Source organism: Diplotaxodon limnothrissa, linkage group LG2 (assembly GCF_057381915.1).
Source record: "Diplotaxodon limnothrissa isolate DT_005_m linkage group LG2, D_limnothrissa_male_GT1.1, whole genome shotgun sequence".
NCBI lineage: Eukaryota > Metazoa > Chordata > Actinopteri > Cichliformes > Cichlidae > Diplotaxodon > Diplotaxodon limnothrissa.
This window is the reverse complement of record NC_140597.1, coordinates 7,389,313-7,533,491: the sequence shown is the minus strand read 5'-3', so window position 1 is coordinate 7,533,491 and position 144,179 is coordinate 7,389,313. Positions and strand designations below refer to the sequence as shown.

Genomic DNA, 144,179 nt, shown 5'->3' with positions numbered 1-144,179 from the left:
TATACCCTGGACCCCAGAGGGTTAAACGTTTTTTTTTTTTTTAAGTAGTTACTTTTCAAGTAATTAATTACTTTTAGAATATTGTAACTCAGTTACTAACTCAGTTACTTTTTTGAAGAAGTAACTAGTAACTATAATTAATTACTTTTTCAAAGTAACTTGCCCAACACTGCCCGTATGCCTTATGTATGAATTCTGGTTGTGTTTACTGACCTCGAAATGATTTTATGTCGTACACGGCGCTCGAAAATCTCTCAAATGTTTCAGTATGACTTTGCTAAGCTACGAAGCCGCACCGCTTGAAGGATTGTCGGAGCTTTACGGCTATCGTAGTCAGGAGCCTGGCGGAGTGATACGTACTGTGCTTCAACATAATATTACCGTATTGTGTGTGTATAACCTCTTTAAGTTTTGTGGATATTATACATGGTTACGCTGAGGATATGTCGGCCAATTTCCACTGAAAATGCCTTTTTGTTAAACTGTCAGCAAGGAATTTGCATTTGTTAAATTTTTATATCACTGTAATGCACATAAAAAACAGCTGCTTGTTTAAGTGAAAATACATTGATGGGGTTTTTTTGCACTAATAAAGTTGTGGAGTTGTAAAGTATTTTGTCTAGTGTCAATTATATCGTCAGTTATATCGTTATTGCAAATTTTCAAATGTATATCGTGATAAATATTTTTGGTCATATCGCCCTGCTCTACTACACACTACTGTGATTGTACCTACATGATGTGATATGGCATGCAGACATGAAAAAGTGCATGACCATGTGATGCAAAATGATTCACAGTATCTGATAGCTATTTTTTGATGTTTGTTTATGCTTGTTCACAAACTCAAAAAAAAATTAACATTTTTTAGAAACTTAAAGCTATCCATACAATTCCCAATTCTGCCAAGTGTCTGTTTTTGAAATTATGGTGGGACAAGGATTACCCACATGCTGAAATTATTGCTTAGTAGACATACTGAAAAAATATAAAATATAGATACACGTATTACTTGGTATCAAGGAGAACAGATGGACAAAAAATGTTACAGCATATATGGTCATTTCTGATCAATTCTGGTCAATTCTGAAGTCGTTATCTCACACAGAGTTTCATATAACCCTCCTACATCTACTTTCCAGATAAGGAAAAGTATAACAATGTGTATCTAGGCTATCCATGAAGGCCATTATGGAGCCAAAATAATTATGCTCCAAAAGCTTCCATCAGGGTTGACTTTTTTAATGCCTCCCCCAAATGGTGAAACCATCTATCCGTCCATTTTCTTCCACTTATCTAATTCAGGGTCGTGGGGAGGCTGGTGCCTATCCTGGCTGTCAAAGAGGAGGGGTACACCCTGGAGTGAGTCTTTCAGAGGGCAAATACAGAGACAGATAATCATTCACATTCACACCTACACCCAATTTAAAATCACGAATTAATCTAACAAGTATGTCTTTAGATTGTGGGAGGAAGACAGAGTACTCAAAGAGAACCCATGCAGGCACAAGGAAAACATGGAAACTCAGCATAAAGAGGCCCCAGTCATAAAGTGGATGCAACCTCAGGACCTGCTTGCTGCGAAGCTGCAGTGATACCAGTACGAATGCATAAACAATACAGTTTATTGTTTCGGCTATAGCTAGTGACTCCTGAAAACATTACAGAGTGAAAAAGGTCTCTCAAGCAGTGTTATATACATGTAGCATGCAAGAGTTCATAGAGCATTATTATATTTTAACTTTTGCAAGTTGGATGCAATTTTGCCCAACTCACAAGAATGAGATATATAGAAATGTCAACTTGTCAACATCAATCCAATTTCTGAGATTGTAAACACTGCAATTATAGTGCTTTTTCTACTCAATTTGAGCTCTCAAAGAACTTTCTTACAACAAGCCATATTCACACAATTACTTTTTTCTATGCCTGAGTGCTTTACCTAACATTGACACTCTCATGGATGCCTCAGGGGCAACTTGGGGTTCAGTATCTTGCTCAAGGATACGGGAGCTAGAAATCGAAAGGCAGACTTTCCATTTCATTTTATCTTTCATGAAATATATTTACACTGTCAGAATAATCATGCACTCCACTTTTACTCATACTATTCTACAAAACCCATGAAGTCATAGCTGCAGGATCACGTTACAATCAGTCACGAGCTGAAACGACAAACAAGAGTACATATCCCAGCGGATTAAACCACCCGTTCTCCCATTTTCACTCTATTCGTGTTCTGTTTACTGCTTATTTGATTCAGATAAATGGAAATAAACAAAACTAGGAAGCAGATTTCTCCACAGTGCAACAGTGTTTCCCTGGTGTGACACCATCTGTTTGCTAGCTCACTGAAAACGATCACTTCACCTGACTGTCAACAAACTGGGAAGATATCTTGCTTCCTCTGCTGAGATACAGCAAGGCTTAAGGAGACCTTGTTATCTCTGGCAATGTAACTTCAGTCTATTCGAACTGTCTCCTGTGTGTCCCTGCACTTATATATATATATATACGTGTGTGTGCGTGTTCATGATATTGTTGCTTAAGAGAGACACAGGCCCATTCTCCCTGGGGATTCTGGTGTCTAGATTTGATCCATGTTGTCGGTGGCGTCAGTGCAGCTCTCATTGTTTATCAAGAGAGTATAAGACAAAGAACAGCATGAGCCAGTGTACCCATTCAAAAGATGGGCAAGAAAGTCCGTACCAACTGTGCAGTGAATGCCATTATCTGTGGTGTGCATATTGAGAGGCACCAAGGGCATCAACAAGAACGTGTTGTGTGTTTTGCCATGCTGTGAGCTGCCTTTCAACACATTTCCAAGGGCAGCTTTGGAAATGCACTATAGGGGCTCGGAGATAGAACAAAATATTCTCAATAGGCCATGAGCTCATGTTCTTTTCTCAGCCATAAGAGAGAGACAAGGGGAGAGAGTAAAACTGCCACGACCTTTAAAATTCACAGAGGACAGGTGCACCCCTCGGGGCTCTCAAGAGCGCTGCAGCCTGAGGGTAATATCATGCAATTCCAGTGTAGTTTAACTGTGTCAAGGGAGGCCTTGAGTGTGTCATTTCTGGTATTACTTCTAATGAACTTGAACAAAGAGGTCTTTTCAGTTACAAACAGACACGTTGAACAGACATTTTGCTCTAATCATACAGCCGTTAAGACTAGCGATGTTAGAGCCGCACCAGGTAGCATGATATGAGCGTAACCATTTTTGGAGGATCTTGGGCTTTTGAAGTATCTCGTTTTTGTGCATGTAAACATCATGCTCCAAGTTCAAAGATGTGTATGAGCATTTATCTTTTTAGGTGGAGCACTAGCTGTTACATGAAACAGTCGTTTCTGAATTCTTCTGGCTAACAACAGAAGCATACTGACATGAAAGAAGTTGCAAAAACACTTGCAACTGTCCTGAGGAAGAAGAGCAACAAGTACAGGTTCACCTATCTCTTTAAAAAATAATGTAATTCTTTTGAAACATAAGACATAAGATGACCCTTTGGTTTGACTACATGACAAACCCAGCGGTCTGAAGCCATGTTTTAGTCAAGTATGCCCTGAAATATTTACTGCATATAATCTTTCATGCATGTCTTGGAGCTTATATAAATTAAAAAAAAAAAAACACTACATGGGCATGTTATTTATTTTTATTTAGATGAAGTGGGAGTAACCCATGGGGAACATGTTTCCTGTTTTCACAAATACTAATAAAAGAAATGCTAAATGAGAGATTGTATGAAGTTAACGTTGTTTAATATTCAGTTATGATCCATTTCACCCCTCAGCACAGACTGAGATGACTGAATATGAGCAGACTAACAAAACTTAGAAGGCCACGAGCTTAACAGGTTATTTTTGTCACTTTGGGAATGCAGACACTGATGGATTCATAACGTTCTTTAGAGCAGTATAGTCACACCTGCAGGTTATACTTCTTAAATCAACAGCATAAAATGCCTGCAACATATTTCTGTTTTGTTGTCATTATATAACTTGAATAAATCTGCAGAGCACCTTTTACTGTGAATGAGCCTGTAATATAGTAATATTATTGGGGTTGGTGGTTCCGGGTTCTGTTGAAGCACTCTGTCTCTTCTACTCAGTTTCATAAAGCATTGGCGTCTTATTGTTTTTACAAGCATTTAATATATGTGACATTTGGCTGACAAAGTGATGGATAGCAATAAAAAGTGAAGCGAGTGCTTTTTTATGTTAGTGCCAATCACTTATATTGTAACTCAGCAGTTGTTTCCTCCTTGCACAAGAGGTTGTTAGCTGCCATTCATTCTAGTACAATATGAGAAGAAGCTTCCATAAAATAAGATGATTCATTGCAGGAAACATTAGGCAGTGATTTCATTTAGACGAAGTTTCTGTTGCGATACTTTTTCAGTGAAAACTGAAAAAAATATGATATATATTGCAAATGCAAGTAAAGAAGAAATTGCAACTTGGAGATATTAAACATTAAGGACTGCTTACCATGAATCCAATCAAACGCTGGGCATGCAGCACAGGTCACCATGGACAGACATGGACAAGGCTAACACAGAGACATACAACCATCCATGCTCACACCATCAGTTTCGAATCACCAAATAACCTACTCCTAAACAGTGGAAGGAAAACTGAACACCTATGGAAAGCTCACACAGGGACAAGGAGTACATGCAAACCTCACACAGAAGAGGCCCCACTCGCAGAGGTGGGAAGTAACGTTCATTAGTGTACTTAAATAAAATGTTTATGTATCTGTACTTTTCTTGGGGATTTATTTTTCTGACAACTTTTTACTTTTACTACCTGCATTTTTAAAAACCTACTTTAGCATTAAGCTAGTGCTACTGAATAGGAGCGAGCATAAAGGAAGTAACATTTAACCGTCAGCTCATTTCAAATGCTATATTTCTATTAGTTCAACAAATAACAGCAAACAACCAAACTGTTTGTGTGTATTTTATTGCAGCTGTTAAATCCAGCTGCTGTATTTCCATGGAGAGAAAAAGTTATCTGCCATACTGCTGTGAGTTTACAGTTATGCTGTGTTGGACTGGTGCACTGGACAGTTACTGTGGTTCTTATGGTGAGTGTTTGGTTACATTGAATGTAGTAGACTAATTTGCATTTATTTGTGATGATGCTTAGATGCTAATTCACTGAATTACCAACTGTATACAGTCTAGTATAAAGGCAATATACAATATACTGTTAGTGTAGGAAATGGAAACCAGCCAAGATAGCTCATGAAACATCTGCTTACATGTTGTTGAATTGAGCTGCATAAATCCACAAACAGCAATGGGTCACCTGATCACAGCCTCTACCAGAGCTCACACATCACAGCTATATGTTTCAAATAGCTGCAAAACACCATCACCAGAATGTAATAGTATATTAAAGAACATTAAAGTATGGAAAAACACTAGACTTTTGGATGGTGGCTGAATTTTCTTTTATTCTCTGTGAAGGTGGTTCCACCTTGGCCCTTTTTTTATTTTATTTTATTTTATTTTATTTTTTTTACATCAGGCTTATTAGTAGTAAAGTTTAACTGGGCAACTAGTAGTCGATTGAGAGATGGAGAACCAATAGCAGACAGTAAATCAGTAATGTAAGAAGTCTGTGCTGACAGGGGTAATAAAGTTACCCCAGTAAACAAGTTTGCAGGTGCGACCTATGTACATGTATGTTTGCTTCCTTAGAAGAAAAGAAAGAAGGAGCAATCCAGTGTCTTGACAGCTGTGTTAATTTTCCCTACAAATTCAAATGTAGTTTTAGTCTTAGAGTTTTGACTAAAATGTCAGTTAGTTTTAATCTTAATCTAAGTAATTCTTTCATTCCTAGATAAAAGACGACTAAATCTAAAGACTAAAATAGAATATTTACAAGTTTGTCATGTTTTTACCCGTGAGAGTTGCTCCAGACACTTTACATCAAAAATGTTCAAAAATGACATAAAAAATGTGGCTTCCTCTCAAGCACTGACCTGTTGTTATTATTTTGATGAGAAACAGGGAGCATGGGTGCTGGCTCTACCATTTCCCCCAACAAAGCTGTACCATTTACCAGGGGCAGATCAAATCTAACCCAAAACTTTACTTCTTTGGATCTCGTCTCTCCAGAATATCTTCATCGTCATTTTTGTCATTGTGCGTTAGGTTTTGTTTAGTTATCATCAGGAAAAAAAGATGTTGACAATAACATGACGCAAATTATTGGTCAGCTCACACGTTGCATTTAGAAATTTGGCACATAGATAAAAAAATAATAATAATGCTGTAAATGCAAACTGAGTATGAATGGCATGAACTATCATTCAAAAGGGAAACTATTTGATATAGGTAAGTTACTGCTAAAATAACAGTTATCAGTTATTTTTTCTAAGAATTTATTCACTCATCTACATGCCTCATAAAGAGAGCTAACCTACTTGTATGTTGACTGTTATATTACTTTGACAAATGATGTGATTCAAACGTTATTGGAAGTACCTGTAACATCGGCATTATTAATCACTTGCAGTAATGTGAGTTTGCATCTAAATTCATTTTATTTATATCTGAGTGTTCTTCGTTTGTCAGTGAGGTCAACCTGCCTTGTATTTTAGCCAAGCTTTGGATATCTAAAAGCAATTACACTACGCAGCGAAGACAAAGAGAATGTATGGTGATGGTCAACATTTACAGCATTAACACTGCCCCCACATCTCATCATTATCCCAGAACAATCTAAGGCTCAATAAAATGCAAATTAAAATCTCTGCAGTTCTCTCTTTGGAAGATTTATACATTAAAGTGCGGCAATAAAAGGAATCTGCTGAGGTTTAAGGTCATGTTGAAAGAGTGTAGAGTAATGGAATATAGAATGAGTAGGAATGCTGATTAAATTAGCTGGGCACTATACTGTGTGGCATCAGGTGTTTTAATCAGTTTAGAGGGCTATGTGTGACTGTGATTTACACAGTTCATATATGTATGATTTACTGCTGTACCGAGCTCATCTTTGCTCATTAGAGAGAGATTTTCATTCCTTTCTGCTCATTTCTCTAAAAGAAACAACAAGGGAAGTGCTGGCTGCTTTTGGAAAGCAATCACTTTCCAGAGAGCTCATTTAGCAAGCATAAAAATAGGAAATTTTTTTTTTAATATCACTAATCTCCTCTAGTGAGCCAACTTTTTAAAAACTTATCTTTGATCCACCTTCAAAACCTTTTGCAACTGCACACCTCTCTCCCCCCTACCCTGGCCTTTGAGGAGCAATGCTTTGTTACTCTCGCGTTTAATCCAATTCATTATTGCGGGCCCCCCTTGGTACACTCAGCTGTCAGGGGAGACAAAAGCCCCCTGCCAAATATGGATGCGTTTTTGTTCCCTTGGATTTGTGCTGCCCTCCCCTGGGGATATTGCACCCCCATTTCCACACTGCACACATACAAAGATACACTCACAGCCCCCTCCACCATCACCCCTCTTTCAGGACGGGTGAAAAAATACCTGCGGCTGTTCATTGTGTCACCTTTTCCATGGGTGGAAATGGCATTCAGGAAGGATGGAACTGAGCACAGTCACAGTGGAGAGCATATTCTTCTGGGGGTCATGCTAATTGAATGTAGAAAAAAATCCACAATGCTCAATTGAGAGTAGAGATCTACAGGGAAGATATTAACTATTGATCAATGATTATTGGATGCAATTGAGTATGGAGGCTGTCTGTTATGCTGGCAGAATGTTTTTTTTTTTTCATATCTAATTTTGTAAATGTTTGATTTTGTGTGTGAGACATGCACAGCTTCATACACAGACATTTTGAAACAATACTAATAATAAGTATTACTTAAAATGTCTGGATATCAAAAGCCAATCTCATCTACTGAGAAATATACTTATTTATACTGTTCCATATTTGCTTTACCCAGTACCTTTTAAAAGAAAAATAATTGCATTGTATTATGTTAACTAGCAACATTCACGTCACCTGTATTTATTGTTTTATGCTGTTTAAACATGAACAAAGACTTATCTGGAAACATGTTCAGCAAGTCATTGTTGATTGCTTTTATTTGTTTAAACATGACCCTAACCTTCACCTTAAAATGTCCTCATAGGGCTCATTTACGGGTACATAGTTTTATTTTTCCTTGTAGCACTTCAGATGCATTAATGTTCAAGAAATATGTTTCTGTAATACTGCAGCCTACATAGCTCTGCCACTCTTTTCACTGTGGAAAGCCCCTTTGCTGCGAATGTTTAGCTGTCCCAGTCAATATAAGGCTAAAACACATACTGTAACAGAGTCTATATAGGCATAGCCCTCTAAGAGCTGCCAGCTAGGAACAAAACCCTGAAGTTCAACTGTATAGGTTGAACCAAAATTGGACTAACAATGTAATCACAATGAAGAGGTACTCCTGCAGATGTAACTATGCTACACAATTAACAATGTTTATGTGTGATCCTACCATTTCTGTAATTTGGTGCATTGTGACCATGTATCGTTGATGTGCATCAGCAGTAAAGACTAAAAAATGGCAACTTACTGATTGCATAATAGTACAAAAGGCATCAAGAAAAGACAGTAGGCTAACATTTAAAGCTGTTTTATAGAATTAGATTTAGCAGAAGAAACTTATTAAAAATGGTGGACCGCAAACTGCTGCTCATCCTTTGTTTGAGTGTCTTAACTGCTAAACTTGTTGTTTTACATTTTGAGAAGGAGAAACAAAAAATAAGCTTTACTGTTGGTAAGTTTTATTACGTAAGATATTCAAAATAAGATATATACAAAATCTAATTTTAAAAACCCCTGCATAAATTACATACTCTACATCAGGACTACATCCGTCTGTAATTACAAATTATTTGTTTAAATATTCACATCATTACATAGAATACTACTGTGAGTGTCAATTACTTACAGAGTACTGAATCAGAAAACAAGTTGGGGATTTTGAACAAAGCTCATGAAGCTGTCTCTGATGGAGTTGTTTGTTAGAGAGCTTGTGTTTACCTCTTAGGTTTTGATTAATCTCTTTCCCTGTTACAAAAGAGCAGCATCTGAGACTACGGTTTTTAATTTTCATACACCGTGAGAGTTATGTTGTGCATCGAAATGGAGTACTATTTTCTTTAGTACTTTGTGATTTGATGTTGCCTAGTGAAGTTTTTTGCATGCAGATAAACAAATACCTTTTCAAAAATGCATCACAAAAGTAGCACCTGGATCCCTTTCTAGTTTTCTTAATGAAACTCCCTCTAAAAGCAACACATCATTTGTCCACAAGAGTCTCTTCAACAATTTGTTGTCAGTCATGGCCCTTGAGTTAGTTCTCTGCTGCTGCTCTGCTACCAATTACCTAGCATGAGTGATAGGCGGTAGTGTGGAGGGCTTGGGCATACACCAGGGTCACTAAGGCTAGGTCTCAATTAACACACTACATATGGGATCTGCCATGGCCCTTATCTTGTATTTATAGCATAACACAGAGACAAACAGAGAGCACTGTCAAGAAGCAAGACCCACAGGGTCAGCTGGTGTTGCTGCTTTATATTTGCAGCTGCTGCTCAGGGATGAAAAAGAAAAAGGAAACTTGACAGAAAAGTTTAAATTGAAAATGAAGCTTTTACAGCATGCACCTGCAGTACAGTTGCTTTCTGTGTATAGCAGTCGCACAATAAGGTGACTTTCTTGACACAGAAAATATGTTCTTTCAACATCCTTGTGCGTGTGTTTTCATCGTCATCTTTCATCTAATAAAGAACTTCAGCTATATCAGATTATCCTTTTTTCTATACTATACCTAGTTACATACTATACTAAGTTAAATCTATGTAACTCTATGTAGCATGCAGCATTTTGATTTACTTTTAGTAAACAGCAGATGTGTAGGCTGATATTAAACTAAATATGGCAATGTCTCCCCCAAATAATCTTCCTCCTGCACATGAGCTTCAACGTAATGAACTTCAACATATTAAAAATTGCAATCCGTGTGCTAATGGCCATGGCATTTTTGTCTCGCTTCATTATGGAGATTTAATGCAGACAGCAGAGCTTTCAAATCACTTTTTATGACAACCAAAATGCAATCAAAGCTTGCATTAAGACCTTCATTAGGTGAGTCTTAAGACATTGTGGGATACAATTTGCATCTTAAATATAAGCACTAACAGCTAAAAACACACAGCATGCATGCAGATTTGGTATAATTATAATAGATTCTGTCTTACTGAATGTCCACATATTTTAATGGTCCCTGCATTTGACAAGAAGAGCTACGTATCTACATGGCAATGCGAACAGTATGAAAAACAAGGTCAAGCCCTATATTTTACTATGCAGTGATACACTGATCCTAAATACACTGTGAATCACATAGCTCAAGCACATTTTCACAATTTCCTTTCAAGAATTACCGAAGAACAACACATGACATGTGCTGAATGGCCAGTGTGCATTAGCACATAATGTCAAAAAGCAGTGACATTTACAGAAAGGAAAACAGAGACAACGATGCTGACAGTCTCCTGCAGCTTGCTGCACTCTTCCTAGACATTTTCACCTCTCTGCAGTCCTTCCTAGCTGAAGGATCATAAAAATATTGCTTCTATACTCATCATCTAAATATTTAACTATTACCTGACAATGATGAGTGGTGGAATTTTTTAGAATTATTCTTTAGTAAAGGTAGCAATAAAACATTATGAAAACACCTCACTACACATAAAATCAAAAGTAAAAGTTCTTTTTCTTCAGAAAGATGTTCACAATTGGTGTTTTATGGATTAATGTTACTGTTGTTGATGTTTAAGGTTAAGCTCATTTACTTCATATTGTTAATCTACAATACATCGTGTTCTATAAAATATGTTTGTAGTGTGGCTGTCCTCTGAAGATATGTTATCTCTAAAAGCTGTTAATCAGCCCAGAAGCACAAGCCTACAGCCTCTTTTAAAAATGTATATTAAAAACACATATAAAAATGAAAGTGGTATAGCAGAACAGCTGGTTACATTGCCTACCACACTGGTCTTTCATAGGTTTCTTATCAGACAACAAATTTATCCACAATGCCCATGGACAAACAGCCAGAAAAAAGCTCATGGCCTCCTAGCTTGACAAAAACAAAATAATTTGGCAAGCTAAAGCCATTGTTAAGGTGATACATACATGCTCACCAAATGCTGGCCCAATACAGGTTCCAGTGCCTCATAGCATCAAGCAGAGTTAATTTTGCTTTCAGAGACAATGGCCAGCTGCGGCCATAAGACAACTTTATAACAGCTTTATAACATTAACATTTGAGCTTAAAAGAGAGCAATTCTGTTTACTTTGGTATGAATTAATTGCTATCAATTTTTAGAATTTACTAGCCAAGCACTGTTTGTCTTTCTTGCCTTGACAGAACACCACTCCCAGAAAGCTTACACTTGGGGGGGGGGGGGGGGGGGGGGGGGGATATGTGAAAAGCCCAGTCTCTCTCCCTCTTTGGCATACATGCATCTAGTCAAGACATCATCACATTTTAACACACTATATAGCCTTTAGGGTCTCAGACCAAACATGAAATTTAATGTATTAGTTCATGAGAAATTGTCCCCTTTCTTTTATGACAAATTAAAGCTGTGCATTTCATTGGAGGTATGTTTCATACATGTTTTGAGCCATATATAAAGGTTGCTAGCATTTTCACAGAAAAGGACCTACTGAAACACTTTGTAATCACTGTACTTTAACCTATGATCTTTCCAAAAACAAGTTGTTATTGTATCTATTATAACTAAATAGTGAATGACAACCAAAGTAAAACTCAGGTGTGCAGAGTGACCTTGTGTGAGATTCATATTGTAGTCTAATGATATGGTAAGTTTAACGTACTGTAACTTATGACACTGCCACCACCTCCTGCTTCCACGTGTGGCATTTGCTGGACGGGCTAATTGTAATCTATATCATTTATGTCCATGATCATTAATGAAAGGATGATTTCAATTCTTAGTGCAAAGTTATTGATGCATCTTTTTGTGTTTTCTCATCTCTGGCTTCATGTGCAATGTGAGTCTGCTTTGTCACATTCAGTATGTTTTCTTGTTGCTGTTGTTAAGTGTCTGTATTTCTGTCTGTGTCTGTTTCCTTTAGTTACTTCCTGTATTTTACTTTAAAAAGTCGGATGTATCTTTACTTCCCGTGCCTGCTCTCCCTGATTTTCTGATTGTTTTCAGCTGTTCTCATTACTCACCTGTTTTCTGTTAGCCCATGACTATATAAATAGCACCAATCCTCTTTGTTCTTCTTTGTCATGTTGTACTTTTGTAGTCTGCTTACTTGTTTCCTCCTTACTCCCTTAGTGACTTCCTTGTATCCCTAGTGTTCTTAGTAATCCTTGTGATCCTCATTCAGCTTTTTGGTCTGCATTTTTTCACTCTCCAAAATATACCACTGTATCTTTTTCCTATCTTCAATGAATGCATTTTGACAAAAGTTTTCATTGCATTCTTTTTAATATACGTATTACAGCTTTAGGGATCTCAGTTTTCCTTCTACAACAATAATATGATCACCGAGGCCTACACATGTAACACATAAAACTTACGTTTTATGTGTTACATGTGTACATTATGAGTACGTTTGCCCACACAATTAGTACTTAATCAGTAACACTGATCTATGCATGCTGAAGACATTCATAACAATTTATATTAATTCTAGTAAATTTACATTTGGTGATTTATTACACACAATAGCTAGGTCATTTAATTTTTTCGTCAAGATACAGGTACAGAAGAAACAGTCAATATTAAGGTCTTCAATAAAATGTATCTCTCTGCCAGTATCAGTTACTAAGTGTAGCATTGTTCATATGGCCTCAAGGTACAGTATATTACAACTTGTATATATACTATAACATCAGAACAATAAAACAGGTTTCAGATAAGGTAAATGGACTGCAATACTTCCATCCCTGTTAGGTGTACCTTCTTATTTTGACTGGTACATGATCTTGAACATAAAACACTACACTTCCACCACATTTATTTCTAACCTGTCTATAGTATACTATACCCTTGTATTGCAATCTCAGTATCATCAACAGCGCTGTGATTCAAAAAGATAAATATTATGTAAAATAATTTCCAAACAGCACAGATTTAATCATTGGCCTTAAAAAGGACTGCCAAGGTTTTTCTTTGGTCTTAAAATGAGCTAAATTAGGGCTGTTCGATATAATGATATATATCGGATGTTTCATTTTATGCTATCGTTTGTTTCGTGGTGTCGCAAAATAAACTGTTTACGGCAATACTTTTTTCATCGTTTTGATGGTCACTGTAGTGGCTATATTAATTTCTTAAAGTTCTCTCTTTCTATTATATTTAATATAACCACACTACAGACGGACAAGCCCCTGTTTTTATGCGTTGTGGTTAGCAACAACGACGGTAACAGCATCGGGTGTCCGCTTGTTTATGTTCCACATAAACCTTTCACAATAAAGCTCAAGATCCTGTTGAGGCTTTTCAAAATAAACTGAATCATGTGAAAGAGCAGATTATTTACGGATGAGAATTAAAAAAGAGCCGCCAGGTGCTAAAAAATAAACCTTAGACTCAAACGTTAGAACAGGCTTTTACCCGCAGCACACCGTGTAATAAATACTCACAAAGAAAACGGCGGCCGTTACAACTTATGTCTAAAAATGTATCGTTTCATGCATCGGTTAAAACACTCGACTCCAGCAACATGACACTGTTACCGCGCCAGATCCGCGGCCCCGAACCGTAGTAAGGAAACCTCTGGCAGTTACTTGACTCGCAGCCGGCAACAGCTTACTATACAGGTCAACTCCGCTAGCAAGAAGATCGAGGGAGGCGTAGGAAACTGCTTTACCGAACCTTTATTTCTCCTCCAAGGCACGAACACCGCGTACAGTGGGCTGAAACAGTTTACTCACAGCGGGCATCGCCGATACAACTTTGGCTGCCGAGGGAGTTATTATATTCCTTTTATTTACTTTCTCTTCGTCTCTTCTGTAGTTAACCGTTACTTTTCTTTTCCTTCTCCGCTCACCCTCCCACACCCGACAGACAGTTCCGCTACACACACCCGCATACATTTCCCATCAGGCTTCACCCTTAAAGGACCATGCCTGTAACACTACCCCCACTCTGGATGATAATTAAACCCTTAACATCATTCCAGCACATGAACCCCCCATTAACAAGGAAACATACAGCATTCGTGCCCCCAGTCCAAAAATGGCGATCCTTAGGATGGAACAATCTTGAAGTAGACAACTGTCCATATTTTAAGCACAAGAAAACATAGGATGTACAGGGTTCACTTTGAGGAGGGTGCAAGTCAATGTCCATATCCCGCCCTTCACATAGACAGTATTCATAAAGAAAGACATTAAGGCACTACAGCTGAACGTTTACCCCTATATCCAGCTTTACCTCATTAGTATAAACAGTTCAAACAATAACTTGCAGCCCGTCGACAGCCATGTTGCCAGGAAACAGCAAGACAAACAAGCCCAACAGTACACGTAAGAATAGCCCCCTGTAACAACTCAATTTACAACAGTCATATCCCTTAACATATGTAACATGAACAATTTTTTTTTTTTTTTTTTAACTACTGAGCAGGGCAGCGATCCGCCTACACCCCGACTCAGTTAGGACATACTAGCCTAGTGACTGACCCAGTCACCAAACATGTCCGGCGCCCGCCGCACACGCTGTGGTCTGGAACGGGGTGTGGACCTGAAGGAAGGGTGCTGTTCTGGTCCTTCAGCCCCATCCATGTAAGGCTGAACAGGGCTGGCTGGCAACCCACTACCATCTCCTTGAGCGGGTGGCGGAGAGCCAGCTCTCAGGGAAGCACCAGTATCTGGTTGATCTGCCCCAGCTGGGGTCTCCCACAAGTCGAAGGGGCCGAAATCAATGTCAGAATCGCTTTCGTCGAGCGCTGGAGGAGGCACCTCGGTGGGTGCTGCCTGGTCGGAGTCTTGGAAGACCCAGCTGTTGTCCAGCGGCGTTCTTGAGTGATAAGGCTTGAGTCTGTCGTGATGAACCACTTTAGCCTTTGCTCGGGGCCCCTTTTTAATGCAGTAGACTAAATCATCCAACAGGCCCACTACGAAGTAGGGGCCCTCATAGGAAGGCAGAAACTTGCGAACCTTGTGCCGCACTCTCTTGGTCCCTTTGATCAGATGCCACACTGCAGCGCCGACTGGATACTGAACTTGGCAGATATTCTTATCGTACTGTTTCTTAGCGCGCTCAACAGATTTCCCGAGAGCCTCCCGTGCCAGTTGGTGGGAAAGCTCCAGCCTTTCCCTGAGTTGCACCACATACTGTGGTGTAGTGCAGTTGGGGGTGTCGTCGGCCGGCAGACCCGCGACCAGGTCAATAGGCTCGGTTATCTCTCGGCCCAGAAGCATCATGTTTGGGGTCAATCCTGTGGAACTGTGCTTAGTTGCCCGATAAGCCATGACAGCATAGGGGATCATTATATCCCAGTCCCAGTGGCAGCGCTCCGCGGTGGTGGCTAAGGCCTTCTGCAGGGTAGCATTAAAACGCTCTACCTGGCCATCGGACTGTGGATGAAAGGGCGTGGTGCGTGTCTTTTTGATTCCGAACAGTTCACACATCCCCTGGAACACAGCCGACTCAAAGTTGGTGCCCTGGTCGCTATGCAGAGACTGTGGGGCTCCATATCTACATACCCACTCCGCAACAACCTTTCCTGCCACCGTGGGCGCTTGTGCATCGGGGACTGGATAAGCCTCCACCCACTTGCTGAAGTAGTCTTGTACCACCAATATGAATCGGTTATGCCTTTCTGTTTCGTTCAACGGTCCCATCAGATCGACTGCAATCCTCTCCATGGGGGCGCCAACACGTACCGTGCCCATCGCTGCCTGGGGGGTTTTTGGGGGCCGCGCCCTTTCAGCACAACTGGTGCAAGTGCGGCACCACAGGGTCACATCATCTTTCATGTTGTACCAGTAGTACCTATTCTTCAAGCGTGCCAGGGTCCTTTCTGCCCCAAAGTGGCCACCCACTGGGCCATCGTGCATCTGCTGCATTACGGAGTGACGATAGGCGTGAGGCAGAAGGATTTGGGGGAAAAACACATTACTTTCTGTACAGTGGAATTTCCTCACCAGCACTCCATCTTTTAGGTACAGTCTCTTCCACTGCGCCCAGTAGGCTTTGGTTGCGGGGCTGCATGCCGCTACATCGGCCCAGACGGGCCGACCTTCCCCTTTTTCCTTCCATTCCCAAACTGGGCCTATATCCACATCGTTCTTCTGGCTAGCCAAGAGCTGTTCTGGGGTCCAGCCACTGAACAAGCTAGTGTGATGGGACTCATCCACCCGGTGGATATTTGGGCAGGTGTCGTGGCTACTACTGGAACAACAGTCCACTGCTGCTACGGGTGCACACTCTGGTTCTGCTACCCGGCTTTTCCCATCGGTACCATCAGGCCCCACTACCCCCACTGGGGGCTGCCCTGGGGGGGTCATGCTGGTACCACAGTCCTCTAAGTTACACTGCACACCTTTATGCTCGAACCGGTCGCTGTTGATGGTGGGCTCTGGGAGTGTGCACGGGCATGAAGCGCGGCAGGGTCTCCTGGAAAGTGCATCCGCATTCTGGTGGTTTTTCCCAGGTCGGTGCAGCACCTGGAAGTTATACTCTGCCAGCTTCTCCAACCAGCGGGCCAGCTGGCCCTCGGGCTCCCTCAGCCTGGTCAGCCAGCGGAGGCTGCTATGGTCAGTCCGGACAGTGAACGGCCTACCCAGCAGGTACTGTCTGAAGTGGGAAGTGAACGCCACAACCGCCAGAAGCTCTCGCCTGGTCGTACAATAGTTTTGTTCGGTAGCCGACAGCCGCCTGCTCCCATAGGCCAAGACCCGCTCTTCGCCCCCTTGCACTTGGGAGAGAATCGCTCCAATCCCACAATTGCTGGCATCAGTGTCGAGGAAGAAGTCACCCTGGTCCAGTGGGTAACCCAGGACAGGGGCTGCCGTAAGCCGTCTTTTTAATTCCTGGAATGCTCCCTGGCAGTCGGCAGTCCAGTTAAAACGGGCATACTTCTTAGTGAGTTCGTGGAGGGGTTTAGCCACTGTGGCAAAGTCCTCCACGAACCGGCGGTAGTATGAGGCTAAGCCAACAAACTGACGCACTTCTGTGACGGTCCGCGGTGCAGGCCAGTCCGTCACCTGCTGGACTTTCTGGGGGTCCGTGGAAATACCTCCAGCAGAGATGATATGGCCCAGATAGGCCACCTGCTCCCGAAACAGGCAGCATTTAGATGGCTTCAGTTTTAGGTTGGCTCCACGCAATCTGATGAACACTTGCTCGAGCCGCTCCAGCATCTGGGTGCTATCCTGGCCCAGGACAATGATGTCATCTAGGTACACTAGGCATGTCTCCCACTGCAGCCCAGCCAGGACTCTGTCCATAAGCCTTTGGAATGTGGCCGGTGCGTTGCACAGTCCAAACGGCATCACATTCCACTCGAACAATCCCTTACGGGTACAAAATGCAGCTGCTTTTCGGGCTCTGGGGGTCATCTCTACCTGCCAGTACCCTGAAGTCAGGTCTAGTGTACTGAAGTACTTGGCAGTAGAAAGCGTGTCAAGGGTGTCCTGGATGCGTGGCAGGGGATAAGCGTCTTTAAGGGTTCGCTCATTTAGTGGTCTATAGTCCACGCATAGTCTGGGACTCTGGTCCTTCTTCTTCACCATCACAATTGGAGCAGCCCAGCCGCTATTGCTAGGTTGAGCTAGCCCAGCCTCCAAGCTCTGCTGTACTTGCTGGTCGGCCGCTATTTGTTTGTCCCCTGCCATCCTGCGCGGCGGGTGCTTAACTGGTGGCCCTGGCGTGGTCAGGATGTCATGCTGGACAACACCAGTGCGACCAAGGTCATTCGGGCCAGTGGAGAAGACATCACTGTAGGACCTCAGCAGGCCTGCCAGATCGTAGCGGGCAACGTGAGTCAAACCGGGGCTGCTCTCGGCGTAAAGGGCCTGCAAATGGCTTGGTACAGAAGCAGGGGGAGTACCATTAAGTTCGAGGGCTGCCAGGACCCTTGGTGGGCGACCCCCCGACCCCTCCAGGACCTGCACGGGCTGAAGAACCCCTGCCACGGCACCACGCTTTAAGGTGACAGCTGCGGCCCCAGGGTTAAAGACTCTGATTGGGATGCTAGAGGGTTTACTAGGTTGCACAACTGCGTGAGCTACCAGTACTTGGTGCTTCTCCACAAAGCCCTTTGTAGGGCTTAGCATCATGTCTCTATGGGCGGCACAGTGGGAGCTGGAAAACCCGGGGACCACATACTCGCAGCCTGGTTCCAAAACCGTAGTGCGTGCCACCCTAACAACAAGCACCTGGGGTCGAGGGCCCACGCCAGAACATGGTATCTTTTCATTAAACAGGGTTATCTCTTGGCGGCCGTAGTCTAAGCAAGCGCACGATTGTTGCAGGAAAGGGTGCCCCAGAATAACTTCAGTGCCTTCAGCCATGTCGGCCAAAAGAAAGTCTACATTTTCAACACCGCTCCCCACCTGTACAGGCAGGATGACCTCGCCCAGAACGGCCAATCCCTCTGGACCAATGCCTTGTAGAGTCTGAGCAATGGATGCCTGCACCTGAGGTCTTGACTCTGCGGGGATGGTGTTAAAATAGTGGAGGGGCAGCACATTCCGCCGTGCACCAGAATCCAGCAAGGCCCGTATTTCCCGTCCCTGTATTGCTATCTGGACACACATCACATCTTGGCCTCCGTTGTGGAACACTGTGCCTGGGTCAGGGGCTGGGCCTCTAGCAGCTTTTACAGGCTTTTGGGCAGGTGAGCGAGGAGAGGGGCAGTTCCTCTGTAGATGTCCTATGCCGGAGCAGTTATGGCAAACAGCCTCCTTCCTGCTTGACCTGTTAGATGTGCTCCAGCTTTGGCGCCCACGCTGGATAGGTCTTTGGGCCCTCTCCGGTGGTTCATAACTTAGCATATGAACACTCTCCCGTAATGCAGCTGTTCGGGTCCCCTGTGCTGTAGAGACTCGTGGCCCTGGCTGCATAAGCTGTGTGACTGCCCTGGCGGCCCTTTTCGTTGTCTCGAACCTGTGGGCGATTTCATAGGCTCTTGCCAGGGTGCGTGGTTGTTCTTCCAACAATTTCTGGACCATTTCAGCATCTGCCAAAGCATTAGTGAAGATCTCTACAGCAATGCAGTCCTGCTCCAGCTCGGAGCGGTTGGCATACACAATGGAAACCTTCTCGTATATATCATCTCTGAGGGTGTGCAGGGCCTCACCTGGTTTCCGGATTCTCTGCCGTAGCTCAATGCCAATGGCTGCTGCATGCTCTGAACACGGCCCATAGGCAGCCTCCACCTCCTCCACAATCCTCTGGTAACTCCAGCGAGCAGATTTGGGGTTTTTGTGGATTATGGCTCCAGCTGCGCCCCTCAGGCTGAATCTCAGTTGGACAGCCATGGTGTTCTCCGTCCAGCAGTTGGCCTTTGCACAGGTCTCGAACTGATAGAGAAAGTCTTTCCATGACCCTGACCCATCGAAATGGTCTGGTTGTAATGTGGGAATTTTCTCCTTGCCCCTCGTCTGTCCATCAGCACTACAATCTGCAAAACCCCCGTCTTGCACTACACCAGGAAAACAGCCGCGTGGCCCTGGCATGGCTTGTTTTGAACTGTGACCCTGGTCATGCTTGCAAAGCCCACACCCCCCATCTGGTGCTGGTATTGCCATGCGAGTTGTTGGGGAAAAATAGCCCTGAGCTGGCATTTCATAGCTGTACTGCGCAGGTTGGGGTATACCCGGCATAATGTGTAGCTTCGCTGGCTCAGTAAACGGCGTTTTTCTAGGGACACTGCAGGTACAGTTCACGGCGGTGAATGGCTGGCTGCATGGCCGAGATGTAACAATCCGAGGTGGGTGATCATGCGAGCCATGCTGTCCCACTGTGAGCGGTGTAGATGCAGTGTTACCAGGGCCTCCGCAGTCTGAGCACTGCAACTGCTTAAACTCACTGCACACTGCATTCTGCTTCGCTATTGGTGTTAAGAAAGGGTTGGTGTGAGCTGAAGGTGGCGGGGTGAGATGCCATGCAGCCTCAAACTCCGTCGTATAGACTGCTGCTATGCTCGCCGCTGGCGTTAACTCTATGTCCGTGATGAAGGGGTTGCTGCTGTGGATTCTATTGTTTACATAAGTGGCACGGTCCACATTAGCTGTGCCACTCTCTGGGGTTTCTGGCAAAAATGGGTTGCTGCTCTTACTGAAGTACATTCCCATGCCATCCCCTTCAGCATCTCTCGGAGCCGCCATTTTCTCTGTCGTCCGAGGGAAAAGAGAAAAAGAAAGTTCGCTCCCTCTCTCTCGGCGCTTTGCGGAGTTTTATCCCGGAAAAGAGCCCCCAGTGTTACCGCGCCAGATCCGCGGCCCCGAACCGTAGTAAGGAAACCTCTGGCAGTTACTTGACTCGCAGCCGGCAACAGCTTACTATACAGGTCAACTCCGCTAGCAAGAAGATCGAGGGAGGCGTAGGAAACTGCTTTACCGAACCTTTATTTCTCCTCCAAGGCACGAACACCGCGTACAGTGGGCTGAAACAGTTTACTCACAGCGGGCATCGCCGATACAACTTTGGCTGCCGAGGGAGTTATTATATTCCTTTTATTTACTTTCTCTTCGTCTCTTCTGTAGTTAACCGTTACTTTTCTTTTCCTTCTCCGCTCACCCTCCCACACCCGACAGACAGTTCCGCTACACACACCCGCATACATTTCCCATCAGGCTTCACCCTTAAAGGACCATGCCTGTAACAACACGCAGCTGGAAACACTTCCTGCGATTCACAGAATTTACAGAAAATGTTAGATTTTTGTGATTTATATCGTTATCGGACGATAGAATTCTTATAACGGGATATGAGATTTTGGTCATATTGCACAGCCCTAAGCTAAATTCATCTTAATTACAGTGTAATAATTTGGCTTCTCGGGTAAAAGCTAAACTCTTTTCTTCCTCAGTTGTCCTTATTTATGTACACAGTGGCATTTTTTAGATGGCCTCTCACCTTTTTCATGAATTTGATTAGTTTGTCATCCTTAATTGGTTGCTTCAGTATGGCTCTTTCTGAGTCTCTTCAAAAATTTCCCAAAGGGCTGATGATACTTTTAAAATGTACGCTATGATATACACAGTTGTTACATTGCTTAATTGCCCTTTGGGAAACATGGCGGCACTCCTGTCAAGTTAGAAGTGTGGCTCATCAATAACAGGCTACTGACAACAAGGTAGGAGTTGGTGTTAGTATAGGTCACAGATGCCCCATAGACCTGCCAAGTTGATCTCTGTAAATAAATGTCTGATAAATAAAAATAACAAAAGCCAGTCTGCACCTGTCTCTGCCTGCAATGATTGTAACCTAACTACTCAATAGTCATTTGTCAGAAACTCACAGATATCTTATTTTTGGTGTATCCTGAAATCTTTAAATCATGTTCAGAGCCCCAAGGACACATTAACCCAAACACCCTGGAGAGGACAGAGGAGAAAACAGGTGAGATTTTGCCAAAGCATAAATCCACTTGTACTAAAATCAGCACCCTTATTCACAATTATTGCACAAATACATTTAACCAAACTTTTTCCCCAACCACATGATATTAAGTTACATTTGTAGCTAATATTGTCTTTTTATCTTACAGCATCTGTCCACCATATACTGCTCACGCAGCCAGAAAACAGAATCGTACAAATTGCTGAAATGCTCAATAAGTGTGCCTTTCTCTTGTTTTGTATATATCCCCCTTGATTGTATATATTTCTCATGTTTGTTATTTATTCCTGCTGTCTCGCTATTTATATTTTATTCCTGCACAGTTGGTGTGGAGCACCTAGAATTTCGTTGTACATGTACAGCGACAATAAAGAGCTATTCTATTCTGTTCTATTCTGCTACTCTAGTTAGTCAAGTGTACTTATTGAGTTTTGAGTTTAAGATCTGCCAATTTATAGTTTGTAATGTTAAAACAGTTTTTTTCTCAAGTGCAGATTACCAACTAAAGTGTGAATATGCTGAGAAAAGTGTTCACTGTTACTTAAAACAAAATACAATTTACTCTGAACCAGTAATAAACCATTTCTTTGTTGCATTGGAGCGTGATGACCTTCTGTCTACCTGAACACAAAGGAAAGGAAAAAGAGGAGGAAAGGTATTCAGTTTTAAACTGGCTCTGACAGATTTGTCTTTTCAGAAAGAAGAAAAAGCACCTATCTGATGAAATGCTGCAAGAGAGAACAGATCAAAGTGTATATACGTTTTTATGTTTTAGTTAAAATTGTGTTTTACAAAACATAAAAACTCAGCAAGAGGGAAAAAACGACACTCTTATTTTTCTTAAACAACGCCATAGGAAGTGGAAATAACACGACAGAATCTCCCACTTTCTCTTTATCCTGCCAAAATGCAGCCTAAGAGATTTGATGCATTTAGAGTTGAACATTTTCACAGAATCATAGAAGTGCTATTGAGGATGTTGTACCTCTGAAGTATAATAGCTACGGATAGCTTTAATGGCACAAAATGCACCACTATGCAATTACGCAGCAAGTGATATATAGACCTGTCAGGAAAATATCCCAAATCAGGTCAGTTTTGCACTCAAGGCAAATGGACAGCTCTGGCCTAGACAAATTTAATCAGTGTCTGATTTACAACCTCTAACCACTTAATGTCCCAGCGCCACATTCACATCATATAGCCATTTGTTTTTCTATCAAACATCTACAATAAATCTATTGAGAGAAGAGGATGGGGATGCATTTCATTCTTTTCCTTTCTGCTCCCAGGTCAAAAAGACAGAAAGAGAGACAGCCTGACATACAGCATCATGATGTGCTGGTCTAAGGACTTTTTTTTTTTACATTTGATACCTGGCAGTTACCTTGTCTTTGAACATTGGCAGCTAATTTACAGGTAGTGGAATTACAAGCTACAGAATACATTACCAAAAAAACTGAAATGTGAAATGATGGATTCTAGTCTTTGTAGCTTTGTCCAAAGGTAATAATCAATTTATTAGCTTCTCTGGGTTTTTTTTTTTACTAACTATTTTACCTTACTGGTTAACTTGTGTGTAGCCAGAGGGGAAGGATGCTGCAGTTTTTAATCACACCCCAGATGGCACTGCTACTTTTGGGATACCCCTGTGAGGAACAGTGTAGAGAGAGCACAACATTATTTTGGTATGAGATTAACATGATGTGCCTTTCAGGGTCCCAGCCTCTCACCCTATGGTAGCTGGAATCGATTTCACCCCCCACATCACTGATAAACATAAGAAGCAGAAGAGAATGGATTAACTTCATGTGATGTTTCTGAGAATCATGGTTAAATATCCTTTCAAACTGTTGTTTTCAACCAATAAACATTTAGAAAGCTGAGTTTGTGCACACTGTAAGGTTATGTTAATGAATGCGACTATATTTGAGTGCTCTACTGCTTACACCTACAGAGCTCAAGCAATTTCTGATGTGTGGTGACTCTTCTCCACTGAGTCAAGAAAGCAACCCTTGAATTTGAATTTCATTTGATGGAAAAGACAAAAGTCAAAGGGAGACAAATGTGGTGCAGACCTGCAGAGTAGATAGTGAGCAATGATTGTTAGTGCAACAAAGATACTCCTGCCCTGAATGTATTGAAAGCAAGTGCAGGATAGCATAACTGTATGGTCATCTGTATTGAATTCCTCAAACCCTTCAAAACGTTACAGTATAGAGTTTATTAATGACAGGCATAATCTTTGGATCACATTTATGGAGTAAAAATATGTCATAAATGTGAATGTCCAAAATTGAGACAACCATGCTGCTGGTAATATGATGAGCAGCCTTTAGGCTTGTTTACTCCAGGTTCTTCCACTAAAACTGCTTTAGTCTGGAGACCCAGCTCAGTTTGGCACAAAAGCAGATGTTTGCTCTCTGAGGTTTAAGGTCTGTTGTGAAATGGCAGTGGTTTAGAGCTGGACTTCCTGAGAGTCATCCAAATATAGCTGTACAAATAAATTTCATTACATAACTTTCAGCAGAACAGCATGCTGTTTTTTAAATTTCACTTTTGCTCTAAAATTTGTATTTTGTAATTCTGAACAGAGCCAGCTTAACCTATTGATGATTTACTGTCATCTAAGCTAATGACAGTGACCAATAACCTGTAGCCTTAAATTAACTGGAAAGAGAATGTCATTTGTTCACTGATCCAACCTTCAGCAGTATCTCTTTAAGCTTTGATTACTACAATCACAAAAGTAATTTTTTTATGTGAGTAGGAATTGTTTGAACAACGTGTAAAAACTGGGATTAAATGTTGAAAACATGAAAAGAAGACACAAATTGTGTTCTTGTGAATCCTGCATTATTTGCCAAATCACAGATCACACTGCAGCTTATATTCACAGGCAGGGCCACATCAAGCCAGCATTAACATGCACACACACACACACACACACACACACACACACACACACACACACACACACACACACACACACACACACACACACACACACACCTGGAATCACATCAGTAAACAAAGACCTGGAGCAGAGCCAGCAGCTCCATTGTTTGAGATTTGATCATCTCTGCTGCTGCCGCTGTGACCCAAACCCATTCCGTGTCCTAATGAAAAGTCCATTTGGATGGCAAGTAATGTTGCCTCCTCCTCTTATGTGGCCTTATAAAATGAGGTTCTGCACAAGGGGATTGAGGAACACTTGTCCTCTATTTTCAAATAAAATGCAAAAGACCAAAGTGATGCATCAGATTAGACATTCACTGCAGCCATTAGCAGCTGTATGCAGGGGAATCTCAACAGAAACTATTGGAGCAAATAGGTTAGACAATATTAAAAAAAAAATCCAGGTCTCTGGAAGTGAGTTTATTCCATTAGGGATCCACAGAAATAGCCTCAATTCAGGTGTGCCGATCAGGGAAAATAATAATACAATTTAAATTTGATATTATGGTGTGCCGCTACCAAATATCTTTAAAACATGCCTTAGATCACATGGTGCTCTTTCTGCTTCAAGGCTTAATATATCTATGGCTACTACAACAGTTATAGACTCATGGGAAATAAACTCAGCAGTTCCATAACCGTTTCTGCTTCACCCATGGCAGTTTGTTGGAATTACTCTCCATTTTGAAATAGGGTCATTATAGGCTGGGTTTTTGTGGGGCTTGATGGAACATCTGTGGCTTACGTGAGGTTATTTTTTTTACCATTTGCCAGATTTAAGAATTTAACATTCATTTAATTTGGTGATGGCTCATTCTGACTGAATTGCTATTTTAAGATAAAATAGACATTAAGATTATTGAAACATATACTGATGATCATTTCTGGCAACATTCACAGGTTTTTAGCCGGTAGTGTCACTTTCAGGATGCTAATGGAAAGCAATTTTCTCACATGAACTCTGGACGATGTTAAGAGAATCATTCACTCGCTGTGAATTTGCTGGATAATTGCCTTGGCTATTCTCACATGGGGGTAATCAGACATCACACCGATTCTGAATTAAGGATCTGGCAGGTTAAAAGTAGCTTAATGTCTGATCCAACTGCTGAGTAGTGCCTTTGACAGTTCAAGGCTGCAGTGTGTGCATGAAAGCAGCTTCAGGCTGTCCTTTAATCTGTCCTTTGGGCCCATGCTAAAATACTGGTGACTATAAATAAGAATGCATTTTTTCATCATATTCCAAGGAAGATTATTCGTAATGAGTTTGTTAATTCCCAGATTTCTGACTAATATCACCATAAGGCTGGAGGTTTTCTCCTTTTTTGAAAGAAGAGACAAAAGAAACAAAACAGCAATTCTGTTTTCAACTGATCTGCTAACAAAGTTGCCACAATACAATTAAACTCACCTTGTTAAGCATTTGAGTGTGAAACAAACATCCAGTTGTAAACTGCACACACTTAAAACAGAGCTTGTAATTCTATCTTTGTGTTTCAACACTAACTGACCTCCAGTGCTACAGCATTGGTTTCTTCAGTTAGCCAAACCAAATAACACTGAAACAATCATACTAGGTTTCACTAATGCAAACAATGTGTGGTTTTAAAAGTAGATCTACCAGGGGGTTTTTTTTATTGAATATCAAATCTAATATCAAAACACTGTATTAATTTAAATCATTATTTTAGTCTAAAGAGTTGAGCAGATTTTGCAGTATATCCAAGAAATGACATTACTGTGTTCAACAACAGTTTTGTTTTCTATCACTTTTTACTCATTAACTAATTCTTATCATTTTCTGTGAGTTCTAAGTGATGACTTTTTTGATGTGAACTTTAATGTGTAGGATTTCTCATTTCAGCTAATCATGTTTCTGTTTCATGAAGTATTTATTACAGCTTTTTGAAATTTGGATAAATTAAGTGTAATTCCTGAAGCCTTGTGCTATTGTTTCAGGTTTGGTGTGGTTGTTGGCCTCGATCGTTTTGCTTTTCATCACGTCATCATGTTTAGGGTTACTCGTCATGTCTCATTTACTTTTTTACAGTTAAGATTCGTTTTCTTTTGGCTCTTGTTTTGATTTTACTTCCTGCCTTTGTTCCTTTCATTCCTTCGTGATTGTCCAGCCTCACTAGCTTCACCTGTGTTGGTTTATTTTCACCTGTTCTTTATTTATAAATGTAACGTTGTTCTAGATGAGGGAAAATCTTTTGGTGTTTCATTCTTTCAGCAAATATCCAGAGATTTGAAGAATCAATCCCAAGGTGCATTGAACCTGTCCTGGAGGCATGCAGTGGTCTAATACTCTAAGTGTCAGGGCTCTGTGTGCGGGCAGGCAGAGATGAGGATCCAAATGCAGGACTCGGAAAATGGAATGTAACTCAAAAAACCTCAGCTTTATTGCTGGCAGGAAAACAAACATGAAGTGAGGACGGAACACTGAGACCAAGGACACACAGGCATAAACTGATGGTACGACACGACACTGAGCATGGGAAAACACAGGGCTTATATACACAGGGTAGTAACGGGGAAATCGGCAACAGGAGGGAGACACAGCTGGGAGAGATCAGGGCTAACGAGACAGGGGGAACAAAGCTGCACATACTAACATCAGACAGGAACAAGAACCTTCAAAGTAAAACAGGAAACAAAACACACTTTACTAAGACACAGACTAGACAGAGACAGACTTGACACTGACCAAAGGCTACTAAATGATAATCATAATCACAACAGTATCAGATCATAAATCATAATATAGAAAAACACCAAGATAACTGAAACACCAAGTACCAGAGAAACATAAAGGAAAATCCATGATGCAAAAGTACCAAAACATAATGAACTCAAAATACTGGGTCCAACGGACCCAGAACCGTGACACTAAGAGAATTCATCTTTTCCTTTAATTTGTCTTCTACAGAGTATGGAGTATGCACTGTCAGTTTTATATAATCCTCCTTTGAGAACTTTTTAGTGCCTATTCATCTCTCATTTCCCCAGTAACTTATAGATGAATGGATTCACATTTTTCCAGCCCACCTTTTTTGTGTGTATTTTTATGCTGAAATCAATACACCCTTAGTGAGCTTTAAAAGGTTGATGATGCAGAAACACAATTGATCCATTAATAAAACTGTTGAGCTCAATCCATACTGAGCAAGAGAGTGAACACTGCGGCCTACTACGTGCATTCAAGGATGTGTGCACACACAAACACACACTATAGTCACACAAATTATTTCTTGACCCTGGTGGACCAAGCAAATGCTTGAATAATACATAAAAGGTCAATGATAATGAGATGTCCCGCCAATGTACACTTATTGAACTAATTGCACTTGTTCCCTCTCTTTACCAAGAGTATTTCCAATCTACCTCCCTCATCGACCTTCCCTTAATGTCCCATCTCTTCCTTTCTTTTTCCTTTATGGGCTGAGCCACACAAAAATAACCGGCCAAAAGCTTCTCATGTCTTATTCTGATTATATGCTTTTATAATAGTTCATATTCTATAAATGGCATAACGGCATGAAGACTACCAAAGCAAACTACTAAACATACACAGAAACAAAGCAGTTTTGTCAATTTAAAATCTCCTAATGCAGGCTTATAATAGTGCCAACCTACAATATATGCAACTATAATGATGAATGAGAGTATTTATTTATAACAATCTGATGGTTACTTTTTTGGTGGTGAACGTAGCTGTGCATCTTTCTGCTATGTCTCTGAGAGGTTTAGTTTTAATATCAGCTTCACAAACATCAACATTGGTAAGCATTGAAATCTTTAATGTATAAAGGCTATAATTAAGTTCATTAAAATGAGGAGGCGTTTTATTGTCTTTGTTTGGCAACTGACAGAAACTGTGGGGGAGGGGAGGGTGTTGACACACAACAAAGGCCCTCAGTGACAAACCAAGGGCATTGTGCTACATTATTCAGTTGCTGCTTAATTAGGCAATTTTCCAAGTAATTAGCAATGCATTAAACGAGGTAACGTATATAGCTAGCAACCATCAAGGAGATAAGCTTGTTATTTTCAATACTGTGTAAAACATTGATTTTCTCCCATCTTAATGTATAAAATCCAGATTTTCATTAATTGTAGTAACATTTGCATTTATACAAATTCACAATGTAGTCAAAACAGGTGAGATGATATGTTGACAAAATGCCGTCTGTTTTATATTTCTAAAGAAGAAATATTGCCATCATTTTGGTGAAAATGTCTGATGACATCTTCCCTCAACAAATTTGAATTACAAGCAAGAGATGGACAATGTGTGTTGCTTTTCACTAAAAAAAAATAAAATCCCAAGCGTAGGAGGTCTTTCAACAGACAAAGTGCATTCTGAGAGGCTTCAGTCCTCTTAAGACACCACACAGTAGGAGGTCTATTTTCTCTCAATCTTCCCTCTCACCACAGGGAAGGTTGAATTCATGTGTGTGTGTGTGTGTAGGTTAAAGTCTGGGCCAAAGGCGGGTGGCAGAGTCACTTCACATTATCAGATCCCTCTACAGATTATAAGAGAGAATTCAAGTGTTTTCATTCTTCAATCGCTGACACTTATCGAAATGATAGGAAGTAAAGGAACAGGTAACACAGAACTCCTCTTATTGTGGCTTCGATGATCCAGGTAAAATATTTATCTCAAAGCAAATCTTTCTTTTATTTATTCAGATGAACTTTAAATAAGCATGTTACCTTCTAAAACATCTCTTTGGGTTTTAGCACAATTGCCAGAGATATTTTAATATTAATAAGTTGAAAAAAATGTGTAATAATTTAGTTCATTTTCAAAAGTAAAGTAACAAACCCTAAGACTGTTGTATTCTCTTACTGTAAACTCACTCTAATATCTCAAAAGAGCAGGACAGTCTAAATTTAAGCTTGTGTCACAGCACCATTTCACAACCCCAAGGTGAAGAGTGAGCAGGCTGGTTTGTGTGTGATGGTGGTGGCCCGTGAGCCGGGATCACGAGCTATCACAGCGTACCAAATATAGAAGTCACTTGGTCTCAGGAGAGACCATCAAGACACTCACTCTTCTTTTGCTCTGCCCACTCCAGTTGATGAACTAAGCACAAAGGGCAAAGCTTTTTTTTTCCCTCACTGCCTGAGAAGAAACATGGCGTGAATTTAAAAAGCACCCATGCTGATGTTAAGATGAAAATAATCCCGTGACCATATTGTAGATGTAGGTTGTTTTGGTGCAGGCATAAACCACCTTGGTTGTGAAATAGATGAGCTAGGCCTAATATTATATATATATATATATATATATATATATATATATATATATATATATATATATATATATATATATATATATATATATAAAAACAACACCCAGCACACCCCTGCGGGCGGTTTATCCTTCAAGCTCGGGTCCTCTACCAGAGGCCTGGGAGCTTGAGGGTCCTGCGCAGTATCTTAGCTGTTCCCAGGACTGCGCTCTTCTGGACAGAGATCTCCGATGTTGTTCCCGGGATCTGCTGGAGCCACTCGCCTAGCTTGGGAGTCACCGCACCTAGTGCTCCGATTACCACGGGGACCACCGTTACCTTCACCCTCCACATCCTCTCGAGCTCTTCTCTGAGCCCTTGGTATTTCTCCAGCTTCTCGTGTTCCTTCTTCCTGATATTGCTGTCATTCGGAACCGCTACATCGATCACTACGGCCATCTTCTTCTGTTTGTCTACCACCACTATGTCCGGTTGGTTAGCCACCACCATTTTGTCCGTCTGTATCTGGAAGTCCCACAGGATCTTAACTCGTTCATTCTCCACCACCCTTGGGGGCATCTCCCATTTTGACCTCGGGACTTCCAGGTTATACTCGGCACAGATGTTCCTGTACACTATGCCGGCCACTTGGTTATGGCGTTCCATGTATGCCTGGCCTGCTAGCATCTTGCACCCTGCTGTTATGTGTTGGATTGTCTCTGGGGCATCTTTACACAGCCTGCACCTGGGGTCTTGCCTGGTGTGATAGACCCCAGCCTCTATGATCTTGTGCTCAGAGCTTGTTCTTGTGCTGCCATGATTAGTGCCTCTGTGCTGTCTTTCAGTCCAGCTTTGTCCAGCCACTGGTAGGATTTCTGGATATCAGCCACCTCCTCTATCTGCCGGTGGTACATACCGTGCAGGGGCCTGTCCTTCCATGATGGTTCCTCGTCTCCCTCCTCTTTCTTGGGTTTCTGCTGCCTGAGGTATTCACTGAGCACTCGGTCAGTTGGGGCCATCTTCCCAATGTATTCTTGGATGTTCCTTGTCTCATCCTGGACTGTGGTGCTGACACTCACCAGTCCCCGGCCCCCTTCCTTCCGCTTAGCGTACAGCCTCAGGGTGCTGGATTTGGGGTGAAACCCTCCATGCATGGTAAGGAGCTTTCTTGTCTTTATGTCAGTGGCTTCTATCTCCTCCTTTGGCCAGCCTATTACCCCAGCAGGGTACCTGATCACGGGCAGGGCGTACGTGTTGATGGCCCGGATCTTGTTCTTACCATTCAGCTGACTCCTCAGGACTTGCCTGACCCTCTGCAGGTACTTGGTGGTTGCAGCTTTTCTAGCGGCCTCTTTATGGTTCCCATTCGCCTGTGGGATCCCCAAGTACTTGTAACTGTCCTCTATGTCTGCAATGTTGCCTTCTGGTATTTCAATCCCCTCAGTTCTGACTACCTTCCCTCTCTTTGTTACCATCCGACTACACTTCTCCAGTCCGAACGACATTCCAATGTCATTGCTGTATAGCCTGGTAGTGTGGATCAGTGAATCGATGTCTCGTTCACTCTTGGCATACAGCTTGATGTCATCCATGTACAGGAGGTGGCTGACAACTGCTCCGTTCCGTAGTCGGTATCCGTAGCCAGTCTTGTTAATGATCTCACTGAGGGGGTTCAGGCCTATGCAGAACAGCAGTGGGGACAGAGCATCTCCTTGGTAGATCCCGCACTTGATGGTGACTTGTGCTATGGGCTTGGAGTTGGCCTCTAGTGTTGTACGCCACATCCCCATTGAGTTCCTGATGAAGGCTCTTAGGGTCCCATTGATCTTGTACAATTCTAGGTATTCCAGTATCCAGCTGTGGGGCATTGAGTCATAGGCCTTCTTGTAATCAATCCAGGCAGTGCACAGGTTGGTCAGTCTGGTCTTGCAGTCTCGGCTGATTGTTCTGTCTACCAGTAGCTGGTGTTTTGCGCCTCTGGTATTCTTGCCAATTCCTTTCTGTGTCCCGCTCATGTATTGACCCATGTGCCTGTTCATCTTAGCCGATATGATGCCTGACAGGAGCTTCCATGTAGTACTGAGGCAGGTTATTGGTCGGTAGTTGGAGGGGACCGGTCCCTTCTTGGGGTCCTTGGGGATCAGGACCGTCCGGCCTTCAGTTAGCGTTTCCGGGTGTCTCTCGTTAACTAGCAGCTGGTTCATTTGTGCTGCCAGACGCTCGTGGAGTGCAGTCAGCTTCTTCAGCCAGTAGGCGTGAACCATGTCGGGCCCTGGTGCTGTCCAACTCTTCATACTGGAGACCCTTTCTTGGATATCTGCCACTGTGATGGTTACTGGACCCTGTTCAGGGAGGTCGCTGTGGTCAGCCCTCAGATCCTCTAGCCACTGAGCATTGCCGTTATGGGTTGCATCCTTCTCCCATATGCTCTTCCAGTATTGCTCCGTCTCCAGCCTTGGTGGTGCTGTTCTCTTATTGTTCCCTTGCCACTGAGAGTACACCTTTGCTGGTTCTGTGGAGAACAGCTGGTTTATTCTCCTGCCTTCTATCTCTCTGGTGTACCTCCTCAAGCGGCTGGCCAAGGCTGTGAGTCTTTGCTTGGCAGTTTCCAAGGCCTCAGGTATGGACAGCTTGCTGCATTTCTTAGGCACCTTATTTGTCGCACCTTTCTGCAACTCCGTTAGTTGGCTAACCTCCCTCCGTGCTACTTTGATCTTGCCCTCTAGCCTCCTTCTCCATGGAGGGTACTGCCCCTTGTCGCTGTTCAACTTGTAGCCAAGCATCTCACTGATCACTGTTGCCGTATTGTAGATCAGCTTGTTAGTGTCGGTAATCGTGGTTGTAGGTATTGCCCGTAGTGCTGCATTAACATCATCTAGCAGACCTTCTGAGGGTACTTCACGTAATCTTGGTAACCGGCTACGGGGGATCCAGGTTTCAAGCTTGGCCATGATCCTATTTTTCAGGTCAGTTCCTCTTCTCCTATCGCACTTGGGGCTATGTACCCAATCTCGGGTGGGGGTGATGATATCTCCCCCCTGACCTGGCGTCCTGACTCCTCCTTGCCGTAGCATTTGTGTTGTACCTCGTCAATCTCTAGCTGTGAGAGCAGTCCCTTCTTTCGAATGTTGGAACACCGAGCTACTAGTTGTTTCGCCGTCATTGTGGATGTTGGGTATCGAAGAATCCATAGGTCCCTCATCCTATTCATGTAGCCCCTTCCGCCGGGGTTACTTGCGTAGTAGCATTCCAACAACGCCCTGTTTTCGTCTCTTGCCCACCGATGCCTTCTTGTTCCTATCTATATATATATATATATATATATATATATATATATATATATATATATATATATATATATATATATATATATATATATATCCATAGCAGCTGGATAGCGTAGTGGAGCAGCTGGATAGCGTAGTGGTCAGACTACACGCCTTTGGAACAGAGGATCGCAGGTTCCATTCCTGCCTGGGGAGTCTGTATCCAGTAAGGGTCCTAAGGCTAGACCCCCTATGCTAAGCAAGCCTACCGCAGACATGAGCGAGACAGATAAATATGAAGGCATGCTGGCTCGGACGTCGCCCCGATCAACAAGGTCCGCGTCAGGTGTTGAGGAACCAGGGCACCCTGACAAAAAGTGGGCTACTGGAACAAGAAGGCATCGGTGGGCAAGAGACGAAAACAGGGCGTTGTTGGAATGCTACTACGCAAGTAACCCCGGCGGAAGGGGCTACATGAATAGGTAGACTGGTAGACAGAACAATCAGCCGAGACTGCAAGACCAGACTGACCAACCTGTGCACTGCCTGGATTGATTACAAGAAGGCCTATGACTCAATGCCCCACAGCTGGATACTGGAATTCCTAGAATTGTATAAGATCAATGCCTTCATCAGGAACTCAATGGGGATGTGGCGTACAACACTAGAGGCCAACTCCAAGCCCATAACACAAGTCACCATCAAGTGCGGGATCTACCAAGGAGATGCTCTGTCCCCACTGCTGTTCTGCATAGGCCTGAACCCCCTCAGTGAGATCATTAACAAGACTGGCTACGGATACCGACTACGGAACGGAGCAGTTGTCAGCCACCTCCTGTACATGGATGACATCAAGCTGTATGCCAAGAGTGAACGAGACATCGATTCACTGATCCACACTACCAGGCTATACAGCAATGACATTGGAATGTCGTTCGGACTGGAGAAGTGTAGTCGGATGGTAACAAAGAGAGGGAAGGTAGTCAGAACTGAGGGGATTGAACTACCAGAAGGCAACATTGCAGACATAGAGGACAGTTACAAGTACCTGGGGATCCCGCAGGCGAATGGGAACCATGAAGAGGCCGCTAGAAAAGCTGCAACCACCAAGTACCTGCAGAGGGTCAGGCAAGTCCTGAGGAGTCAGCTGAATGGTAAGAACAAGATCCGGGCCATCAACACGTACGCCCTGCCCGTGATCAGGTACCCTGCTGGGGTAATAGGCTGGCCAAAGGAGGAGATAGAAGCCACTGACATAAAGACAAGAAAGCTCCTTACCATGCATGAAGGGTTTCACCCCAAGTCCAGCACCCTGAGGCTGTACGCTAAGCGGAAGGAAGGGGGCCGGGGACTGGTGAGTGTCAGCACCACAGTCCAGGATGAGACAAGGAACATCCAAGAATACATTGGGAAGATGGCCCCAACTGACCGAGTGCTCAGTGAATACCTCAGGCAGCAGAAACCCAAGAAAGAGGAGGGAGACGAGGAACCATCATGGAAGGACAGGCCCCTGCACGGTATGTACCACCGGCAGATAGAGGAGGTGGCTGATATCCAGAAATCCTACCAGTGGCTGGACAAAGCTGGACTGAAAGACAGCACAGAGGCACTAATCATGGCAGCACAAGAACAAGCTCTGAGCACAAGATACATAGAGGCTGGGGTCTATCACACCAGGCAAGACCCCAGGTGCAGGCTGTGTAAAGATGCCCCAGAGACAATCCAGCACATAACAGCAGGGTGCAAGATGCTAGCAGGCAAGGCATACATGGAACGCCATAACCAAGTGGCCGGCATAGTGTACAGGAACATCTGTGCCGAGTATAACCTGGAAGTCCCGAGGTCAAAATGGGAGATGCCCCCAAGGGTGGTGGAGAATGACCGAGCTAAGATCCTGTGGGACTTCCAGATACAGACGGACAAAATGGTGGTGGCTAACCAACCGGACATAGTGGTGGTAGACAAACAGAAGAAGACGGCCGTAGTGATCGATGTAGCGGTTCCGAATGACAGCAATATCAGGAAGAAGGAACACGAGAAGCTGGAGAAATACCAAGGGCTCAGAGAAGAGCTCGAGAGGATGTGGAGGGTGAAGGTAACGGTGGTCCCCGTGGTAATCGGAGCACTAGGTGCGGTGACTCCCAAGCTAGGCGAGTGGCTCCAGCAGATCCCGGGAACAACATCGGAGATCTCTGTCCAGAAGAGCGCAGTCCTGGGAACAGCTAAGATACTGCGCAGGACCCTCAAGCTCCCAGGCCTCTGGTAGAGGACCCGAGCTTGAAGGATAAACCGCCCGCAGGGGCGTGCTGGGTGTTTTTTTTGTTTTTTAATATATATATATATATATATATATAACTTTTGTTTACACTGACAACTCAAATCTTTGTTTTGATATTTTATCTAAAATATCATTTCCATTTTGCACTTTTGCCTTTTGCTGTTCACAGTTAGCTGACAATGACCTGTGTATTGTGGCAAGTACGACTCCATCAGAGTAAAACAGTGATCTAATGTAATGATTGGCTTAAATTTGAAGCCCTCGGTTGCTCTATGTCTAAATACTTGAGGCTAATACTTTTAGGATATGCTGTACATCTCCTTAGGTCATGATATAATATGTTGATGTTTGCAGCAACTTGTGAAAATACACTGCACACTACTATTTGGTTTGACTTACAGTGTTGTAATCTACATATTATAATAAACTGTGATGTTTAAGGTGCAATCTTACATTCGGTCATGTTTAATAGTGTCGTATAAAATCATAGATGTCACACAGTAGTAGGCAAGCCAGTGCAAAAGATCAGCATAACATCCTCTGAGTAACTTTGACACTCACAGACACTGAACAAGTTTCTGTTTTGAATTTATCCTGGTAAATAGAAGGGCAGAAGTTCCCATCAGTGCAATGTGAAGCGTTTTGCTATGAAGGCTGGGCCTTTGTGCATAGAGCCTGAGGGCAGCAGAACATGGCTCTTTTAGGGTTTGATTTATAATTGAAAGCTGTGTTTACATCCGCTCTCCAGCCACCACAGCACAGAGTGCAGTTCATAGCCTGGTGACAGAGGAGACCAGAAAATTGAACCCATTAAAAAGAGAATTTTGGGGGGAAGTTGGAGGAAGGGGTGTAAGCTGGAGTGGTCATAGAGCCTGGTGTTTACATCTGGCTGTACATCACTATGTACACTAGTGTTACTCTGTAAGCAAGGCAAGGAAATGTTAAATCACTTCTGACAGCTGAGAAATTGACCGCTTCTTGGCTCTTACACTTGTCTTATGGGAAGTAAGGAGGCTTTCTGTGCTGAGAAGTTGCTGGAAGCTAATAAGTGAGCCTTACACATTGTCTATTTTGTGTAGTTACATGCTTAAACATGACATTTGAAAACACATCGATATGTTTGTAAGTGACTCAAAAATCCTTCCTAGTATGAAGAAAACCACTATCTCTTTGTGCATTATGGGCTGTTAAGGGAAAAAGAGCCAATGTGCAAATATCAACTTAAAAGACTAAAATGCAAAATACAAATGTAGGTTTGCAAATCCACCAGTTTGTGACTCTATGGTATCTGCATAAGGCCCAAAAGGGTGTACATGAATTAGGGGGGGAATGACCATTTCATTTGTTTGTTATTATTTACAGTGGAGAAAATAATTATTTGATCCCAGATAAATTTGTCAGTTTGCTCACTTGCACAAGTGCCAAATTGGACTTGATCTTATCAAGAAGATAACTTGTTTTATCTAGCAAAGCCGAAATGGGACCGACATCAGGGCAAAACTTGCAGTCAACATCAGCAGGTCGGAGCATTCATGGACGGAGTTTCATTTCAGGATGTAAAACTCACCCTAAGATTGCTGTCTTCTGGCTTAGAGAGGCTAGAGTTAGCTTGAACTACTGAACAGTACAATATATAGCACAGCAAAACACTCGCTTTAGTGGATAAACAACAGGGTCTGATCTGACGGGCAAGTTAGATTATTGTTTTTATATTACTTCAGCCAATGAAATGCCATTTTTTCAATCCACGGTACTTACAAATCGTTTTCATTTGAGCCGTCAATAAATTATTTACTTGTACAAAGTAAGGGTATATACCACTTTCTACAGCCCTAGCCAAGAGCAATGCAAGGCAAAAGGAAATAACCAGATATGTGTAATTTTTGCAGCATTCATCAAATGTTCACCATTGTTGTCAAATATTTATACTTAAGGTATAAAACATGCCAGTCTCTCAGTCAGTGTTTTGGCTGATGGTGTGCCCGAAGCAACAGGATGCTAAATAATAACAATAGTTGTACCCATGTTAACCAGAGAACATTAAACTGATAAATAATGCACAATAGTAAAGATGAAGAAACATTTATTAATCTGCAAGCTGTCAGAGTTTCCTGAAAATCTGTGTTTTTCCTTAAAGTCTAAATCCGCAAACGCAATCATGACTTTTCCTGTGGTATAAAGAAAAGTATCATCTATGTATGAGGTTATTAAGTATTAATGAGGCTTGCCCCATTACCTGTTTTGCTCTTTCTCGGTATTAAGAGTGAACAGTTAAACTGGATAGAGCTTAGGGCTTTGGTTTCAACCAGTTAGGGTGAGAGGAACACGGGTAGCATAATAGTAGTTTCATTCACTGCTCTTCCCCTGACTCTCATTTTCTGTCTCTCTTTAACTGCAGTAAGCTCTCTTCTTATAATTTTACATATTGCGACATTCATTATTCTCTTGTGCAACAGTTGCGACCTAGAATCTAGACCCTCCCTGAGGCTGTGGGAAATATTGCATTTAATTAAATCGTTATTGCACAAATATTATTTATTTATATCAGGCACTAAATTGTCTCTAAACCATGTAATGGCTTTCCAGCTGCGTTGAAAGCCTCAGTAACATCATTACAGACAAATTCATTAAAGTCCACCTGAGTTCTGCACAGAAGAAAAAACACTGAATCCCCTCATCTAAGATGTTTGGTGGAACAGTTAATCTTGATAGACGTTAGAGTCACTTAGCAGAAAAGGGAGGAAAAGAACAACTGAGTTCATTTTCTTGTTTGTTTTTGCTTAAATTTTCACAGAAATTTAGCTCATCAACGGAGGAAATATGTGTCAAAACGCATGAAACAAAAAAAAAACCACTAAAGATAAAGTGGATGTATTAATGCCAGGCTTAAATTTCCAATTTAAAGCAAAATAAATATGCATGTATTTACAACAAAATGGGTGGCATTCACCTTTAAACGCTTTCCATAACAAACACAGTTCAGGGTCTAGGTTGTTATCTTTTTAAGGCAGGAGTGCCACCAAGTGGTAAGTCTGTGCAGTACATCAGGTAATGTCTTCTCTTTGTTTCTTTTGTTGAGGCGAGGCGGTTGTGTAAGCACCTTAAGAATTTTTTAGGGATGTGCTAAACAATAGGAGGTAGTCATTTGTCTTTTGGGGGCTATGATGTGGAAAAGAAATAAATGAAGAGAAGTAATAAGCTTAAGTAAAGTAGATCATATTTAAAGTATATAACAAATGCTTCTTATTTCTGCCACAAAGGAAACTGTAATATCTTTGGAGACTTTGAAATACTGAGAACAGACAGACTTATAGGATGATTAATATCACTTTTTTATTTATAATAAAATTTTCTCAAAATTGCAGTTCTTTGCCTTATGAGTCATACTAGAGATTATGAAATATTTAACACCCCCAAAATACACCCACATCTTAGCTAAACTTTGCCATTGCAGACTTCCTTTGTACTTCCCTTCCTGTAAAAAATCTCCATCATAAATGGATGCTCAGTTTTGATGCAGTAGGAATCGACTCTTCCTCTGGTGTGATCCAGGACTCCTCTGAGATCGTCGGCTCTTTGATTCCTCTATTCAACAGCACAGTGCAGCCAGATGGGCAGAGGAGCTCCTCTCTCTCCAAGGCCAGCAGATCTAAAAGGTACTGCTGGGAATCGTGGTCCATTAGCACCAGATTTATGCCATCACTGAAAGAATTTAATGTTGGGATGGCCTCAGCTGAGCTGGGTAAAAACCTGGAACTGAGGAGGTTTGGAAAAGTGAGTAATAGAGAGTTATCTTTTAGAGATATTTTAATCATATTCTGGTTTAGAGTCCTCACTGTACCTGGGATTGCTTGAAGCCTGCCACCAGGATGATTTCCTCTCCAAGATCTGCTGTGACTGGGTCCAGCACCACTGTGATCAGTCTGCCTCCATGGGGCAGCAGACGAAGCAGACGGCCAGAGCTGTAGCCACAGTGCATTCTGAGCTCCAGCACCCACAAAGGGCGGACACTTTTCACTACGTCATCCAGTATCTCACCTGAATCCACAGGAACAACAAACTTTATTTCCTTTGCACACACCAGGGAGTATAGTTGACATTTTGACATTGTGGAATGTAGAACATATGCACCCAATAAATAAGTTACATTACAATAACTTATATTAATGAATATAAAATACAAAAATGTATTACATAATAAATTAAGGGAATGGTTACTAAACCAAAGGTAGGTACCTGCTGCCATTTCAGCCAAACTTGCTTTTTAGCAAAATATAGTAATTGCAGACTAATAATGTTTAGTAAATGAAAGAAAATTAAATAAATCAAATGGTTTAAAGCAAGTTCACGATTTACCATTGCATTGCTAAATGCTCAGTGTTCAAAGAAAGGTGTTATATTTCTGACTTTTGTGGAAAAAAGCATAAGCAAGTTGGGTAAAATTGCAAGATGTTGTGGTATGAAATGCTCTGCTGTTACGACCCGGCTCAAAGACCGCAACATAAAAAAAAGAGATTAATACCAGAGTGTTAGTGAGAAGAGGTTTTATCTTATAATGGAATACCAGGTTGGCTAAAATGGCTGGTGCCACCAAGGCAAAGACAAGTGAGCTCCTAGGGAACTTGCCTAGGTATGCTTTTATCCACACCTGACTAGGTGTGGCCAATTAGCACCAGCTGAAAACATTGAGATGATTAGGGGCTGCAGAGGGACGTAACATCTGCAAAAGCAACATAGTTTGTAGAAACTGAGCTAATGACTGCTACTTTTTATTGTTTTCCTCTGACAGAAGTGGAAAATATCCAAAAGCATGAAAAAAAAAAAAAGAAATATTTTTCAGAAGTCTTAAAAGAAAAGGCAATGGGCCCCACGGGGTCTTGATGTCATTATCATGTAAATAAATTACACAACCTTTATTATTTTACCATCAAGTTGCAAATGTAATTGTATATCTAAATAAAAGAGACTGCATCTTATTTATTAACGCGAGCATTCACAAACTTTTTTGCAAAAATATCATCTTTATTAGAGGCCTTATTCGATAATTGTAGCCTACTGCATCATTGCATAAAAATAAACAAATAAATGAGTACAGCCTACATTCTTTATTCATTATATTTAATGATAACCATTATCACATCCATAAACATGTGTTCTTTTTTTTAGTTCAGTTTTTAAAGTCCTTGAAACTATTAACGCAGCTAATTAAAATTTGTGAAATAGCATTTTAAGTAATGAAACAAAATCCATTTGTTCATCCAAAATGAGTAAAAAAAAATAGTATTAAATGGTAGACCTATGTCCGTACACTCACCTTGACCGTTCCACTTCAAACCTGCCCACAGGTTGCTTGCATTAAAGCAGGCCGTGAGGATAAGCAGCAGAAATGAGGTTCTTCTGCTGCTGGGTGTCTGGTTGTATGATCTTAGGTAAGGAGCTCATTCAACTCGGAGTAAATAAGTCAGTTGAGATGCTTCGGCTACCTGTATAGGATACCTTGTGGACGCCTCCCAATCCCTGGTCAGGTTTTTCAGGCTTGGGACACAAACAGAGACACGCTGCTGGATAGAGTATGTACGTTTGTATTTATATGTATGTATTATACACGCTCCCTGGTTTGTAAAACCATTCGGGGATAATACCCCCAGGGAAAGCCGAAGACAGGAAGGTCTTGGCACCCCTGCTTACCCTCCTGGATAACGGATAGAAAACTGATGAATGAATGGATAAAGCAGTACTCGCCAAATTTCAATATTGCTCGTCCAGGATCAGAGTCCATCCTGTCAAACACAGGTCATCTTGCCTCTTGTGGAAGTCAAGCAGGTGGTCAGCATAAACGGATCACTTTTTCTCTCTCTTACAGACTCTCTGTATGACTAAAGTCCGAAAGACAACACTGTTTGGTGGCATCCATGAAGCAGGCGTGGTGAGTGCACCTAAACTACAAAAAGAACATACAATCGATGGTGCTGTCTGGGAAACTCCTCCTCCTCTCTGTCTGCACCACTGCTTTTTTCCACAAGAGGTCAGCAGAGATGAAGGTTAAGAATGCCAGCAATCATTTGGAAAAAAAGAGTCTGTGGGGCTTTGAAAAGTTTCAAGGGTCGTCGTGGAACTGACAAGTCTCAAAGTATACAAGGCATGGGATGCGACTCCAAATGTTTTTGTGCGGAATCTGCCATTTGACGAATAAATAATTTCCCGATGGGTATTTCACTCATTGCTGGTTGTTTTGGCTCCAGGTGGACAGCTGGTAGTACTGAGCAGTTACAACTTCCATTTCAAACACTGATATGGCAGAAGTAGAACTGCCTTAAGGAAAACTCTGACAAACAGATAAAATAGGTGAAAAGAGAATAACCCAACAGTTGCAAAAGCGTGGAAACATTGCTGAACTTTCGTTTGCTTATATTTACAAAAGTGTTCTTTTTTTTTTTTTAAAGACTAACACAATTCTCAGAAGTCTGTAACAGAATTAAACTGATAAATATGAATACATTATATCATAGAGCCTGTAGAGTTTTGTTAATGGAAAATTATGTTAATGGATGAGCATCTGGAGTTTAATGTTGGCCCTCAGTTTCAGGCGCCTTTGCTCGAAATCTGTGCACTTCCTCTTTTCTAAGTTGCCCCACATAATGAAAGTGGGTGTGAGCTCCCCAGCGTGCTGCTGCCCTCGTTGGCTGCCGGTGAAGCGGCGCTGCTCTGTGTATTTTTGGTCGTTGGAGCTAATCATACTGCAGTGTGCAAGTCCATCAGTCCAGCGGAATCAAGCTGACCTAGAACTGCTGGATTATAACCGGAAGCAAAGCACGGTGCCATCAAAATAAGAGCAAACACAACATATCAGCGTGGATGGAAGGCTGTAACCATGGAGATGACCAGCTCTAGAAAGAAATGAAACATACTTGGCAACATATTGTTGAACCATTAATGCTATCAAAATGAAACATTGTATCATATGATCATATGCATCATATGTATGATGTGTAAATCATACATACGTAAATAAATATGTACTTTTTGGGTTTGCATTGCCAAAATAATGATAATGAAATAATGTTTACTTCTGATTGCCATTATGTTTCTTAAGAAAGAGGACTGCGACTTTTTTTTGACTTAATTTAATTTCAAAAGCTGGGTTAGTATATGGTGAATCAATCTATGTAACTGGATATTTATCTTTGAGAAACACATGCTACCTTACCCTGAATGACTGTAGTGTAGCACTGAACTCTGTCAGCCAAAGGTGGGATGTAGAAATTATGACTGAACAGTTACAGGACAGGCATAAACAGAGTTCTCCCTTTAAGCCTGGTTAAAAGTGAGATATTTTTCAATCATATCAGTTTGTGATTACTCTCAGAAACAATGTTCATTTTCTTGCAGCATTGAAAAGAAGTAGGCTGGAATATAAATACATAATTCTAATAGCGATAAATAATGCAATTTGATGGTGGGTTTATACTCAATTTACTGGACTGTATTATTATTTTTGATAAATTTGAATTTCCTGGTCATCCACTAAAGCTTTTATTCTGAGATCTCCCACCGGAATTCCTGTGTTTGACGACTCTCTCTGGCTTGGAAGCTGGTTGTTTGCCCACATACTCTTAACAGGAGCGATACGGGAGCAGCAACTGGTTCGTCCGTCTTACCGGTGCTGCTGCTGCTACAGCACCTTCTACAATCAGGGGAAAACAGACTGGCCGACGCATTTGACGACCAATTTCGGTGGAATAACGCTGCACCAAGCTGCTTTCATACATATCTGCAGGACACAGCTTCTTCGCCAATGGCAAGTCCGGTTGCAGACATAGGACAGTCTCATCAGCATCACCCCGTGAACGAGTCGGCCGCACAGTCCGCGTTTCTGGAGGCGCAGAAATGGATAGAGGTGAGTCACGGAGTACCAGCAGCGAGCCCAAAAGCTGTGTCACCTCTCCACCACTTTCCTTCCCTTTCGCGCAGGTGTTTCGTTGTCATCGCATGGCCCTAGTTACTGGTTTGTACCTGCAGCGTCTGCCCCTTTAAAAGGCAGTTTATTTTATTGCTTCGTCACCTGTTGAAAGGTGACAGTAATTTGACTCAGATCCTAAAAACACATCGTCACTGTGTTCCTGTGAAGTCCCCGGGATGGGTTAGAGTTCCCTTGCAGGTGTGCATATTATGTCAGTATGAGCTGTTTAAATTATTATTATGTTAACAATTATCAGTACATATGAGTTAAAATAACTGTCCTCAAAATAAAATGGAAAAAGATAATTCATTCCTATCTGCAATAATACAGAATTCTTCCAAGTGACACTGGCTATTTATTTTGTGCGCATTTTCACCAGACCTTCCTAAATGTTGAAGAAGGCTTTCTGTTGTTTTTTGGTGAGGGCCTGTGTACAGTAGCTTTGGTCGCTATGAGGCCTGGTGCGTGTTTGGCTGCAAACAATGAATGCATCATGTGGAATGGATTTTTGCCTCATTGCGAGCCCGGTGAACAATAATCACACAAACGAGGTTTTGTTCTGAGAGAATTTCAATCACGACACTTGCCTGCCCCCATTGCGTTTGACTTTGTCATCATGCAGTGAGCTGTCCTCCTGTCAGGCTTCAAAACACTGATGACTGGGTGGTTATAATTTGCATGTTGGTCGAGTGCAGGCGTGACTTTGTGTGTTTCCATAAAGGGATAACAGTTCGGAGTGGCACAGCGCTTTTTCTAAAGTTTGTGATTCAGGGTAGCAGGGGTGTAGACTGGGATTATGGGGCCTCTATACAACATTTTTGTCAGTGCTGATGATATGATTTGTGATTTTCTTTTCTTTTTTTTTAAACATTTTTTCTGAAGGGCATCAGTGTTTTTGTTTGTTTTTTTGGAATGATCACATCAGTTTCTTAAAGCACCTTTGTGTTGGTCCTTAAGGCCAATAATACCAGATTTAAATTTCAGATTAACATTTGAATTAAACAACGAAAAACTACCTGAAACACACAAAACAGCACAAAAGTTAGTGGTAATGTTTCTCATAGTTAATAGGAAGTAATATGAAGTGAAACTTCCTTTTTTACTACTTCTGTGCCCGTTGGTATTTTAATACACTGACTAACCTGCGTATGTCATTGACTTCATTAAAAGTGACAGATCCTCTTTAAGCGTGTCAGGCGCCATTACAGGCCTATTTAGTAGTTCCAAAGTCCTCAGAGGCTCAAATCACATCTTTAAAAAGCCACTATTGACCTAGAATTTCCAAGGTGGATTAGGGGCAAAAGCTGAAAAGGTGAGAGTGAAGTGACACCACTCCTGCATTTTTTCTCTTTCACCCTTTCCCCATGGGGACTGATTATCCACATACACCTGTGACAGTCCTTAAGTAACCTCAAGGAACAAGAGACCACTCACTAGATCCAGAGTGAAAACAGCAACACAAAACCTCAGTCCAGATTCTAATAACTGCTCATATTCAACTGCTGTGTCCTATATAATATCCGAGCCTGAGGCTAGAGGTTGTAAAAAAGGTTTTCTGTTTGACATGAATTGTCAGATAGAAATTTTTAAAAAAGCAAAGGGACTGTTAAGACCTGTGGTTTTTGTTTTGTGCACCTTTGCAACCACTCACCACTGTTTAGAAACTAAGCTTTTGCTTTTTGTTTTTTATAATTTTTGTATATATACACTACCAGTCAAAAGGTTGGACACATCATTTCATTTAATGGTTTTTCTTTATTTTCATGACTATTTACATTGTAGATTCTCACTGAAGGCATCAGAACTATGAATGAACACATATGGAATTATGTAGTAAACAAAAAGTGTGAAATAACTCAACATGTTTTATATTTTAGATTCTTCAAAATAGCCACCATTCGCTTTGATTACTGCTTTGTACACGCTTAGCATCCTCTCGATGAGCTTCAAGAGGTAGTCACCTGAAATGGTTTTCTAACAGTCTTGAAGGAGTTACCAGAGATCACAAGTACTTGTTCTGCGATTCCATCTCATCCCATGGCTAGGTCATCTGGCGTAGTACTTCATCACTTTCCTTGTTGGTCAAATACCCCTTACACAGCCTGGAGGTGTTTTTGGGGTCACTGTCCTGTTTAAGAAATAAATGATGGGACCAACCATAAAGGCCTGATTCCCACAGTCTCCTCTGAACAGTTGATGTAGACATGTGTCTGCTACTGGAACTCTGTGTGGCATTTATCTGGGCTCTGATCTGAGGTTAACTTGCGGTTTCTGAGGCTGGTGACTCTGATGAATTTGTCTTGGTCTTCCTTTTCTGGGGCTGTCCTCATGTTAGCCAGTTTCGTCATAGCACTTGATGGTTTTTACGACTGCACTTGGAGACACATTCAAAGTTTTTGGAGTTTTCCAGACTGACTGACCTTCAGTTCTTAAAGTAATGATGGACTGTCATTTCTCTTTACTTAGCTGATTGGTTCTTGCAATAATATTAATTCTAACAGGTGTCAAATAGGGACGTCAGCTGTGTCCCAACCTGACTTCTGCACAACATAACCGATAGTCCCATTAAGAAGGCATGAAATTCCACCAGTAAACCCTGTTTAACAATGCCATTCATTGTTAGACCAGATGATAGACTTGTCTTGCAGAGCTCTTAATATCCTCCTTGTACTATTTTAGGTCCAAATATATAGAGTGATATATTTTTATTTATTTTCTTATGTTGTAGAGCAGCTGTATTCAAGTGTGGTTTGTTTTAGCCAGTGAGATTATTTTAAAATCTTTGCACTCAATAAGCATACAGAGGTCCTTGAAACTGCTGTTGAATTCCAGATTTATGCCTCTGTGTCAGCCTGTTCTGCTGGTCCCACCAAAAATGCATTAACAGTAAACTGATTTATAGCTCAGTGTTGGGTTTTACTCTGTTGATTGCTGATGCAAGCACCATAACCATGTTGTGCATTTATTGTATACTTAAATTAATGTTTCCTGCATGTTGTGACATGGGAGGGCTTGCACTGGCAATTATTTTGCTAGATAGAAAACAAAACAGTCTTTTGTAGTAAAAGAAAATAAATCAATTGTGATACATGTAAATATTTAATGAACACATTTGTGTTAGAAAATGTTTTAAGGGAAGATTAATGAATCATGTTGTCACATGTTTTCTTGAGTTCACGCTCAACAATCTCGAACAGCAGTGGCGACATGCCTGAAAAAACACGAGCAGACGTATATTTTGAAGTATATTTTTCAATCACAGTTATGCTCAAAGGCAATGTTTAACTGGGAGGGAGGCATAATTTAGATTTTTTTTTTCTTTTTTTTTTCAAAGCAGCAAATCTGTATTGTTCAATTTTAACGCGTCTTCAACGAAGTCCTATCAGATGGCATCCAAGAGTAAAAATCCAACATCTTAAAGAAGCATTCACACCTGCACTTATTGTTTCCTTGAAAGTGGCAGCCTCTCACCATCTGTCAGTAACGCCGTTGCCAATAATGGTGTTTAAGCTTCTCTGAACTTCAGAAGACTGACGAGCCCTTTGATGAGGGTGAAAGCTTTCAGTTGGTTAAGTTGATTGATTTCTGTCATGTAGCCACAGGCTGTTTGTGTGAATGGAGCCCCGATGATATTATCTGACTGGGTCTTTTTCTCGGAGGCCTCTTTTTAGTTTGATTAATTTGCTTCCTTGCTAACAGTGTTTGAGGAGTACTTTGCTGCTGGCAAATTCAAAACAAAGTGTAACTATGAGTGAATACCAGAGTTGCGTAATTCCATCACTCTCCTTATGTTTGAAGACAAACATTCAGCTGATAAATGAACATGAAGAGTGTCCACTGGAACAATTTGAGGAAAAAATAAATAAAAAGTTGCCAAGAAAAGAAAGCTTACTTTGGCAGATGGAGTGTAATAATCCAAGTGCTTTAGATTATCTCACTGATTCTTTTTTGTGGTGGTGGGTGGTTTTTCTTGAGGTGTTAGACACAGTAAAAAATTCGTAGTAATCTATGTAAACTGGCAATTACCCCTCATCACCTGAGAGCTTGTCTTGTACTGTTTAGCACAAAACCTGCATAAACTGGAAAGACAGCTGGGTCCACATATTTGCAAAACTTGGAAGGCCAACATGGACTTTACATTGACATTTACTGGGTTGGCATCTCATTTGATTTCAGAACTGCTTTAATTCTTCATGGCATAGATTCAACACAGTGCTGGAAACATTCCTGAGAGTTTGTGATCATATTGACATGGTAAAATCATGCATTTTGGATGATTTAAAACTGGTTTCCAATCATCACACCACATAATCCTGGACTCTGGATACACCCATCAGAACATATGTACATTCTCAGGTAGGTTGTAGTTTTTAATAAGTGCTCATCGGATAACAGTGGGCGCAAAGTCTGCCAAGAAAATATCTCCCATATATTGATTCAAGGCTGGATGGTTCTATGGTTCCATATTGTTTACACCGAATTCTGAACCTGCCATCCAAATGTCACAGCAGAAATTGAGATTCAACAGACGGGCAACATTTTTCCAATCATTTATTATCCTGTTTTCATGAGTCCTCATGAATTGTGGCCTCAGTTTTGTATCCACAGTTGACAGGAATGGCCCCTGGTGCTTTCACCCATCTGCTACAGCAGTAGATTTGACATGTTGTTGCTTCACAGATGATCTTCTGCATACCTTAGTTGTGACAAGTGGTTATTTGATTAATGTTGCCTTCCTATTAGCTCAAACAGCTAGGATTTTTCACCCAGAGAACTGCTACTCACTGGATATTTTTCAGCAGGTTGGCTTGACCATGTCTACTTGCCTAAATTCACTAAGTAACTGCCATGTCATTGGCTGATTAGATGTATGCATGTGGTGTTACTAATGAAGTGCTTGTTGGGTATTTTTCCAAGCACTTGTCTCAACTTGTTTAGAGTCTCTTCTCTCTTGTCTACTGCCTAAGTCATAACATGTTTAAGCAGTTGAGAATAATAAAATTCCATTGTGAAATGGAATTGGGAAAATGCTACTGGGTCAGACAAATCAGCAGTCTAATCAATGTCCTCAGAACATCTTTACAGTATAGATATTACATCAGTGGAGATTTAATCCTAACCAACTATCTGCAGTATGTATCTGCAGTGGTATTTTACCTTGGAACTTGGATGAAAGTGGGTTTTTTTTGTTTTTGTTTTTTTAATGCATTCATTGTTATGCTATTCAACAAACCTGCACAAAATTGCAAAATATCATTCAGCTAGAACAAGTATCTATGGTGGTGTTCTTTGAAATGATAACAAAAGATTTTGCAAAGGCATGATAAGTCCTGTGCAAAGGTTCAATGGAAGGCATCCAATACAGACTAGACTGCAAACATGTTTACATAGTGACTGATTGACAACGAGAGCCAAACTAATCCTACTGGAATGGGATGCCGTATATCAAGTTAAAATGCCAAACGGGACCAGACTTGATGACAGCTCTTGGTGTTTGCTACGGAAAAGTTGAGTTAAACAGCAAGGAAAACATGAAACAAGACAGTGGCGGGGAAAAAGAACGTTATAATTGTTAAAGAGTTTTAAATACTGATGATCGTGCCCTCTGAGAACAGTCTCTACACACTTCTTAAGATGCCTAACTTGCTATGAGGATCATTCAAATTTTCAGAAGATTATTTTTTAGACTATGATGGTAGTGTTGAATAAAAAAACATTTAGCTTGTAAGACTGTGAAAGATTTGAATGAAATTCTGAGTACTCTGTGGAACAAAACAGCCAAAAGGTGTTTTTAAAGTGAACCAAATTAATATTTATCCCATCCAATAAAATGAAAGAGCCTATGGTGTGATAGCATGATATAAGAATGTTTACCAGGGCAGCATAACTTTTTTGTAGACCCAAAGAAATGGCTTCTGTTGAGTTATACAATATGTTGATAAAGTAATCAATGGAACATCTTAAATTTGGGAACAGTGTTGCTGCATCTCTTACACCTTTTCCATTGATGCAGTGCTGCTGCAAGTGTCCTGTCTGGAAGTAGTTCAATATATTGCCACCAAAGAAAGCTGGTACTGGTGCCAAAGGTGACACCACAAAATTGCTCAGCCCGAAGTTGGAATTTAACCCTTTTTTGCAGATACAGCCAGCCATGATTATTTTGCCACTGAACATCAACATGTGCTTGTAACACTACATAATCAACAGGTTTTAGGACTGATTATTAAATGTGGGCCTGATCTCAAAAGGAACCAAGGCAGAAGCTTAGTTGCAGTGCCAGCACAGGCTGATAGAAGAGAGGCAGTTGAGAGCTATTTAAGACTGATGCATATCGAAGTTCCAGTTGTTATTCATCATTATTTGGATTTCTTTGTAGTTGTCTTTGCAGTCTGGATTAGCCACTTCAGAGTGTTTTGTTTTTTTGCTACACAAACGCTATTGATAGGTACACATGGAGAAGCCATCATTGTCTTTCATAGTGACAAAAAGCTCTTATTAAGTCCCGCTCTCTCTTCTTCTGTCTGAACTATAAGATGGAAATCCTTTGAATCTGGCCTCCCAGAGGCTGTTGGCATTTTTAGGCATTTTGATCCAAGTATCTTCTTTCTGTGGCCCCAGGCTGTTTTGAAAGGCTGCCTGACAAAGGTCTGTACTCTCCTGTATCATTCCATGATGTCATTCCCAGTTTGTGGTCATTGTCATTCTTTCCTGCAAAACAGACTGAGATATGTTTAGTTTTCTTGTCACTTTTTTTGCAGTACCTGCCATGCATTACTATGACTACAAGCTATGCAGGAATGTAATTTTGGAAGGAAGTATTCTGTTAGAGAAGGATTCAGGCTATATTGAGGAAGTACCTTTCATCACTTACCTTAAGGATATGACAGTCTACCACATGACCTGCTAACTGTAAAGCTTAAATGATGAGGTGTTATTTCAGGAGGATAATAAAGTTTGTTTTTTCCAATTTGATAAAATGTACTAAGAAAATCATAATCAGTAATCATAGATAAGACAGAAGTTAAACCGTTGCTTTAATTTTATTATCCTTTATGGCCTTTCAATTAAATGTAAGGAAATTAAAGGCCATTATAGGCCAGCTGTTTTCAAGTGCAAGTATTATTACAGACAGATTCCCAAGTGGAAAGAGTCAAAGCTTATATCCTTTTGACATGGAGTAAAAGGTCTAAGTGAAGCATGCACAAGGCATGCATACATACAGCCTTTTCAAGATGCTAGTCACTGTCATCACACAGAAGTTTTTACATTAAAAAAAATGTGCTGTTTTGAACAATTTTCATGAAACTATCAGGGCAGAGATATAGAAGAAAACTCAACCAAGTCTTTGTTACATGAAGTAGTTGCATGAACATTTTCAGAATTCTTGTTAAGGAGGTTTTAATAATCATTTAGGGGCATTACCGCTTATGGTTCAATCTCCAGGTCTTCCAGTGCATTTGTTGAAGTGTTGTTGGGCAGAAAAAAATGCTGTACAAATGGGTGAATACTGCTTGTAGTATACAGTGTTTTAAACGGTCAAAGAGACACTGCCTACACTGCTTACAGAGAAGCATTAGAAATGCCACTGATTAAGCTAGTCACAACATAATTAACATGCAGCACTGAGCTATGGCTGTTACTACTCCCATACAAGATTGGATTCTGTAGTGTTGACAGTTTAATGCAGTCGCTTCGGTCACTGACACAAATGAGAAATCCCTGACGGTAAGATGCTAATCGATCTCTAATCCTGTGGTTATGATCTTCTTAACCACAGCCAAAGCCTTCTGAGAACTGGTGTGTTGACATGGTGACATTAGTGAAAGAGGAAGTAGCAGGAATTACACATTTGAAAGCGGTTGACTGATGGCTTTTCCATTCACACTTATGAATGGAAAGGTGTATCTTTTGACTATAGTGTTTTTAGATATAATCACTAGCTTTCATGTGGATTTGTGCAGTATATATCCGTAAGTATGGACTGTTAGCAAAAACATGTATACCTTTTAAACAAAAATCCAGATGGTAATGAAATTATGTTCTCAGCAAATGCCTGTCAGTCTGGGTACAGATGGGTCTTTATAAACACATGCACGTTTAGAGTGGGAGGTGATCACATGATGGTTTACTCAACTAGATGACAGATTAACCCCCTTTCCATTTCAGTGTGTCTGAATCCCTGTATATTTGTTCTCATATTGTTGTAAAAGTGGCTACGCATGCTGAGGTTTCAGGTTAGCTGAAAACCAGACACTGCCATATTAATCAAATAAACTTGGGTAGGACATCAAGAATATGTAGGCTGTTTGATATCTACTGAATCGGGGCCAAGATAACTGTTATTCCTCTGCTGTTGGACTCCATGCCACCCCCCCTTGGCTTAGTCATGATAACAGCTGGAGGACACATCATAAAAACATGCTTCTGCAGCCACAACTCAACGAGTTTTTCTTTTTTGTTGGTATAACAATCATTTTCTCTCGCATGTATTATTTCTGTCAATTCAATTTTGTGTGTTCTGTTTTTGTTCTTTCGTTTTTTCCCCCCACAAGTAGATACTACTTTTTTTTTTTTTATCATTATTTTAACATTATGGATAATTTTCCATTCTCACATGGACTTCCATAAATTTCCATAGTGGATATTTAAGGCTGTATCTACCAGAGCAGACTTACACAAGAAACGTGCTGATGTGATGCAGAGAGGTTCAGCTTATCTATTAAAATCTGCAGGTACTTCATTTGCACAGCCAAATATATTCAAATAATGTCAGTCGTTGCACTTGGTGAAAGCAGCATTATCCAGTTTGACCAATAGCAGCTTATATTTACTCAGTGTCTTTATAGGTTCTCAGGCATCAAAGTTATAACGACTGAATGACTTTCTGGTTTGTGAAGATGTTTCACAGGTAAATCTGTGTGTGCTAATGGTAAGAGTGTAATTCTGTTTAATGATGGTTTTTCATGGTGGACACAGACATGTATCGCTCCTCTGTCAAGCCAGCTGTTCCTGTCCCCCTGTTCAAAATTTTAACAGGAGTGTCCTTGAAAGAGGGTATTTTAGGTGCAGATTTACAGCTTAGCATCGCCTTGTTGAGCTGGCTCTGCTCTGTTCAGTTCAATTCAATTCAGTTCAATTCAATTTTATTTATACAGCGCCAAATCACAACAACAGTCGCCTCAAGGTGCTGTTGTTCCATGTATCCATGTAGTGTTTGTTATTTTTTGATATTTTACTTGGTGTACCCTTTGGGAGTTAGTTTAGTCTTTTTTTTTTCTTTTTTTTTCCAAGCGTTAATAGCTAGTGGGTCATCTGAGAAATGACAAGTTAGGTTTAGGAATCAGCTTCTTGGCTCTTAATGGGGGGAAAAAACTAAGGTTGTTTTAGTTCTTAGAATATTTTAATATGCCAAAGTGTTTCAAGGCCTCTTTAACCTTTGTTACATTCACATTTGATGAGACTGTCTTATGACCTGCTCACGTGTCCAACTTAATGCCAGAATTATGTAATGCACTGTCCATCTATCCAGGGTGTGCTCATCTCCTCACTAGATACTGTATACTCTAGCAGAGACATTAGTCCACTGCAACCTATAATGAAGTGCATATTAATTAAAATTGGTTAGAATTATTAAACAGCCATCTAGAATCCAGCAATGAGAATATCTGCTGCTACCTTGGGATGTCTTTGGCTTTCTGTGTATGTTTATTTTGCCTGATGGGGCATGTCTGCCTATGACAAGGTGAACATACTCATCTTGTTCAGCTGTCAGCGCTGTGTGTTCATGCACTGAAAGAGAAAGGAGGAGAGATCAAGGCAGCCTGGCACTTAAACTGCAGTGTGACACACACATACACATTCACAGACAATAAGGACCACTGTGAAGAAGTGACAGCCGGCTGTGTGCCAGGGCTGAACAGCCACCCTCTGCAGGGAAGCTGTTGGTAACTGTTGTTACTTACCACACTCACTCTGACAAGAAGCATAACTGACATAATAACAGCATCTTACTGTGAACATCAAGCACTTTAGAGTATACTTAAAGTATCTAGAGTGCCCTAATAGAGACTGACATTAGAAAGCCAGTAATCATAGCTTTCACCATCCCTATAATACGATCATTTCCAGTGTCTTCTTGCATAAGTCCCCATTTTCACTCACATTTCTATTCTATTTTGCAGCATCTGCTGTTGCGTGACCTACCAAGAAAGTTGGCTTGTGGCAAGTACAAAGTCAGACACTCAGCACCCTGATGAAGTGTTAAGTCTGAACTCTCTAAAAACACTTAATGTTCATTGTAGAAGGATTGTGAGTTTTCAGGAGTAACATAAAAGCCAAGCAGGCAGAGAAACTTTCCTTTTTGTTCTTTTCTCTAGTTTCCAGGAGACAGATAGCTGAATGTAAGGATAGACAGCTGCTCGTTCCAAAAAATGTTCAGTTATCTTTGATAACCAGCTCCACAGCCTGGGCGGGCGTGCTTTAATATTCCACATCAGCCTTGCCAATTTTGTTGTTTGGACTGATGAGTCACAGCCCTTTTTTTTTTTTTTTTTTTTAAACTTTCTTTTTTCTCTAAGAAAGGCCAAATTCAAAATGAAACTACAAAAGAACATTTTGATCGTTGTTCAGCTCAGTACTTGTGCATGGCTGACATTTAGCATCAACATCAAGTACAGGAACTGTAAAACATTTTTATTAATATTTTTAAAGGAAAAGGAAAACCACTCGAAGGCACTCTTGAAGTAGATACTGTTATGCAGTTGTCTTGTAATTTGCTGTACTTCCTCATGAAACCCACAGCTAGAGTTAATAATTTTCTTTGTAATACCCCATAAAATGAAAACATTTAAAGTTTACTTGAAGGTTTTGCTTTTCTTCTCATTAAATGTGAGATGAAGTTCAAAAATGACAGGGATCTGTGCAGCCGTGCAAAAGTATAGTCTGTCAAATTATTCAGGTTAATTTAAAATATTCAGCACTTGCTTTGTGTAGAAGATAAAGGGAGAACAAAGTTACATGTGAAGTATGGCCTGTACAGACAGTACTGCCATCACTACTGCTCTGAAAGGATCTGCAATATATTGGGAATATTATGAGATATTATCAAAGCTCTCACAGATCAAAGCGTCACAAGCGTGTCCTCTAATCGTTATCTATAATTACAGGCCATACCTCTTTCATGCAATCTCCCATTGCTCTATTGATTGCCCTTATTCAAAGGCAAAGTGGGTCACTTTGCATGCATCCGTTTAACTCGAATTTATTTACTGCTCTGTTGATTTTTGACGTGGCCTTAGACTAGCAAACATTTGCAAATGTTCAACGCTCTCCAAGAGATACTTGTAAAGATCTCTCTTTGGGTCATGTGCTGACCTCTCTCAACATCTTCTGGAACCTACTGAGTGATGTACAAAATGCAGATTTGTTGTGCAATAGGCAGCTTTCAAGGCTATAATTAAACTACAATAAAACATGTTAATTAATATTAAGGCTTTACAAGAATTGTTACCAGGATTTCTTTCTGTATGCAGTAATTGGAACTATTTGATAGATCAGGCAGAATGATGTTTCTGCACTGTCCAGGGATGTTTCTAATTGGGTCATGAGCTGGTTTCCTAGTTTTCTTAGTTGAGGCGCTGGGGAGCTGGACTCTTTCTGACTATCAAGGGAGCAAGTGTGACCTGTGCTGCATGGCTGACTGACAGTCACAGTCACATAGCAACAGTTTCAGGCTGCTTTATATAAAAAGACTATGCTCAAGTTCCCTTCCTTTTGCTTTAGGCTTGCTATGTTTTGATGTACATGATTGGCTGAAGATCATGCCTTGGCTCTTGTCACAGCAGTGTTTGTTGGGCATCGGAGTGTTTATCACAGAGCTGGTGGTTTGATTCCCGGCCTTGTTTTTTTTTTCTCTTTTTTTTTTTTTTTTTTTTTTTTTTTTTAACCAACCTGCTGGAGCCTAATTCAGGTGACACGGTGAGCGATAAGACGCACTCATAGACTCTGTATGAGGATGATGGCCAAGCGCTTTGAAGCTGCATTCTTTTTTTGTTGCCGTTTATTGCAGTAAGACATCCACAGGTAACACTCAGCTTGTGGTTTCACAGTTGGACGCCACTAACCAATTAGTTATGGTGGCTGCTTTTGCCTGTGGGCAGACTACAAGTTCATCATCACAGGGCTTACACAGAGAGACAATTTCAAATATAGACATAATTAGCAGTAACCTTACTAGCATGGTGGCTCCAGAGTACAGTGGTTTACGCATTTGCCTGACAAGCGAAAGATTTTTATTCTGGGAGGGGGGGCTTGTGTCAGGAAGGGCACCCAGCATAAAAGTCCCACTGTGGCAATGTCTCATGAATAAGGGAGCAGGTCGCTGCTACCTTATACCACAGTGTAAAACAAATAGATACTTAAAATCCTCTCAGTTATTAAGTCACCTAACTTTGACTGGCGACATTTGGATACATTTTCTTTCTATGATTATTTAATTTTACACATGTTCTTGCTTTTCTATTTATTGATTCATTGATTTTATTTATTTATTTTTGTATAATAATAAGTCTATATTTGCTGATCGGTGCCTTGGCACACAACACTGATTGTGATTAGTGTTTAAGGACCGTAGTTTGAGTTTCACTCTGAATAGGTTTTATAGGTTCACTGCAAACAAATCTACTTTATGGGATTAATAAAGTTATCTGGATCTGAAAAAGTTTAAAGTAGTTTTTAATTAATGTTGCTTGCGTGTATTTGGACTACGGGAGGAAACCACAGCACCCAGATGAAACCCACTGAAAGCAACATGCTTGAGAACGTTTTTCATGTAGGTAAATGTTTTAATGACTAAACATCAACATGCTTGCATTGCCCCTTTGTACAACTTACAGCTAAAACCACTAAATGTTAGACAGAGTTGACATTTAAATTTTAACTAGAGTTAATATTTAGTTGTTGTAGGTAGTTGCTGATGGTATTCAGTTTTAATTCAGCATAAATGTTCTGGAATTCTTGAATCAACTAGAATCATCCGCTTCAGTCTCTTATAAATAGGGATGGGTATTGATAAGATTTTAACGATTCAGATTCCATTTTCGATTCTGTTTAACGATTCGATTCCTTATCGATTCTCTTATCGATTCTTTTTTTTTTTAAAAAGGAGAACACTAAAGTCGATTAGCTTAGAACTGTGTTTTATATCTTCTCTTTGAACAAGATAGAAATTTAGGAGTAACATGGCCTTACAAACCCAACAGTGAGATCTTAAGAGATCCAGCCTACGGCTCTTCAATGGGGTATCACAGGGTCCCCAGGAAAAAAATTGTAAATGTAAAATAATAAAATAAATATTCTTCTGTAGCAATAACAAAGTTTAACATAAATTATTCTGTAGCAATTACACAAGAATATCCAGTAATGTCCCTGCCTACAATTAAACACATTCACTTACCAAAGTGAAATCGGGGGCATCTGCTGTGGCAAATGGGTGCAAGCCTTTGACCACAAACTTAATCACTGCTCGGTGACATTCGTCTGTCCTGGCCTGAAAGGAGACGCTACCGGTAGACTGCAGCGAGAACTGCCAGCATCTGAGCCAGACTCTGTCTGCCTCTCTCATCATGGTCACTAAATGCAACGCACAGTAATAGCAGGTTTTGTAATAAGGTAAATCGCGCTAACATAATATGCAATGCTAATTGATTAGTTACCTGCAGTATTAACGGGAGAGGACGTGGAAACGCTACCGCTGCTGCTGGGTTGAGCTTCGCTAGTCCGGAGCGGATCAAAAACACGACATTCGTTGAAAGCAATCGCGTGTTTTTTGAGCAAATGCTTTTGCATGTTCGTAGTGTTTCCTCCCTCTGATGAAATCTCTACTTTGCAAGTATTGCAAGTTGCCCTGTTGTCATCCTTTCTCATAAGTTGTAACCAAACTTTTGAGCGTTTGCGCCGCTCAGGCGCCGTGTTTCCTACTGGGTAAAAGACGCTACTCAACGTGATGACGTCATTCGGGGCGACTGGAATCGATAAGGGAATCGTTTTTAAAAGTGGCAAACGATTCCAAGGAATTGAAACAGTGGGAACCGGTTCTCAACAAGAACCGGTTTTCGATACCCATCCCTACTTATAAAACATCTTTCTGTTGTTTAAAGCGAAAGGTAAAACTGTTAGTCTTGTTTCACTGGAGGTATCAAGATGACTCAGGTTCACCATGAATGGAGGCTTTTAATACTGAGTGGGATGGTTTTCATTGTCTCGCACACAGCGTTGTACACATGACTCCGTTCCCACTCACCCCAACATTCCTAACCCCCTCAGTCCCCATCCCATTCAGACACCAGCGTACACACACACACACACACACACACACACACTGTTACACACATATTGGTAACCCCCCAACAACAATGCATGCTGTCACCAAAATCTGGAAAGTGACACAATTGTGCCTCAGCTGACTGGCATTTGTCTGAACTAGCCTGCATGATACAGCATGTCAGTGTTTTTCTGCTATATCAGTGAATGTTTGTTTAGTCTATAAAAGATCTTTCCGTGTAGTTACAGTCTACATAAGTTGATTTAGATTTCTCACTTGAAGGGTTAAATGCCTGGTTAGAAATTCTTGCAGCTACATCTGCTAACAACTAATTGCGGAAATTTCTCTTTGCTCAGAGAAACTCACTATTAAATGACTCCTAAACAATATTCCTTTTGTAGTGGGATTTTTTTTTTCAGTTGTTCTTGTTTTCCCATACTTTCAGGTCCAAGAAGCTGTATGGGAGAGGCAAAACCTTCAGTTTATAACAGAAGAACATAATGCTTGCTAGATAACATCTGTTTGTATCCCTCAGTGCAAACATTAAGTTTATTTGATTGATTATTATTATTTGGTGTTCAGTTCAACCTATTAACTCATATTTGCTTTAGAATAAGTTTCAGAGTCTCTCTTTCTCTTTTTTTATATTTGCTTTTCTTTTGGATTTGAATGAAAAGCTGTGTTTGTCAGCTCCTGAGACAGCAAGAGGGGTCCTGGTGGTGAATTTGAAACATCTATTGATTCACACGTAGTCTTAGAGAAATAAATACAACTGTGGAATATTTGGCTGGCTGTCTGTGTAAACATAGATCCTCACTTCTCAGTTTGTGTTGAGAAATCGGAATTTATTGGAAGATTGAAAACTCTAGGTGGTCCAGCTAATAGTGGCATATTGTGGTGATTTCCTTTCACCCATTTGGATCTCATCACCGAGCATGAAGTTTAATTGGCAAGATGAGAACCAGGGCCACACAAATATACTGTCAGCAGATGTTACTGTAACAAGCTGTAACAGTCTGGCAAATTATTCTAATAGCATATCTTGCACCTACATTAATAGATACATAGTCATTCTTCTCTTAAGCAGGGAAGATGAAACAGTGAGCTACTGTGCTATGACTAAGTGCTGTTGAAGTAAACAAATCTTGAAATGAATTATCACATTTTATAAATTCAAACAATGTTTTACACAAACATGGCAAAACCTATATGCTGATCATGAATTCGTGTACATCTGCTTAATTACAGCAGTTTACTACAAAAAGAAAAGAAAACCAATCCTAAACTCTGACAGTTGCCTGTTGTTAGTATCTCATTGGCGCTGCTACTAGCAGGGTAAAAAGTTCAGATTTCCCCTGGGCCCAGCCATGCTGAAGATACAAGCAGTCACTGTAATGAAGGGGATAAAAGTTTGCGCTAGATGGCATGTGTTTAGCTTGTACAGTAGGAGCCCTGTTTTCTCTGACTGCAGCAGGTCAGCCTCTGTGTAACGACAGCAGCAGGCAGAGGAGCTGGACCAAAGCCAGCCCTTCAATTCAGGGAGCCTGTTTGTTACAAGTTGGCAACAATTTAATTTTGGCAGGGTATTTACTGTACCCAAGATTGGCAAAGGCAAGCTCTGCTAGAAATATTGTATATGAAGCCCTCAATTGACCAGATACTGTAACTCCCTCTATATTGGCCTCCAATCTACCCTTCACTGCAGACTGCAGCTTGTTCAAAATGAGAGGCACACCTCTTAACTGGAATTGGCAGGTTTGACTCTATTACCCCTATCGTCGCTGACCTGCATTGGCTTCCCATCAAATACCGTATTGATTTTAAAATTCTATTGCTTACCTATAAAATTATAAATAACATTGCTCCCAGCTATCTTGTTGAACCTCTCAGCTTGTACACTCCTGGGAGAGCACTGAGATCAACAGGCCAACTGCTCTTTGTGCAACCTAGGTCACGGCTGAAGAGCAGAGGTGATTGCACTTTTGCCATAGCTGCACCCAAACTCTGGAATAATCTTCCTACTGCTATTCGCATATCTGAATCGGTTCAATCTTTTTAATCGCAGTTGAAAACCCATTTATTCAATCTAGCCTTCCCTAGTTAGTGTCTGTATCCTGCAAATGTTTTTTATGTAGTTTTAATAATTTTATTCTATTTTATTGCTGAATAATCTCTTAGTCGAGTTGTGTTTGTATTTTCTTTTGCATATTTTCACTGCGCTGTGGCTAATTAGTGCTCTCCACCTGTTGGTGTATTTATACCCTGTTAATGTTTCTTTCTCTAAATTATTGCATTACTGTAAAGCACTTTGGTGTACCGCTGGTTTTAAATGTGCTATACAAATAAAGTTGTATTGTATTCACATACACACTGATATTAATTAAACTGACTAAATTACTACCAGACTGCTAAAACCTCTCTTGTATAGACCGGTGGACTTGTGCGTTCACTGTTGTTCTAAATTGGCATTGTGACATTTAAAAAACAAAATATATTATTCAAAGCCAAATAGCACCCTTACAATAGGTGATACTTTTATACAACTGGTATAAATACTGTTTGTTACTTAAAATCTGCAATATTTTAGAGACCAACATTCAAGAATATGACTGAGTGTATATATATTTTGAATGAGCTACATTAGGAACTAACAGTGATTGTAGGCTGGGGTGTTTTGCTACTCTTTCATGTCATGTCACCTTTTAGAAACCAACTAACACACTGCTCATTTAGTTTGATAGTGCAACAATCATTATGCAATATCTCTAGTTTTCTTGCTCAGAACACTACTGGCTCCCACCCCGAGTCCGTCTTGGTAACAATGTCAACTTAATACCTGCAGTGGAGTAGCTTAGCTTACAGTACCGGTCTTGAGTGATGTTATCCCCATCAGCTTGCTTGTAACAGAAGATAAACTCTAATCTTGACTAATCTAGCCAGCTGCACCTCCCTTCTTTGGGGGCTAGCTTGACAGCTCCCCCCACTTGGCTTTAGACCAACTTTGACACCATCGTTATATGAAAACAAGAAGCTTATCTGCATGTGGTGTAGTGTGATGTTGTGAACTGAGTTATTAAATGAAATTTTTATCCTGGATTTGTTTTTCTCTGATAGATCTATAGCTCTGAGTACAGGGAATATTGACTCATGATACCCTATGATATAAGCGAACTGTCAAGATCATATGTTACTTGCCTTTTAAACTATTTCCCCCGGGGCAGCACAGGGCAGAGATGCTTTAAACTTAATATTCATTTTCACAGCATGTACTTCAGAGCTCAGTTCCATGTTAATCCTACTGCAGCAGGAGTAGAAACAACCAGATCTGTCACCAGTCCATACAGTATCAGATTGCTGACAGTATGCAGGCTTGTGTATAAACAGTAAGTAATACAAACTCTATGTAATAGAGTGTGGGCTGTCGGTTTACATGATCCTTTCATGGAAAATTCCTTTAAAGAAGTTGTTACTTACAGGTTATTTGAGCATTTTAAGAGTTTACCTCCTAATTACAAATTAGTTTACAATATGCCACCAGAGTGCTATCGTAGAAATGTCTTTTTCTTTATTTTATTTTTATTGACATTTCACCATGTAGAAGATGTTTGCCCACACAGAATGATAGGTAGGTCCGTAGTTTTCTGCTTAGGGACTCTCGGTTCTTGGTTTGCAATTGTTACACCAGCTTTTGAACAGTTCAAACCTTTGACATTGAAATGATGGCTCCTCTAACTGTTTTCAGCATTTCCACTGGTAGATTGCTCCATTACATCACAACAATTACCTGAAGAGAGCAGCATTTCTACTCCACATTGTGCCCATCAGTTCTGGGAATCTGTCAATGAGTCACACAGCTTCTTCTTTTCTCCAAGCATAATATTTGTCTCTGATCTGGCACAAACATCTACATTTTCTTAAAACAGATGATTTCCATATCTTGTAATATTACAGATACAGTTATAGTCTTTTGTTTTTGTTTGCTACTTTTTTCTTTTTCTTTTGAGGGACTGACCCACCCGCAGCTCAACATGATTAACTTTAGTAATTTACTCAAATGTGGCTGAGCTAGTCATCCAATTCATGGAATGACTATAGTGCCAAAAAGATAAATCTGAGATGTGTTATCTCCAACATTTTGTCTGTCTGTGTTATATCAACAGCAGAATTGACCCATATAAAACTTCTTTCTTTTTTTTGCTATTTCTTGTTATTTTTGATATTTAAGAGAACATTACAGCCACAATGCTTTCAGCCCTACTGCTTTGAAAAAAGAATTTTGGAAGTATAGTCCATTATTTTGCTCTTTGAACGCTACAGTATTGGTCCAGGGATTCTTTCTTAAAAACACCCTGAACCCCTGGGGAGAGGTACAATGGCAGGATTTCTGTGCATTTTGGGAAAGGAAAGCTTGGCTTCAGTGTTTCATTTTCCTAGTGGAAGCTCACTGCTAACTTGGAATGACAAACATCCATGGTTTCCTAGGGTGAAAAAAAGCACTTAGCTTTGGGAATCTGTCAGGGAACAGGGATTCCATTACCTTCCAGTTACCTATTGAAAGTTTGATTCCTTGACATGGGAGAGTGGGTGGCATCTGTGAATTTTGTAGTCTTTGATGCTTTGTGTTAAGTGCTCATCTGTGTTTGGGTAGTCTTAGGGGGTGTAGGCATATATTTAGCTGGATATATTTTTTTAAAAGTGTAGTTCAACATTCAAAATGAATTTAAGTTGTATTAAAGGGGCCCTGTTAAAATCATATCATCATATAGATCTGTATTTTTAGATCTGCTAAAAATGGCATTGCACGATTCACAGTTTAAATTCTTATTTGTACAGCCTTTCAGTTAAGACTGTCTGAAACAGCCAGTTTTTAGCTCCCTTCCTTGTAAGACGACTTTCTTTTATTTGGTTGCCCATTATAAACAGAAGGTTTGAACAGCAGATGGGTGGGACTTCAGAGCAGGTGGAAAAAAACCAACTGTCTCAAAACAAGTGTGTAGCCTGTGGTTGTGGCTTAGAGCAATTTCTTAACCATATGTTTACATTAATTTTGTAAGCTTTTGGTCATGTTTAACTCAAACATTGTAATGCTTCATCATAATTACACTGTTGAACAAAGCGCGTCTCAAACGTCCAACAGCAGAAGTCACAGTAAACAGGCTGATTATCTCCGACTGATCTCGTGTTGATACAGTGTTTCAGCAAAGCTCCCAATTTGTTCAGTCCTTCTGAGGACAGAGCTTAATAATGAGACTAAAAAAGAGCATGTTGAGACACGCAAACAGCTTAAACCAAAATCTAGTTCTAAAATAGAAATTTAGAAGTGTTTTGGTTTGCCTTGGCTGTGATACAGGCCCCCTTTTAATATTAAAGCATGAAGATGAATGTAATCATTATCTTCTTACTTGTTTCTAGCAGTAAGATCTGTTGCCTGGATACTGTCTGAAGGATGGTGCTTTTAATGTGCGTTCTGCAAAATTTTGGTTTCCAGTTTGACATTTTCTGTCATAATGTCTTTACTTAAAGCTTAAGACCTTTTTTTCATAGGGTTATTATTAGCTTGGACATTAGGTTGTTTAAGATCAGTACAGAATTAAAACTGTACAAGCTCTAAATCATACTCCCAGTAACAAGGTTTTTGTGTTATCTTGTTGTGGTTTCTGTACTTGCTAATAAAAATATAGAGAAAACACAACTAGGAGTTAACTTATAAAACTTGCTAATATAATGAAGGAACTCATTATGTTTGGACTAGTAATGCATCTAAACTATTTTAAAGTGTTTTAGGCCTTTACCACGCTGTCTTTGTACATTTAACCACTGAGTCAAGTCTTTCAGTAGCTATTGGAGATGTGTTTACTTGGTAGCTTAAATGGCCCTCTGTTTCAATAAAAGCACCTATTTAAACCTGTTCGATCTAACACTGGCGTCAAGATGTCCATCCAGCTAGACCAAGACCGAAGTGGCTGTCTATTTTACTACAGCTTCCAGTGTGGCTACTGGATAGATGTTTCCGTCATTCACAGGAAAACTGTAGCAGGCAGGATATTGGAGACTAGGAGAGGCCCCTGTAAAAACCTGCGCGCTTGCAAAGCTTAGGTCAGACGGCCAGTATAGACACGGAGGTTCTTTGTTTCTGATCCTACAGAGCTGTGGGGAGCAGTCAGTTAAATTCAGCTAGGTATGGTATGCATGGTATGGTAAGGCATGGCTCTGCATGAGATGGTTAATGTTTAACCTCAGTAACCATCATTATTGGGTTGTTTTTTTAATCTGTATTGTATCCAGAGGACTTGGCCCTAAAAAGGCTAGACTATAGCTCAAAGGTCATATCACTCTTGTCATTCATTGTGAGCAACTTTGTGGGGTCTGTGTCAAACTGGAACGCCATTTCTTCATAATTTTTTTTCCCCTTCACAAAGTTGTCTTTTATAAATGAATTCACCCTTTCGCTTGCTGTGTCTAACTTCACTCAACATGTGTGTAACATGATCTGGGTTAGTAGAATGGGGATTTGTAGCAGCTAAATTGAAGAGCCAGAATCTGTGCCACTGAGAGGAATTCAAAAGCCCCTAGAGTATTTCCTGAGTAGAGGGGGGTTTGAAGGTTTATTCTCACTCATGTTCATCCCATAAAGCCAGTTTGGGGGTGACAGTTAAGGGCTTGTATCCCCCTGTCCTACCCAAAAGGCTAAATGCAAATATAGAAATATATTAAATTCTCAATTGTAGTTATAAAAAAAAATCAAAAGCAGGTTTCACATTCATAATTTTGTACCTAACAAAGATACATTGTTTTAAGACAAAAAAAGACATATAACCCCCTCTTATCTTAAAAATTTCCATGCGAGCAGCCTTGCAAAAGTAGCAAATAGGCCTCTACTGCTGTCAGTGTTTTTTGTTCTCCCAAGCACTTTAATGGCACAGTTGAACAAATATTTGTGAGTCAATATACAGATATCAAATGTCAGTTATAGCACCCACACCTGTGTTGTCCTCTAAGGACCTCGTTTGTGGGACCAGTATTTAGCTGTCATGTGCTATCTCTTTAATAAGTGCATTAAAGTGAGTCTGCTTGCCCTCAGTTGGGACATTTCTCTTTGCAGCAACACTGTAAACTGGTAGGATTGATATTAGAGTTTTACTTTCGCTTAATGGATGTATTGGTAAAGAATTTTGACTGATTTCTTTACAATTCAGCAATAAATTTGGTCTCACATCGTTCAGTTGTGTGTGAGGCCTTTAGACAAATCATCCATAAGTGTATACTATATGTTCTTTAAGTGTCAGCTCAAATGGATCACCATAACGTCTTTCATTCAAAAGTGTTGTTGCATTACTCTGCCTATTGCCCACTAGACTACCGTGAACACAATTAAATATTGATTTAGGAAGTGTCACACAACGGTTTCATCCCTGTTCCTGTGTAAACACACTCGCCACATGCACCTTTCTGAAGCTGGCAACCAACCCAAAAATATAAGCATCACCTTGCAGCTAAAACAGGACATTTTAATCAACTTAAACCTGCCTGTCATCTCATAATATACCTCACCTTGGACTGTACTCCATCGTCCATTTTAGTCCCCTCTTCTTTTTTGTCTTTTACCCTGACAATTGCCAAGTCATTCCCAGGACAAAAATATCTTCCCCTCATGTCGACTCAAAGACCCACCAAGCATAGAAGAGTATTGGAGGAGAAAACACTGGAGGGAGTTGGGGTGGAAGTGAGCATCTTTGGGGGCCAGGACTTCAGTTAATCCACAACCCAAACATTGTTCCATCATCTAATCTGGGTGGAAATGGGACGGACTGGCTGGAATACTAACATTTAGCTCACAGCGCTGCCATTTTACTTGCAGGAAATTTGGCATGTTTAATCAGAGGGGGCTTATCCAGAGTTGAGGGAAAAGGGAGGCATAAAGAAGAGAACTGGGCATTGGAATTCAGACAGTTAAAGCTCTTAGGAAAACATGTTTGGAAGAGAGCTGTCTCCTCTGCTCTAATTCAAGGTGTATAGTTTGAATGTATGTTATACTGCTATAGTCTAAAGGGTTAGCAGAGTAACAAGCTAAATAGAATTTTAGGTATTTTAAACACTGTAGCACTTTGAAAAGCCCCCTTGTTGTTATTCACAGCTAAATATACAATAGCACTGGGCATGCCTGAGTAGAAAAGGAACTGTATTGTGTGTGAATGGTGTGTGGGAGTGTGTGGCACACTTGGTAAGCTGTTTTTTCCTCATTGAGTAATAATCACAATGAGAGAGATTAATTTGTAAAAAGAAACCTTTTGATGGTGTAGGTTAGAGTTCAATGAAACAGTTTTTACAAACCTAATTAATACAACATATTTTGTTTGCATTCCTCCTGTTCTTCCGGCTTGTTCAAAGCCATGTTTGAATAGTTAATTCAGAATATGAAAAAAACAAATCAAGTAAAGAAAGTATATTAACCATCAAATATCTAGCTATCTAGCAACTATTTTCTTCTGCTGATTGTCCCCTTGTGGGACAATCAAAGGATTATTCTATTCTATTCTATTCTATAGCATAATTGTTTTCTGCTCTCTTGGTTAGAAATCTTTTCCCAATCCAAATTTCTCCTACTGCGCTCACATACAGCTTTACAATTTGCTACACAAACGATTTATTCTGCAATTTCTCCAGTGTTGTGTAGTACTTCAGCCCTTACTTTAACATAATACGGTATCTGCAGTTCTTTTTTTTCTTTCCTTCTTTCTTTCTTTGTTTTTTTTTTTTTCATATTAAATGCCAATGCTTTATTCTTGAGATGTTTGAAATTTGACCTTCTTGTTTAGTGTCAAGCTTCATCAAAAGATATGTTTATGTGAATGCTGAGCCATCTTTTCATCCAGCATTTCATCTTTGATGTGAAAGGAAATGACAAAGAACGGCTTTTACGGCCAAATTTAAAGAACTAACAAAAACAAAATGGCGAGTTTTCTCCTTGCTCGTGTCCTAATGGGATTAATGGGTTAAAATGCTTAGTTTTATATAATAATGGCTGTTGAATTTAAAAAGATCCATATAAAAAATAGTATAATACTTTTTAATGTCATTGGTTATTAAATGAAAAAACCTGTGCTGTTATACACCGTTGTTTACACCATTATGGGGTATTAAATGAACAGCTGCATTGGCATTGCCCACATTTCTATCATGATCCATGGAAAATATTCAAAATTTAAAGGGAAAATCCTACTTAATGTACCTGTTTAAAATGTGATGACAACGTGTTTACTTTGCAAGAGGCCACAGCTTGCATGGTTTCCAGTTGACATTATGAGTTTAACTCCCAATGATATCTATTGACACCATATATTTAAAGATTTATGGATGCAGGAAAGGCTAAGACTGCATCTTTTGCAAGCACCCTTTGAAAAGTAAACTAACTTGGATGACATGTGCAACTAGTAAATTAAAAGTAGTTTTTGAATACTCCCTTAACAAGGTAGTGGCAACAGATTAAATGTTAGTTTAAACTGTGAACTTAACTTTGTTAATATTGTGCCATATGTGTCACCTCTCTCATGAGTGGGAGTTGATTCATTGCTCTGTTGAAGAGAGATGCAAAAGTTGAGCCAAGTGTGGAAAACTTGCTACACTCCAAGTTCACCTACTAGTCTTTGGGAATTACTGTCACAGGGTGTTTAGCTGAATGTAACAGATTTGGTGTGTGTGACTGTGTTTGTCTGTCTTTTTCCTGCTAATTGAAACCAGGTGACAAGCGGTTGGGCACTTGCACGCTTGTATGCAAGGGTGAAAAGGAGAAGTGGTTACTATTAAAACTGACAGTCGTGTTGACCAGTGTCTCAAGAGTAGAAAATTATTTGTATTACGAGTAACATGTAGCAGCATCACCACCAACATGGGGCACTCAGCACTCAGGTACAGTTAAAAAGAAAAAAGAAAAACATGAAGGTCATAACACGAGAAAACCTTTCAACTTAAAAGCTGTTTTACCTTTGAGTGAGAGAGTCACTTTCTACTCACTGAAAACCAAAGAAAAAAAATCAGCAAGACAGAAAAAAGCCTGGTTGCATTTGGAAAGAACCAAACAGGACATGTGTTTTATATTCTGACATTTCAATTATGATATCTTAAAACTAGGGCCTCCAGTTAACTGACTTCTGTGTGTCCAGCATTACGTATCTCCATAAAAATCAGAATAACTGCAGTCTTTAAAGAGCTGCGGTGTTTTTACAGTGATGACTAACAAATGTTAATATCAAAAACTTCTGTCATAATGTAATCAGGATTATAAACCCTTTTTACAATATTACAATTCATAACAATAAGACTTATCAATTACCTTTAAATGAGTCAGCACTTTGCATGTGCAGTTTTAGGAAAGTTATTTAAGGATTCTAAGCAATCCTGTGAAAAACTGAGACACCCTATGATTCAGTAGCAGCAATATTGTGAATTACTTACTTTATCGGTATCTCACATTGTTGGCCCACTTTTCCTTATATCATCGCTTATCTTCAGTGAGGTTTGCCAGCAATAATGTACAGTGGGGCAAAAAAGTATTTAGTCAGCCACCGATTGTGCAAGTTCCCCCACTTAAAATGATGACAGAGGTCAGTAATTTGCACCAGAGGTACACTTCAACTGTGAGAGACAGAATGTGAAAAAAAAAATCCATGAATCCACATGGTAGGATTTGTAAAGAATTTATTCGTAAATCAGGGTGGAAAATAAGTATTTGGTCACCTCAAACAAGGAAAATCTCTGGCTCTCACAGACCTGTAACGTCTTCTGTAAGAAGCTTTTCTGTCCCCCACTCGTTACCTGTATGAATGGCACCTGTTTGAACTCATCATCTGTATAAAAGACACCTGTCCACAGCCTCAAACAGTCAGACTCCAAACTCCGCCATGGCCAAGACCAAAGAGCTTTCGAAGGACACCAGGAAAAGTATTGTAGCCCTGCACCAGACTGGGAAGAGTGAATCTACAATAGGCAAGCAGCTTGGTGTGAAAAAATCAACTGTGGGAGCAATCATCAGAAAATGGAAGACATACAAGACCACTGATAATCTCCCTCCATCTGGGGCTCCACGCAAGATCTCATCCCGTGGGGTCAAAATGATCATGAGAACGGTGAGCAAAGATCCCAGAACCACACGGGGGGGACCTGGTGAATGACCTGCAGAGAGCTGGGACCAAAGTAACAAAGGTCACCATCAGTAACACACTACAACGGCAGGGAATCAAATCCCGCAGTGCCAGACGTGTTCCGCTGCTGAAGCCAGTGCATGTCCAGGCCCGTCTGAAGTTTGCCAGAGAGCACATGGATGATACAGCAGAGGATTGGGAGAATGTCATGTGGTCAGATGAAACCAAAGTAGAACTTTTTGGTATAAACTCAACTCGTCGTGTTTGGAGGAAGAAGAATACTGAGTTGCATCCCAAGAACACCATGCCTACTGTGAAGCATGGGGGTGGAAACATCATGCTATGGGGCTGTTTTTCTGCCAAGGGGACAGGACGACTGATCCGTGTTAAGGACAGAATGAATGGGGCCATGTATCGTGAGATTTTGGCCAAAACCTCCTTCCATCAGTGAGAACTTTGAAGATGAAACGAGGCTGGGTCTTCCAACATGACAATGATCCAAAACACACCGCCCGGGCAACAAAGGAGTGGCTCCGTAAGAAGCATTTGAAAGTCCTGGAGTTGCCTAGCCAGTCTCCAGACCTCAACCCCATAGAAAATCTGTGGCGGGAGTTGAAAGTTCGTGTTGCTCGGCGACAGCCCCAAAACATCACTGCTCTCGAGAAGATCTGCATGGAGGAATGGGCCAAAATACCAGCTACTGTGTGTGCAAACCTGGTAAAGACCTATAGTAAACGTTTGACCTCTGTTATTGCCAACAAAGGTTATGTTACAAAGTATTGAGTTGTATTTTTGTTATTGACCAAATACTTATTTTCCACCCTGATTTATGAATAAATTCTTTACAAATCCTACCATGTGGATTCATGGATTTTTTTTTTTTCACATTCTCTCTCTCACAGTTGAAGTGTACCTCTGGTGCAAATTACTGACCTCTGTCATCATTTTAGGTGGGGGAACTTGCACAATCGGTGGCTGACTAAATACTTTTTTGCCCCACTGTATGCACAGCTGTCTTAAGGGCCCACCACAGCTTTTCAGTTAGGTTGAGGTCTGGACTTTGACTGGGCTTTGCGACCCTTTGGCTAACAAAAGAGATGAATCATACTATTTTAGATTTGGTGTTTGTGGTAGGATCGTGCTGTATGACACAGTCTCAGACAAGCTTTAGTTATCAGACATATGGCCTTAAATTTAACTCTAGAGTTCTTATACATAGACGGTCAACTTGGTAACTTCAAGCTGCCCTGGTCCTGTGGCTGAAAAATAAGCCAAAATTATCGCCCCTTCACCACTGTACTTGAAAAGTACAGTATGAGTTGTTTGTGCTAATATGCTGTGTTGGACCTTTCACCAAAGATTGTCCTTTGCATTATGTCCAAGTTCTCCTTTGTCCAAAGGACAGAGAAAGGTTTTATTCAGCTCAGACTACTTTGCAAGCTTAAGCCATGCTGCCATCTTCTTTTTAGAGAGAAGAGGCTTGTTCCACACTTGTTCAGTCTTTTTGTAATTGTACTTATTGTACTCAAGAAATTCAAAATTAAACATGCTAAATGAGATGTGGCTCTTGGGTTTTCTTCAGTACATTTTTGTCAATCCTTGATCTCTATATATTTTTGGTTTCATGTGCAGTTTCAGTCTTTGGTAGTTAATTTTTATTGTTTTGTTTGTCCATTTGTGTTAAAAAGAAAAATGCTCCTCATTCATGAATTAAACTTTATTATAACTGTAGCTATAGCTCCACCACAAGAAAATGTCTTTCTCGGATTCAGAGTGAGCTTTCATTTTACTGTTTCCACTTTAGCATGAGATTGACCACATTTTTTTTATTTTTAACCAACTAGTTTTGTAGTTAAATATTTATCTGGACCACGATTGCTCTTCGAGTGTCAGTTGACAGCTCCAGTCTAACATGTTAATGTGATGAAACTTCTTCTCAGAGAAAACCAGTGTGTCTTGCTGAGTAGGAGCAGTACATGACTAAGCATTGGTTTTGTAGGTTTCCCACGCCAGATGACTCTCACAGGATCCACCATGTGCCTGGAAACATTTGTGCTCTTTGGACTGAAATGTGACAGTACTGCTGAGAGTGTTTGTGTTTTAAAAGGAAATCTATTGCATACTGGGGGTGGGGTGGGGGGGTGGAAAAAATGTATCCATACAGGGACACCAAATATTTAATATTTCCACCCATCCATCCGTCCATCCATCCTCTTCCACTTATCCAATTCAGGGTATTGATATTTAGATAAATAAATCTGACATTGAATTGACTCAACTGAAAAAACATCCAACAGTGTACACACTTAGCTTGACAAAGCTACCTTCCAATTCAGACCAATCTAAAGGCACATTCGCATTGAGTAAAAATAGGACTGCAACCTCTTTGCGTTTATAAACTCTATCTTATAACAATATTTATGACAAGTTTTAGTGCCAGTGTTGGTATTCTTAACAATATAATTTTGCAGCAAAAAATAAATAAATAACTGAAGTGATATGACTTTCTTATTGGATACAAACAATACTGACAAAGTTTAACTTTTAAGGACAGAATTTGAAAAAAGGTGATAACTCAGCAAATTGTTTTTATGTCATATTATGGATGAAGTATTGTGATATTATCATATTGTGGTGTGTCTGGTGATTCCTACCACTTTTGAAACTATTCTGTTTAACTAGTCTGTTTCAGTGTTTTTTTTTTCCTTTCCTTCTCTTGAACTGCACACTTTATTTATTCCTTCCTTTCCCTCTTTATTGTGCTCTGCATGACTATAAATCAACATAATTCATTGCTGCTGCCTACGGCGTGTGGTACAAAGGTCTTTCATAACATGCTGTCCCACACATATTTTTTTCTGTTTTATCTTTGAGATTGAAAATTAAATGATGTTTTGTACCTAAATGCTTTCCTTCTGACAGCAGTCTTTATTGCATTTGTTCAGTTCAGCCTTTCACAAGTTTTACTCTATAAAACTCACTCATCTATCAGATAAACTGAGCATTCCTGCTCTGTGATTGGACTGTTGCACTCCAGTGCTGATTCTACTATTTCCTATAATAACATGCTAATTAGTTTCTATTAACTGTCATTGCTTGCTTAATACCTGTTTCATAATACTCTTTTGTTCATTGTCTCCAGGCTGGGCAGCAGCACTACTGCCGTTCCAACTTTGCTCAATTGACTTAAAAACTTTAGCCACTTCCTCAAAGCCATTTGTCTTAACTCCTGCCAAAAAGAAGGAAAAAGAACTTTGGTGTTTGCATCCTGTAAACACATGCTGACATCAAATACATATACTGATGGGTTTGTAGAAGCCTGGGTCACTGAATGCTTTTTGATGTCTTGTCCAATAGGGGTCTCTGTGTTTGTGTCGGTTGATAAACTGTTGTTAGTCACTGGCATTTAGGGCTAGATTGTGCGAACATGCTTGTTTGATCATCCCTCTGGCTGTTTTTGCTCTGCAAACTGGATCTGGTGATGCTGTCTCCAGATCAGTCTAACATGAAGAAAGGCTGGATGTGCTGATGATTGTTGTGATTTAATGGGGAGCTGCCATGTCAACTTCAGAGGCAAGATCCAATATTATCCCAAATCTTATAAAACCTCTGCCAACTCATAGAAACCTCATGATGTATGCTAAAGATTAGGCATGGGGCTCAAAGATGGACACGGTATTCCGTTTTCCAGATTCACATGGGCCCCAAATACCTTAAGTACCTCAGTTTGCTAACTGGAAATTACTTTGTTACAGGATTTGGAGCTCATTCTTACACTGAAAAATGGTGGTTTCTAGCAAATCCCTAATGATATGTTGATAAATAGATTTTCTTTCCATACTTTGTCACATAAAACTTGAACTTCATTCTCTTAAATACAACAGATGGTTTTTCTAGATAATACTTTATGTAGTTATAATCTCTTGTCTTAGAAGCTAGTCCAAAATGTCTTTTATGTGGGATAAAATATGTTCCAACTGTCAGCTAACTGTTGGCTCAATGCTAAAGACATGTTTTGTTTTTTGTTTGAAAGTATGAAGTTCAGAGTTCATTCAACATAATTTTCACAATTTAAAAAAACTCACATATTGTGCTCCATTGGATAAACAGTGCACAAAAATATACACAAATGCTGACTCATCTCATTTGACATAAGTAAAAGTGCTTATTGAGAAATTAACCTAGCTTGCTCAGATCAACCCGACCCCAGATCAACTTCCCAGTTCCTTTTCTTTCCCATTTATACAAACGCCAACACACTGTGCACAGAGTGAAGGCTCTGTAGTCACAATGAAGGATCCCTGTGATGGTGGCAGTGGCGGCAGGCACTGAAAAGGTTTGGATTACTAATCATAGTTAGATACCACTCCTTATATTTGGGTGAACTTCTTGAGGCTCCATAAGACTGGGTACCTCCGGCCAGAGAGTCTCCTCTTATGAACAGTCATTTGTTCGTAATTTCACTCCTTTTTAATGTATTTATTTATTTATTGTCTTTGGAAATCTCCCTTTTTTATCAAGTCCTTTATTTTCAAAAAAGCCAGAGGCAAGATTTTATCTTTTTATGATATTAAAAACTTGGCAGTTTATGCTCCATTTCTGTGCCAAGATGGTGTTTTGTCTTGAACTGGAAAGTTGATTTACTGTAGATTCTCCAGTACTGAACACATTGAGTGGTTTTATTGTGTCGCTTGCTTTGAAAAGACACTCGACTTCACAAATCACGCAGCAGCATTATTGTTTATTTCTGTTCCTCCCGCACTTCTTAGTGAATTGCTAGGTTACATACTCTTGCCTTTGTTCTGTTAATCAGAAGCATTTACAGATTAGGATAGATTCCTGCCCAGTTGAATTAACAAGATTACCGGCCCTAGGCCAGAAGACGTATTTACATGTGTTCTTGGACCTGAACACACAGTGTTGGATTCCACCAGGATTATGCAACACACTTAAGGCAACATCCTGTGAAGCAGAATGTGTTTGACTACAAAGGAGGCATGTGGTTATAAAGCAGTCTGTGGGTTGGAAGCACGTCTCTGTTTATGTTCACCAGCCCCTGAGCTAGCAGCTTTCAGCTCTTTAACAGGCCGATAACACTTTGCCCAAGGGTCCTGATGTAAGTAATGTTTTACTTTTACAAGTCACAAAAAACAGCTTCTCTTTAAATCTTGAGCTATTACTTGATAATTTGGGACAGGTAGTGGTCCAAAGCAAGGCCTCTGAGATTACTGCAATGGCTTTGTTTTCATTGGATGACAGTCACAGTGGAAGGATTGCAGTTATCTGGTTCAGACAGGGAGCCAACACTGATGGTCTTAGACTCAATGGTTTGATGGAAGGCTCTTTGATATAGCTGTTGTTATGACTGCCGTTCCTAGTTTTTCATTTTTCTTGGCGATATTTTTTTAGTAAATTGTTTTGAAATTGTGGTCCACCGTCAGATATGATTTAACTGTGGAGGAGACTCCTAACTTCACATGTTTTATCTCTCAGAACATGAAAGCAAAGTCTCTTTGGAGTTTCCATGCTAGCCTTTTATTGGGTATTCGTTTTCAGAAATCGTTTCATTAAAGTAAAAAATAGATTCACACACACCAATGCTCCCTCAGGGATACTTGATTTGGCAAAAGTTTGACTCTGCAAGCTTCATTCATGCATTTCCAAACCAACGGGGACTTCTTTTATTTGTTGATGTAAGAATAATAGTAATGGGTGCTCTAGACATGAATCCATGAGAATTAGTTTGGTCTGGACACATGAAGGGCTTCTGAAGGAAAAGGAAGTGAAAAGAAGGAAAGTAAAGCCAATCAACAACGTTCAATTGTGTGTGAAACAATGTGGGCGACATTCCACTGAAAACAACAAAGGCAACAAATTCCTCTTTTTAATTGAATACCCTCACATGACCCTGAAGGGGTTAGAAAACACATTCATATCCAGAACCTTCCAGGTCTTTACAGCTTTATCTTTGCGTTGACAGCTTTTAAATTTGAAATGTTCTCATCGGAATATTTGTTTTTGTGATCAGGAAATAGTTTTTGTGGTATTAGTCTTTCCATTATAGTTGCTGTAAGTAATGTTTTTGTTGAAATCTTTATTGCCCACTTGAAATTTTCTTTTGTAGATTTCTGTCTTTATATTTAACCTGCAGGTAATAACATTTTAATAGCTGATGCAACAGAGATGCAAGGCCACGCAGGTAGCTAGCCCCTTATTATAAATAATGATATTTATTTTTAATGTCACCACTGGTATGCCCATTATCAACAAGTATTTTACCTAATATGTCCATTTGATTTTGTATTTTGCTCAAATGGTATAGTCAAGAATTCCCTTGGGTCACAGAGGAGTTAGGAGTGTCTTCTAACAGATGTGCCACAGATGTGCATGAATCAAAGTCCTTGGCTTGTGTGCAGACACTGCCAAACTGAAAAGCAGGATAATGAGGATACCAAACCCTTTACATTTTCTACAGTTCGGAACTTTCTATAGCAAGAAGTCAAACATGTAATTGATATTAATGTGCATGAACCCCAAAAGGCAATATATTAATTGATTTACCCTTGGAGACACTGGTTTCCACCGAGGATTTTTGACCTACTAAAGGCCAATAAAATGAAATATGGGATTTATTGGATTTGGCAAAAAAGCTTAATATTCACGTACAGTTCTAAACATTTTTTTCATTGTTTCTTTTTTTCATGAAATTATGATAGTTTATGTGTATTCCACTGAAATCCTAAAATACCACCTGTAAGGACATTATAAGTCAGCATAGAAAGTTATTTTTAAATTTTATTTTAAAGAATAATGGCCTGTGTTGTTTTTGTCTGTCTAGTCCACTGACCATGAAATGTTGCTGTCTTGAACCAAACCAGGGAATGCTATTTTTAATGTGCTGAAACCTGGGATTGCTATTCAGTAACGCTAATCCCCTGGGAAGGATAATCTCTCATGCACAACACTACAGTATGTTACAAAGTATTGTAAGACCTGGAAATTTCATTCTCAACTGTATAAAGGATGAAAATGCCATTAGCTAATAGTGGGATCATTTAGCTGTCCTCTAGTTGTAAAATCTCTCACAAAAGAATCTTTTGTGTTATAAAATATTTATTTGGTGTGGTTTTGGAATAGATTTAATCTTACTGTTTAAGTTAAGCATGAGCACGAAGAGCCAAGACAATTTTCTGGCAAGGTAACTTTACCCTGAATCAAAGTGACTCCAACTACTACTGGCAGTCAATGAAGAAAATGTACATCGATAGTCGTCTGCTTGACTAAACCAATTAACATTTGGGGAATTATTTGATTTATTCCTGAGTTAGATGTGACCATTCTAAACACTCTAATTTCTGTAAATTTTATAACAGATAATAATCAATATTGGAAACAGGGAGAAATGGCTAGCCTGGCTGTATATAGAGAGAACAAAATGCATGTAGGAGGATCACAGAACCTCATTCTATAACATGTTGTATCTTGTTTCCAACTGCAAGACCATTTATGGGATTGTTATCGCAGTGTGCGTGTGTGCGGGCATGTCATTATGACACAGTGTGGTCCTAGACACATCTATGCACACTGGTGCATAAACACACAGGTGCACACTGGCTGCTCTTTTTGTCTGTATGTCCATAAACTATACAGCAGTGCAAATTAAGTTTAAAGATAATGACATCCAACCCATGAACACTATTGTGGGGTGCCATTTTCCCACAATTTTTTTTTATTTGTTAGGTATTTGTAAGAAAAATAATGCAAATACAAGTCTGCATATTGCACATCAGCTATTGTGCAGGTTAATCAAATAAAATATAACAAACTGGCTCTATTCCCTGCTTGCAGATTAAGTTTAAGATTGAGTTTCCCTGTGTCTCACTTACACAACTTGCACAAGAGGAATTACGCTTTTAAAGGAACATGTTGTAATTTTTTTCTAAACCTTACCAAGTAGATGTTAGTGACTAATCCTAACCTGCGAGTAAAAACGACATCAAACAGTGAGTGGGGGAGAAAAAGTAAAACCAAGGTCCAAATTTTGGTCTCCTGGCACATAATCCTGCATTTTATGCATCCCTACCCTGCATTGTATGTCTGTAAAGAGGGTCTAGGCACAACACATGTTTTAGAAAACAACTTTTAACTCTTAGAATAGACCTTTGTCCGATTCATGTTTAATTCAAGAAATATTAGTTCTTTGTGCAGAGCAGGTCCGTTGCAGTGTGGGTTTGTGAACCATCTGTTTGCACTGTAAGGCAGACTTTTAGGCCTCACACTCAGGCTTCACTCATTGCTTTTGTGCTGTCAACACCAGACACACAATGGCCTGTTCATAAGTGCTGCTGCAGTATGGAATAGTGGCAGTGAATAGCTAAATGTCAGCAAAGTGATAAATTCTCTGCCACTTTCCTTTCACTGCTTATCTCTTTATCTGCCTCTCCTGAACACCAAACATCACGCCTCTCGTAGAAATGAGGCCTACTGTCGGCCCACTCATTGACACACAGCAGTCCATTTCTTTTGTAAGAGGTCCAGGTTCCCAAACTAGCCAAGAAGCTGACAGAAAGATCCAGCCAGGCCAGATACTCTACATCTCCACGCTTTTTCTTTTCCCCACAGCTGTGCAAACAAATGTGAAAGAAATTCTCAGGAAATTTAATCTTGTAATTGTTTTGGCTTTTAAAAGAGCATTCTAAAGAGGTCTCCTCATTTTACACCAACTGTCTGCCAGCGTTTGTGGGAATAAATAGATTTTAAGTAGGCTTGGTCCTAAAAGTCTCGCAACAGCAGATTTTTGGAGGTAATTATTTCAACACTGGAGTTGCACTAAAGATTGTATTGTATAAGATTGCTTGTATTTTATCTATCTGTCTATTTGTCTGTCTGTGCAAAATGCACGCATGTGTTTGTCCTTGACCAGTTTTACACATAAAAGTAGCTCAAAAAACTTAAGAGCTTTAAAATAGAATCCAGAATCTCTTGCAGTAAGGAACAACCATCCTCACAGTAACTGAAACTAAATGTCACATCTGAGATTCATACATATCTGGTGCAATATTTGTCCAAGTAAATGCATGTTTTATGATGTACAGTAGTTGTTCACATGCAAGCTGGCAGCTTTTTTTCCTCAGAGGGTCTGACCAACTATTACCCGATAAATCCCCTGTCCCACCACATTAGCCTGCCAGAGCCACTTGGCTGGGATGACTGCAGCTTATGTCAAGCTTGTTAGCGTTTAGCGTTGTTGACTTGAGAGGGACTTGATATATGTCCGAGAAGTCTTTGTGCACCTCTCCACACAATCTATCCAGTTCAAAGAAAGATTTAAAAGGTGTGCTGATAAGTGTTGCTTTTTGGTTTTCAGCAGTGAATGCCACTAAACACAATTTTTGGTGCACTTTTTTTTTTCATTCTTAATTTTTCTTTTAACCTGAAGCCCTCTTTACATGTTATATGTTGCTAACTCAATCCTTTTACTCCCATCTGCAGGCTGTGACAGGAAGATGTTTTGGTGAGAAGGATTTCCGAGGAGGTTTAGAGAATGGAATACTACTGTGCGAGTAAGTTGTGACTATATTTGTTATTGTTGTTGTTGTTTTGTTTTTTTCTTGTAATCTAGTAGCAGAATGTTACACATCTCTGGTTTGTACGTTTATTATTCTTGAATAGTTTTCAATGATTAGTCATCTTACCAATTCATTGTAATGTTTTTGTAATTTAATTGTACATATGCTGTTTGGTTTAATACTTATAGTGGTACTGTATTTGTTTCAGTATCATAATGCTCTGGTTGGTAAACGTAAAATAATCACACATTATTTAAAGTGAATAGAAAGAACTTTAGCAGTCAAGCAGGTTTTTGTTTCAAGTACTTTGAAGTGTGGTCCAGTGATCAAAACGACTGGTGTCCGGTTCAATTGTCGTCTAGTTTGACTCTTGAACTGGTATACCCACTCATATTGAGTCGAGGTGCTGAAACGAGACTGAAAACACTCACATGCACTTGCGCTTTCCTCTTCCACGTCCCAGTTGCTGCCAGTGTTGCACAAACCCAGCGTTTGTGCTGTCTTTATTGTGAATACAGATATCAGAGCCAATTTACCAGTGTGCCCACTGGTTTGGGGATTTCTGGGAAATCATGGAATATTTAGACGTGCAGTAGTACTGTAAGTCTCAAAAATAAAAGCCCTTCATTGCTTTCTAAGTGACTGACAAAAGGGGGGGAAATTACAACCAAGTAAATAAAGACTAATTTAGCCATTTGTGCTGGATTAAAAGTGGCAATGCAAGTATTGCTATGGCATCATAAGATTTCCCTATTAAGTCCTGAGATAAAGTGACAGATGCTGTCGGAGAAATGGAAAGTCGTGCAATGTCCGGGATAATCTTGTGAGTAAATGGCTACAGATTGACTGTAGCCACTGTAGCAGATTGATTACAGACTGGGGATCATTGAAACAGTGCATTTATAGAGGTCATTGGCAAGAGCTGTGATCAAAATTGTGAGTCCTTGGTTACTGGAGCATATGACATCCTCTTGGCCCCAAAACTGCACAACCAGTCAAGTAATTCATTTACATATAATTCAGGTAGAGAGGAGACCTGATTGAATCAGTTTAAATGCTCTCCAACCTCTTCCTCATTTTCCTGATATTCAAAGAATTAGGAAATGTCCCTGTACACACTCATAAGATTATTTGTTTATGCGTCTAGATTTCTTTTGACTGTGCCTTTGTTTTGATAATAGATGACATGTCTCTCACAGTTCAACCATGTTAATGGCTGAAAGTGAAATTTTCAGGAGACACAAGTGGGCCTCTTTTCCCAGCATATAAGTTTGAATAATTCCATCAAAGCCACAGTGGGATTTGAAAACCATTTCCCCCAAAACATGTTTATAAACAAAGTCTTACATTTTAAAAAAGCAGGCAAACATTCACATTCCAGGCAATTTTCAGAGTGAAAATATTGTCTTCTCTGATGCCATTACTCATTCTCCCCACCTACACATCTTAATATATTGGCATGTAGGTAGGATTAAGAACTGCCTTCTCCTGGGGTTGTTCAGAATTATTCTTGGAAATATACAGTGTAGCAGGAAATCTTCAACTTAACGTAGGAGTACATGAGGCATGCTGAGGGAAAGAGAGTTCACTGAAAAGGTAAATTACAGCACTTCATCTCAAAATACCTGCTGAAATACTATGAACACCATAAGACTGTTGATATCTAATACCTCGTATCCAAGGGTGGATTTTTCCTTTTTAGAGGAGAATCATTACAGCGCTTCCTCTGATGAAAACACGCACAAAAGATGAAACTGGAGACAGAGAGGAAGGGAGAGAGAGGCGGGAATGCTGAAACTGCTTGTTCATGGCTGATAAGCGGGCAGAGTTTGAGGAATGCAATGTACTGTACACTTCCCGCCAAAAGGTTTCGCATCGGCGTGGGTCTGATGAGAGATGACAGCACCAAGACAAACCTACTCATGTGTGCTTCCCTGTGATATAACATTTACTGGAACTAGTTAACAGGTCCCAGTGGGTGAAAGGAGCAGAAACGATTCTCCACTGTGATTTAGGATGCGTCGTCGTTATAGATGTTCCAGACGCCACAGGGGAGTTTTAGAAATGTTTCTTTATCCCTTTAAATTCCCCTTTCTTTTCTCTGTAGAGACACCCACAGTTTAAACCTATTCATGTATTTTGCCTGCAGTTATTTCATTCTGCTCTAGCGACGTTTCATCTTTGAAATGCATGCTTTGAAGTATTGAAGTCAACATGTCAGTAAAAGAAGTTTTAAAGCCACAACTCTTCTTTTTTATGCGTCTTTTGTCAGGTTGCTGAGCTCAATTAGACCTGGACTGGTGAAGAAAATCAATAGACTTCCAACACCGATTGCTGGCCTAGTAAGTGTTTTGGAATCATTCTTTAGACTGCTTTACAGCATTTTAACCAAAACTGAAGACCATTTTATAGTTTGCTCCTTTTTCTTTCATTGTCACACTGTCATACTATGATTCAAAGCTGTCTAATATCAAAACTTGCTGTCATATTCAAAGTCTTTAGACTACAGGCCACATTTAATTATACATTCATACATCACTTTTTTCCATATGTTTCAAGAGGAAGCTGGGGTAGGCCACAATAACAGCTTGTAAGAAAATGGCTTTTCTTCCATTCATCACCCCAAGTACTGTTGTGTCATTGTGGAATTTGGGTGAGCTGATACAATCTCTCAGGGAAAAACGTGTTGTTAAGTCTGCTTTTCAAAAGTTGCTGAGTAGCAGTAGTAGTAGAATTCAGTATCCTAAAGTTATGGATGTGAATTAGATGAAGTTTATGTTACATTAAGCTGTTTCTTTGGTTTGTATTAAGATGGTGATTATGTTTGTTGCTGTGGTGCACAACAGGCAAAGTGTGCATTAGCAGTCGCGTGTAACACTCAGCACTTAAAAGCTTACTTATTGTACAGTTCTGCAGTGAACCAGATAATCTTGAGAGCCCTTGGCTATGAAATATACTGGATCACTGCAGGAACACAAAAAATCCACTTGAGGATTTTATATGTCCCAAAGTCATTTACTGCCTCAACATTATTATTGGTGAGGTGCATCAAAACCAAAAGGATTTTTCAAAGATGTAGATGATAGAAACCTATTCCTGCTCCCAAAACCTCACATGGAAGTTGTTCATTGTTGTCTGTGGTTTTACTGAAGAATCCCAAGTTTGGGTCTTGCTTTGAATGAGATTCTGTGAATTGAAGTTGATCCGGACACTGATACTTTCCAGCTGAGTACAGTGCAATACAGTAGAGTTCTTTCATAACGACCTTAGACCTTAATCTGGATGAAGTGGCCTTTCAGGACCAGCACTCGCATGTAAACATAGTCATAGTGAAAGTTGATAGCATGTACTTCCATCTCTCTTCTCTTCATGAATAGCTTGTCAGTGTATAACTTCAGGCTGTCTTTGTAATTTTTTTCATATTCACGTTTAATTTAACACCTTTTTTTGTAAACATAGAACACCAAGAAGTAAAAGTTTTAAAAAAGTGACAATTAAAACTATATTTTATTAGTCATTCTGAAAATGCATGACTTATTTTGATCCTTTGGCAAATATCACTGTATTTAAGAAATAGGCAGTCTATTCTTGTATTGATAAGAAAACAACTGATGCTTTGCCCTGTTTTGTGTCATTGTGAAAGCTTTGCATCATCAGTTATTTAACTGTACTTTACACTGATGTGTTTTAGCAAAGAAAACTACTCTGGCAGAATGTTTCCTTAATAAAATGGAATTTCTGAATTAAATGTGATGATTGTCGATGATAGCAGTTTAGAGCAGAAGTTCTGGTACTTCAGCAACAAAAAATATGTAATTATTTAGATCACAACATCACAGATGAGGGATGGAGGCCGTGGTCTGGGCAGAATGGCTGCTCTTGTCTCACTGTGCCACTAATAGCCGCCATTGAGTGCTCTGACTTTTAAAGAGCGTTGGATAATTACGCTGTCTTCACTATATGTTTTCTACCATAAAGTAATAGACTTTTCAAACCTTTGTACTTGGATCATTGTTGCATTACTTCAGCAGAGTAGATATATTTTATCCACTCAGCTCATGGTTGTTGTTTTTTTTCAGGGTCCAAAGATGCTTTTCTGCTGAGCATCAAACCAACAGTATCTGATGATGGAGTTTTTACTTTTCATTTCCTGTCTTATTTTTCTCAACAGTGAACAGGAAACAAAGCTGTAACACAAGGGATATTATAAATGAGCATTTTTAAGCTTATTTGACGCCTTTTTGATGATATAAACCACAATCTGTAATCTGAAGATTTCTTCCACTTTGCAATAACATAACTCGTAGTTTATTGTGGAATACTTAGAAGAAGGAGTTTCAATAGCAGGCTCTAATTGAGACTGTTTGTACAAACAGCTAAAGAGGTGTTGCCCATTACTTTTGTCCACATAGTGTATCTCTGGTGGCATGGTGATGCTATAGCTAGAACTGTTGCATCACTGTGTCCACTAGTGGCTACTCCATGTCCCAAAGTTATAAATAAAAAGAAATCTAATTAGCCTCAGGTGTAGACACTTAAAGGTCAAAAAACACAGCACAACCATTACTAATTAGCTCAAAGGGACAATCAGTAACCCATTGACTGCCTGTTTATACTAGTAGCTAGAGGATAATATATAATAAAAGTTGAAACAAGAAAACAAAAAAAGCGGCTGGATGTTCTGAATAAAGTGACTCGTTATACTTACAAAGTTTCATAGCTTTTAAGTTCCTGTGGCCTTGCAGGGATTTTTCTTCCTCTTGGCTTTGATTAGTGAGGTGAGAAATACATAAACAAGGGGACTGCTGTTATCTGGACCATCGTAATAAAACATAGCCTACTCTCCCTTCCTCTTCCTGTTTGGGGGCTAATGCGAAAACGAGTCTCTGTGGAGTTTAGGCTGTTTTATAATCACAGCAGCTACCTCAGTGTTTTGGCAGGTCGAGCTGTATAGGTCAGTGTTCGCTGGTTGTGGCAGATTCTTATCCCAGGCATCTCTGGGTTGACTGGCATGCTCATGTCTTATAGTGTGTTAATAGACATGCAACGGTGATCTCCTGGCAAGACGAGTAGTGGTAATTAATTAATATGAATAGTAGTAATTAATCTGCTTGAATAGATGTTTCATTAGACATGACATTTATTAGATCAAGTGTTTTATATTATTTTTAATAATAAACACTGGTATGTTACATAAATGCCTTCCAATTTGAACTTTACATATTTTGCATATCAATTTTAAAAATTCTATGACTCATTTTTGAAAAAAATATAAAAGTGTTTGCTGTCAACTCAAAATTTAATCTTGATCAAGTTGAAGACTTTCTTTTTTTCAGTTTGAAGCAAAATTAATTATCCTGTTGTCATTAGAATATCTGTAAACCTGATTCACCACTGCAGTAAAAATTGAGCCATATTAAACTTTGCACCGTTAGAATAATTTATATGACTGATAGCTCTGAAAAATCCATTTCATATTTGGATATCTGAGGTGATCTGTGGGTGGCTTACCAAGTCTTTTGCAGTGTTTTTCTTGAAAGGGACAAAAACAATTGTCCAACATCAGGCCTTAAACTCTGACCTGCTTCCCTGAGAAAGTTGTTGTTCTAATTAGGACATTAATCAAATTCCAGTGAAGGTTAAGTCTGAAGAAATCCAAACATATAAAACTAATTTGACCTTTACGTCTCGGAATATGTGACCAATGTGTTAGCTAAAGAACATATGTTCTGATGTTTGTAAAATTAATTTACATTCCATTCTAATTCATGCTAATTTCACCACAATGCTGAAATTTTGAGAATGGACAGAGTGGACAGGGGCTTTATTTCTGAGTCTACCTCCAGACATCAAGTCCTCCTCCAAACACATTCAGCTGTCAGTCATTTCTTTGTGGTAGACACCCAGTTTCCTGTGGCAAGGACCTGCATATCAGAACAAAGTTATACTCCCTTCCTTAAAAACGCACACACACACTCTTTCCAAATACCCACTAAATTATCCCTTTATCTATCATGTTAGTTGCTAACAAATGAGCCAGATAAATCCCCTTTTGTTATTGTTATTTATTCTGGTTCCAGACTACATGATATTAGAACTAAACAGAGAAAATGTGGGATGAAACTGCTTAATTGGAAACAAGATTAAGTTCCTCTTTCACACTACCATATCCCCTGCCGCCCCTATCTATGTATGCTTCTTAGTTCTTTTTTCTTTTTCTTTAAATCTGTATTGTATTTGGTCTCATATTCAACTTTCTGCAATTTCAGATGTTAGGCAACAGCTCAAAGTAGACTCATTATGTCTGCTTAAAGATATTATTTGATCCAAGTTTTTGTGTGGGAAAAACAAACCATGTTGCCTTCCCTGTGTTACATCAGTATGATGATCATATTCTTAGAGTATGTTTCACAAAAATTCTAATCCTCCTCCTTTGTGAGTTGGAGGATTCCTTGTTCCAAGTGTTAACTCATTTCTACTATCTGGAAAATAAATACTAGTATTAATCGAATGCAGCTGATGTGAAAACCCTTTGTTTTGAAGTTTAATATGACCATGATCAGCTTAATCCTGTGGCAGGTGTGTCATTTCAGAAGTAAAATTTCTCAAAAAGACCTTGCTGGTCCTGTTAGAGAGATATCCTAGCATAAGTGTGTATATCTTTGGGTGGGGTTGCCTCACCAGGAGAGCAGAGATGGCACTGTCCCAAAAACACAGGAAGGTGCAGGGTGAATTTGGAGGGGTAGTTTGCTACAGTTGGAAAAGGATCGTGAGAACAAGTGTGCATGTTTGTCATTGTACCCATGCTTTACCCAGGTTTTTTTTTTAATTTTATACTTGGTAGTGTGTACATATAAATAACACTCCAAGTTTTATGTGTCTGAATATTCCAAAAAGAGTTTATTTAAAGCAGCATTTTGTGCAAGCGCATGTATACAAGCACAGTGTGCTTGTGTTTGGCATGTGAGAGGGAGAGACTGTGTTTGGGACAATTGGGGTGGAGAGGAAATGGTGACACCCTGAGAGAGAGAAAGGGAGAAAAGAGTTTAGGTTGTGGCCCTCTGAAAGACTGAGAGACATAGAAACAAAGAGAGCGGGAGAACCTGGGAACTGGAGAGGAGAGCCTGGCTCAGGTTGCGTCCAACAAAGAGTTTGTCAGAGAGCAAAGGAGAGTGAGGGAGAAGGACTAAGACGATGGGCAGAATAAAACATTGAGGAGAGAAGGAAGGAAGGATTCGAGAAGAAGCCGATAAACAAGAAGCAGGAAATATTTGAACAGAGGAACCCGTCAAGAGCGAAAGCTGGAGTAATCTGAGAGATGAGATGTACGAAAGCTGGGCACAAAACCTGATGGTGTCACATTTCTGTTGAGCAGGTATCCTGATTTTTATGGCGAGACTCCTTGTTTGTGTGTGTTTCTGTGCAGGAAAGAAAGTATCTGGTCATTTCAGTTTGTTTGGCTGACAGAGACCTTGGAAATGTTTGTGGGACATGGTTCATGTGGGATAATTTAAGAGAATGTTGACATTTTCTCTCTTTAGCTGTTAGTGTGCAAAGATGTTTCTACCAGGAGTTCAGTCTATTTAATCGAAAAGAAAATATAAAATTGGGGTGGGGGGGGAAGATTACTACGCCAATGAAAATAAATGAAGTAGACATACTCAGAAGGGCTAGAACTGTGTCAACAGAATCACTTTTAGCAGTTAATATTGGTTTGTATATTCATTCCCTTTATTTTTTAGATGAACTTTGATTTGATGAAATAATGAGCCAGGCAACATGTTGATTTAAATGTTTAAGTCAATAAGTGATCTGTCTCACCTGTGTGACTCGCATGTTTCGAGTAGTTCAGTGTATATTCATGTTAAATGATATGGTCCTTCTTGCAGAGTTTGCATTTAGAATAGAATAATAGAATAATACAATTCTGTAATTATAATAGAAAGTGTATATTAGTTGAGGTCTTGCATGGTTTATCTGATGTAGCTTTTCTTTCTGTCTCCTAGTATTTATCCCAATGAAATTGTGCTTTCGCTCTACAGGACAACCTCAGTGTGTTTTTGCGTGGCTGTGAGGAGTTAGGACTGAAGGGCTCCCAGCTCTTTGACCCTGGAGACCTGCAGGACACATCAACACGCCCCACGGCCAAGTAAGACTCGACCACTTGAGTTATGTTCCACAGATAATATCTACCATTTGAACAAGTCGAGTCCTGCAGAGTTGACTGTGTAGATTTGACCATATATACTGTATGTAGAAAAGTCTAATGTGATGCTTTCCAGATGGTAAAACATAGATACATGGATGACAAAAAAGAGCCTAAAAGTTAGTTGATGAATTTTAATCAGTTTGCTTAGTTTGTGAATGTCTTAGAATTTACTGTTTTTTGCGCTCTGTTGACACTGTTACTGTGGCACTAACTAAAGGTGACAGTTTTAAAATAAAACTTACTAATGTGAGCTTTAAATTATTTATAGCTTTGACATTTATTTACACAAGACTCTAACTTTTATCTCTCTACAAAACAGTGAGGGTGCTGTTCTTTCATAGTAAAGTGAAGCTTTGGTGAATGGAATTTTCCTAAATGTTTCTCTGCTTCAGAAGGTAAATATCTCCACATTTACCTTTGGAGATATTTTTCTCTGTTGTTATAGGACAGATGTTTAAACTTTTTAAATTATTCTTATCACATTTAAATTGAGGTTTAAATTTTCAAACAAAAAAGACAAAAAAAACTGTATTTCCTAAAATTCTTTGTTGGAAATGCTCTATATCACTAGATGGTGATGGTGAACACTTTTAGCCTGCTTGTCTCAAACACTGGTTGTGCATTTCTTTGTCTCACTTTGTCAGTAACCCGTCTGTCATTCTCTGCATCAGACAATCAAGCAGTTCACTGAAACACAAATAAGTAGACGGGAGTCAATGGAAGTTTGCATGAGCCTGTGCCAGTGAAGCAACAATGACATATCTGTGAGACACAATTGGTCTCTGTCCAAATAAAACACAAGGGTGTGCATCACACACTGAACCATGACTCCTACTTTGTTGCTTGGTAACAAAGCCAACTGCATCTAGCTTTTCATACTGTATATGTGTTTGTGTGAATATGTGGGTGTTTCACTGTCTTTGGCATGCACTGTCTGCTGGCTGTGTATTACCAAGGTTTCATTCACAGAAGGGTTTTAAAGGTGCTTTTGGAGATGGGGCAATGCATCTCTATTTTGTTTGCGTCTCTGTTTATTTATTCTTGATTCAGCATGTGCACATATCTACAAGTATAATAATTTAGTTAATGTAAGAAAGATCTAATATTGCCAATCAAGATTGTTAGATGAAGAGGGACATATAATTGTGTCATTTTCATAACACTGTTTACAACTGGTTTTGAGTGATGTGGTAAAAAAGAAAAATGTAGGTATATATCGAAACAAAGAACAGGGGCCCAGGATAGAGCCTTGGGTAACAACACAATTAAGTTGGGCGACTCATTAGCATTCATAGTGAGCCTGTACCTAATATGCCACGGGGTGATTTTTTTTCTCTTTCTGTCATTGATTGTTTAATAGCATCTCCAAAAACATGCAGGCAGTAGTATATTAAAAATGATGCAATCTGGATTCATATTTACTCAATACACCATTGCTTCTATTGACATGTTAAAATTGAACTTTGCTTTCATTGTTCAAGTAGCCCTGCACTTCATCTGGTGCTTATGTAACTCTCTCACATATATAAGGTTATTTCCTACACCTTTACTCTTCTAGAAAACTTTGGACAGCTAGGGCTCAGACAAACAGATTGTAGTGCACTGTGAGCTGAGGAATAGAATATCTACTGTTCCTGTTGATGGTCATGGCTCATTTTCCAGGATAAGCAATGGTTTGCCAGGTAGTGGAGATGAGAGGAGATGACAGCTGTGTTTCTGTTCAGCAGTCTAGTGGATTTCACAGAAAATTTTGAAATGCTGTAAAATATAAAACACAGGTTAAATCTTTACCTCAGTTGCATTATCCATAAATATACTGATTATGGCTAAGTTAATGCCACTGGCAGTAATTATGGAAACCATTTAAAGCTTTCATCAAAAATAAATAAACATTAACTCATAAGCAGAAAGAATAATGTTACTATCATCACATAACATAGAGCTAATAGAGGGAAATGTCTTGGTAGTTATGTTTAACAAAAAAATATAGTGTAAATAATAAATTATGACTTTCAAAGCCAGATTATAAAATCTAATCACGTGAGAGAATTTTTTCAGAAATAACTAGCTAGCCAATTTGTAAAGGCTTTTTCAAATGTTTGTTTTCAGCCATAAGTTACTTTATATCAGTTTTTACAAATTTGATATTAAACTACTGTATATACCCATGCTTAATATACATTTGACATATGTAAGAGAAAAGAATAAGCAGCAATATCATTACTAGTTTATCTGTTTTTAGCCTTTACATTAAATACATTTTGTCATTTAAACGACAAAGACAAACATGCAGGAAAAAAATGTAAGAATATGAGAGCTGTTTACATTAGCTTGGGCCTCTTAATATGATCTAATACCTTGTGGAATGTGTATTTGTCCTTTGATTGTGAACTTACTAGCTAACAGCAGAGAAAAGGTACTTGTCTCCATGTTTATTTAGTCAACTGACAGAATGAGAGGATGATGAGTGAGGGGTTGCTGTTCATGCTCTCAAGCTCATTTCACCTTCTCCACCTTTATTTGTTTCTCATGTACCTGCTGCCATTCAAAGCCCAACTTTGAGTGTCACTTGCATGTTGAATGAGTTGGCCTAAGTTAAGCAGAGTCTCAGGATGTGTTGTGTGAATTATGGCATAAAATAGTTGTGTTCTGTACCTGTAACATTGAAATCCCCACATAAGAAAATCCTGTATATAAGTACAAGATAAGCTATTTCGTGTCCTTGTTTATCTTTTCTTTTTGAATCCCTGGAAGTACAATATATATATAATAAGGACATGTTAAGCTGAGAGCCTTCGTAAAGATGTTTACGAAGGCACCAAATAAAAAAATAAAACTGCTGTGTGCATTTATACATCAAACAAATGGGTTGGTTCAGCAGTCTTTGGAGTCTTGGGAAATGTACTGTAGATGAAAACAAGTGTACTACATGAAAAGAAAAAGTGCGCAAGCATCTCTGGTTGAACTCCTCTACATTTGCCTATAAGCAGCCCAGCAAAAGATAATTCCAGTCTAATTCGTGTTCACCTCTTGGCTATACATAGTTTCCTGGTATCCCTCCCATCCATTATGCTTTTTTTTCCAAATTAAAGGTTATTATTCTTAATTTTAAAAAACTGTAACATTTAAGCTAAATATGAGTTTCCCATAATTAATTGTTTTTAAGTTGACCTTTTATACATTGTCCATAAAGATATTTTTTTTAAAAAAAAGTAAAATGTTGTGAAATGACCTTATGCTGGTATGATATACATTAGTTATTTTTATTGACCTTGATACTAAGATATAATAACTATTCTGGCTTTTCCCAAGTCGCTAATGTTTAATCAAGTATCAATTTTAACAATTTATTGATCCTGTGATCCTCTCATGCTGCGCTGATCCAGATACAAAGATTGTGGCAGGACATAATTGCAATCAACTCTAGTTTAAGAATACTTTAAATGTTTTTGTTGCCTTTTTTTTTCTTTTTGTTATCAAAAAGAAAAAAAATATTTTATCCATTGTTAGATTTTTATTTTGCCATTCATCAGGCTTCACGTGTCTTTCACAGCTTAAGAAAAGGCAGATTGTGGATTTTATGTGATTGAGACTATTTAAGAAAACAAAGTCTCACACTTGTATGCGTCTGTGTTTTAGCCTTTGTTTTCTCTGTCTTTGTTTTTCACCTCTCAGCCTAGAAATTTGTATTTCTACAACATGAGTGCATTTTAGTCAGGTTTACAATTGCTTCATTCCACTTCCCATTTATAGCTCACGTGGTAATCCGCAAGATTCACATCATTTCATTTTGGCAGCGTCTGTGGTGCTAAGTGGCCTCCGCTGTGGTGTTCTCTTAGAGACGCTCCACCTCCCAGAGATCAGTTGGCAGTCAACTCACTAGGCTACCACTATAGCACGTGTCTCTTCTATCTACTACAAAAGTATTTCTCTTTGTGAATTCTGGACTTACCATTTTAATTTCAGTGTTTCTTTCCTTTCTATTTCAGCAGTTATTCAGTTGCTAAGACTGTTAACGAAAGGTTTTGCCAAAATGTTAGATTTCTGTGCGTTTGCTACAGTCACTGCAGATTCTTATATTTCACAAAGTTTAGTTTTTTCTGCTGTTTCACATAGATATGTGGGAGATGGCACATCTTGAAGTTGTCTGCTGTTATCTTTATGTAAGGCACTTCACTGAATAGAACCAGAAGTCTCACTACCTCCTCTGTCTGTCTCTCTCTGTGTTTCATTCTCCAGGGGAAGTGACGGCAGTCGAAAGCTCAAGAATGTAAGTGATACTGTCAGGTTACAGTGGGATAATTTGTTTGTGTGCTAAATACATGTTTGGAAAGAAAGTGTTATTCTGGTGCTGTGTTTCTCTTTTTGCTTTCACTATCCATGATTTCAATGGCTCTTACTAATCCGTGATCCACCTCTGTGTTTTCCTGTTAAAAGGTTGTTCCTCTTTTCTACGTTCTTGTCCCTGGGCCTGGATCACTGGGGTTCTTTCTCTATATTGTGGGGCATTTACCTTTACATAAAGTACCTTGACACAACTCTTACTATGAAATGGTGTTAAATATCTAGTTTCTATTCTGTCTGTATTATCCTTTATTACCTTTCCACTTTACCCTGTTTATGTGCATCTGTTCATGCATCTTACTTTGTTTGTTTTAGATGGTATGTTGGTTTTTCATATTTTTTGCTTAGTGTTTTCTTGCACCTTCGAAGTCAACTATTTCTACATATTCTGTGAGTCTAGATTGATTTCAGGCGTCTTTATTCTTGCCTCTCTTACAGCCTTTTAATTATTTAGAAGCCCGTTATAGTCACTGTCTGCTCAAATCAGCACCTTCCTATCCTTTTTCTAATAATGCCGCTTTAAGAAGTAGAACACACAATGCTGGCCCTGCCTACTCTGCAGTCAAAGCAGTTCTACTCGCGCTCTCTCTCTCTCTCGCTATGTCTCTGTCCTCCCCTCCTCTCTCTGTGATGCTGCTGTGCACTGTACAAGTTAAAGTGTCGAACTGCAGCACTGGTCAGGCCTGTTAGCTCATTTAGCTGACTAAACATGGGGGACTCCAGCATTTGCAGCGGTGGCAAATGGCTAACATATTCCCAGCAGCCAACACTTTTGCAAGGAACCTTCTGCTGTGATGTTCTGTAGATTCAGGACTAAGGACTAGGATTTGACAGCAGCTGTCTCTGCAACACATCAAATATTGAGTGGTGACGAAACTGCATCGAGAGGAATTTGCTGATGTGATGACAAAGGTTTTGTTTAGCAAACAGCAGATGGGACGTTACCATTTTTAAAAGAGGTATGCCTGGATAAGATACTGCTGAATCTGCTGTGTTCATGAGACTGTTATTTAGCAGGTAAAGGTGTGAAGAAGAAGGCCTGATTATGCATAGTGATGACTGTGAGGTAACAAAACAAAATCTGTATCTGTATGCATGTCTGCATGCACTGGATAGTGCTGAGGTCCTGACATAATAGGTGGAATTTTGGCTTCGTTCATGACCCTGCAGTGTGTGACTTTAAGTGTGTTTGCACATGAACCAAAAAGGTGAATGTTGGTTTCCAGTGGAACTTCCTTGACAGGTCTGTCCACGTGTGCACTGACAGGCAGCTGCTGAAATTGACAAGGCAAAGCATGTGTGACGCTATGCATTATTCTGCTGTCACGTCGTTTATTTTCATTCCTGACTGTCGAAACTCCGCTGACATGTACTTAAAGTTTGCCTTTGAAATTCTTTAAGAATGCTCTTCGTTAAGTATTGGTTGGTTTAGTGCTGCATGTGTAAATCATACAGACAGAGTTTTGGAATGTGATTGTGGAGTTTGGGATTGATAAGGGTGTGTTTACAGCACAATAGTAAGCAAGTGAAACACATTTGGTGCTGACCCAGTTCCAGTGGGAGTTGGCATGAATCTGCTATTGTGGTGACACAGAAACTCCATATTCTGCTGCTGAGAGAGCTGCAGTATGCAGCTAATGAAGCTAAACCTCAGCAGCTGTGTTGTCACAGCTTCACCTCTGTAGTGTCAGGATATTAGATAAAAAATCTCATGTGGTTCTGAAAATATGGCTTATGAAACTAAAATTGTATAATAGTTAGAGTCAATGATTGATCGATGGAACTGTCCCCAGTTGCAGCTCAATCATGTTTCACCCTTTTAATAAGGCTAAAAGTTTAACTTATCTTCATCGTCCAACACAGCTTCACATAAAAGGTCTCATTTAGCTTTGTGCTTATTCTGATCAGCAGACTGGTTCTTTTGCACTCCCTCCAACTGCGCTTGAATGGCAGAAGTTGTTTACACTGACAGTATGACTGAAATAAACACATTAAGCCTTGCTGAGCTTTCTTATCAAAGCGCTCCCTGTGGACAGCTCGTTGACATGGACACAGTAAATATAGCTGGGAGCTCTTTGCCAACAGTGTTAAAGGTGCAGCTCTGTGTGATTTCCCTTTGGCTGGAGTCGGTGTGTAAATTTTACATTTTAGACATTTAGCTGACAAAAGAACTTCAGTTCGTTGGTTCCTCAACCACAGTCAGTTACGTTGGGGCATTTGTTACAACCAGTGGTGCCAAAACAAAAGTAGAGGCTCTTTCAGCTGCTCATTCAGCTGCTGTTAATGTGTTTCAGAGAGTTAAGAATGACCGGGTAACTAATATACTCAGCACTAAGCTAGCTAACAGGCAATTATAAATCACTGTGACCACAGAAAGGTGGCTATATGTCAGCAAGAGAAGTGCCTGTGACCAGTTTCGGTGTCTGAACAGTGCCTCAGTGTTGTTGTGTTTCTTCCAGCTGCGTTTGCTAACTTATCACTTCTTTGGAAGAGGCTGGGCTGCAATTACCAGGAAACTAGCTGGCACTGTTTTACAAAAAAGGGAAAAGTGAAAGCAAGAGAGTGGGTGTTTTGTTGTAGTTTTTTCTTTGTTTTTTTTTCTTTTTCCTTCAATGCATCCAATATTATTTATAGCTATTTGACTGCTTTGCTGCATGAACATACCAGAGATACACCCGTGTAGCATATTTTGAGTTGACAGGCTAATGAACAGTGTGAATCCAGGTTATCATTTTGAAGACTTGGGATGCCAGTGGCCTGTGAGGCTGCTGCCCAGACTTCTTTTTCTCTGCTAGTGACGATTAGGATTTGAAAACTAATTTTTAATGTTATTTTTCTAAATTAATAAGTTTAATATTGTTGGACTGTACAATTTGTTTAAGGTGATGTAAGGCCGACTGGAATTAAGACAGAGTGCTTTGAGTTGGTATTGAAATGTGATCAAGTAGCTCTTTAGTTTTAAAAGGTTAATTTGTTTCATGCTTTTCTTTTATTGGAAAGATCAGCTGATATTTTTTCATGATTTTTGTCTGCATTTCTTCTTTTCTTCAGGTTTTAATTACTATCTACTGGTTGGGTCGTGCTGCCAATAGCTGTACATCCTACAACGGGCCCACGTTGGACCTGAAAGAGTTTGAGGGCCTGCTGTCACAGATGCGAAAGGTTGGATAGCTCATGTTTATGCCAGCGATAAAAATATAATGGAAATCTCAAGTACATGGATAATATAGTCAGCACTTGCTTTTCCCCCCCATTATGTCTCTTAGTAACCAGAGCTATCAAGTGTAATAGGTAGGGAGACCATATGCTATATTAAATATTTGATCCCTGCAGTAATTCATTTCTACAGCCAAAGTGACCTGAGGCATGACACACAGCTTCTGCAGAATCACTTATTTTGGAACTGAGATTCAGAAAATGTGTGTTTGTTCGCTGTACTAACATTTCTGAGAAAACACCTTTCACCCGAGTTCCAGTCAAGAAAATTGAATTTAACCTACCTTTTACCTTTTTAATGACCCAAGAAAAAGGAGAAAAGTTAGAAATGGCAAACCCTCAAGACACATACATGCATACACCCTCTGTGACCGTCATTCGTAGCCATGATGTCAGTTCTGTGCAATTTATTCCACTATGTGACGTCCTTTTGCTATTCTGTAAAACTGGGAAATTGCTGCCAATTCAGCAAAAATACTTTCCCAGATGTTCACACGTTGCAGACGGACAACACAAAGCCATAATTCCACAAAGCAAAAAAAACTTTGATAAAATGAAGGAAAGCTCATCATGTGCAGGTGCATGAAATTCCAGAGTGACTATTCACTTCCCGCCACACTTCCAACAGTTACTAAATGGAAGCTGGACCTTACCAAAACTGATGATTGAAAAGCACTAAGCAGGTAAATGTGAGCTCAGCTGCGCTCTTATTTACTTTTTGTAAAAAACTTAGTTTAAGTGCTTGTTTTAAAGGGTGAGTTACGAGGGAGATGCATATAAGTTATGGTATATAAGTTATAATATATTGGTTTAAATTGTGTAAAAGTGAAAGAAACAAATCACACATGACTTCTGCTGCTGTAGAGCCTGTTTTATAAGCATAACAAAGACATTTAGGAGAGTTTGGGAGTTGCATAACAGATGGTAGAGGGGTCATGGGCAGGAAGTCTTTTGGTAGACAGGAAAGGCCTTTCCCCACCTTCCATTAGCTGCAACAACACATTAAAGCTGTGGACAGAGAAAGGGAGGGGTCACTAAGGTGAAGAGAAAATGATGAAGAGTGATGTAGGTAGAAGAAGAGAGAGGTTATTGGAAAAATAGATGTGGGCAGAGTGGAGACTTGCAGCATGACAGCTGTAGTGGACACAAAGGCCAAACAACACAAGTTTGGGGGACTTCAGTGACGACTTATGGAATATGCAGCGAAAATTCCTAATTCATTTTAGGGTGTTTGATTACTTTCATTACTCTCCACCATTTGTTATCACTCTTTTTTTTGTGCTCATGCATTTTGTAAAATGTGTGTATGCATTCTCAGGAGACAGAAGAGGCAGAGAGCCCTAAACGCAGCATCCGGGACAGTGGCTACATTGACTGCTGGGACTCTGAGCGCAGCGACTCTCTCTCTCCGCCACGCCACGGGCGCGAGGATTCATTCGACAGCCTGGACTCCTTCGGATCACGCTCAAGACAAACCCCGTCACCAGACGTCCTGGTCGCCCGCGGCAGCAGTGATGGTAGGAAAAAAATTTAGTCTATACACTCTTCGATTCACACTGAACTGCTAGTTTTAGTTGACTGTGAAAGACTGGTTACAATGGCCACCCTTTAAATCACAATTTGCAGGTTAAATATGTTCAGTAGCCATTGTGTTGTTTTAGCTATAGCTGTTTTTCCTGTGAGTGAGAAGTAAGTCTTTGTGCAGGTTGGGCAAGGTGCACAGATGCAACATATAGATAAATGAGGTTTATTGTGCTTTGAATGCTACTGTATGAAGGCTTGTTGTTCTGGCTGTGTTTTTGCAGGACAACGCCCAGTTCAAGTCAAAGGCTGTTTGAGAGAATAACATGAATAATCTCTGTACTGTTTTGAAGTCAATTTATGGCTCTTGTTATATTTAAGCCATGGTAATGTACATTGTAAAAGGAATTCAGTAGTGGCTGGGCTCAGTTCCAGTGTCTGTTACCTCTCTTAGACCAAGGGCTACAATCGCACCGTATTAAAGCTCTCTGTGTTCTTCACCTTATCTGACGTCAATCTGCAGTGTCAGAAAACATCCTAGAGTCTAGTTTCAATAACAAATCTGTCCACATTTGGTTTGGTTTCAAACACATTTCAGTTATGTAATATTAACATATGCTCCAACAAGCAGGTGATGTAACACCAAAGGCATTTCATTTATTCATCTTTTTGGAAGGGAAAATTCAAAATTTATGAAAAGATGAAGTTGGCAAGGCAGCAACAGCCACACAGCTTCTGTTTTGTCCTTTCTTTTTGTTTAGAAATTTTGAAAAGTACTTCTTGTTACAGTACAAATTAGAGCCTGTCCTTATGAAGAAGTAAGCAGGGAGACTTTAAGCTGTAGTTTAAACAGTGAAACACTTAAACCCTGCTTATTCAGGGAAAGCTCTATGAAATCTTAGTCCTTAATTCCCCTAAAAATGCACAATGCAGTAGATTTATTTTATAACTCTATTTCTTTATTAACTCTGTTGCTTATCTAATTAAATCTAGTATGAATGAAAATAGTCTCAGCTATCATACTTGTCCCAGCTCGCAGTCTTAAGGTGTTTGTACCATTCCTCATACCATTGACATCTGCACAAAAGTATCTCTGTGCTTGATGTTTGAACCTTTTGTCCTTAGTTACGGCTTTTTGATGCGTTTCTTTAAGTGTGCACTCAGATGAGTGACAGCACCAAAGACTAAGGAAGGTATGACCCATCTCTATACAGTATGTGAGACAAAGAAGAGGAAGAGTTGTGGTTTCATGAAGGAGCTTTCAGTGGTTTTGATCTGACACTAACAGCTCTTGGTTTTGAGAACAGAAGATATTGTTACATATAATGTATGTATATATGTAAAAATATGGTCTTTGTAATTATTTGGAAGGCATCAAATAGAGATTAAATATGTATACTTTTAAATTTGTCACATTAATTTCTGTCTTTGTCTCTAGATTTCCCTCAACGTGTTTACATTGCTTTGTTGTTTATTACGAAAAATGCTTACTACTGTATATGTGCAGTTTAAGACATCCGACATGGTAGCATGGCACTTGCAAGACCAGCATAAGCTGCAAAACCTTTGAAGTGGCTTTGGGCTGATGTCAGAAATTGAGTTAAAAATACATTTTGGTCTCACATGAGTATTTTATAATGCCAAACTGGCCACATGCTTTCATTGAAAGCTGCTAATTGCTAGACTGTTTGCGGATTTGAAGGTATAAAATTTTAATGGTAGACTATAAAAAAGATTACTGCGTTCGTCACACAGTGTAATGTACTTGTCATTGCTGTGCTGAATGTGGGAAAAACTGAGGAAAAGCATCCTGTCTGATTATGTTTTTGTTTTGAGGGAAGTGCAAAAGGAAACTGTTGTCCCTTGTTGTCATCAACAGTCAAACTATAGTGCTTTAAGGAAAAATCCGCAATGTATCCTGTGGTTTTTTTTTTGTTGTTTTTTTTTTAAGTGTTTACTTTATTGTTGTAGATAAGTAGCTTTCATTTTTGGTTGTAGAAGCAATATTCGCTATTTTTTTTAAAAAGTGCTAGGATGATGGTATCCAAAACATCCTAAATATGGGCCAATGAACAAGTTTTAGCCAGTCTACTGAAAGTTGACCCCTTACCATGTTTCTCTTTATTTTTTTTAAACCTTTTTTTCAAGTTTAACGTAGGTTGCACTGCCTGCTGTCATTTTGTCTATTAAAAAATATGGACTGTGTAGGCTTGGTGGGGTGCCAGGCGGGTAGAAAACCTTTTATTAGCGATCTTGTTAACCACATGCACACACATGCACATGCAGCTTGAAAGAGTTAAGAAAACCAGGCAAATGTTTATTGTTGTTGTCTGTCTACTCATGTTTGCTAATAAAGGTAGACAAGATATCGCTATACAGGGTGTCCCACAAGTCACTATATACTTTTAATAGAGCCCTAAAAAGAAACTGCTACGTTCTCTTCATGCTTGAAGTGGGAATTAAACATACAATAAGCAACACCAGCCTGACGACCCCCAAATCTGACAATAACTCAAGTTTTTCCGGCAGTGACCCAAAATTAGCTTTTCAAGGGTATTCCACTATTACGCAAAAAGAAACTTGATGGAATAAATGGGCTCTGTTTTCTTAAAAATAGCCTCGAAAAAAGCTGCCACAAACATTCTTTCAACCTCTCTTGTTTATACTACAGAAGCATTACCTAATCAATTTTTCCACCGACACATGTAACTCACAGCTGATTAGTCACACTGTCAACCTGCTGACACCTACATATCATCCAAAGATTGAAAAGAACGAAGAGAGTTGATAGCTGATGAACTGAGGAGGCAGATTGAAGTTTAGCATACCGCTACCTGTGGTGGAATTTCCTTTTAAGTTTTGATAAGTTTATTTTATTTCAGAAGCACTTTGTGATGCATACATGCTTTCAAAAGCTACATATTTAACATCACAATCTTGTGATATTTATTATTCCTGGTTATCAAAATATCAGTGATCAAATGAGACCCACAGGTACAAACTAGATATTTTTAACCCAGGGGGCTTTGAGTACATCTAGCCCCCTGGGTTAAAAAAGAATCCTTTTGTTAACATCCATACAAACTTGACTCCAGCAGGTTTTCCCTGCCCTGACCTTTAGACAAAGCCCTTTCTCTGTTCAGCACTGAAAACTGACTTCACCCTGACAGAAATTAGGAACTTTGATTCAATCGAGAAATTCAATATTGGCAATGCCCTTTTGTTTGGGCTATGTGTGGAGATGGATACGGTTTGGATAAATGAGGCACTTTTGTGGGCTTCTATAGTAAAATTGTCCTTCTCACTTTCTCTGTTTACAGGGCAGCGCCCACTGCCAGTCAAAAGCCGTTTGAAAGAATGATTGAATGATGTAATTGAGATAGTTTTAAAGGTCTTGTAGAAAATATCTCTCCAAAGTGTCTGAAAACTATGTTTTCAGACTCCTGGCTTCATACATAATCAATGAAAAATCATCATAAACTGAAAGCATAGCTTTTTTTCTCGTACTGCCACATAAACAGTTTACGATTGTAAGAATGATATTGTCTGTATTCAAACTTGGAATCTTTTTTTAATTTGTTTTAATTTTAGTTTGCATAGAAGTGAAAATGATCTTATATAAAGGCAACAACTGTTAATTTTGTAAACTAAAATGTAGAGTGTAACTAACGCTTGTACAGACACGTATAGCTGGGGACCCGGCAGCTCAGTAGTCATTCCTGTTGTTCTTCTTTGAAGTTCCCTTGAAGGCTTGTGCCTCGGATGTCTGGATAGTTGGTGCATTATAATGTAAAGTCTCAGCAGTGTACGGTGTATGTGGTCAGTGTTTCTGATCACATTCGAGTGGTCAGAAAAACAAGCATGTGCACAGACACCCGCATGGACACTCGCACTCACCATCTGATGATAAAAGTCACTCAGACAATAGCGGACTCACAGATGAATATAACAAAGCTGACGTTTGTTCACATTCATTGGATGTCTTAATGATGATGCACTTTCATCAGCAACTGATGTGCTTCCATGCACTGGAAATAATACATACTACGTACCGGTATTAGTTACTTATTTACTACTATTGGTATTAATAGTAGTACATTTGTGTTATTTCTTCCAGTTTTTCTTTTTGCATTGTACAGTTATAATAAATGCTACGTATTTGTAGTTAGCAACACATTGTTGAATTAATTATTTCTCACATTGTTCTTACATTTTGTCTTTTCATACTTGGTGTTTTGGACATTCGTTACAACTTTTCAGTTACTGCGATCATTATTGAACTACACTTTGTAACTTTTTCTTTCGTAATGCAGTATAACTAGATGATGATGATGATGACTATTGATGTCACTGTATTTTTCTAAAATCTTGGTACACTATGGACCTGACCCATGATACATTTTCTCTCAAGCTTCACTATTACCATGTGTGCAGAGGGAGCACATCATCCTGTAAAAAAACATATGTTGTTCCTTAAAGATGGATCGACTTGGATGGCAGAGTCCCTCATGTTTCCATTGCATGGGTTAAGAGCCATAATTGAACCCTTCGTTGTTAGAAGTGCAGATTTCTCGAAGTCTTTTTTTGGACCTTGATCTGTCAATCTTTGAAACCACATAAAAAGCCTTTTGATAGAAAAAGAAGCTTTTCACAAGTTCAAATGTGACAGCTGCTTCCACGTGTATGTCCACAAAACTAAGGGAAGATTTTATGACTTAGATCTGGTTAAAATTCTTGGTTTGTACTCTGAATATATATACATTGAGTCATAAATTTATAGGTCATAGTCTGAGTACACATGCACTCAAAGGGAGGGACAGTAGCACATGTGCTGAACATCTTTGAGAGGAATTTTTAGCGACCTTGAATAAAGCAAGGCTGCAGTTATCTGTTTGCTGCGGGTTTTAACATATCTAGGCTTTGGTTTGCAAAACATTGCCAAGTAATCGTGGATGTGACTGGTATATCTTCAGTAAATCACTGGAACTATAAACATGTGACCTGCTGAATGAGACTGAGTTTCATTTCTTTCTTCTATATGTTTTTAGAGGATCACAGTGGGCCATCGCACAGAGGAATTTAGGACCCCAAGTAGGGAAAGTCCTTAAGCAATAAACTTCTGCAAAGCCAGGTGTTACCACTGATATTACAAAGCTAACATTATGTTTAAAATCTGATTCACACAGGAAGAATTTACTCCGTGTCTAACTGCGTGCTAATATTTAGTCAGCACAAGCTGCACAATGCAAATTTAGTGATGATTTATGTCACCTGCTTTGTTTCATAAAAACAGGCTTGCATCTGATTTATGCTCTGTGGCAAGAATGCACAGTGGTCTAATAACACTATTAGACCACTGTAATTTTGTTATGCGTATATGAAGGTTTAAAGAAATAAATCTGGGCTTTCTGCCACGAGACTCCTCAATCAACAGTTTTTCCTCTGATCTTATTTTTGGGTTTAATCTCTTATGTCTCCCTCTTGTTCTCCCTCTGTCTCTCTCTTGCAATGACTCAGCAAGATACAGTTTTCTTGCTGTGTAGGATACTTAAAATGAAGTCGTTTTTTATCGTTTTTTGAACACATTGCGATTGAAAAGGGGCTTTAATATAACACATACTTGTGTTTACATGATTTGTCACAAGTGTAAATGGGCTGAGAACTGGGTGCTTTGTAGAGTATATCTGAGTTTCTGATTACTTCTATCACACTTTGAGTTTTGTTGTTTTTAGCTTATTTTTTCTTAGCATTGAGGTAAAGGAAATCAGTATTAGCAGGTAGCATTGTTCCTGCCATTTTGCTTAATTTCAGAACTTTTAATCAGTGTTTCTGTCATATCATATCAAGATGTACAGCATCATACCATGACCAATGCAAAAAAAAGTGGTTATGTTTTTCTCATGCAAAATACTTTTTGAGAGACATCGCTGTGTAGTCTCTAAAGACACACAGTGCATATATAACATGTAGTATAGTCTGTTTCTTCCATATGGGTTAAAAAATACAATTTTGATGAAAAATGTGTCCTCTGGTGCCAGTGAACACTTCTGTTCGTCTCATTAGGCCGTGGCAGCGACTCGGAGTCTGACGGCGCTCCTCACCGGAAGATGCCAGACGTTCGTAAGGATGACATGTTGGCACGACGGACGTCTGTCAGCGAGCCACGAACCGCCGTACCCTTTAACCAGTACCTGCCCAACAAGAGCAACCAGAGTGGATATCTGCCAACGCCACTACGCAAAAAGAGCAACGACAAAGAGGAGGGAGGACGCAAGAGCTGGAGTACCGCCACTTCACCTGTAGGGGGTGACAGACCTCTTAGGTAGGTGTAACACTAGAGAGTGCTCTTGTGACTTGGCTATCAAAAAGGCATTTAGTTTAGCCTAACTGAAAATATCATATAATATTATATGTATGGAATACTAAAAGGTGTCTGTTGTTTGTGTGTCGATATATACAATTGTTGTTAAGTTGGGCACAATCCAAAATAAGAAACAAAGAAGTTTAATAGCTTAATGAACAGATTATCAGGGGTACATGTTACACCACTGTGGCTTGACACTGATTGGTGCAGATAAACCCTTTTAAAGCTTGTTTAAAAAGTTCTGGCTGAAAGCGCACAGTTCATGGTGCTGATGGAAGAAGTTTGACTGCCCAGAAATCCTGTTAATAAGCCTGAAGATGATGGCTGAGATTAGTAGATATGGATGTAGACCATGAAATAATTTAAAGTAATTACTTTAATACAGAACTGATAAAACAAATCAGCTGTTGGAGATGTTTCAATGTTTTAAAATGTTTTGTGTGTGAGTGATGTTTAGGGGGGGTTTGTTTGTTTGAGTTTTTTTTTACAGTAATTGGCAAGATTAGGTGTTATGTCAAATTGCATATGTCTGTAATAAAACCTCTCAGCTTTTGATTATTTTTCTAGTATTGTACAGATGTGAGTGGCTAATAGAGGCCAGATGTGGGTTTTCATTGGCTCTAATTCTGACTGAAGCAAATGTCTGAAGCAGATTTAAAACAAAAGGTCTTTTTGAAATAGTCTGGCATGACACCATGCAAATTTCATCACAAGTTTCAGATTTCTGCTTGCTCAGCAGATTCCTTGATGTGCTTTGATTGTCTCTTGTAGCTTCCGATGTTGCTTGTTTGCTATTGACTAGATTGAGTTTGGTGTTTAGTACGGAGCCCCGCAGGGGACATGGGAGGAAAAAAAAAATTAAGACGGACTTTTGCGAGATCTCGCAAAACAAACTCGGGATCTCGCAAAAGTTTTGCTACCCAATTGGTTATTTCCCTATTTTTTTCATCCATCAAAGCTCACATATTGATTTTGCATTTATTCTTTTCCTCTTTCCCTCCTTCTCCATCTCTTTACTTCACCTCTTATTATTTTATGTCATGGTGTGTCCTTTACTCGTTCTTTCCCCAACCCTCCCTACATCTGTTTGTGCTTCATGTCTTATGACCATCATGTTGTGATTATCCTCATGTGACTAATTTTACTCCCAATGTGATTACGTATTCCTCTCCTGTGTGTGTGTGTGTTGCATGAATGGGTGATGCCTCAGTCTAAATGAGGTCTGTAGCTTAGAAATCCCTCCTGGAGAATCCCCTAGTCCATCCCCCACCCTGCCCCTTAAACCCTGTACACAGATTCAAAAGGAGAACCACATTAAAAAGGACAAGCACGAAGGGAGGCAGTCTGCATCTCCGCCTTGCATTGAGATCCATACAGCAGGCAAAAGAAGGAGAAGTGAGCCTCTGCCCAGTAGTCTCCCCCAGCCCCAAGCAGAGCCCCCAAGAGAGACTGTAATTCATCTGATGGTCACCTCTGAGCAAAGGTTTTAACCTTCACTCATATTTTCTCAATACCAGATATCAACATCCCCATTCCTTTTTGTAATTACTATTTTTTATGTTTTTGTTTTTTTAATTTAACCCGTCAAGTTTATTTTTGTGCTTTTACACATTGTTTCTCTGATTTTTAAGCAAAAATTTATTTTATATGTGTAAAGTTTTTAGGTGGCTGCAGAGAGCTCTGTGCAGTGTCACAGCTAAGGTGGGGGGGAGGTCAGAAAAGTAAATAAAGTAGAATTACCACACCACTATCCATATCTGCTTTAAGCTAACAGCTCCAAGGTAAATGAAAAACTAATAGCATGTTGTTATTCTACACTCCAGTTTGATAATAATATATAAACAGTATTTGGAGTTGTTTGGGGTTAGAATAGGCATTTTGGGTGGTAGTGCAATAACGTTATGGATGGTATGGATTTTCTGACAGATTTGATAGAAATGTATACGTTTTCTGTAAAAATCTGACCATTTGATTGACAGTTATTCCTGCTATGTTTGGAAAATCAATCACCAAATGAGCAAAATTGAAATAGTTTTTTCAATACTGATGATTTTTCTTTTGGCTCTGCCTAAAACCTCCTGGTGAATGCCAACAATTGGTTTTTGCAGGAAGAAACTTTGCAAGTCCATGATAGAAGAGTTTAGTGCTCAGTGTGTAGAGATCTTTATTATTGTTGGTCATGAGTAGAGTCAGCAGTAATATTTCAGCTGAACTTTTGTTTTTTAAAAGGTTAACTTATTCTACATCAAGTGGTATTTTGCCGTGTTTCATGTGCAAGTTTTGATATATTTGACTCTAATCCTCTTGAATGCCACAGAAAACACTGAAAAATTGATCTTGCTTATTTCAGCTGTAGCGTACCTGTCCAAAACCAATGTTTGTGATAGTCACGATACTCAACAAACATCTCTAAGAACTGTTTTCTTCAAGACAGTTTCCATGGTAGAAAACTTTTCCAGCTGATGTTTAATTTTTCTTTTTGGCATTGCTTTTATCAGATCATCTTTTCCACTGCTCCTTTTATCCAGTCTTGGGTAACAGTAAGTTAGCAAGAGGGTCACATCTTATTTAAACCAGTTTCAGACTGTAATGCACTTGCAGCCTTTTGCTTATATATTTCAGAAAGTCTGTACGCAGCAGGACAGCCCAAAGTCTCAAATTATACATTTGGTGTCAGGAAACAAGGTGAGGATTATGAGCTGTCAAAGAACAATGCCATTGTATATTTTACAGCTCACACAAATCCAATGTGATTGCAGTGCTCCTTGAAAAATGTCAGTTTAGGTCTCTTATGTAATTTCGCAGTCCGGCCTTATCCGGTGTTATTTCCTAGTCAAACCGACGTTTCGTTCACAGTGCTGTTGGAGAGTCATGCCTCCAGTTTCCAGCATTGTCTTCTGGCACAGATGTTGTGACATTGATTGAATATTGAGAATGTTAAGGGAGTGAATCCTCAATAGAAATCGGATGGTTGTCCGAGACAAAGGGGATTTGTAGGATATTTTATATGGATTTCCCCATCTTGCATATTTCCTGAATAAAGCCAAGGCTAGAATTTTTTTTCAATTTCAGCTAATTGGTTTTTGCAATGTTGACACATCCTTTTTAAGAGCTTTTGCTGTTTCACTCAATTAGTTGAGTAGAGCAGATACCCAGTGCCATGTTTTTTTAGCTGTTTTTGTAGTTGCAGTAATGACCAAATCTGTTTGACATCTAAAGTATCAGAAATCTGTTGTTCTCTAGATTTTTTTCAATCAAACATAAATTTTGATCAAGTGAAAGGGAGAACAAAAGAACCAAGTGGTTGCTTTCCAGTTATATCACAATATATTTCTATTAAATCTGCAATCATATGCTAGGAGCAAAGCTGCATGCACAACTGAAACATGGACACACAGAAATATACATATATATGTATATATAATATGGATGCACACAAGAATGTACTGTATGTGTCCACACACAAACAAACATTCACAGAGAACATGAACATTCGACCCACCCTCAGGATGTAAGGAAATGAGGCCTTCTTCCTTCCCTGACCCTGAGCAGGCTGGGACTGAAGCCTGGCCTTTTCACTGCCGGCAGCTGGCCAGTCTCTCCCTCCCTACCATGTATTCTGGGAATTTACAGTCCAATAATAAGCCTCCCAGAAAGTAGCTGTTCATCACAGGATGACAAACAGCAGACTGTTTTGTGAATTTTGCTTTGACTTTGTCTGCTCTGAAGGAATTTGTGACCATGCGCTATTTTCATAGATTTATGTCTTTAAAAAAAACTAGGCTTCTCCAGAGGAATGCTGTCTTATGATGTAGGATAATAACCAGGCAGCAAAACGGTTTAGTTTGCTTTGCTTTCTGCAGTACTCCAGCTCGCTCGTGCTCAGAGGAATTCTTCCACCATTCGTCGACCCTAGCAGCAAATGCCACGGCCGCCTCCGTGTTTCAAACGAGCCCCATCAACACAGCTGGGAAGCATTCACCTGTGACACACCAGGAGGATGTCGCAATAAGGAAAGGAGTTCCTGGTTCTCTGGTAGCTGCAGATGCAAAAGGAGATGATAAACAGGCTTGTCAAATACCGACCTCACCCAAATGTATCGTCACCCTGAGTCCGTCTAGCTTCCTTCCTGTGCCCACTGCCATGGCAACCGCATCAACAGAAACGACTGATACGTGCCGGCAGAAGGGAAAGCCACAGACTGAAATGGATGAAGGCACGTCTTGGGTGGACAGCAGTCTTCCAGCAAAGTGAGCTCACTCCAACAGCTACACTGTTATTTAATGAAACTTTGCTGCATTAAGCTAAAACGGCTTAATTCACTTCAAAGTGAAGGGATCTTCTATTTCCATGATCCCTTTGAATTTTCTATATCAGCATGTGATCTTGACGTGAGACTGCAGTGCTTCTCTGTGGATGATGAATGTCACTATCTGAAGACTGCATGACCTTTTTTACCTGTTTTACATGAAGGCAAATTGATAGTGCCAGCTAAAATCTGTTGTTGAAAAGGGCTGCATGGAAAGTCTGAAAAGTTGACTTTTTCTCTTATCCTTGCTTTTTTGTGACTGATTAATTTGTGAAAGTAGAAACATTTGAGAATGTGCTTTTTGATTAACTGTGCATGACTTTAGTTGGCAGCTTTTGAGCTGTTCAGGGATTTCAAATTAGGAAACAACTTCAGTGCATTCTGAAGTAAATTTGATCCAGTTTGAACCAAAATCGATGAGTAATTCTTCAGTCTATATCTTTGAATCCAAATCTAGATTGGCAATCACACAGTGATAGTTCAAAGTGTGCCAATGAAATTCTATAGTAAAGCTGACTTTAAAGCATATTCCCAGCCACACATCTATCTACCCCAAAACATATGGCAAATAGATGTTTTACTAGGACATACCATATGACAAATACCATTTTTAGCAAACAATCTGCCTGGTCTTGATTTAGTCTTTTTTTTCCCATCTTGTGAGATTCAAACCACAGGCCACACTGTCTCTCACACCCCTCCAACATCACAGAGACAGCTCTGTATGAAGACCTTTGTGGTTAAGGCCAAACCTACAAGTGGTGGTCACAGACACAAAGACAGCTGCATCCTTGATGTTACCCTTGTGCTGTCTAATAAAATATGCATTTCCTTTTTTCTTTCTTTCTTTTTTCAATAGTTTAGTGTCAACTGCATTCTAAGATCATGGCCATATAATGTGTTTTTTAAAATTATTTTTATTTTATGCCAGCAGTGCTTTTAGTGCTGCAGTAAATTTGTGTTCTGGATAAGACTGCCCCCTTGTGTCTGGCTTGAGGTTTGTCATTTAACCTAGGAGCTAACACAACCAAAGATCACCACACATATTTGTTTCAAGCATTAGTAATTAAATTAAGCTGGTGCGTAGTCACAAACTAACTCATTATCAGCTGTAAACATGGCTTTTTAATATTTGCACGCGTGGATGAGATGTTTCTCTCTTCAGAGTGTTGTGTTCATTTGTGATTGTGTTTTCCCTCCATGCTTTCTGACTTCTGTAGATTCAGCCACACAGATTGTGTGTCAGATGATCCGCAGTAAGTTGTCTTTTTACCCCTCACAGGCTCAGCTGCCTGGCATTGCTCTGCAGTACAAAATAGAGCTGGCTCAATAAGTCATTAAATCATTTGTTCATTGTTGGAAATAGGTCAGGGAAGTGGGGAAATCTGCCAGAAATTGAAGGAATTTAGAAAAATGTCGCCACTGACAGCAATTTATATTTATAAAAGTTCTATTTTTTCCTTTATTAATTTCATATTGACAATCTTGTGTTGAAAAAAATGCTGCATTATGCTGTCATTTAACCATAATATGCTCTTACCAGGGTATGGATCATGTGAAGTGGCCCATAGAACCTCAAACTTTACTGGAATTGATACCCTAATGTCATAAATCATTCCTTTAATTCATCTTTTGGGGCAATTTTGACATGACATGTTAAACACCACATAGTCTACAGAAATGTGGAATGGAACCAAAATGCTTTCTGCAATGACAGTAATTTATCTGATTTCTGTTTTCGTAGAGGTATTAGTGGGAATCAGTGCAGCCAGTCGGTGCTGATGTATGACAGCATTTGTTACAAGGCGATCTTATGTGACGACTTTTTTCTGCATGGAAAACATAAATGTCTCACAAATAAGCAGATTTTCCTGCTTGCAGTTAAATGATTTGTGGTGGACATTTTTGGCTGTGTGCTTCAACAGTGTCAAACAGTGTCCCTGGCTCTTAGGCTTATCATGGAAAATATGGCTTCAATAAACCTAGTGCTTTTTTGCCTTTGCCTGGCAACAATCCATTCCTCTCAAATTTATTCAACGTGCCTGCTGCCAAGGATGTGGAGAGGACTTGCTAAACTCATCCTCAGTGCTTCTGCGAGCCAGCTGCATGTGTCATGTAAAGCAGCCATTTCTACCAGCCTACCAACAACCAGTCCCTTTAATCCCATACACAACAGCTAAAAGTGCAGCATGATGACAGGGGATTGCTTAAGTGCAGTTGCCCCTTGGTGTGAAAATACTGTACTGCTGCAATGTTCTTTAATGCACACACTGCTCAGTGAGAACCAAAAAGCATTTGTGAGTGAGTACCATCTAAGTGCCACTCTTTTGTAACTTATGACTGTAAGCCAAGCGATACCTTTGAAAATTACCTGTTGCCAGCACATAAAAGTACTAAAAATAGACAGGTGCTATATTCACATAGTTAAGACAGTTGTCATTGCTCTTAGGCTTTCTAATTCTGTGATCAACATGCATTGTTGCTGCATGCCTCTAACAATAAAGCTGTACTTTCTGTCTCATCTGTAATGTAAAACTGTTTCGCCATTGCAGAACAAATGTAAAGAGAAATGTAAACTGCCTTTAATGAGTCAATGATTGTATGAAGATCATACTGATTGTTGCATCTGATGAACTCAGATTGAAACTGATATTAAATGTATTTAAATGTGTTTTGAAACATATCGAATCCATCCAAAGAGCAAAGACGCAGAAATCTTTGTTTGATCTTCCGAGGGAACAATGGGCTGGATAAAATCTTAGTTCTGCTTACTAAGCAAGCATGAAGTTTCCTTTAAAAACATGTTTCCATGGAACAATGATTTTATTTTTGGTATCTCTCTGAGACACTGGGACCAGTTTATTTACCTTTTCCTCATTATGATAAATTGACGTAGTTTTTGAACGATGTGGTTTGTTTGATACATTCTGTTTGGACTGTTCCATGGTATACATGGTAAAGCTAATTTTCTGTGTTTATTTGACATTAACCATTTCAGTGGCTCCAGTAGTATAGTGGATTACACACTCGCCTTATAAGCAAAGAAAAATCCCAGTTTTACGGGAAGAGGGAGAAATCCCTTTTGGGTTGCTTCAGGAAGGGCATCTGGTGTAAAAAGAAATCTGCCAGATCAAACATGTAGACCTACTTGCTATGGTGACATCTTATGATTAAGTGAGCAGTCAAAAGTAGCTTTTATTCAACATTAAACATGTTACTTCTTCAAAGTTGCATTGAAAGTATAGAATATGTTAAAGCAGTTTTTTTTTTTATATTGTGTTCCAGTGACAAAATGAAAACACCATTACAGTAGTAGTACATCATGTACTATAGAATCACTAGTAGTATAACTAATAAGCCCAGTTTGATTTAAATAATTACTGCTTGTTTTTTCCCCTTGCCTGCAGGAGTGTGAGTATGATCGACATGCGTGGTGAGGAAGAAGCCACGTTACAGCCGCACAGTCAGGTGCGTCATGAGCGGATGCATAACCAGTACAACAAAATGAAGGAAGAGGAGGACCACTGGCAGGATGTGAGTTTCTCAGACATTAGGTCGCTCACTCTGTATCTTTCGGTCTTTGTTTTATGGGACTGACATTTATTTGTATGCAGTTTGTTACATCTTTGCATTACTTTCATTATTCCTTTTTAACTGCTATGGTTTTACTGCCTGTGGCCTGTTATACAAGCGTCTTCTAAAGTCATTTTAGCTGTGCCCCAGTAAAATAACAGGGAGCTCAAAGTGCTGCTGAACCAGGACATACTTTGAATCTGTCTGTATGGGTGTCAGGACCTGGCCCGATGGAAAAGTCGGAGGAGGAGTATTTCCCAGGATCTGATCAAAAAGGAGGAGGAAAGGAAGATGATGGAGCGCCTGATGTCAGGAGACACTTATACCTCTCAGAGGAGAAGAAGCATCAAGACCTATAGGGAGATAGTAGAGGACAAGTAAGTTACATCCACGACAACCTACTGAGAACTGCTTTAATGAGTATACCACAGGAAAGCCAATAGCTCTTTGCTCAGTATGATATCAGAAGTAAAGAAAAACTGGGTCATTCTCAGAGAAGAGAATTATATGTCCTCTGTCATTGCTGTCAGCGGGCACAGAGGTGAATGCAGCTCCTCCTGGAGTTCACTTTAAATAGGTCTCCTTCAGAAATTAAAAGGAAGAGCAGATTGTGTGAGTGATTGTGAAATGACTAGAAGAAACTGATCTTTTGCAGTGAAGAAAAAAAAAAGGTCTCTTGAGTTTGACAGCAACCAATCAGCCTTTGGTAGCAATTACAACTGATTTCTGTATCTGTCTTTTTAGACAAAGCTTGGCTAAAGCAAGAGTAGGTTCAAATAATTGTTATATCAACTGCTTTACCTCTGCTATGCTTTCTCTTCTTTCTAAGGGAGCGTCGTGAGGAGGATCTACGGCAGGCATACAAGAAAGCCAAAACTCCTGAGGAGGCGACTGCCATTCTCCAACGTTACGCCCAGCGTTTCTCCATAAGCGAAACAGTCCTCGAACGCCTGCAGCTGCCAAAGTTGTTGGACCGCAGCATATCCGCTGACCCCTCCTTCCCCACCTCACCTTTCCCGCTCTCCCTCTCCCTGTCAGCCTCTCCCACGACACCAGACCCTTTCGATTCTGACTTCAATGGGCCCATGAGGTATCTGCGCCAGCAGTCTGCCCCGACTCCAAAGTTTACTTCTACATTTGAGGCGCGAATCGAGGAGTTTCCCAAAGAACCGTCCTCACACCAGCGGTCTCAGATACGCTCTCGCTCCTCTGAACCGCCATCAACCCGAGCCCTGTCACCCAAACCGGTGCCTTTGCTGATGCCCAAGCCTTATTTCCAGGCCCGACCTGCAGGAGGTGAAACTTGGAACAACAAGGTATGATTGACTCAGGCGAAGGAGGTCAGATATTGACTTACCTAGATATATCTGAATGTGAGAACACAGATGTCAGTATATTTTTTTCATTGCACCACAATTCACACGTGGAAACATTTAAGATTAAGGATTAAGGTGACAACAATTAAAATGTTCATAGTTGTCTACTCCAAATACTGAGTCCTGTTTTTAGCTGTTTTTGCACATGAACAATATCAGGAGGTTCAGTCCAAAACATTGGCAGATGTTACCCTCTCTCACACGTGGGACACAGCAGGAAATAATCCCATTCATGTGTGATCTGTTCTCACTATTAGATATACCCAGTTTGGTTTAGGCTAGGATGCTGCCTGGGTATAGAAGGAAGTGCATATGACTCCCACTTTCTTAGTGTCTGTTCATCGAACATGTACATGAACATATTGGACTATGACTATGCACTAAGCAGCTGACAATCCAGCTGCTTTCAACATTTGCACTGCCTGCAGGTATTGTCACAGGAAGCTTCAGGGCTGCTGTGGATATACAGTATGGTGCTTCTTGTTCAGGTTGTGTACACAGTGATTCTAAAGCTTTATTCCTATATACAAAAAAGAAGATAAGATCTTGTTAGTCTAACGGTGATTAAGGCCTTGACCATTTCAAATGTGGTTACTTGCAAGTGTCGGTTTCCCTCCTTGTGGGTAAATTCCTCTCCGGGTCTCTTGGCATTTACATTAGAATACCACAGAACTGCCATGGTGATGAGCTGGCTGGTTTGTAGGAAAATGTAAGACATCCCCTCCCTGAAGAAGCATGTAATGTTTCAATTTAGCTCGAAGTACTCTCAACGGGATCCATTTCCTTTTCTTCTAGAAAAAAATTACAAAATGGGAATTTTCATGATGAGATCTTATGTTTTGGTGTGGAAAAGAGGGAGGGTAAGATTATTATCAGACCAAATGGAACAAAGCACTCTTCTGGAATTCCTTGTCAGGAGTCTGAGCAAAGCCTGGGCTTCAATGGAGCCCTCTGTTCCCTATTGACTTAAGAAGTTGACAAGTAGGACCCTCTCAATGTGAAGTGGGCTCCCGACGGACAAAGAGAGCCCACACAGGCTGCAAGGAGAGGGATGAGAAGGTGGAGGCAGAGAGGGGGAGACTGAGCCTGCATTCACCCATCTTTACCACCGTGTCTTGAGTTACCGCTCACTAGGAGCTCTTCGCACATATATTAGTGCCTCTTGTTCATAGAGGGCAGTGTGGTCTTGTGAGCTGGATGAATAGCTAATTACTAACTGAGAAGAGAGGTTCATAATGACCACAAATGAGGCCACTGGGTTTTTTGGCGTGGTTTATTTTACATTTTTATTCGCAGTCAGTGTTGTTCAGGATTTCTATATTTATCCATGTAATGAATGAAGAATAAATTGGACAATAAGCACCTTCTTATCTAGAAATGAGTGGTTCAATACTGTAATCTTACCTTGAAATTGCATATGTTATGATTTAGAGCAAAATAAATAAAATTGAATGGTATAGCCATATCGTTCAGCTTGCTTTCTTAACATTAATGCATGTTGAAGCCATTTATTGAAAAGCGAAGGGTATAAACACTACACACAGAAAATTAAACATTAAACTTTTTCTCTTTTTACCTAGGTGGATGGTTTGCTGCGAGTAAATGGTGACGTTGGAAGTGACGATGTTCCCACCACACCTGAGAGTCAAGGGAGGGACTCGCCTCCCCATTTTCAGGCATCCCCTTCCCAAAGCAAAAACAGCACTGTAGATGGTGCTGTAGATGTTCCCTTGTCAGAAACCTCACTCCCTCACAGTACCCACACCTCTTCTAGGGAAGGAAGTCCAGTGTCAACAAAGGCAAAGGAGACACAAGATGTTACAGAGATAGCTTCTGAGGACACTCAGGAGGTCCAGGAGGAGAAAGTCACTGAGTCAACACCACCCAGCCGGCCCACCTCACTCCCATCAGTGAGAATTCCGATGTTTTATAGTTATTTACATTTTTTTGTCTTTTAAAGAAGCATGGTTAGTGGGTATTTTACTCCAAGCCCAGTTTTCTGGGTGCAGAGTATTTTGCCTCTCTCAATAATGCCGTATATTGAATACTTGCCCTGTATTCTGTTCCTTGCCATGCATTATATCATGCATCTTGCAATGATTTTGCCCAAATTTAGTTGAGATTGAACTCTTCAAGTCTGAAATATCATGTTTCGTTTGTACTTCTTACACAACATAGGCCCTTTGATCTGCAGAATTTAGTTTAGCATTCAGAAAGAAATCCATATGTGACCCCTACAGGAGCTGCAGAAGCCACAGGAAAGCTTTGGAAAGACTGGAAACCAGACAGCAGCTGCTTCAGAGGAAGAAAAGCCAAATGCTGTAGCTTATCAAAACCCACCTGCAGGTAGTAGTATGCTGACACCTTGTGGTTACTTTTAGAACAAACACGTGTTACTGAAGTTCATGCAACACTGTGCAACTATATTAGTAGATTTTAAACTTCTTGTATGTCTTTTTTCAGAAGCCAAACAAGAACAAGAAATGTCCAAACCATCTAGTGAAGACCTCTCTAATCTTGTCCAGTCTGGGGTTGATATACAGTCATATCAGCCAGTAGGTGATATCAAAACTCAAATTATGAGCCATCTGTCTAGTAGATGTCTAGTGGATAACATGCACTCATAACACAGTTCCACCCCCCAATCCAAGGACTTCCCTCTATACACAGACTACACAACTACCATCACCACGGTGCAATCCTTAATTTGTAAATTTATAACAATATTTATTTATTTATTTTTCCCGATTTTTATATTTGTACATTTTAAATTTTGAATACTGTTCGTATGTATATAGTGCTGCAGACCTGTGCACCTCACCCCCCTTTCTTTTCCTACATATCTGCACTGTGTAGGAGATGCTCTGTATCTCATTGTACATGTGTATACTGACAATAAAAGGTGTTCTATTCTATAATCTTAAATCTACCTGCAGGCCAATGATCCCTGCTCCCGGGAGCTCTTACAGAGGTCAGAGATGTCATCAAGCTCAGCTCCACCAGGATCATCTGGTTATCACCAGCAATGGGAAACAAAAGCAGGTATGTACATGTTTAACACCCAGACATCTGGCTTATTTACCATACTTATTGTTTTAGATGCTTGATCAGCAAATCCCTGTTAGTGCCTGTTTTTCTTTTTGCCTTCCAATATGTCACTTTGCTTTGCTGCTATGATTAAAGGGGCATTCAAAGGTTTGCGATCATGATGAGACTTGTTTTAGCAAAGCCTCGACTCACTTATCATATCGCTGTAGTATATCCCATTTTATTTCATAAGGGAGATGGACATGCAATCCAACAAAACATCAATCAAAAAATCTGCCTTGCTTTATTGTTTTTTTTCTTATTTGTTTTTATTCATAATTTGTATAACCAAACTGGAATTAATTTTTATGTGGGGAAAAAGTGTTGCTCTTTAAGGTTTTTTTAAAAATTTTTTTTATTTTAATTTTAGTTTTTTTTTATACCAGTTTTCCAGTTTCCACTTACAGTATCACAGGAGGAATGCTGCAATCTGCACCCTCTCCACCTCCTGGTTTTGACATCTATCCCTTATTCTTTCCTCCTTTCTTTCCCTTTCTCCCCTAATTCCCTCTTTTCCTTCCACCTGCACATTTATTTTATTTCGCTATAGAGCTTGCAAACAGTGTCAGGTCTTCATTGGCAACCAGCAGCCCTAAATTACGCTGGGAGTTCTTCGCTCCGCAAGGTAAACTCCCTCCACTCGTGGCGATCACATTTCCGCCCTTGAGTGCTGGTGCACAGGGCTTCCCTGCCGTTTCTCCAAGGGCTAGACCCCAGACCCATCTCTTGTTTATTCCTTCATTTCCAATGTTTTTGTGAATGAACAGTGACGTTTTCTGTGTTTTAAATGTGTTTTGAAGTTTCTCATTCTTAATATTACTGGCTCATCAGTGTCTTGTTGTTGTAAAAGATGTTCTCATCATGTTTACAGAAGCTCTTAATGAGAAGAAGTGCCCTTTGACAATGTATTAAAAGAAGATTATACACATTTTTGACCTGCTTAACTTTTAGTTTCATGCTTGCCTCAGTGTGCTTCACATTATGGGGGCTTTTCCACCAAAAGCTCTAACATCTGGTGTGTATTAGAGCTCTATTAAAGTTGTGATCAGCATTAATCAGTACCCACTGCAGTGGGAAAGCCAGATGTTGGGTAGGGGAGAAATATATTCTCACAGAACTGTAGTTACAGCCTGTAACTAACAGAAATTTATTTAATTGTGTAAGGTTTATCTGTTGTTTTGATCATTCGAACATTTGACTGTTATTTATAAGTTGTTGTGGACTCCTTTTGCGTAGCAGTCTTTCTGCATGCAAGTGTGAATTTCAAAAAAATAATCTCCAAAAGTTGATTCTGTTCATCTGGACGTAGCGTTTTGTGGGAGAAACGTTTCGTCACTCATCCAAGTGACGTCTTCAGTCTCAGCTGACTGCAGGTTTCCCCAAATCTTATAAACAGTATATTTGCATAATGACTGAAACCAGCCCACTGAAGGAACAAAGGGCTGGGAGGTCAGTTCCTTCATCATAATTATGCAAATTCTCATGACCATTGATCAAAGACCGCCGATCAATGGCCATGAGTTCCATTCACAAAGAGTTGGGGAATGGCTGCAATCACAGCATTGTAAGATGCTGAAAGATGTACCCTTAGGCCCCCTCCTCGATTCAGAGGTCGTTCCCTTTTCACGTAAATGGTCTCCTTGACTCCACGCTCAAACCAGCGTTCCTCCCTGTCCAGGATGTGTACATCCTCATCCTTGAAAGAGTGTCCACTGGCCTGTAGGTGTAAATAGACTGCAGAGTCCTGGCCAGACGAGGTCAAAAAAGATAATGTTCAGCTGTTTTCCACACACTGGTTAAACCTACAAAACCTGACCTAGTAAGAGGCAAAGTTTCAATTTATATCAACATTTTTCTAACTAGAAAGACAAAATAAAACCTTTGAACCTTTGACAAATTATTAATTTACTGACTATGATTGTTGCTCTTGGTGGACTCAGCTCTGTCTTTGTTTTCTTTCATCCCCATTTTACTCCTCAGGAAATCAGCACTTGGCGTGTTGTCTTTTTCCTCAATATCCGAGTGACTTAGTTTGATCCCCTGTGTCCAAATATCTCATTTGCTTTAACCGCTGTTTCCTTTCTCTGTAGAAGAGGCGGAAAAGGATCACCGTGGAAATGTGAGTAAATTCACAAAAACCCTTTTTACTGCTTATCCCCTCCTGCAGTACCATGGGTACACCAGTAGTTTAGCTTAATGTTGTAAAAGTAAAATTATGCGGAAGGGAGGGAATACACAAAATACAACAGGTAAGAGTGAAAAAGGTGTTTTAGACTTTAACAGAAACGCAAAGCAAGAAAACCATTAATATGACTGCATGTGAATCTTTCAGTTTTATTATTCAGTGCTCACATACTGTCATATTTTAGGCGCCTCAGCTAATTATTATAGGACACACAAAGCTGTTTATGTAGCATGCCAGATGATGATGCTGTAGTCGATGGCTGAGACTGCTTTTATTTTATTTTCATTTAAGCTCATCTCTCTCTTTCTCTGTCTCTTCTCTCCTTAGTAGGAGTCCTTTGGCTAGCATTGGAGTAGTGCTGTTGTGGTAGACCAACTATTTCTGTCTCCTCCCTTCTCTTCTTCTACTTTTTTTTGTGGTGGATGTGTGTGCACTTTGGTGTTGATCTGTGCGTGAATGGGTTGTGGTTGGATGTGAATGTGTGCATGGATATTTGTATATGGTGATATGTGTGTGTGGGTGTGTGTTGGGGTCTATCAGGTGTCAGTTCCGGTGTTACCCCAGGCCAAGCGGGGAGACCGCTGGTCTTGGGACCCGGATGAGGAGCGAAAGCGTCAGGAAAGGTGGCAGCAAGAGCAGGAGCGCATGCTGCAGGTACACAGTATACCTAAAAGAGTCAAGCATGGTGCATGAGGCTGCAAAGTTAGGGGTTAGCTTTCTTATAGAGAACAACATACCTACAGTGTGTTATAATGATATATTGTGTTTTAGCAGCACAAACCAGTTTTGTGGAAAGACATAACAGGTTGTGGTCAGTCTCGGCCCCTGAGGTTTTAATGACATTTAACTGTGAGACCTCAGACTCATTTCTACAAATGAGGTGATTTAACAAAAATAATAATAAATTGCAGCCGGTGTGGAAAGCAGGTGTTGTTACTGAATTTTGCTATTAAAGATTATTTCTAATATGATTTTCTGGAAAGCTTTTTTTTTTTTTTGTAACTGGAACTAAACATGAATCCAGACCACACTGCTGCACAGCTGCACAGTCACTGACTTGCTCCTCTTACAGTCGGATGTATTAACCACATTTCATTGCTGCTCGCAAAGCTTGCCTCCATATTTGTTTTGTATTGAACACATCCTCCTGTAAAGGCAAACTCACCCCCATCCCCCCCAAGCTGCGTCTGTGCACACTTTAACCATTAGGTGGCGATTTTGTGCAGTGGAAGAACCTCTGTTTTGGTTTTATTCCCTCACTGTCTCCATCTCAAGCCACAGACAGAGGCAAGGACTCTGTCCAAAGCTGCTGCTGTTGCTGCTGCCCAAGTCACCCTCTCTCTCCTCAATTTATAACAGGTGCATCTCAAGTCCACACACTTGTCAACATTTAATGGAGTTGCAGTGTCTGTTATTTATCAAGCTCATCTACAGTGTTATCTTGAAAAAAGACGAAACAGTGATGAAAGCAGATTTCCCTTCTTTCCAGTTGTTGCAGGATGGTTTGAGATGAGATGCGCTGAAATGGATGAATGTCTGGTGCATCAGTGTACTCATTACTTCCTTTTAGCCTCCATGCGTCTGTGTTGTCTATGTGTTGTCTTTAAATGGCGCCTTCTTTTTGGGGTTCTTACACAAGTCTAAAAGGTTAAAAAGGTAATCTGAGAAAATATGTTTGTGTTTTTTCTGCTTTTATTGGATATAGGCAGTTATAAACCATACTCCAAACCAAAGAACATTTAAATGGAGTTTTGAAAATTGTGTACGAACCCACTGTTTGAGAGCTTCTGCATGATACGCTTTCTGCTTTTGTCTGCACTGCCTGCTTTTGGTCTCCTTTGTTTGCTTTTTGTTCCTAACAAGCAGATATAAAATCTGTTTTTAGGCATAGCAGTGGATAGGAAGCTAAATTTGCCTTCACATATGTCTGTACATCAAGTTTCACATAGTTAAAGTGCATAATGAGGGTATTCTGCATGGAAATGTTGTAGCGTGTGCCTGTTATTGCAGCTCTCTGTCTTCTTGGACCAAGTTAAAACATTATCACAAGCAGAGAATTTTTAGCATTTGGTTGGCCTTTTGAAAAGTCTCTCAGTACTCTGTTGATGTCGGATATGTCTGCGCATTGCCTTTGTTTTCCAACTGCAGACAGTTTAGTCTTCCTCTCTGCTGTGCTGCATGTCATGTGTTGTGTTGCCATGGTAACAGGAGAAGTACCAGCGTGAGCAGGAGAAACTGAAGGAGGAGTGGGAGAAAGCACAGAAGGAGGTGGCAGAGGAGGAAAGGAAGTACCACGAGGAGGTGTGTGGGTGTGTTTTTTGCTTGACAGCACCTGTGATGGGTTTTTCTGCTTAACAATATCAACTGAATTACATGTAATATGTGTGTGTGAATTTGAAGTTTAAACGTAGTATTTCAGCTAACCTTCGCCCAGCTGGCCACTAAATTATGGTTTAAAATTCATCTATGTTCATATTAAAACAGGAGCGTCGGATACTGGAGGAAACCGTGACGCCTCTGACGCCCCGCTCTTCCGCCCTGCCCTCCCCCAGTCGAGATGAACTCTCCTCTCTCCCAACTGATCCTCAGGACACTATCGTTCGTTCTCTTGCTGACTGGGAACGTAAACAGGAACTGCTGGAGAGGCAATCGGTGAATAGCGCATTGATCATAATATGAGCTGTGTACCGTCACACTGTATAAATTCACCCTCATATGAACAGTGGCCAGAACACCTGCATGTGACATGTTTTTTGTTTTGTTTTGTTAATAAAGTATTTTCGTTTGCTACCTCGTTTAGCTGAGTTCAAGTTAAAAAAAAAAAGGTGCAATTTACAATTTACAATATAGTGTATATATGAATATGTTTATGATGCTCCTTGATGCATGCACAAAATTACATTATTTAATTTGGTCTTGACAATATGTGGCTGTAAACAAGCCACAACCACATATAGAGCACTTCATTGGATTTTAATAGCATATATGATAAGTATGATAAATATAAGTTATTGCTAAATTCATTACTTTTTAACTGGCTCAAGTTATTTTTGAAAGTCACTTAAGAGGACATCGAGGCTGGTCAGCTAACAGTTTGCTGTTTCTTACCTGCTGCCACAGAGGGAGAGCACAGAGAGCGTGGATCTGAAACGGAGAGAAAATGACCGGACTAGTGACATCAGCACCGCTGATGACAGCATGAAAACAGCCAGAAGGTTAGTTAAGGTGTCTCCATTAAGTAAATGTTCCAATGTTCTTTCAAATAATAAGTTCTTAATCCACAGTAGCACTTAATGAGGCTTAAATGTTAGAATACTGCTCTATATTTGGTCATAAATAGGAGGGCTTTCTTTGTTTTGTTTTTTTGCAAATGAGTTAAAAGGTTCAGTTTTAAATTGAGAGCCACTTTTGATTTTGATACTTTAGGTAAAGGTAAATCAGCTTAGAAGAGAACTGCTCTCAGGTTAAAATGATGAACTACTAAATGATAAAATGAGATCAGTGAGACTGATCCGCCTGTTTCTGTGTGATGAAACAAATCCTGCAGGCTATGGCCATGACAGTATTTTGTTTTGTGTCTTTGTCTGAATTCTGTGTATTTTTGACAGTTGACCGATCATTTCAGCACATTTCTCTCTCTGCTGTCATCAGCTCAATGAGTCAGAGCAGCAGTCAGGTGGAGAAATTTGGACACAGCCTACAGAATGGCCAAAAGGTTCCTCCGGTACTGGCCAAGTCTTCAACTCCAGTCAAGAAACAACAAGAACTCCCAGCAGACGGCAGCAAACCTCCAGGAGGACGAAGGTGTGTGAGAGAGAACAAGGCTTCAGTGTAGCTTCTGCCACAGTTCCTGAATATTATTCTCTAATAGCTTCCATTTGTTTTCCTCTTCTAAATAGAGGTGGGTTAAAAGCATGCACATTAATGCAGTTTCTTGTCCTGACACATATAATCTCCAAATATGCCATGTGTTCATGTTGCAGTGTGATTCTTTAACATTATTTTATCCTCTCATGTCCATTGTCTTCAGTTTAAAAAAAAATTCTGCTTTTTAAAAAAAAAAAATATATATATATATATATCTCTATCTCTGTGTTATAAATGCATATTTTAAATAATCACACCAGAAACCAGCAGGTTTCTATTGTGTTGGAGTAAAAGCTCCTGTTATGCTGTTTGACCACCAGGTGGCATCTTATACCTGCATTTTGCTTCATAGTCTTCCAGTACTTGAAGCAGCATTATTGTTTGCCATGACCGAAGTGTTATAAACCTTATCAGCAGAATCATATACTATAGTAACACATAACAATACATTTTAATGGATGAAGTAATGCTGGATCTATCCAAACATCACTGAGCAGATTTGACTGTTGTTCTGTCTTGGATTGGCTCGTGTCTGTCTCTGACAGCCAATAGTGTCGCTGTAACTGCGAGTCATCGTCATGTTGCATGTTGCTGTCCATTTCCAGGAGTGGCCCTATTGATAATAACATGGGCCGCAGCTCATCAAAAACCCCTGCAGCATGCCCACCACCCTCTGACGCACTGCCTCCAGCACCCAACAGGTATTGCATCACAAATGGCCCACATGGAGGAAAGGGAGCTTGTGATTCACTTCTGCATTGTCATTTTCTGCTTTGCTGCTTGCATTTCTCCACCCAGCTCATAACATGTACCAGCAGCATTTACCCTCTAACCTGTATGGTATTTGAATAGAACCAAAGAATGGTGGAGTCGAGAAGTAGCAGTGTATTCATTCATTTTATGTAGTTTTGTTTTTTATGTTTCATCGTCGTACAATGAGCACATTCACATAAACTGCTCCAAATGATCCATTATCCAGCTTTAAGAAATTGTGTTTTCTTTCAGTTAACATGTTTTTAAAATGCAGTTAACAGCACGCAGAGGAGACCAAAAACATACATGTACACCATGATGTCAGCAAACAGCCTCTGCTGAACATCAGTGAAAGCACAAGACAGCACGTACATGAATCTCTGCCACAGATAACTGCCTGCAGAATCTATAGGGAATGAATAAGACTTCTGGCTTTCTGGTTTCTGTTTGCAGTTTTATTGGCAAATCGTGTTTGAGCAGGCTTAAGTTACACACAGGTGAGCAGTCCTTGTAGAGATCAAAAGAGGGGATGCATTTGCTGAAAACACATCTACTGACTGATGATAATGTTGTTTTTTTTAAATGTGTTTCCATTCAAAGACAGTGACTGATAGAAGGAACAGAGAGTCTGGATTTCTTGGCTACACCAAAAACCCCTGAAATATTAGCTTTTCCCCAGGAGCTAAGTCAGCATACTAGTCAATGAATTTTCAATATTTTAAATATACAGACTCACAAGTTAGCAGGGGTCAAAAAGAGCACCACAAAACATAAGAGTGGAAAACCAGATTCTATCTTAATATTGGTGATTTTCCATCTATGTGTCTTCCTACTTCTCTCCCTCTCTCTCTCCTATAGGTCTGTCAGTGGGAAGAAGCTGTGTTCCAGCTGTGGTCAGCCATTAGGGAAAGGGGCTGCCATGATCATAGAGACCCTCAGCCTCTATTTCCACATCCACTGCTTTAAGGTTGATGAAAGAGAGAGTGCTCATCTTTGTCATTCTCTGTTTTGTGTATTATCCAGATTAGATTAGATAAAATGAGTAGCAGTGTTAAAAGATAAGAGTGGTTAAATTATTGTTGTTTTTCTTCATTTTTTACTTCAGACAATAGTCTACAAATATTTCAGGTCAAGTCAAGTGCAAACAATTTTTAAATCATCAAACACGTGTAAGAGTATCAGTTGAATCGATGAGGCTCTACAAGGCTTTGCTTCAAAGACTGCCTGGTTACCTCTGCTCTTTGATTAAATTTATGTACAGCACTTACAATAACAGGTCACAGGACATTTTAAAATTAGCTGTGTTCCGTATTCTTCCTGAACTTGGAAAAGGACAGCCTGTATAAATAAAGGATTTAATAATAATCAGTCACCCATCTGTATGTGATCTGTCTTTAAAAATGTCCACCTTTTAGTAGAAATAATTGGTTTGAGTCTCAGTACCACAGAAAGTGAAGGTTTGAAAGCCAAAAAGATTTAATGAAGTCTTTCACTGGATTTGTTGACACTTAGAAACTCTTAGGGGAACACCAGGCTTCTCCTTTAGGATACAACAGTTGGTAACAACATTTGCAATTTCCCTCTGTCTCTCTCTTCAGTGTGGCGTGTGTAAAGGACAGTTAGGCGATACAACCACAGGGACGGATGTTCGAATAAAAAACGGCCTCCTCAACTGCCACCAGTGCTACATCCGCTCCCGCTGTGAGTCCTCCTGAACCCTCTCCTATGTCTTCCTCCTCTGTCTCCCCCTACATTATATCTATGTCTCCCAGGGAGAATGGAACATTCACATGAATGTTTACGTCTGTGGTCAGGGTGTACGGAATTAGAAAACAACACCACCATAAATAACTAAAAATAACCAGAAATAAATAACTATCTTTTTGCATCATCCTCACAAAACAAAAAGTTTAATCTTTGTATAAAATTAGAAGAAAAAAAAAAGGGAAAGGTATTCTTCTCCCTTATTGTTTGCTAATGTTGGCCATATGTCTTATTTTCAATGATGAATAAATGCAGATTTTAATAATGTGAGCAGCAGCAGTAAATACGGCTCTCATGAACCAGGTAGAAAAACAAACCAAATTTATTTTGATTTATTGTTTTCAAAGTAAACTTGACACTATTTTATGCTAAAACTTTTCAGTGTGTTTCAAAACTTAGACTCTTTATTGCAGCGTAACTGTGAGGCTGATAGGACAAGTGTATTTTAATATGAAAATCCTCGCCAGCGCAGCTTAATACAGGTGCACCAGATGCAGTGAAGCTGAAACGGGCAGAAGGAGGAAATGGGGGTGTTGCACTCAGAAGAGGAAGACAGTAACTTTCTGTCCCTTTCACTTTTACTGCACAACAGCAAAACTTTTTCAAACAACACAGCTCGTGTTTCAGTAACCTCTCAACAGCCGTTATCATTCGGGGATCAGTAAACCGCAAAATCAAATCAGGGCCTCTATCAGAAAACTCCTGAGTCTTTATCTCAAATTAAGAAGGTCTTCTTTCATTAAAGCTCCATGTCCTTGAACATGAAGTCCCAGAAAAACAATTGTGGTTTATAAAAATTGCCAATTTGATTCTCTTTCCCCTCTTTTCCTTTCCTGTCAAGCTGCCGGACAGCCAACCACATTGTGACGCTCGACTGACAAGCACAAGGTTCAAAGGAAGAACCCCCCCATCCCTGTTTTAACCTGATTATCTGCAAATCACGTCCTTCGCAGCGTGTCAGAATCTTTGCATCTTCTGCAGTTCGATAACCATTCAAGATTCATCATGTGGCCCAAATGTGGGAAAAAAAAAAGTCTTCATATGTGTGTCATCTGATGCATGAGTGAAATCTGGATTTGATTGGTCCTCATGCCACCACAGACTGTGTTTCATCACGCAGCAGCGAGAAAAAGACTGCTCTGAGGCGGCAGCCATGTTGAAAAGAAAACACATCTGCAGATGCTTCAAACACAGGTAGACTATGTTGATGCCCTGTACTGTCTGAATGAACACAAACAAGGTGTTCAAAAATGTGAATTATTGCCAGTATATTATATCACTTTTTATCGTTTAAGAGAGATTTTCTTAATTTGGAGGGATAAGCATCCAAAAACTGGAAAGAATATAGATTATGCGGTAAGGCAGCTAGGCAGACAGAGAGCCTAAACAGGTTTAATCCAAAACACATTAATAAATGTATCCTCCTTCAGTTAAGTGATAAATTACAGCAAACAGATATAGAAAGTGCAATAAAGGTGACTATTTAGACTCAAATACAATATAGAGCAAGCCACTATTTTTATCCTTTGGCCCTTGCAGTGACCTCCAGTGTCTCTTTTTCTTTACAGAATAAAATTAGCTTCGAGTATAAAGACATAGTATGGATGTAGGTTCATCATTAGGGCAATAACAGGACTTAAAAGCTGGTTTTGTGCTTTTGGGTCACAGCAGGTTGTTCCTCTTCCAATCTATCAGCTTGGAAAGTCAAGACTTCAATGTGCCTTAGGAAAGCAAGGTGATGCAGGAAAAAACACCAGCTGTATGATGGTGTTTTATTTCTCCTTTATTTTTTGTTTTATTTTATTTTGTTGGAGGGATCTGGCCAAATTTTAAACTGCAGACAAGAAGGCTGCAGCTCTCCCTCACATCACGCTTTATTTTAGTTGATAAGTACTGTTTATTTTCACTCAAATTTGATTTCATAATTCCCCCGCCTCCATTCCTCTGTGGTTTGCAGTGCTATAAAAATGCAAAGACTGGAATAAAATGAAATAAAGCGTGTGATGTCTACTTGGTAAAAGACAGATAATGTATAATGCAGGGGAAAATTTCATTTAATTTGGATGTTTTATTCTAGAGTGATATAGACTTCTCTATGCTTTTAATTGAGGTAATTTTGATAATGGCTCAATGATAGAATTCATTTATACCTTGAAAATTAAAAAAAAATCACTAATACACGTTATTACTAGGTAAAGAGCAAAAATACTATAAACATATACCAGCAGCAGCTGCACCTGTGCAATATTTGGTTGGATGAAAACTAAAGATTTGTGGCGCTGGCTGCACATTTTCAGTCACTTGCTTCTTTTTTAAGGTGTATGAGAAGAGCTCTTCCTGTTATGTGTTGTGGATGTAATGAAAAAAAGTGCACGTTTAAGCCTAAAACCAAATGATTTGCTGTATGAAAGCAAACTAGCAAACAGCCTCCTTTTTCTCCTCCTGAACTGTGTCCTATAGCCAAGCTTCCCCTCTGGGGTCATCTCTTGATCTACAGTATTTTTAAACTTCTGTTATGATTGTGTATTTTTTTTTTCTCAATTTAGTTAACGAATAATTGTCAAGCCCAGTCTCTTATAGCGGGATCTTTGAGACGGAGCTCTATATTCAGACGGTCTTCTTATCGCAGGATAGTTGGGGAATGAAACCTTTTACGTCTGTTCTGTATTTATTGTAATATTCACCTGAGCACTATGCGAAATATAGATTAATTTGATGTTTAAATGCATTTGCATTTATAGCATACTGTATGTTTATAAATAAAATGTTATACATTAACGCCCTGCTTCTGTCTGGTCATTTTGCAATAAAATTACAGAAGAAAAGTAAATAAATGCTTTAAAATGTAGATTTAGTAAGATGCCTGTTTGTTAAAAGTGTCACAAAGCGAAACTCTTCAGGTCTGGAATCATGAGTAAACGGACAAATATTATGCTCAGTCATTTCACCTGTAATCACAGCGTATTTGTTTTTGTCCTTTTTATGTGTCATGTGACTCCAAGAACAAAAAGCTGACCGTAACCAATTTTCGAGTGTTATTTAAAGATTTACATAGAAATTGTTTAAAATGTGTCTTCCTATTGATAAACTATCAAATAATATAATAGCTCATTCTAACCCAGTGAGAATAGAAACCTCTTTTTTTTTTTCTTTTCATGTGCGTTTTTATGACAGCACCATAAATTTCTAATGATAAAACACAAAAAACCCGTCTGTAGCCTAATGATGTTTTCAGGTGATACTAAAATAATACTCAAGTTGGGTCAGAATAAACCGAGAATAACGACTCCGAACATTTATTTGGCCTTAAATTCAAAGAGGTGCCTATTAAGGTCCTGAGTTTTTTATTAGAGTGCCTTTTTAAAATGTGACTTCATAAAATTAAAACCTTTACCTCGATGGACTCTCTGGCTTATACATGAAACGAATTCTGTGTTCAACTAACGGATTTCCGTATTTTTGATCTCACCTAAAATCTGGTAGCGATTATTCCCAAATTGTGCCTTGAGTCAAAAAACTGGATTCCACGGATGTTTTTTAATAAAAGAAAAAGTGTCAGCCAGTTTGTTTAACTCCTTATTTACCATTTTAAAAATAAACCTGATTGAGTTTCATTTCTTGAAAAATAATTAGTGTATTTTAGTGTAGTTTAATTTCAAGTTCGTATACAATATTTCCCCCGAATTTAAACATTGCCTTTTAATAAGAGTTAGTTTCTTGAAGAAAGATTGACTGACTGTTTGTTTGTTTGTTTGTCTGTTTGTTTGTTTTTAAAGAAACATCCTAGTTTCATAAATTAAACTAAAGGCCGGATTACCTTCTCCCATTCTTTTTCTTTTTCCCAAAAGTCAATCGGAAAGAACGAATTGTGAAACGTCGCGGTGCTGTCCGTGGTGCTGAAATCTTCGCCCTTTTCAAACCACCGTGACAAAATTTGTTTTTTCAAAATTGTTCAAGAATCGTATACTACAAAAAGAATAATAACCGATCATTTCCACGATTTCTTTCCCAAAGAAAAACATGACAAAACAATATGGACTATTATTTTTTTTTTTTATCATCAACAATCATTTCAATGGTACACCTGGAAAACTATGTGCACATGTAGAAATATTTCCTTCTTAAATATAAGCATTCATTACCTACATATAAATAACTTTCAGATCCTGGACAAAACATGTTACATAATGCTCACAAAATGGGAGGGAAATCATTGTAAAATCAGACAAAGAGACAACATGCAAATTATATAGAAATAAATACAATGTTTGCATCCATTCCCCTTTTTTACCCAAAATAAATTCTTCCGAGGGAATTTTGTAAAACATCAAAAAGACTTGTATGATCGATCTACGAGGGAGTATGGCCTATGGTTCAACTATAGGAGACAATAATACGTATTAACACTATACAATTTTGAGCCACAAAAACATTGCCGTAGAAAGACACACAAAACATACAGATTTCCTGTCAGAGGTGAACATTGCAGTAAGTTTGTGCCTTTTTTCTTGAGGAAATAATTGTGTTTATATCGATAATTTAAAGAAACTAAACTCTCAGCAGCCTTAGAAACCAAAACACAGCTGTAAGAGGCCACTTCCACACAGCAGGTTGTGTCTGCAGAGAACAAAATAGCAAAATGCGTCAGCGTCTTGTTGGATATTGGTTGTTTCATACCATGTTTGTGGAAAGCATCCTCAGTCGTGGAAATTCAACGTCTCTGAACGAAACAAAGCATCTGATGAACACTGACATTTAATGTGACTTAACGAGGCTCCTTTGCTCACTGATGGCACTACGCCTTTCCAGCGCGGCGACGTTTGTTTATGCTCCAAATCTGACCAAAATATATTCATCTTAACAAGTCAATTGATCCGATTTTAAGTATTTATTTCAAGCTTAATGTGTTTTTAATTAATGCATGAATAATGGCTGTTTAGATAACATTGGTGCACGTAGAAAAAGACCTTTTCTGTCTTATTTCTCAGTGTATTTCGTCCCGAGACATGCTTGAAAAGATTTTACACAACTTGCACTTGTTTGTAGAAAATAACTTTTTTTTTATTATTATTATAAGACGATCTGACTTGTCAAGATGGATATGTTTGCCGCAAACTGCCAACTGGCCACAAGAAACGACGCAAGGCGTAAAAATAAAAGATAACAGTAGTAATCTTTTTTCCTAACTGCTTTTTGTTGTCCTTAAGTCAGTCTTGGGCGATTGCTTTTCAGTCTCCAGAGAAGGAGGAAACGTATCTCTCTTCCCCTGCTCTGCTTCTTTTCCCGATGTGAAGCTTCATTAGAACATGCTGGTCTTTACTAACGTAGCTTTGGCTCCGTTCTGTCTTTGCAAAGACGACAGTACGCTGGCGAAGGGCCCGCCCAATGAGTCCGGGATAGAGGTGATGGTCCCCGGTGCGGTGGCCCAGCCTTGGCTTGGTGCTGTCACTCCCATGCCGGTGGACACGGAGGTCTTCACTTGGTCCGCTTGTCCGTTCCCGGTGGTGTTGACTTGGCCTGCAGTAGGGCTCGGCCCGCCGCAGTTGGAGGTGGGCACGGGGTTCGGGCCCGGTCCTCCTGTGCTGTCAGGGTCGGTGGTTTTGGTCTCTTTGCTGTCTTCATCTCTCGAATCGGACTTTTTTCCAGAACTGGACTTGGCTGCAGCTGCAGCCGCTGCTGCAGCCCGCTCCTGCTTGCGGAATTTGGCACGTCGGTTTTGGAACCATACCTGTTTAGTTGTGAAAAGGTGGAAGTAGAAACGTTTAACGACCGTGACTTAAATTTCTAGAAGACTGACAAAGCAAAGGGCGACAGAAAAGTTGAGTTCTCTAAATAATTTAGTCATATAAAGATGTTTTAATATCTGAAAGCCTCAGAAGAAAGACGTTGTCTATTTTGCCAATGTGTACACAGCAGTAGTACTCAGCCCTTCACATTGTGAAAGCAGTTCAACTTTTGCTTAAAATCTAGTGATAATGATTGATTAGACCCAGTATTTTGAAATAGTTCTCATTTGCATCCACCAGTGCGTAACTGTGAGTAAAAGGAGTCGGTAGTTATGTACCTGCACTCTGGCTTCAGTCAGATCGATTTTGAGTGCCAGCTCCTCTCTAGTGTAGATGTCCGGGTAGTGTGTTTCAGCAAAAACCCGCTCCAGCTCCTTCAGCTGTGCGCTGGTGAAAGTGGTCCGGATGCGCCTCTGCTTTCTCTTCTCGTTCAGTCCCCCGTGATCCGTGAAGAGTTTGTATGGAACTGTGAATGAAATGTCATGGTTACACGTGCAGTGGTCTTATCGGTGCAGTAATGGGGAGATATGAGGGTGTGTAAATGTGATGTTGTCAAATGGAAGTAAATTCAATATTTTGTTTAAAATCCGGTTAAGGACGCTGGGCTAAAGCTTCCAATTGTATTATGCCTTTGATTACCTTTGAATTAGTTCAGAACTGATAACGTTGCAGACCTGTGATGGGGTTAATTGTAATGTTAAACTAATTGTTCTCCTCAGATTGAGGCTCAAGTTTGAAAACTTGTCATAATGTTCCCATCCGCCCCGCTTGTTGCTACTGTAACTCCAATTCGGTGTCAATAATGAGCTTTAGTCTTTGGTTATCTAATTATTTTCGAAGCTTTATGTCTCATCGCAAAGTAAATAAATTATGCCTATCATTTTGGCAGCTTAAGATAATTCTGTTGGCGGTTTTGGGTGTGACTGGGATAGTATAACCCCGTAACCGAATTACCGCTTGCCTGCAATCGCTTCTAACGTGATAAATTCTTTCATTTGTGTAAGCAAATTTCGTTTCGTAAATACTAAACACATTTCCATTTTCAAATGCAATCAAGGCGTCCTATAATACACCGGGTTGAGGCTCTGGAGCCGCTGCTTACCTGCGGCGTACGGGCTGCTCTGGTGGTCCCGCAGGGTCCCCAGACTGCAGGACCCCGGCGTGAGAGACGGACAGCCGGAGGTGGCCCCAAAAGTGGTCCTGATGGGATTGTACTGAAACCCACTGGCTTGACTGCACGAACTGAAGTCCGCATAGGCCGATGCCAAGCTCGAAGTGTCCATCCCGGCCATACATGACTCGTAGGCAGAGGAATTTAGGTAAGAATACTCCATTTTATACATTTGAGAAGGCTCGGTAGAGTTAGAAAGCTGCACTTCCCTGGAAAAAATGGAAAACAAAAGCACCCAAAAAATGGGTTTGAAAGAAAAAAATAATAAAAACAAAAATGAGGAGGACGCGCGGTCTGAGTTTGGGGGGAAAGATTACTTGTTTGGTTTGAACTGATTGGGAAAAAAAAAGGCTGGACGGTGGGTAGATGTTCACTGCTCAGCGCCTGCTCCAAAACTGGCCTCCTTTATAGGAACCTAGCCCTGTTTTATGAAAAGCCCCCTAAGAGCCGCCTAGCCCGAGGTCTCTAGAGCATATAGTCCTCATAATAAACTTGGCTCTTTCCGCTTGGACAATAGCAAAGCGTTTGGTCTTATTGCTAGCGCTTTTTTACATGACAATAACTCATCAGTCTATTGGGCTGGCACTGGGGGCCCGGGCTGTCCAACCTCCCTATCATTGATCCCCTGCATCTCTAATTAGAATTTAATACCTCGCCATTACGCACCCCTCCACCACCACCGCCGCCGCCGCCCACCCCTCTACCCATCCACCCCACTCCTCTCCAACCACCATCTTGCCCTTTAATTCAATCACACCACTTGGAAATAATGAAAGTTGGGTGACGATTCTCCCTGATCCAATTTTCTCCAAGCTTTTAAGCCTTTTAAGCGACCGTATACCTTGGGCAGGATTTCACATAGTATTCCCCCTCTACCTCTTCTTTCTGCCCGTCTGCTCCGACTATTTTCACTGATCCTGACTCTGGTCTTCTGCAGTGAAGCCAAACGTGTCGGCTTTTATCTCTTATAACCATCTATATTTTTATTGGGGGTAAACAATTTGTTACAAAAGCACCTGGTTTAATTTTTTAATTACCTGTTTGTATCAACTTTAGAGAAAAAGAAACGAGATATGCATTCACGTATATGATTTTTAAACTGAATGTGTGCTACCTGCACGCAGTATCGCCTGTCTGGATTTCTTCGGGTTTTATTTAACACGAAACTCTTAGACACAGCTCGATTTTAAATCCGGACAGTATCATTTGTGGTTCACGACTTTGTTGCTGTTATTAAGGGGGAGGTAGAAAGAAAGGTAGAAATTGTCTCCATGGGCTCAAAGCCCAACGTGTTGGAATTTATGCGCGGTAATAAACGTATTTTCCGGCTTCGATTTCATACTAAATTTTGCCTTTTCTGCCAACATTTTTCCAAATCTTTTCCTGCTCAGCTGCAGTATAATCTCCCCGAAACTTCCGGGTGTATTTTTATGATTCAAATGAGTTTGTAATTGTCTTTATTACTTTCATTATTCCGTTTATTTGGCAAATAACATCTTTCTAATGAAAGTAACGAACTGGCGAGGCAGTCATCGGACCTCTTAGGCTCACAATATTGGCTGAGTGGTTAATTTGGTTTGCGTAATAAGGTGAACCATTTTGTATGGCGCTTACACTCTCGATGCGTTTCTTCTTCCTCTTTTTTCCACTGGACCGAGTTCAAGTCCTCTGTTGAAGCAGCGAGTTTTCCCTTTCAAATGATCGAAACACAAAAAGAAGAAAAAGCAATTACGGTGCATTTATTAAATTTAGCACATAAGTGTTTGATTATTGAATTTATTATTCTGTTCATGTTTGGGTGATTGATATGAGTAGTGGCCCTACATCGAAGTGTTACAATAATATTCTTATAATAATCTGAGGATAAAATGATGACTAGAGTATGTTAGTATTTTCTATTATTATTATTATATTGAGGCTATCAGCTTGGACATTAAGACAAAATTTTGTAATATGTAAAACCTATAAAACGTCATCATAAGATTTTTATGGATCTTTGTTTCTTGTAACTGTAGTACCTCGGAGATATTTGATTTTGTCATAATATTGAGTTTTATATACAATAATTTTTGTAGGCTGATATAAAAACAATGTAGACGTTTACTGGAAAAATGCTAGCAGACATAAAGATTTCATATTCTAAATAGCGGCACTAAATAAAATAAGATATATTACCTATATATTCTATAGCTATATATAGACTGTGCACCATTTATAGCCCCATGACATAAAATATACGATTTTATTTTTTTAATTGTTGCCTTTTAGTAAAAATATTGACTTGCTTTGTTATTTAAACTGAAACAGGGGGGAATATGAGGCTGAATGTGGCACCGAACACAACAAGGTGCAGCTCCCGCTAAATAAAAAAAAAAAAAAAAAAAAAATAGAAAACCTGCTTGCATTCTGCCATCAATTATTTTTCTCCACAATTGCTGACGTGTTGCAGTGTGTTTCTCCCTTTTCTTCCTTGTGTACATTGTCTTCCCAGGGATCAATGAGAACAGAAAAAAGTTAATTCTTTCTTGACACAACCGTCCCTATTATGTAAATGTTTTCTTTTTTTATTTTCTCTTTCTACACACGAGCTGGGACCCAAAAGTTGTACCAAATGGTTAATTTGATTATTGAAACCAAAGAGCCAAATGGTTCACCGTCCTCCCTCCACGCGTCTGGCAGCGAGAAAAGAAACCATCTCTGGGAATTAATCTAATAACGCTCAAAGGAACGAGAAGTCTTTTCTGATATTTCGCCGAGGCAAATACAATTATAGCTTTTAGCCATCGGTTTCTTTCACTGAAGCTGCTCTTTATTCTTGTGGTCTATAGTCCCTCCGCCATAGACCAGCTATTGAAACGCCTCCTTTTTTATAGTTTCAACATCTTTTAATTCTTTCAGCTGGTTCGGCTGGCACCCAAAGCCGCAGTTTGATTTTGTTTTGATGTGAGAATATAAAATCTGAAAGGAGAAAATCTGCAATGTGAGTTGACTTCAATGACTTTTGAAAAGATTTTGCACGATGCAAGACGTGCAGTCAGCTTTTATGTGGATGCACAGGGTCTGTTGGCTGCAGGTTGAAACACTCTCCATACAAAGCACCTTTTCCAAACACCGTGAGTGAGGAAGAAACAGTGATTTACACTAACATAATTGTCCTTTAATTCGTAATTACGGTGCAAATAAAGGGCCTCAACCATATGTATTCACTTAAATAAATCAGGAAAACGCGATGTGTGCAAGACCTTAAATTCCCTTGGCAAGTGCCGGACAATAGAAGGGATATGGGAGGAACTCCTCTCCATTTAGTGCACACTATCGTTGCTCAGCAATATAGGAATGCGGGTCGACAGGAGGGACAAAAAGTGGAACAAAATGCCATTGTCTCTGGATGGATTGGATGGATCCACTCCCCTGAAAAGGCAAAGTAACAGAGGAGGATAAAGAGAGAGAGAGAAAGATGGGAGGATCCCGCTGTCACATTTCACCTACAATGTCTCACTCCTCCGCCCGAGGAAATCCTACGCTTATCAAAACGGTTATTAATAAGGCCGCGTGTTGCAGGGGAGGGGCTCTGGAGCAGATAAAAAATTCATTTTGGGGACGATTTCTCATGGCAATTTAGTCTGATGTCTCAATTTGACGGGATGGATAGAAGGTCTCCCTCTAGTTGCAAAATGCGTGAAAAATATCTGAGAAAAACGATTACAAGATGAGAAAGGAGGCTTTGCTACATCTTTACACTAATAATTCGGGTTATTATTAATGGGCGGCAATTATTCTGTAATAAATCACATTCGTGTTGGATATTTTGTCTAGGTGTACTTTCTTTTCACCATGTAAAACTGAACATCCCAAAATATGTTAACTCAAAAGGATGGGTTGGGGTGGGGGGAGTGGGGGGGATCAAACATCAGACTTTAAGGTGTTCCAGGCTGGTGCGTAAAAGGCGCATCGCGTTTCCAAGCGCACAGATGGAAAGTGACATCTGGGAAAGAGGCAAAATTCAATTAGAAGCTGGTGTCTTTCTCCATGTCTGCAGAAAAAAACGTTCAGCCAGCACAAAAGACGCCAGGGATACAGCCTGCTGCGAGCAGGCTCAGTCTCGTGTTGTTGTTGTTTGTGTATTTTGTATTTTTATGGAGAAAATATTATGTGCATTTACAGCTTGTTAAAATCTATGAAATAAGATCACCAGAGGTCACGGTGATCGTCAGATACAGTAAAGGAGAAGAAGGGAGGGGGAAAAATCAACTTAGCGCCATTTCATCTCGCCTTTATGGGTTTATAATGATCACGTAATAAATTGTGAATGTAACTGTTTTGAATTCGTGGACTACAGGTTGTGTTGTGTGTAATTTTTCCCTCTTATCTTACGTTAACTGTCTTCCAGATGCTGCAGCCAGCTCCAGCAGAGCACAGCTCGTCTCCTCTGGCCTCTCTGGCCCCTCTGAGCCTTTATCTGCTCTTCCCAAGTGACCAAGAGACCAGCCAGTGGATTAACATAAAAATCTTATTCCAGTGGATAAGATTAGGAAACATATTACCCTCAAACGCGGCCTTGGCACGGGCGAGAGCCAGGCAAGGAATCAATTACTAAATTACTCCAACCTCTAAGTCGACATTAACGCAGAGAAATGCCATCGACCGGTCCTGAAATAAGATTTCGCAAAGATGTGATCATTAAATCTCTTGCCAGTGTTCAAGAATTTGATTCATAAAATCGTCTGAAATGAGATGGAATTAAATTCTTATCGGAGCTCTTGTCATCGTTTCATCCCGCGCTGTTTAACGTTGGTCAATGGCCTTCATGAGATTTTCCCTGTAAATAAACTTGGTAATTGAATCCGCCTCTCCACGACACATTGTTTGGTTGTTATTAATTTATTGCAGCCATGCAGGCGGACGGATGGGGTACGCAGGCCGGAGTCAGGCTTAGAGTCAGAGTCAGGTCCCAGATAAATGTTTTAAGTCACAGACGCCGAACCACGTTGTGATTTAGACTCAGTTAAACTGCAACAAGCTTTTTTGGGGAGGGGGGCAATCTGAAAAATCATCTGTCATTTTTTTTCTGGCCTCCTGCTTTCCCCCCCAGTGGGGTCAAAGCATATTTTATTTAGCATAGTCTACTGGCATTAACCCCCTTCCAACCCCCGCATTAGCAATTGACAATTATTAGCCTGAGCCTCATAAATCAGCTGCGTGACCCGTTATTATTGTTGAATTGAATAGCTGTTGGGGAAGTGAGGGTCAGTGTCATTAACTTGCCTCCCCTCTCACCCTCCGCACCCACCCCTCCTCTATCCTACACCACCCTCGGGCCCCCTGAAGGCATTTGGCTCTCTATACAAGGACCTGCTTGCTAATAATGCCGTGTGGTCGGCCTAAAAGCTTAATCACACATGCATTAAGCAGCAGACAGGGGCCTTTTGTGCGCACGTAGGTTTACTGGAATTAAGCGATTAATGGTCATCTGAGCGGCAGGCGACAAGGCGGCGCATCGAGGATGATGGAGCGGTTTTTAATGTCAAAAAAGGGAAGAGAGAAGGAGCGGAGGCGGCAGGGTGAAAGGAAGGAAAGAGGGAGGGAGGGCTGGGCAGCAATTACAGTAGGCCGTGTCTCCCAATCCATCATAAAACGTCAAGGTCATTGTGAGTTATATTGATTATTAGACTATACAACGCTTTGTAATGTTTATTACACACCCCTGCTTCGACATTACAATATGCAAAAATGCCGCATGTAAACACCTGCTATCAATTTCTAAAGCTGCTCATTTGTTTAGCCTCGTGCCCCGTTCTCAATTTCATATTCTTTTGATGCGCTCAGACTAAACACGTGGCCCCAGTTGTACATTAGACTCTTTATTTTGCCCCCAGACTCCATCTGCATAAATCACCAGGCAGCTCATATGAATTATTATTTCCATATAGTCAAAAGAGTCCCAACAAGAGACAATAACCCTGCATGCACAAAAACAGGTCTTCTCAAATCTATTGTTTCTTGTACATCTGGTATAAATGGTACAAATGGTAATGAACTTATCAATATCACAAGCTGTCAGGGTGCTATATTGTTACTGCTGTAACAAAACTTCAAACAGTGTCTCTCACAAACATTTTGTAAGACAGATTAAATAACCATTTATTTAAGCTGATGTACAGCAGTGTTGGTCAAGTTACTTGAAAAAAGTAATCAGTAACTAATTACTGATGACTTCCCCAAAAAAGTAATCCCGTTACTTTACTGATTACTTATTTTCAAAAGTAATTAATTACTTAGTTACTTAGTTACTTTTTAAAAACACGATTTACAACCTGAATAGGTACTAAAGCGATAGATCTTTCAGCCCAATTCTACTTTTTCTGCATAATCCATCATACAAAATGTAATCAAATGGAAAAGTCTCTTTTTTTAACTTGTTTTATCAGTTTTAATCTTTTAACTTTATGCATCAAGCAAAAATTTAATTATATGCAACATTCTCTGACTTGAATAAATTAGTTTAACATTTAAACCTATTTTCTGCACATTCCAGCAAATAAAATAAAATATTTTTTGTGTTTACACTCAGTCTTTCAAATAGATGCAAGTAAAACACAGCAGAAAATAAAGAAAGTCAAAGACACTGGGTCCTTTTGCTCTATTTTCACCTGTAAAGCAGGACTGCGGTAGGCGGAGGTTTACCCTGGTGCAGGTGTGCCGCGGTCAGTTGAAGAATCCGCGAGTTTCTCTGTGAAATTCCCATTACATAGTTGCGCACTCGGTGCTTGTTTAGGGGTTTTTTTTCACTGTAAAAAGAAGTTTTCTTCCCACGCACAACGGACACTAATGTTTTTGTCACTTTTTATGGAATCAAACTCAAAGTAAGGTCAGTACTTCCACGCTTTAAACGCTGCATGCACATACTCTCTCCCACAATCGATATATGATCCATTGTTGATCTGCACACAGAGACATTCTCGCAAAAAAATCACGGTTTTAGTAACGCAGCGTTCCTACGGGAAAGTAACGGTAATCTAATTACCGTTTTTGCAATAGTAATCCCTTACTTTACTCGTTACTTGAAAAAAGTAATCAGATTACAGTAACGCATTACAAGTAACGCGTTACTGCCCATCTCTGATGTACAGCCATCACCTGATCATGCAGATGATTTGAGGTAGTTTATTGTGCAGGTGTGTTTGACTGAAATCTGAACAGCTTCAGTCAACCCTTATTAACAACTAATGGACACCATACTTATAAACCCCCACAGTCATGTAGGTTAAATTATAATGGCTACTTTACAATTCATTCATACACAAATAGTGTTTGAAGTTTATTACTGCAAAGTAAAAAGTCTAAATCTACCATGGCTGGTGTTTTTAAGCAAGTTTCTCTCCACTTTTTCCACTGAGATGAGGTACTATATAGTTTTAATTTTACAAAGTCCTTTTTTTCAGTTTTAAAACAAAAGCTTTGAAATAACAATAAAACGAATAGATCTAAACTTATATGCAAAGAAAGCTAAACATAACAGCGGAAATATTGAAGAAGCTGTGCTCAATGGTTTGTTTCCACATTTTTTAATAATTACTCAGTTGAAGAAGTTTACCACATGGGGTGGACATTACAGTAGCTCCCATTAGTATCACCCATAATAAAGATGGTATCACGATATAGCAGTTTTATAATTCTCAATACATGAAAATCTATTATGATAAATAAGGAGTAGGATCATATCACTTTAGTTAATTAGCGCTCTAATTTATTTTCCATTGTCATGCCCACCATCATTCCTCCTGTGAGCTACTTCTTCACTAGAAGTTACTTAACTTCAGTTCACTTTAGATTTAGATTAGATAACCACACTATCTATTTTCCACTAAAGCAGTTCCAGAGCCCAATCTAAAACTGGTTCCATGCTTTTCCATTGACACGCAGTGGCGAAAAGCTTGCACTGGGATGGCTAGCACAAAATTGCCAGGCCCAAATTTGAAGTCACTGTTTTCAGTGGCTTTAGAAGCTGAAACAACAAGAAACTCACCAATGGAGATGCATTCTGCAGCACATAGCATACCGCTTGTGCTTCATAATGCTAGGTAGTAGAACAGTACAGTACAGTCGTGACTGATAAGTTAAACTGCCTCTGTTTAGAGCTTTTGGCTACAGCTATTGATAAGATATTTAGAGAAGTGAATAAAATCTATTTTAATTGACCATGCCACCATTTTAACTGATTTGCTTGTTCATTTTTTGTTGATTTGACATGTTTCAGTCTAGCACTTACTACTCCAACTGCTGTTTGTGCATTACTTTGAATATTTTAGTGGTATTGAGTCCCACATCCAATTTGTGAAGCTCTATTTGGCAATGTTTCCTCATTAAAAAAAAAGTTGTTAGTGAATTAATTGTTGAATACCAGATGGATGCTAAATTGAACAAACCTTGGTTTCTTCCCAAACAAAATGTATAGCTGTGTTTGTTGTACGTGTATCTTGGTAAGTGCATAGTATTTGAAATTTTATAATCAGTTAATAAGTAATGATTAGCGCACTCATTTGCATGCTAGAAAATCATTTTATAAGATAACTGTGATGAGTTTTTCATGCGTAAATCCAGAGTTCATGTTGAATCACATCCATCTTTGAACAGCAAGATCCTGATACCATCATCTCTCTTCTCTCCAGCAGCAACCTCAAATTTACTAAACTGTACAAGAGGAAGTCAACTTCCTCGAAATTCATGCACACTTTGTCACCACTGCTCATCTTCAATGAAGCCATCCGTATTGATGGGAGAGGGTGATTTATATTGCCATGACTACCATCCAATGGCAGCACTTGTTGATCAATCAAAGCTAATTTGATTGGATGGAATCCTTAAAGAACAGCCAGATGGGAGCCATCAGAGTCAGTCTGTCCACTGCAGACTCTGATTCACTTCCTGTTCCCAGAAGGCCACTGTCTGGGCTCTGAAGGATGATGCTGCACTACAGAACTGGAAGACAAAGATTCGGCATTCTGGCTGAAATCAATAGATGCGGATGGCAAATTGGTCGGTAAACAAAAAGGGTGCTTTGATTTATAATGTTTTCTAATGTTTTCACAGAGGCTCTTGTTAGTGGGCTTCATCATTAGAGCCCATATCAAGTCACTAGAAGATACAGGCATAATTTCTTATGTATTTTTCATAATATGAACAAATCAAAAGAACACAACGATTTGATCATTATGATATGTTCTCTGTAGCCAAAATCTTGTTCATTTGTTTTGTCAAATTAAAAATATTGCAAAGCCACCCTGTTGCTTCATTAGGATGGATAGATACGGTGTTTAGAGTCCATCCAACATTCCCGCTTCTGGAAATAGTAAAGCACAAAATGTGTATTGATCAGCATTTGAAAATAGTCCATAGCAAATGCACTATTTACTCCAGCTTGACTAATAATGATGCCTGATCATTTTAAGAAATGCTTCAGCCTTTTTAAAAACACATTTTTCACCCATTTACTGTTGATGCTTTTGCAATTTTCATGAAATTTTCTCAGAGAAAAAACAAAACAAAACCCATAACACCAGCTTTATTTTTTAAATGACTTTTCAGCAGCAGTTTTGTTGTAGTTTGTTTGTTTGTTGGTAAAGAACTTTAAAAAAAACACATGCACACCAAACTAATCACTACATGAAGCGGGTAAGAAAAATATAAAGGGACCTCATGAAAAAATGATCAAATATATGACTTTGTATGGAACAACAAGTCTGCCAAATAAGCCTGCCTGAGACAATCCATAGATTGTCCAGAAATAACGTGCTATAATACACTCAACAGCCACTTTGTGAGTTCGGCTACACCTGTTCAATAAGCCATGGCATTATCTTAGACAAATAACCTACTGAAGTTCAGAGCATCAGAATGGGGATAATTTTAGTGGCTTTGAATGTTGTTGTCAGATAAGTTTGTCTGAGTCTTTCAGAAACTGCTGACCTACTGGGGCTGTCCTATACAACCATCTCCAGGGTTTACAGAGAATGATTAAAAGATAAGAACAGGAAACTAAGGCTAATTCACATGTGCTCATCACAATTGGACAACAGAAGACTGGAAAAAACCTTGCCTGGTCTGATGAGTGATGCTGTAACATCTGAATGGTGGGGTCCAAATTTGGTGTAAACAACATGAAACAGTTCAGGCTGAGGGTGGTGTAATGGCATTGGGGAAAATCTTTGCGGCAGATTTTGGACTCCTTAGTACCAACTGAGCATGCACTAACCCTTTAACACAAACTGTATTATATATGATACATATTCTTGTGGATTTATAAGAACATGTGCATCATCACTGTGATTTTTTTTTAAATTTTATTTACCCAAAGCTTTAAAAAATGGCACAATGCATTTTACGCAATCAACTGCACAAAAATGCCAGATATAGTAAAATTTACACAAATGAAAACTGCTAATTGATCATATTCTTTCTTTTTCCTTCTTTTTTTGTAATTTAAGGCACCATATTATGAAGGTTTCATAGAGATAGAGAAGTCTAGGCTCTCTGTGAGACTACTGCAGCACTGCTTTTGGAAAATGATTACATTGTCATGTTTAGCAAAAACTGGGACCTCAATGTTCATAGTGCCTGTATTTAGCAGTAGGAGTCATGTCAAAGCCCACTATAGGATCAGTAAGAGTTATTCTGAATGGGTAATGATGCAAAGCTACACCAGTTCAAGAATAAACACAGGGAGCTAGAAGTGAGCTGGAAATCATCCACTTTACTCTTAGAGTGACAAAGTTCATGTTAAGAGGCAGGTAGCATATCAGAATTTGACCAGATGGCTGGAATTTGAATATTTTGTTACTGTCGTTAGCTTTTCTTTCATTTGCATTTTGATTTAAGGCACCAAAACCCAAACATTACTGGTTTGAAAGAGACACCTTGCAACACAAGACACATCTCAGAAAGCTCATTTTTAACATTAGGGTGATGACAACAGCTCTCATTTTACATGAACTTAGTAACACAGCCCCCTGCTGTTTGCTTTACTTTAATGCATAACTAGACTGTAATAATAGCTTTCCCAGGTGATCTTTGGGGCCATATTATGAAGGTATGATAGAGATAGAGAAGTCTAGGCTCTCTGTGAGACTACTGCAGCACTGCTTTTGGAAAATGATTACATTGTCATGTTTAGCAAAAACTGGGACCTCAATGTTCATAATGCCTGCTAAATACAGGTACTGTGATTTTACTTTTTTTTATATAACCAAGTACTGAAAAAAGAAATCATATAGTCAAATGTCAATGTTACTTATTTAAAAGCATGCTGAGAATGTGTGAATATATTTGTACCTAATTTCATATCAAATATTCAATAGATGCAAAGAAATCCCTACCCCAGTCACAGACAATCTAGTGACATATGAGTATACATTACAAAATGATAATGATTTGTAGGGAATATCCATTATTTTTGGAGCCAGTTGTGAGTAAAGACCTCCTGTGATGTGCAAGAGAGGGAACACAGTTTCCAAAATGAAATCTTGAAACCACTGGCTATTGTCATACGGTGATGTATTATTATTATTATTATTATCATTATTATTATTATTATTATTAGATTTAAAAATGTATCTACATTTGTAAACAATGCCCAACACAGATGAGAACGTTTTGAATGAGGTATCCTGTATAATAAGTAATTTGGCCTATAGTCTCAACTATAGTTGAAAGGCATCATGTAAAGGGATCACTAATGTCAGTAGGCCTGTAAAACATTTCAGACAATCTACCGTTTTTATTTTAGACTAAAGTGTTAGATCAGCCCAAACTACAAGGCTAAAAATGCATATGTTAGCTGAGTATAAACAGAGTGCCGTGATACACCTTTGAGCTTCCTTCCCTTTTGCAGTATATTATTTCTGTGCAGTGCATCTTCCCTCCTCTGCCTCCCCTTTGGTAGCTTGACGTGACAAATAGCTGGATCTGCACTTTTCTGCAGCAAAACCAACATGCCCCTCATCATCGCTGGGTGCAAATTTGATCAGAACACACCCAGAATCCCCTGGCTGCCTGATGATGAATTGGCATATTAGGAACGATGTTTATGCATCAGCCCAGCGCTCTCTGGCAAATGACAGTAAATTGCCTCTCAGACAAATCTCTGGTCTGGGATTCCACTGACTGGCGATGAATTGAGCCTTCTTCCTGGATCCCATGGGTTCCAGGAAACCTTGTCAAAGAGAGCAAATGATGACTCCTCTTTAATCAGCTGGGGTTTGCAGATAGTTTACAGAGAAATTAGAGCTTTTCAGCTCATTTGGTAAAAACAAAGGTGAGATTAGACACAAATAAACTGCACAGTAGCTCTGAGATAAATAAAGATCGATGCAGAGCATCACTGAAAACAACCATCTTTTTTCTACATGGTATTGTGATCAGATTTTTTGTATGTTTTGGCATTTTATAGAAATGAATATGACATCAAGCAAACCTTAATATAAAAAAGTACCAGAGGAAGAACATCAATTTACCCTTATTGCTTTGAGGGATTTGAGAAAAGCTACATTCATCAACAAATTACTATTACTGTATATTTACCTTTTAATGTACTCTGTCAGTTGTAATGCCCCATTGATGGAGTGAGCTTGGGAAGTCAGGAGTTGAACTTGGCTGTTCATATAGCTTTTATATGAATTAACGTCACTGTAAGCTGGTCTAGCTTGGCCTGGTCCAGGTCCAGATTGAAGCCACAGAATGAAAACCAATAGCCCTGGGCTGATATAGAGTAGCAGTGAGAAGACAGAGGGAACCATAAGAAGAGCAATAAAGCTAATGTGATCAAAGAAAATGGCTCACTGAATAGAGGTGGAATGAAAGCCATACCCCTGAAATCTGGGTTTGCAGGCCCTGGTAGAGGTGACAGCATGATGAAGTTTCTATTGGATTTTCTGAGAGCAGAAGCAAAGTAGCCCTAAACCACTACTACTCATGTGTTGGATATGAAATTGATAGGCAATATGTGTTCATGAGGTAAATTGCATTGGCAGACTTGCTGAGATAGGCTTATATATGAATAACATCCCAGACACTAGCAAAGTTGACACAAACTTTAACTGAATTTCTTAATGGTTGGTTGACGCATTTGAAGTGAATTCAGTTAAAAAGCAGGTTTCACTAGTTTCAGCTGAGGGTTGTTAATGTTGTTTTTCATGCTCTGTTATAAACGTGGAAAGAAAATCTGTGGACATGTTCTCCGTGGTTCTCAGAGGAGAATAACCAGGCTGCTGTGAGCTGATAAGAAGGTAATAAGAACAAAAATAGCCACTTGTTTTAACCAAAGTATGCAAAAGAGCATCTCTGATTGCGCAACCTTGAAGCAGAAGAGCTACAGCATCAGAAGACCACTCTGGGTCCCACTCCTGTGGGGTAATAACAGGAAATTTAGGCCGCAAATTGTATGGGCTCTACAAAATTTGACAATAGAGGACTGGAAAAATGTTCCTTATTCTTTTTAGGTTCAATCCAGTGCTAGCAAGGACTAACTAATCAAGTTCAGATGGATTTTAACTTTCTCCCTTTAATTCCAGTCTTTACTTTAAGCTAATCTTAATATTCTGCATGAATTCTCAGGTAGAATTCAGAAAACAGCTGTAAATCTTAACAAGTAAAACAATCCTGGTTGGGGTTTTATGGAGGTTTAAGTTTACGTCTTGCATCAATAAAAATAACTTTTTTAGGAAAGCTATGGAGTCTATTCATTCTTTTTGGCAGTTATATATTAGGTGGGGTGGAAAAGGTTCGAACATGTGATTAAAAACGTATCATGGTGGATTTTAGCCACAACCTACACTGTCTTTTTCTAAACCTAACCAAGCAGTTTAAATGTAAAAACCTACACTTTAAATATAATGGTCACCCACTGGATACAAACGTCAGTCTCCTAGATGAAAGTTCTCTTCGGACTGTATCGGTCCCTCAACACTTTTGCTTGCTTTAAACGAGGACTTAGTTGCTTCTTATTCTACCTCAACTGACTGTCCATCCTAATGAGGCATGAGCAAATCTGCAAACTAATATTAGCTGTTCTGGGCACCACAGGCAATCGACCAACTCTGCTGTGTAGGTGAAAGGACTTCCTGATTCCAATTCCAAATTCTCATGAAAATATCTGGCCTTATTTGCTCAGTACTGTCAACATTATAGCCATAAATGTGTTTACCATGTCTTCAGCAAAGCCAATCAGTCAGCAAACCAAGGCCACTCCTACAGGCATTTATTAGCATGACTGAAGTGTCTTTGCTGGTTGTGTTTGCATTGATGTACAATTTGATGGGGAATTAAATCAAGT

General features: G+C 39.7%; 4 protein-coding genes across 6 annotated transcripts; 1 reads left to right on the top strand and 3 right to left on the bottom strand.

Moving 5' to 3' along the window:
- Positions 1-14,668: 14,668 nt before the first annotated feature.
- LOC146638158 (uncharacterized) lies at positions 14,669-20,721 on the bottom strand. The gene has a single exon (XM_085360293.1). The coding sequence runs from the start codon at positions 20,363-20,365 to the stop codon at positions 14,699-14,701; it is 5,667 nt and encodes a 1,888-aa protein (XP_085216419.1). The 5' UTR covers positions 20,366-20,721; the 3' UTR covers positions 14,669-14,698.
- Positions 20,722-39,070: 18,349 nt separating this feature from the next.
- LOC146638157 (catechol O-methyltransferase-like) lies at positions 39,071-41,120 on the bottom strand. The gene is made up of 5 exons (XM_085366492.1): positions 41,084-41,120; positions 40,838-40,902; positions 40,656-40,752; positions 39,183-39,379; positions 39,071-39,097 (listed from the first exon to the last, which is right to left on the bottom strand). Exons 1-5 carry the CDS (start codon positions 41,118-41,120, stop codon positions 39,071-39,073), a joined length of 423 nt encoding a protein of 140 aa, XP_085222618.1.
- A 1,980-nt stretch (positions 41,121-43,100) lies between these two features.
- On the top strand, positions 43,101-125,588 carry LOC146638156 (LIM and calponin homology domains-containing protein 1-like). 3 transcript variants are annotated; one of them, XM_085360280.1, is made up of 29 exons: positions 43,101-43,238; positions 78,252-78,322; positions 80,601-80,670; positions 86,371-86,477; positions 90,777-90,807; positions 93,933-94,043; positions 95,416-95,614; positions 101,682-101,940; positions 103,193-103,465; positions 105,846-106,232; positions 107,512-107,547; positions 109,699-109,825; positions 110,084-110,241; positions 110,694-111,180; positions 112,821-113,150; positions 113,481-113,586; positions 113,704-113,795; positions 114,177-114,282; positions 114,878-114,952; positions 116,418-116,446; positions 117,053-117,166; positions 118,721-118,813; positions 118,997-119,164; positions 119,633-119,727; positions 120,164-120,316; positions 120,985-121,080; positions 121,991-122,099; positions 122,731-122,833; positions 123,738-125,588. In XM_085360280.1, exons 1-29 carry the CDS (start codon positions 43,137-43,139, stop codon positions 123,761-123,763), a joined length of 4,113 nt encoding a protein of 1,370 aa, XP_085216406.1. In that variant the 5' UTR covers positions 43,101-43,136; the 3' UTR covers positions 123,764-125,588. The 3 variants fall into 3 exon arrangements, with proteins under 3 accessions (XP_085216406.1, XP_085216399.1, XP_085216412.1); XM_085360273.1 differs by lacking the exon at positions 107,512-107,547; XM_085360286.1 differs by lacking the exons at positions 107,512-107,547; positions 117,053-117,166.
- Positions 125,589-128,195: 2,607 nt separating this feature from the next.
- On the bottom strand, positions 128,196-130,025 carry phox2bb (paired like homeobox 2Bb). The gene is made up of 3 exons (XM_085366479.1): positions 129,785-130,025; positions 128,961-129,148; positions 128,196-128,624 (listed from the first exon to the last, which is right to left on the bottom strand). The coding sequence occupies exons 1-3, from the start codon at positions 130,023-130,025 to the stop codon at positions 128,196-128,198; spliced, it is 858 nt and encodes a 285-aa protein (XP_085222605.1).
- Positions 130,026-144,179: the final 14,154 nt, after the last annotated feature.

Coding starts and splice junctions, on each gene's coding strand:
- LOC146638156 (XM_085360280.1), top strand. CDS start 43,137: ATGGCAAGTCCGGTTGCAGACATAGGACAGTCTCATCAGCATCACCCC. Junction 78,323..80,600: donor AATGGAATACTACTGTGCGA/GTAAGTTGTGAC, acceptor GTCTTTTGTCAG/GTTGCTGAGCTCAATTAGAC. Junction 116,447..117,052: donor AAAAGGATCACCGTGGAAAT/GTGAGTAAATTC, acceptor GGGGTCTATCAG/GTGTCAGTTCCGGTGTTACC.
- LOC146638158 (XM_085360293.1), bottom strand. CDS start 20,365: ATGGCGGCTCCGAGAGATGCTGAAGGGGATGGCATGGGAATGTACTTC.
- LOC146638157 (XM_085366492.1), bottom strand. CDS start 41,120: ATGGACTCTGATCCTGGACGAGCAATATTGAAATTTG. Junction 40,903..41,083: donor ACGAGCAATATTGAAATTTG/GCGAGTACTGCT, acceptor TACTCTATCCAG/CAGCGTGTCTCTGTTTGTGT. Junction 40,753..40,837: donor GATTGGGAGGCGTCCACAAG/GTATCCTATACA, acceptor TCATACAACCAG/ACACCCAGCAGCAGAAGAAC.
- phox2bb (XM_085366479.1), bottom strand. CDS start 130,025: ATGTATAAAATGGAGTATTCTTACCTAAATTCCTCTGCCTACGAGTCA. Junction 129,149..129,784: donor GAGCAGCCCGTACGCCGCAG/GTAAGCAGCGGC, acceptor TTTCATTCACAG/TTCCATACAAACTCTTCACG. Junction 128,625..128,960: donor TGACTGAAGCCAGAGTGCAG/GTACATAACTAC, acceptor ACAACTAAACAG/GTATGGTTCCAAAACCGACG.